This window comes from Aplidium turbinatum, chromosome 1 (assembly GCF_918807975.1).
Source record: "Aplidium turbinatum chromosome 1, kaAplTurb1.1, whole genome shotgun sequence".
Lineage (NCBI taxonomy): Eukaryota > Metazoa > Chordata > Ascidiacea > Aplousobranchia > Polyclinidae > Aplidium > Aplidium turbinatum.
The window spans coordinates 39812517-39927600 of NC_137472.1; the positions used below are offsets into that span (position 1 = coordinate 39812517).

Consider the following 115084-nt stretch of genomic DNA (forward strand, 5'->3'; position numbering starts at 1 on the left):
AGTCCTGGGTAGAGAACAAAATCCCAACCCTAGCATTATCTATCAATAAATGTATGAAGGGATGGTTAAAACAGTTGAAAGATACTTTTTGTGTTTTATATATTCAATCGCGAGTAGTTAGTGCTAAAGTATTTTTAAAGGGTACCGTATGCCACACATATGGGTTCATTGCAAGAGGCACGTAGCTAAGTCAAGTTTGAAAACTCCTGATCTAAATGAATTTCTTCGTGCAATTTGAGTCAGCCTTCTGAAATGATTTTAAGTTATTCTAATTGTGAGTAGATGCTATCCTGTGAACACTTTGCTAAATCCCCTCTCTAAGAATCGGTATATTAATATTGATGTTTTAAGCCCACTCAATAATTTAAAACTGAAAACAGGTCTCAGATAAACGCTCCATAAGAAAAGTGCTTGCAGTGAATTTTGGTTTAACGTTAAGTGGCAAGTGAGATGCTGCAAGACAAGCAAAAATGAAACAGTTGCTCTTTGAAAGCTTGTTGCATTCTGGTACCACTGCTGTTGGTGGCTAAGCTGTGGTATTGATGAGTTTTAGAGGTTCAAAGAAATTGGATTTAGACCGGAGATCTGCAACCTTTGACACAAAAAGCCATTTCTCAACGCTTTTACGATATTTGAAATCTACGCAGAGCCACAATGTCTATTCGACATTAATAATGAAGATAACGTTACCATGTGATAATTGTAAGTGTGTTCCTTTCATTGCAGGATGATTCATAGCTTCCGGGAATCTTGATTTAGACAAAATAAAATCACATAAAAATATTTGGATTAGATTTCTTTTTAATTTGGGTACGTCTGCAGATGTGTTATGAAAGCTAGGCTATCTGGCTATGTAGTTTAAGCTTACGTTGAATTTTTTTTGATTAAATTCATAAAAATTTGGCGCACGTTTTAAATCAAGTTAAAAATAATGTGAAAAGTTGTGAATTCACAGAGCAGAGATCGCTTTATTTTACCCATATTTGCCCATAAACTAACAAGGAAATACAACTGAGTAAGTAGCCTACTTGGTCCCAGAATTGTTGAAAAGATAATCTAGGCCAGGTAGCCTACCAATACAAATTCTTGAACTCCCAAAACAAGACACATATTAAAAAGCAGACAAACTCTAAAGAAAACGAGATGAAAAATCAGGGTTTTCTGTCGGAAGTGTTCCGGGCCCCTAAAATCCAAAGATCGACATGACTCGAAATGCGTATTCTTTCATGTCATATATGTTCATATTCTTTCATGTAATTCTGTTCATAGAAACGTCAAGAATGATATTTCAAGAATCGAACACAGGTTTTATGAAGCTTTGCAATATCACGCGATTTGTTGTTTTGAGAAATAATAATTTTCTGAAGAACAAAAGTTACAAGATCCATTGCCGGGTTGTGTACATATGTAGGCCTACAACGTACAAGGCGCTTGCTTTCAAATCTTGCAATCTTAGTTCGACTCCGACTTAAGCTAGTTGTTGAAAACAAACTGCTCATTCTGTACCCAACGTGTAATAAGTTGAATGAACTTAGCCTACTTGCTGAAGGAAAGGCGGCCGAGTGATAGGAACTGGCCACCCAACTCTCGCTAGTCCCGAAGGTGTAGAACAAAGGGAACCTTACCTCCTCATTTCCCGAAGCTTGGTTCAAGTAGGCCTATAGTAGGTTACTCACCTTCTTCAAGATCAATTGGAGTAATTTTTATGCAACAATCAATTCTTTTCAAAATATAATATTGTTGAATTAAATGCCTGATGAACAGTCTCATCCCAATTTTAAACATAGCCTATCCTAAAGGCTAATTATTGCAACGTGGCTGTTTGATCATTGTTATTTCGATTATTAATTATTATCGATTTGTTGGAATGAATTCTCATCTGGATTTTTAGCAATGACAAGAAGTTTTCTTAACTAATAAAAGCGCCATTTTTTATACCGCTTGACAAAAAATATTGTGCTACTGTGTATGTAACATAAGAAACTTTTGCAGTTTGAATTTGAAGAGGAATTGTATTTATCTACTAACATAGAACAGAGGCAATACAACGTCTTGCAATGCTGAGTTCTTCGATCGTTTGGAAAGCGAGAATAGTAAAAAAAAAGAGCTGTGTGAAATGTCGATGCGATGCTTATCAAATTCAAAAGAGGCACATCAGAAAAGAGTAGAGACTGGTCAATGATATGGCAGGCTGGATGCAATAAAATGTGCTGTTTTGTTTGATGACACTCAGTGCAAAAGCTAATGCAACTTACCAGAACGCCGACACTTTAGTCATGTTTTCACTTTGCGCAGATTTTTATTTGTTTCATTGCAAACAGATGAAGCAAATTTTCAAAATGTCATAAAGATTAAAAAACAGTAGGCTACATATAGAGGCAGCAGTAGGCTAATCAAGCTCTTTGAGGCAGACTGGCCAGAGTTCAAAGTTAGCTTCCAGGAAGGGTTAATAACTACACTTTACTTTCTTGTCTTGTAATGTAGTGGATATATCCAACCTTCTGTCCAGCTGATATATTTGTGCGCATCTGTTTACAGTGATGTAGAGTAAGCTTATTAGGTTTTCATGCTAAAATTGAAAGGAATTATTTTTTTGTGCCATCTTAAATTGTTTCCAAAACAAATTCAGCATGTGTTTTAATTTAGTTTTGTTGAGACTAGGATCGAATGCAGTGCAACAAAAACAATTTTGGAGATGTTTTACATGCGTGTGGGCAGTTTTTGGACATTGAACGCCAATACATGACCTTTCTTTTACGAGGTTAACTTTGTTTTGAACTGCTCATGTTTTAGCATTTTTATGATGAGCGCATACACAAGCGTTTTAACGAGTAAAGTAAATTGGTAACATTGTGATAATGTGATATAAAACTATTCCATAGTGAAATGGTTTAGCTATTGTTCCAGACAATGGTTCACCTATTCAAACGTCATATAAAAACCGTTCAAGTCTACTGAATATTACGTCATGGAAGTTGCTAGAAAATGTGCCAAAATTGCACCATCGTTCATAGACTTGTGTCAAACCTGTTTGGACTTGTTTGGGCCTGTTTCAGTTTGAAACCTGTTTAAACAGGAAATATTACATCAGCTTTAAACACCTGTTTGAATGACTTCATAATTGTCTTTCATTATTGCGTCACAGTACTGCATATGTGAGTTTTAGATATTGCTATCTATTCTGGTCATTCGTGAAATGGTTGCTTGAGAGTTAGTCGCACATTTAACTGTTGGCTTAGTGCTTGCTAGCTGGACAAAAGTTCCGTCTTTTAACCAAGTAATCTGTATTGTAGTGACAGTTTTAGCGGTGTACGGCGTTGCACCCCATTTCGATAGCCGCGGGCTAATTTTACTGGAATACACTTTTGAATAGACGTTTCGAAAGAGTGTTCATTTTTCGGTCATTATATACAGACGAACGGATTTGGGAATCTTATGTTACAATTTTCCCACGAAGAGATTATGGTTTACCGCTGTGACCAGCTATATACATTACAGTACGATAGCAGAGTTGCCAGTGGCATACGCAAGGGAGGGGGTTGGTGTTACCCCCCATTGAGCTTGATATTTGAAATTTTTGTATTGTTTTATGCCTTATGAATGGCTTTCTTTAAATGGGTCATCCTCTATTTTTCTTAGTTTTATGTAAATCAATTTTTGTAAACACGTATTTATGATGTTATAGACTTATAGCAATTATAGCCAAGAAACTGTCTGCAACAAAACAAAAAAGTGGAAAATTGAGTAGCTGGCAACAAAATTTCTAAATTTTTCTCTGGCTTTTGTTGTTTATAAGTTTAGTACAGCTGCTTGAAGGTAAACTGTAGGCAATTGTGAACCCAAGCTCACCACCAGCTTAAATAACCGGTCGGTCTGTTTTTTACTGATGACTATTTTTTAGCAGGCAACAGTTTCCACCGTTTGATTGGACATCTGCTAGGTCCTAGCATGAGCAACTTTTCTTGTTACGTAAAAACGCTTTTAAAACAATGTTTTGTTTCATTTCGACCGAAAATTCTTTCTTCTTCTTTGATTTCGAGATCTCAGTGATTTGGCTTCGTTACGCGCTGGAAGGAAATATGAAATGCCAATCCAGGAGAATCGTAGGCTGCAAGGTAGAAAACGTCAAGACAAAAATGCGTGGGATTGCGTAAAAAGTGCTTATTTTAAGATAAACTGACTTCTTTCACTCAGGGGTGTTTCAAACAAGACACAACCTATTTCAAAATTTTGTTTTATAATTAATCGCAGGGTTTGTAGAGACTTTTATCATCTTCAACCCACTCTTTTCTGTCCCAAACTAAAAGCAAAGCACTGCAATGAGTATTTTTTGAATGTGTCTTATTTAGGAGGAGTGGATGTCTCATGGTTAACCGAATTTAAGTTATCCGCTCAAAGGCAGACCCGGATTTAGGAGGGGCAGAAGGTGCATGTGCCCCGGGCCTTCCTTTTGAAGGGCCCCCGACGTAGAAAAAATGTGATTTTGTGTTATTATTTTTTTTTCTTTCAGCCTTTGAAGTTTCTGCAAAATGCTGTGCAGTGCTGGATTAATGCTACTGTAGACGTAGAGGTGTTTTTTACACGGAGGCCCCCCGATCTAAAAGTGCCTTGGGCCCCCCATCAGCTAAATCCGGCCATGCTCAAAGGTCCTGCTTCTTAGCAAGCCAGCCTAAGAATCTTAACCTTGGCGCATCTTGCAATAAAACTGACACAAAGTTAAACCAAAGTAGTTTTCATGTTTGCAACATATGATCAAACACGTCCGGAGCAAACGTTTTCTATTGACATTGGATAACAACTTGATATGAGGCAAATATTTGTTCAACAGTCTGAAGGAAATTCAAAATAGATTAAAGACTGATAGATAGAAAGGATGTGCATTTTTGGATTAAGAAAGATTTTTTAAGAGCATGGTGGTTTTGAATACCACTTGACCTGTGTGGTTTTGGCTGCAGTAACTTCAACAGGTTAAGTTTACAAAGGTTGCGAGAAGACCCATAGCATTAACGTAGGTATCTGATTATATTTATCTCTGGGTTGTCACAGACGAAGCACCAATTTCAACTGGTCAAAGTAGGACATTTTGTTTTAACCTAATTTGATTAAAAATTTGTGAATCTTGACTAGAAGAGAATTAAAGCAATAAAGTTTAGAAAGCCTATACTAATACAAGTGAAGTGATTTAGTCCAAGCATGTTAACTAAAACATGTAACAATATCTTTCAAAACTTATGTCTTTTGCATAACATCGTTGTGCTCCATACAGCGGCAGTCAAAAGCATAGGCTACAGTGTAATAAATGCTGAGATTGTAGCCTACAGCCTACACATTACACACGTAGCCTTAGGGAGTGGGTGATATCAACTAGGGCTGTTTGAAACGAAATCTTTCAGAATTTTTCTCTGAAACGAAATCAAGACAAATAATTTAGGTCGAAAGGAAACGAAATATTTTACAGCTAGCTGGCCATTACTTTAGAAGACCACAAGAAATTTTAAACATCCTTTTCATGCAAACAAAAGTGAAGCATTGGGACAAGAGGTCGACAGCCAACGTCCTATCTCCGCCAAGAAAAACAAAACACTGGATCAGGGGCGTTTAGCTGATGAAGTGCCCGGGGCACTTTTAAATCGGGGGGACCCGTGCAAAAAGTTTTTCGCGCCTAGGGCGCGAAAAGCTTTGCAAGGTAGCCTAACTTGGAAGTCACCCACAATGTTGCTAATGCCTTTACGCTAAGCTCAGTCGCCACTTTGTGACTAAAAATTAATCTTAAAAGAAAAAGGAGGCAATTTGCAGAAACTTCAAAGGCTTAAAGGAAATAATAATAACACAAAATCACATGTCGGGGGCCCTTCAAAAGGGAGGCTCGGGGCAACTGCACCCTCTGCCCCCTAAATCCGGGTCTGCACTGGATTGCAGAAACGTAAACGACCAAATTTGGTGAAAGACCGTGTTGTTTGAAACATATCTGTTAATGATGTCCGAGTAAGCCGTTGTCAGGTTTTGAGAAGTTTTTTTTTTTAATTAGACCAGCGTTTCTCAAAGTGGGCGAAATCGCCCCCTGGGGGCGATTTTGAGCGCCATGGGGGCGAAAAAATCAAAGGGGGCGATCGGGGGGCGAAAACACTCGAAGGGAGCGAATTTATCAAACCACCAATAACAGTCCAACGCGATAACAAATGTCCAATGCGCAAACCATTTACTGCAAATAAATGATTCCACCTTGACCGACAATGTATCGCTGCTGCTTGGATATGTGCGTTTTGTTCATAATATGAGAACAAGAAGAAATGATTTTTGCGCTCAGTCTTCTTACAGATATTCGGGCATCAAGCATCTTTAATGCAGTGAAAAACTTCTACGAAGAGAAGGGGATTCCACTGGAGAATATTCTACAATGCGCAACTGATGGTGCTCCGGCAATGGTTGGAAACAAGACGGACTATATAGAGGCCATGACAACGTACAATGGGATTGTTAAAACTGGGGGCAGATAGTGACGTCATAGTGCCATTGTCTTCAATTGAACCGACATTGAACCGTACGTTAGGCTAATATTTATAACACTGAAACGAAAGCTGTGGCACTGTCTGGCAGCTTTAAAAAACTAATTATGTTGTTACAGAACGGTAGCCTACTGAAAATTGAAATAAATCACCAAGTACGCTGTTCGCCTTGTAAACAATTTATATATTTTTTAATCTCGTATCAAACGGGCCCACCACAAACTTGTAAAAGGAAAAATACAATTAAATCGTTCATTTGATATTGTACCACACCAACCTTGAAAATTGCGATGGATCAGCCATGATAACACTGAGATATTTAAAAAAGTGGTAACTTCACTAGCAAAAAGTATCTAAAAAAAACAATGCACCAGCTACTCGTAGCCAAGACTCGCTTAGTTAAAAGATTAATACTTTGTTGATGAGATAATTCCATATAATGCAAGAATCTCACAGCTTCTTGAATTTGTGACCATCTGGAACATTTACTTGCTGATAGAGACGTTATAGAGCATTTTACTCCAGAATGAAATGCTTCAAAGCTCAGATTGTCATCAATTCTTAACACAAACTTGGGTATGTCGGAATCTTGCATAAATTCCTTGCATTGAAAAACAAGCGTCTGATGAGCCCGAAATACAACATCATCACCTGCTAAAAAAGGAAATTGGACACTAAAAGCATTAGCCAGGACATTTTCAAAGCTCACAATAATGTCACTTTTGTGGTAGGATAGTTTTCTGGCCAATGGCGTTCACAAACGAAGTTGTCCTTTGAATCGGGAATATTATCCCTTGGGATAGTGGTAAGCCATCTATCACGTTCCGGTTCGCATTTAGGCAGTTTAAACACTGCAACTTTATTTTCTTCACTATAGTTTCCATTGCAATTAAAGACACAGCACTTCTTAACCACATTTACAAGAGTACTAATATATCACAAACAATGCTTCACAACGTAAAACAAATCAAATATAAGATTGAATCAAATATAGACGTATTAGGACGTTAAATAGCCTATCCATCAAGGCTGTTCAAAACAAACATATTTCGAAATATGGGTACTTACGGTGCATCCTGACTCATTACTAGTAAGGTAACCGGGTTGCTCAAGGGTAGACCCTCCAGGGGCGCCGGAACGGTTTTTGACTGGGGGGGGGGGGGGGCAGGATTATGAAAAAAGGGCACTTTTGTTGCTGAAAGGCCAATTTTTTTAAAGTTTTAATATATAGCAATAATGCTCATCCATTAGCTCATCATCGAGTAATGATACAAGTGTTCTGTATAAAAAGAACAATGGCACGGAAGGGCATCATGCTATGTTATAATGACGTAGGCTAACCTACCTGTGATACAGAATTTTGTGTCCTGAATATTATTTTGACGCAGAAATGAAAGATTATAATTAGGCTGAAAGCGAATAGCTGAAATTGTTATATCGTATTGCAAAGTGTGCAGTAGCTTACATGACTTTAAAAGGGCACCATTGCTCCCCCATCCACAGAAAAATTGAGGGCAGGGGGCATCCGCCCCCTCGCTTCCGGCGCTCCTGAGACCCTCCGCCCTAATAGCTCAAATGACGACCAGCAATTCAATTAGGCTATGCTGTTTCGAATCAAATCATCCATGAACGTAAAAACAATCATTGTATTAACAACCGGATAAGCAGCTTACCACGCAATAGCACTGGGGGTTGGAAAACTTCTTGACTGATGATTTCAATCTGTTTATTGCAAAAAGCTCCGAAATATGGATTCAGGGGAAGCCAAGAAAATATAATTTGCTTCAAATCAAAATAAAATGATAAAAAAAAACACTCCGGAAAAGGCAAAAGTAAATTATTCGTTTTCTACCTCACAGAAACTGACAGGCCTATTTGAGATTCTCAAACTAGTAGCCTAGTCTAGTAGTTTTGTATGGCAGTTTCATACACTCAGCTGGTGATCTCAAGAACTGCTGACTTGTAGCCTAGGAGACTCTCTCATTCATATAGACGTCAGACGTGTTGGGTCAAATTTAGTCTGGCAGCTTATTAGGCCTACGTTCTGAGATTCTCCAGTCTTTCACAATCGTTTCAAACGCATAACCAAATGAAATTGCTTGGATTTTGAAACGATTAAAAAAACATATTTTGAAATACCAAAACAAATCAAAGTAGGCTATTTCTATTTCAAATATCGATCTATCTCATCCTTATGCTGATGTAGGACACCGATAAATCACATTCCTACCAAGTTTTGAGTTGTAACTTAAGTAGGCTACTGTACCGGTACTCATTAAAGTAAAATAATTCCTGACTACCCTGAACTAAACGCACTGCAAAATGGAAGCATCTTTAGAGAAATTCAATTGAAGACAATGGCACTATGACGTCACTATCTGCCCCCAGTTTTAACAATCCCATTGTACGTTGTCATGGCCTCTATATAGTCCGTCTTGGTTGGAAAGCATCGAGGGTTCATTGCACTGATGAAAAGAGCAATTCCTGGACTTATTGTAATGCATAGTGTAATTCACCGTGAGCATTTGGTTGCCCGTAATCTCAGTCCTGAACTGCATGAATCACTGAATATTGGGATAAAATGCGTCAACAAGATAAAAGCGCAGGTCAATGTCTCAGTTTCCCAATTTGAGGGAGAATGTTACTCAGTTTCACAATTTGAGCGAGAATGTTATTACAGAAGAACAACGGCAAAAATACTGCTCACATTTAGACATGCTTCATAAAGACATGAAACTTCGCTTTCCAGATGTCGTGGACCTCCATGTTCCAAACTGGGTGGTACAACCATTTTCTACCGAACCTACAGACATACTGTAAAAGTGGAACTTCAAGAGCAGTTCATTGATATGCAAACAGCTGATGAGTCAAGAGTGAAATTCAGAAATGATTGATAGGTAGGCTACGATTTGTTTTGTGCCAGGTTGCTGGCAAATATGAGCTTCTCTGGAAAGAAGCTAGAAGAACGTGGATTTTGTCGTTTCCTACTTCATATATGGTTGAAAAGGGGTTTTCGGCTGTGGCATTGATGTTTTCAAAGCAAAGACATGCTTGCTAGTTCATAAACGGAATGATCTTCGACTCTATCTTACGAAGATGTCGCCAAACATTTCAAAACTTTGTAAAAGTCGCCAAGCTCATCCATCCCATTGAACATTATCATGTATTCATGTTACTGTCAATTTTGTTGATTAAATTCCTAAAACTAAATTTGTCTATCACTCTATTATCAATGTTTATTTTACTGTACAGAATTAGGGGGGCGAAATTTTATTTTAATAACGAAAGGGGGGCGATGGACTAAAAAAGTTTGAGAAACACTGAATTAGACAAAACTAAAACGATGCAGTAGCCTACAAATAAGAAATAAAAAAAACGGAGGTTATAAAATCGTACAAAGAAGGCACGTGTCCAATGGAGTTCCTGATTGTCACTCTGAGAAAGAGCATGTCACAAACCTTTGATGTGTTCAAGGGTGCTGGATTTGGTGCCACACAATGTTACCGGTACAAGACCACAAACGCTCTCTTGTGGTGGAAGTGGCTGATACAGTATGAGTATAGGCTACAAAATCTGTGCTAATTAAGCCACCATTAAAAAGTTAGTTTCATACACTTTCCACCAGTGTAATGGACACTCGTTTGTTAGTATCCATTCGCGCTTCCAGAGCCGTTGCAATTCGCTATCCAAGTAGCTGTGGGCCAGCCATAGTGGCACACGCACACCAACAACGCGTAGATGACTGCACAGTTTTTTTTACTGGTCGCTTTTGTGAAATTTTGATCTTTTAATTGATTTATTTAAATATTTATGGAATAAAGCTTTCCATATTTGAAAATTTCTTTAAGTCAGAACTTTTCTTCTTAATGACCTCAAAGTTTTTCCAAATTTTACTAAATTGAGGATACATTTAATCGCACTGCTTGTACAACCGCTGTGGGAAACAACGGTGGCATAGCCAGTTTTTTTTTTAAGATTTGGTTTGGGTGACCGCTAAGTAGTTTTAAGAGACCGCAAGTGTTTCATTTAAATACCAAAAAATAGGCATAACCAGTAGCGTAGCCAGGAATTTTAAAAGGGGGGGTTTTGACCACCCAGCGGGGGGTCTGGGGGGCCTCCCCCAGAAAAATTTGAAAAATTACTTTGAATTTGGTGCATTCTGAGAGCATTTTCGACAAAAATGTGGGTACGAATATTTCTGTAAAATGGTGCTGTCCGGTAGCATAACAAAAGGATAAGATCATGTTTTCTTCGGCATTGTTCGGAAATAAAGCAAAGTCTCTGTGTTTTCTTGTTGCTAATTCCTGGCTGAGATGTTTGAATGTTTGGTATTGGCATAACTCGCTTTTTTAATGCAATTTTGTTTAAAATTAGGCAATTTTTTTTAGACTGGAAGCATCATTCTCAATATCGTGACGTCACACGCGTGCCAAGGGGGGGGGTTGTAACCCCCAAAACCCCCCCCTTGGCTACGCCACTGGCCATAACTACATACAATCAACGCAACATAAAATGAATTATTCGACAAGGCACAGCTTAAATGATTGTGACAGCGACCAAACAGCCTGCCCAACACGGCCGCCAAACAAGTCTGCTGCACAACCAAAGTGTGCTTGTTGGCTTCTGCTTGTTATGTTTCCACACGTAAAAACTGATCATTATGCGCCATAAATCAGAAATAAACATTGACGAGTATCGAAGGTGCACTTCTTTTGTGAATAACTCTTTGATTCAGCTGTTAGCTGTACCTCTACTTATTCTTTTTTCCGGACGTGAACTATTGATCGTAGGCTATATTCGTATTATCGACAAGACATAGCGAGAAACAACCATTACTTTTCTACTGTAGTTGCAAGTCCAAATTTTGGGAAACCGCTGGAGAAATTTGGGGGACCGTTTCGGTCCCCCAAAACACCTTAAAAAAACACTGTGCATAGCTAATTGGTCGGAATCCTGTCACGGCGTTCGAAAGGGCACCTGTTCGATGCCACTCAAAAGCAATGTGGCTATGTCTTTGACAGATAAACTTTTGGCTTCTTTGCCTGCTCGTCCGCTTTATCTACAGTAAATCTTTAACCGCCTGGTGTAAGTGTAGCCTGGATACGACAAACAATGCTCGAAGGAATGACAACTAAACAGAGATGTATACGTATACGCCGCAAACTTGCGGCGTAGAATTTTTGTTTACGCTAACGCTTACGGCTACATTTTTTTGGATAGTTTTCGCTTGAGGCTACGCCGTAAAGTTTTCGCGGTTTTTTAGCGTATAGCGTCAACGTATACTTTTTAATGTATTTTTTTCGCTACAACACGCCAATACCTTCCAGCGCTGCAGTTGAAAGAATGTTTTCAATGGGCAAAGAGAAGACATATTGAAACCAAAACGCAGCAACATGTCAGATGAACACTTTCAGATGCTTGTGTTTCTTCGTGGAAATTCAAAATAAAACTTGTTTGTTTCGAGTGGTTTATACCGTGTGAATGTTTGGCACCTAGCAAACAAAATGAGTTTACGCTAGTGTATGCGCTGACGCTGACGCCGCCAACTTTTTTACAAGTTACGTTGACGCATACGGCGTATGGTTTTTCGAACGTTTATGTTTACGCTGACGGCGTCAATATTTTTTGTGCGTACATCACTGCAAATAAAGTTGCAAAATCTTTTCCCAATTGTGTGTAAAGCAACCACTGCTTTGTTGACTATGCGCAGTAAAACAACATTGCTTTAGCAACAGCGTTTTAAAATGAAAAAAAAATTATAATTATAATTTTTTGTAAAGAACCAACTGTTCTATTTCTAAATGTAGCCTACAGTACTGCGAATAATATTCTTTTCGGAAGACCATCTAAAGGGTGAGTAAATAGGCCTTCTCCCACCCCATCAGGTGACAGCGTAATATTTACATGAAACGAGACTGCCTTAAAAATGAGAACGATTTTGCTAATTCTGCTCTATCATAGAAATAATTTGGTGAGGCTCATAGCATCAGACCATTGATATATCCTCAAGAAGTAAAACTCGAAAACAAGCACTTGCAGTAGTGGAACGTTCAAATATTACGTAACGCCTTCGAGGGGGAGGGGGGGGGGTTTATGCAAAGCGTTACGTTAGCGTCACATCGGGGGGAGGGGGTTCAAGCAAAACGTTACGTAATGCTTTCGAGTACGAAATGATAGTTTTTGTGCTGAATTCGTAGTGAAAAAGCGTTACATGGGGGAGGGGGGGATTGAAAAAAGCGTTACGTAATATTTGAACGTTCCCTAGGGTGTTTTTAGCGTAATACGCAAAATTCTAACCATTGTTAATATTAATGTACAGGGTGGTGTTCATTTCCTTTCAGTAAAAAAATCCTTTTGGCAAATTTTTGTTGAAATCCGTCGACATTTACTACTTGCGCAAGGAAGCTAAAGTTTAGGTTGTTTAGCCTATGTAATCTAGCAGCAGAATATAAGCAATTACCGGTAGTTGTAGGCTACGTCACTTCACAGAACAAATAAAGCATTGTTACGTCACAATTGCAACACTTTGCAAAACTACAAAATTACACTGTCAACAGTGTCAAGTCTGTTGTGCTGTTGCATTTATTTCAGGTTACTAACAGTTTGCGGTTGTACAATGGCTGTGACAAGGTCTAAAGATAAAATTTGGTTGGTAGGTAGCAGTTCAGGTCATTTCAGCGCTGTAAAATTACCATCGAGGGGAGAAGTGCTTCAAGTTTTGTTTGATTTTCATTGTAAAAAAGGTTTTGATTTGAAAAGTAGTGTCAAGAACACAGTATCTTTGCTTTTGCCTTTTTGGAGTCGAGCACGAATTCCAACACGCCATCAAAACCATGTGATTAATCAGGTGAAAAAATTACACCAGGAATGGCAAAACTTGAAAAAATCTATCAATCGTAAGAGTGCGCTTGAGTTAGTCAAACGGACAGACTTTAAGAAATCATTGGATCACCTATTCGATATAGCACACAGTAATGCTTTGGAAATGATCAACATAGAAGATCGCCAGTTCCTTCTTGCCCAGAGAGAAGAGGGGCGCCTAGGTTCCATGGTTGGCGCATTGGTCTGTGGGTTGGCGTTGATATGGTTCTATGCAGGAGAGACGAGCGAGTGAGGAAGAGAGCATTAAAGGAGAGAAAGCGAGTTGAGGCGGAAGCAGTTCGTGTTGCCGAATCTACTAATTTAACCATACTGGAATCCAGTGATTCAGAAATGGATACTCAGCAAGAAGATAATCTCGACAAGTCTGGAGATGGGCGTCATCCATCAGCTGGTGGATCGACGTGCTCCGAACAGCCTGGGTCCAGTGCTGCAAGCTGTCTGCCGAAATTCCGACGAGGTAAAATTGCTGTAGTAACCCCCGAGATAGCAGCAGCATTGGACAAGACCAATACTACCTCGAGGAAGGCCGTTCATATTTTAAATGCACTGGCAGTGTCCAAGCAATTGCTCCATCCAACCGGTGATCTGATGATTAGCCCAAGTTCAATTCACAAAGCTCGCCAGATCTATCGCCAAAGGCTGTCGGACGAAATTAGGGAGGCTTTTGACCCTTGCACCCCACTGATCATACATTGGGATGGGAAGATCATGGGTGATTATGAGCAATACAATCACATCAAAGTGGACCGTTTGCCAATTTTAGTGTCTGGCAAAGACGTTACCAAACTTCTGACTGTACCAAAACTAGAATCGGGAAAATCAATCGTCGAATATTCAAAAGTATTCGAGGTCGGAAGGACTAACTTATTGTTTATGTTCCATTATTGTTTATGTTCTGAAGTGTTTGATATCTTTTGTTGGTTCATTGATTGGAACAGTAACTTACTTCTGCGGAATCGCTCTTGATTTAAAGTATGGGGCCGTTCAAATATCATATGACGGTATTTTTGGCGATTCTGGACCGCTACACGGCTGACTGACACAATGTATTGCCCCCCCCCCCCCCTAATAAGCTTTCTAAATACGCCACTGCTTCTGATCATCTCGGGTATGGGTGAAACACGGTGTAAAGGTTGTTAGAGGAATAGTTGCTTTGTTGCTATACTTGCTTTGATATCCTATAAACGTGCCTGAAATGCGTGCATATTAAAAGTACTGAATAAAGCTGGTTATTTGGTTGCGTGTTGTAAAGTTGCTTGTTTTATTGATTTTGCGAATTTTTCAACCTCCTTGCGCAAGTTGTAATTGTTGAAATAATTTCTTGAAATTTGAACGACATTGTTTTCTTACCAATTGTAACAACCTGGTGCCCTGGCCCCTGTACAAATCAAATTTACGATATGAGAAAATTAAAAACACCCTAACTTGCAGCCTAATTACTTTTCGTGTACGTGCTTGCAGATTAATTCCTCGTTTTACTCAAATGACTGTTAATGCACATTTAAACCCTCTAGTCTGTTTTTGACATGGTGACGAAACAAACTGAGAGAAAAGGTTTTTCAAGAAATGAAATATTGACGAAAATCATTAAATAGGAAAAGTCTTTGTGGTGTGTTGAAAGAATCGATGTGTTTTGCGAAGGATAATCTCATAAATTTGCTACGCCCAGTAACCATTTGGAATAAAGCGGATTATGAACAAATCGCGATGAGCTCTGCAGATGAAAGTAAACTTAAAAACTGCTTTGTTTGTGTAGTAGGCTAAGGGCTAGGGCTACACAGAACTATGCCATGCGTCAGATGTTAGAACTTTGTACTTCAAATGCATTAGCTTTTTAATCATTTCTTATTTTCACTACTGGTGAAATAATAACCTATGTTGCTGTAATTAACCGCCATGCATAATGCATAACATAATACGGCCACGGTTTTTTTCACTTCAGTGTTGAAAGTACAGTAGAGCAATATAGGCCTATACTCTTATTCATTGGTTGCTATCGCGCTGTTGCAGGTGTATCGATTTTTGTATTGATTAATTTTCGTCATTGAGTGAAGATTTGTACTGCGGAAAAAGTAGTACAAATTTGGCAAGTAGTTTTCAGCAAAATAAAAAAGAAACGCTTACACAATGTAGTATATTTCTTTCTCGCAGCCAAATTCTGCAGCAGACTAAAAAGAATGTCATCACTAAAGATTCCTGTGGTATTGTTTTTTGTCAAATATATTTTCTGCATCAGTTTTCGGTCGATCTACAATCACTGCTATACTTCGTGTTGCGGTTGCATTTGCGTAATAGTAGTTCAGAAGTGAAGGCAACATCATTTACATCACAGTCATTCCAAGATAAGCGAATGACGTTTGAAGCTCAGAAGACCCATAACAGTAGGCTACCAGTTGGTAGACTATATTCGTTTAATCTAGTTACTAGTAGGCTAACTACTTAAAATTAGTCATGCGCATGTGTAGGCCTATACAAGAAAAGTATAGCCGCTGTAGCACGGCAACCGGATCATTGTTTGTACACTTCATTGTTAATCGTACAAGAGGAAGACAAGCCGTTTTGTACAAGAAATTGAGATTTGACCGGTGCATGTTGTTTAATTATTTATGCCAGTCAGGAGTTAGTCATCGGACACACCTGCGCTGTTTTGAACATGGAAAGAGGCGGTATGCAAATTTAAGACAAAAAAAGCAACTTCACCTGGCTTTTTATTCGAGGAATGCTCAGGCATCAACATCAAGAAACCTAACCACAGCTTTCGTAGCTCATGTAATATGCATGAATGCCGTTTTAAGCTTCAGTTTAATTTACAAAAAATTCTCTTCTGGTAACTTTTCATGACTTTTATAATTTTGCTTTTTGATGAACCACTTTTGACACCAACAACTTGATCGATGCTTTGTCATATTTTGGTATACTGCATAGTTTATTAATGTTGTTTTTATGTTCTCATAGCCTCTGTATCAAGGTGAAGAAGTGCAGTAGGCCTACTAATTGTTCAGCTTCTTCAAATGACATATAGAATGATATTAACCGTATTGAGAATGATGATCTATTGGCATTGAAATTAATACCAATAAGAAGGTGAGGACATTGTTGTAACTATATGTTTTAAATTAGGTAGAATTCTTACAGTGAGAAAAATTGTTGCATTTACGAAAGGATGCAACGGCAAGGTGTCTGCTAGCATTTGTACTCAATTGGAAAACCATTAATTAAAGCCCATGCAAAATGCTAAAACTAGTTCAGCAAGATTCTTCAATTAAGCCGAGGATTTTCGGATTAGTTTCGAAATTTAGCTTTAAACGATCAGGCATGCTTTGTCTGAATTATGTGGCCTATATATCGTAAATAAATCGTATAGAGTAGACTAATTACTGTACTGTCAATACCACAAAAAGAGCAGAGTTTGGCAGCAAAAACAATGCTAAGCATAGCAGTTAAGTAAATGAAATCTTTATCAGCATAGTGTCCTCATCAATTCTGCTTGATAAGTGTGCACTGTAGCTTACCTTTACCAGTTTCATTCATTCAGAAAAAAAAACAATATTGGTTCTGTTTTCGGCTTGAAATAAATGGTCGAACCTATTGCTTCGAACGTATTGATGTTAGCTTTCTTTAATAAAACATTGACCTATGCTTAGAGCAGCAGTTGTCATTCACTAACATTAGTTTTGACGAAACTAAAATTCATGTAACTATTTTACTCTTCAAAGTTTTAACTTTTTGTAAAATTTATTGTTATATCTTCAACAATGATCAACAGTCGGTTAATGGTAACTTTTTGTTTCTTTTTTTTTAGAAAATAAGATAACTCGTAGGTAAAACGTTGTGGCTGAATCTAAGAGAACAAATCTTCACTGAAAATCAAGATCTCAACGTAGTATTTTATTCTCACGGCATTCCTTTTTAGTCCATTTCCGGAAGCGTTTTCAAGATGTTCTATATAAAAGTTTTGATGAAGATTATTGCAGCACTTATTACATCCGCTCTAGCACAGTCACCATTTTCGACAAGATCACGGCTCCGTGAGTCTTCCTCGGTATCAGGATCAATGATGTTTGCGACTCAATACGAATTTCGAGGAATATCAGGACAGTTTGCTGAATTTCCATCATGGTTCTCACCACCAGACAATATTCCAATACGATCAAGCGCAGCTACAACATTGTCTTTCAAGTTCCAAACGGTCAACTCGCGATCTTTCTTGGTATATTTGGACGATGGCGGAGACACTAGTTACATTTCTCTCACTCTGTTGCATGGAGAAGTGAACCTCCGGTTTAAGTTTGGAAGACCAAAGACAGTAATTTTGCGTGCCGGTTCCAATTTGAACAACAATGAATGGCACACTGTCACAATAAAGCGCAACTTTCCATCGATGACTTTAACAGTTGACGGAAACAGCACAACTGGCTCGGTGGTAGGCGTTGGTGCGTCCAAATTTGTGCCAAGGACAAAGACTTACTTTGGCGGCTTGCCTAGCACGTATCGAGTCCAAATGCTATCCTTACCTGGAGTATATTCTCGAAGCAAGTTTGTAGGCAGAATGGGTAGTATCACAATGAATGGAAACTTTGTGACGCACATGAAAAAGTCTGGAGTATGGGAAATAAATGCAGATGTCCTTTGCTCGAAGTACCGGTAATGATTGTGGTTTAATTATGTGTTCATGTTAACATTTTTGTTAAGGTTCCATGAAATAATTTTTGTTATTTCATTTTCACACTTTTTAAACATCATATTGTAAACAACCGACGCTGAATTTAATAGAAATCTATGGAAGACAAATTGACAAATAGTTGAAAATTAAGATTACAACTTCGACTTGCAAATGTTCAGTGAACTTGAATAAAAATCAATCTTGTTGGCAGCCCTGGCGGACCTCTCAACTTTTTATATGACAAAAGATTTTAAATGTCACTTCACTGCCGTTCAGATGACTTATTTGACATTCACAGTTATTTTGTTATTACGTCAGAAATTTATAAGAATTAAGGACCTTTTGATGATACCCCTTTTAGGGTGAAACAGGCTGTAGAGGTTTTAGAAAGTAATAACCATATTTGATGTAATTTGCTTTGTTTGGCTTTTTTGCTTGGCATTAAGCACTTTTGCAATAACAACAGTATTTACTGTATAAGAATATTTAAATTTATACCAGTTTACATAAGAATATAAGAAAGCAAAAACATTGCCAGTATTAGGCCTACCATATTTTCATCGCATAAAAAGCGGACACGTTTCGCCAGCAAGTAGAACTTTACGCTTGAAGAATCGTTTACAATTACATCATTTTAGATCAGGGGTCACCAAACTTTTTTCTCTGAGGGCCGGATTGCTGCGAGATTAACAGCTGCGGGCCGGATGCTAATTGCGAAAAGATATAGAACTATTTAGAATCTCCGTTGACTTGAATTGAGTACAATAAATAACAAAGTTAGCGGTGGAATAGCAAAGATGTGATGAAAATCGAAAGGTCGCTGGAAAAGTAATCCCCTGCTGTGATACACTACAGGGCATCGTGCTCTTGAAAAAACATTACACCTTTCCAAATTTGGCCTAGGCTGTCCCTACTTGTGGTGGCTTAATGATAAAAACAGAACACCAACGTGTAGGCTGCCTGGTGGAAAAATATAGCCTACAAATTCAACATACAACAACGAACTATAAGAACGAACAATTTTACCAAAGAAGTCTCTATTACACAAAAAGGCAAAGCCAAAGACGGTTGCTAGTACCAAGGGAAGCACATGTACAGAATTGTAGTGCAGCTGTAATTTCCGCAGCACGTAGCGGGCCGGATGAAATCAGTTCGCCGGCCGGTACTGGCCCGCGGGCGTAGTTTGGTGACACCTGTTTTACATCATTACAGTATAGGCCTACGCAGCAAAAGTTCCCAAAAAAACAAAAAACAAGGAAACATATTGACTGAACGTTTAACTTATTTTTTCTCATTTTTAGTGCTTCCTTAAGACAACAAATGAAAAATACCTAAATTTTAGATAGTTTCAGTCAGACAGCCATGATCGCAAACATCTGCAACATGTGACAAATCAGGCACGATCTCCAGGTAGCCAAGCCTTAACTTTTTTCAACAAGGAATGGCCAGCCTTAACGAAATCGTTAAATTACTTGCAAGAAATATGATTAAAACAGTAGGCTGCACATAACCGTTAAGATGCTAAAAACGAAATGTACTAAAAAGCTGTTCCTTTCCTTGCAAAGCTGTAGGCCTATCCATACCACGATTTCTTTTGCTGGAGGTTAGGTGTTATACACATTGCACTTATAGACATTCGTTTCAATTTGTTTCAAGTTACAAACGAACCAAACTGAGTTGGTAATCAACAATGTCTACAAGCGTTGTATCAACTTAAAACGTATGTAGGTAAAAGAATATTTTTTTGTAAAAGTGTGAGCATGGCCTTTAAAATGTTGTTTAATATCTTACAGTGAACCAGGCAATGAACATTCAACAACAGTTCCATAAAATGCGCCAATTTCTTCTAGAATTTATAAATCAGCATGTTACATTGGTAGCCTATACAAAATGTTTAGAAAACAAATAGCCTACAAGCTGTCGCTGAAACGTCATCAAGCAATATAATCCCGTTGAAAATATAAGCAAGAAAACCCAAACTGTCAAAAACGAGGACATTTGAGCATTTTTTAGTGTCCTCGGAGGACAGTTCATTTTTCTTGAAAAAAAAGGACAAATCCTCTTAAAAGAGGACGTATTGTAGCCCTAGCCAGTATGGGCCTGGACGAGTTAAAGCGTAATGCAGTGTTAGGCTATGGTAAAAAAGTTTTTTTTATGAATTCATTCTCACATTTTTTAGACGTCATAATGTGCTCAACCGACGTTGAGTTTGATCAAAATCTACGAACTCAAATTAGAAAATAATTAAAAATTAAGATTGCAACTCCGACTTGCAAATTATTCAGTGAACTTGAGTAAAAATCAATCTTGTTGGCAGCCCTGGCGGACCCTTCAAACTTTTCATATGAAAAAGAGATCAAATGTCACTTCACAGCCGTTCAGATGACTTTTATTTGACATTCACAGTTACTTTTTTATTACTTCAGAAATCCTTGCCGAAACAACGGCATATGCTTTGTCAATTCGAAAAAGCAAGCTGAATGTGATTGCTTTCAAACCAATTTTACCGGACACTACTGCGAAACACGTAAGCAATGTTTTCTGGTCTTTGTCTAAAAAAATTACTTTCTTTTTTGATGCAACTTAACAATTAGCTACAATATAAAGACTGTAACAAGCTTTTTAAAATACTTTGTTCATTTCTTTTTTAATTTGTTGAGGCAAACAAATCTCTAACTGGAACAAGAGAAACGCAGAAGTCTCATTACTTCATATTTGTTCAATTTACGTGCAAGCATACAGTTGAGTCCAAATCGGGTTTCGAAAATTAAGAGTATCATGGTCAAGTATATGGGCATTTCTTGAGACCAACGAAACGGCTTCATTAATTTCTAAATTCAAATTTATCGTATGTCCAAGCAGGGGCGCCGGAACGATTTTTGACTGGGGGGGCAAGTTCTCGAAAAAAGGGCACTTTTGTTTACTAAAAGGCCAATTTTTTTTTTGAAGTTTTAAGATAAAGTATAGCAATAATGATAATCCGGTATACAAAGCAGGGCACCATGCTATGTTATAATGATGTAACCTACTGTCAAGCCTTAAAGCAACCTGCGGCCATGGCCGCTAAGCAGTGCTTGAATGAACCGCCGGTGCTACCTCTTCAATCGGCCAAGTTTGGCCGCCGGTCTCTTCTAGCCAATTATTTAATTTCGCAATAGAATGATCGTGGATTAACTGTCGAAAATACGTAGTATCAAAGAGTGATGCAATATTAGGTCAGCGAGTCATAATCGCCACTGTTGCATTGTGCGGGGAATATTTGTTATTGATGGAATATAACCATCTGCGATCGCCAGCGCTGTAAGTCTTGTTTGTAATTCCCGACGTTTATTTTAACAAAGTCTTAATCCGAAGTGCTAATTTACATCGGCTGGCAATTTTGTCGTTTTTATGTCGATTCGATGTTGTCGGACATTGAACCGTTGTTAAAAAGAAGAACTAAGTTAGTTGACATCAATGGGAAAAACATTTTTTGATCATATTTTGCAAAAATTATGCTTCTTTTAGTAATTAATGTACATCATTGAAATAGCTAAAACCTTAATTGCTAAGGCAACAGGGATCAGATGTCAGTAGATGTAATAGAAAACATATTTCGCACTTGCTAGTGCACAGGGCCTACGAGAGGGGGGTACGGAGGGTACGGCGTACCCTTGAGGGTCCAGGCCTGTCATTGTTGGGGGCCCGAAATTGTGATTTTATAGTTTACGTGCAAAAATGTTAGTTTAAAATCATCCTAAACGAGTAAATTCAAGCATAAAAGTTGTTGTTCTTTAGTTCTGGGGGGGCCCGTAATGTAGCAAAAAGGCCCGGAAAAATAAGCTTAATTGAGTGCATTGCGCGCAAATTAGGAGCCCAAAGTGGTTATCTAATGCTTTACGTGCAAAAATGTTCTGTTAAAAGCACCCTAAAGTAACTGATAGCCTAAAAGTTGATTATTCTCCTGTTCAGATGGGGGGCATAGGGTAGTAAAAGCAGGGTTCAGAAAAACCTAGGCTTTTTTAAAAAAACCAAAGAGAATGAAGGGGTGTACCAGCAAACATCTATTTGATTGGCCCATGATACTAGAAAAGGATCCACAGAGGATACAAACTGATATGAATGAATCAACGAGTGAATAAAGAAATAACAGTTAACCTCTCAAGTACATGTAGCTCCACACAGAGTGAAATTTCCATGCCTTTTGACTCTTTTTTTTTTTTTAAAAGGAATGTCTAAAAAGACATTATTGACCCAAAAAGAATGACATCTAAAAAGACATTATGAAAAGTAACTACGGACAAAGGCCAGTGTTTCGATCTTCCGATCTCTTCAGCGTAGTAAAGTGAAAGTGGAAAGTTGTCTTGAAGCGTTGGTTGAGATGATGATTTGAAACTTGAGTGATTGTTGTGAGACAATGAGACTGGATTTAAGTTTTAACTTCAGACTTCAGCGAAACGTAATTTTACAACCTATTAGAAGGTGTGATTTTTTTGAGAGAATTTGTGCTAAGAAATTTGTGCTAACATGTCCGTAGTTACTTTTCATAATGTCTTTTTAGCCATTACTTTTAAAGAAATAAAAAAGAGTCAAAAGGCATGTAAATTTCACTCTGTGTGGAGTTACATGTACTTGAGAGGTTAACTGTTATTTTTTATTCACTCATTTTTTAAAAAAGCCCGGGTGTTTTTGGGCTTTTTTGTGTTTTTTAAAAATTACTTGAAAAAAGTAGTTTCACGCTTATTTCACTTTAAAAGGAATTTCGGAGTTGGAGCCGGAGTAAAAAAAAGTGACTTCGTTCACCTCTGCTGGGCATGTGGTGAATGCAAAAGTTAATGAAGAAAGGTTATTGGTCAGATGATTAATTTGATTATGTTTTAACAAGATCTTATGTTTGAGCCTTGGTATAGAGAGCTTGACTTGTTGTAGCCTACTAGATACATAGGCTATATCACTCAGTAACATTAGCGGATTTAATATTTTTTATTAAACACACACAAAAAAAACAAGAAAAAACTACTAAATCCAACGTTTTCGACACAACATAGTGTCCTCATTAGGAATAATTATAGGCTACATCTAAGAGAAATAAATAAATGAATTTGAAAATTTTACATTAAAGTTGTACAAGCGACACCTCTTAACAGCACCATCAACAACCGACACACAAATTCAATGCAGGATAGCCTACACAAATTGGCGAGGGACAGATCACATGATATGCACAACACTAAATAATAGTTTTATTGCAGCCTGATGCTATTATTGCGCACAGATGTCCAATTCTGCATTAAAATGTTGTGCAATACGCCTAAGCAAACATCACGCGTTTTGCCAAAGACAAAAGGGGCTCGGCGTGAGAGGGGGCCCGGAATGACTCTTCGTACCCTTGGTGAAAAATTCTCTCAGAGGCCCTGCTAGTGCATCGTCAGCTCTGATAAAGGGCAGTTAAAGCCTACAAGTAGGCTAATGTTTTAATCATTGAAATACTTATTTTATTACCTTGCCATCATCGTCAACACAATCATGTCGAACGTTGTTTTTCGTTGCTAAAAAGAATTCTAGGGGAGTGGCGAACTTCTATTAAATCAGCCACATTGGAGACACTCGTGCGAGTGTCGTTTGAATAGTACTGGATTACAATCCCGATAAAGCAGTTATTGCGTGGTGCAACGATTCTATTGTAGGACGTCGCCCGGGCTCCAGACTTCAACAACGCTAAGTGATTATTTTAGCATTGTTGCAAGTTTAATTCTATTTCCTTGTGCTATCGTTATTTTTATTTTGTATTTTGGCCTCCAAGCAAACAGATTTGGCCGCCGAGCAGGAGCTCCCGGTAGGCCACGATGGCTGCCGAAAAAAAAAACGAGTTTTAAGGCCTGTACTGTGTTGCAAACTTTTGTGCCTTAAATATTATTTTGAGGCAAAAATGAAAGATTATAATTAGGCTAAAAGCGAATAACAGAAATTGTTATATTGCAAAATGTGCAGTAGCTTACATGACTTTAAAAGGGCACCATTGCCCCCCCTGCCCCTCCATCTGCAGAAATTTTGAGGGCAGGGGGGGCATTCGCCCCCCCCCCCCCCCCTGCCCCCCCGCTTCCGGCGCCTCTGTGTCCAAGGAAGAAATATTCGATTTACGCACAAAATCCTATTCTCTTCTCCAAGTAATTTCGAAAACCATGCACAATGTGGTGCAATAAACCAAAGTATAGAGAACATAATCATTTAATTGCTAATATCTTTTTGTCAACTTTAATTGGATCTTTGTCGTGTTCTCTTATCACAGCTGCTTGTGTGCAGTTTTAAACAAACAGCTTAAATGTATAACAAGCTATATTAATTTGATCCATTTTTTTAAATTTTTGCAAATAATCTAAACTTGGAATTTCATTTTTGAGCGCGAGAAACAATGCCGGATCTAGCAGGTATGTAGACCGTAGATATGTCGCATGTATTTGCTGCTTAGCAGTTTATGTTTTTATTTTTAACTAAGATTTGATTTGTGCTTGAATGTGTAAACTATGCTTACAGTATTCATAGGCCTAACGCATATCATTGATTACTTGTGAGACTGCAAGTTGAGGTATTGGATTAAAGCATTAAACCAAGAATGGGCTAACTACGAGCTTCTGGCCAATCTGAGCAATTTTTTAATTAATTAGGCTTTATCAGACAATTTCACAAATTGCGCTAGTAACTAACTATCAGAAGCATGGACATCTATTACTGTACAACTCAAAGATGAGTTAAATGTAGTTTTTGTACAAGTTGGGCCCACGTGTAAAATGTCACATCTAAATTTAGGCCAATAGTTTATTGTCATCAACAATGAAAAGTTCTAACAAAAGGTTACGATAAAATTAAAAGGTTGACACCTGTCTATGAAAAATCATAACTACATCAAACCAGGCATAACAACTAAAACGCACTTTATAAAATTACCACTATAATAATATAAGTTGTTACAAAAAAAGTTGTTAACGGTACAAAAAAAGGGTCGGTTGTTTTTTTGCTGAAAAAAAAACTTAAACAAAAACGCAAATGTTGAAACTGCTCTGTAGCTGTAAAACCTTTGGTCTCATATGTTTCATACTATGCCAAATGTGGCATAGTATGCGAGCTTTCACTTTTTACAATATCTTAAAAGGTTGTTGAAAAACTTAACAATAATATATTTAGTAGTTTGCCATTAATACGTAAAACTCTTCTTGTGCCCCTGATGTTTGTCTGCAGTAGTTTATAATAGACCTATCTACAAAACTAGAACCACATAGTAGCTTACTACCTTGAAACTTTTAGACTTGGAGGATTTTTTTAAATTTTCAATTCTGCCAATATTTAGAAATTGCCCTATTTCCAGCTTGGCAAAAGATAATCTTTTTGATGTGCTTTTTTAAAGAACTTGGCATTGTTTTTGTGGAAAAGTAAAACTTTTATTTGAATGAAAGCTCTTGAAAAGCATGTTTATTTGTTGAGGCATGCGTTTCCAATTTGTTTTCTTTTATTTAAAATTTCCTGCACTAAAAGTCAATTATTTGATAGTTTCTGCATTTGCAATGTGTGTATAAAAGTAGTCCTATGGTATTTAAAACATCCTCCTTAAATCAAAACATGTGATACATATTTATTTGCACCGTTTCTGTTTGTTAGCAGCACAATGGTTGCTTGATATAATGCTTAGCGACCAAGGTAAGTTATCATGACTGCCAAGATGTTTCATCATAATTCATCTTACATTAACTTCCGTCGTCATTAGTATTGGCTTCCCATGTCTTTCGTTATTATCGATTGCATTTTTGTAAAAATTAGTCGTTTAAAATTTGACAACCGTTGCATGTCTTTAGTGTGCAAAGCAGAGTTTACGAAGGTAACACAACACTGGTGATTACGGCTATCTGCACAGTTTTAGTTGTTCGAAAAATATTTATTTGATCGAAATAAAAACGTCATATTTAGAAAATTATTTCCAACCGCAAACACGAAGGAATTTTGAGTCGTGAAAAACAAAATTTTATTTGATACATTTTTGTTTTGAAGGATTTGTGAAGAAAAAAATCTTAAACGTTTCCTGCATAAAAAAGCGTGACAGTTAAACCAGAACTTTAAGCCAAGCAAAACTTAAAGTTCTTTCCGTGGAGAAGCATGATTGAGTTGCTTTGAGTTAATTGGATTAGGTTTTGTTCTTTGTGTCAGATGAGGTCGGAATATTTTCATTCAAACTTCGGTTACTAAATACAGTATAACTTATTTTGTATCTTCATCCTTTTCGTTGTACTGTTCACATTAGAGTAATATCGCAACCATAAAGTGGTTCTTTCACTTTCAAACGGTTACATCTCATTTATTGTTGTACTTGTGTTGCATTGCATGGAATAGTGAGCACAGACTTTTTCTGGTTTTATCATTCACAGCATTCGTAACTTTTCTTCTGCATATTTTTAATTCATAATTCCTGCTGATAAACTTTTAAGTTTCATCAATTCACTTTTCGTTTGTGTGGGTTATTTTTTTTAATATGACGTTTGGTTGGCTTGCTCCAACATCAAATTCAGCACATAACCGTAAAGAACATACTGCATCTTCTTCATTTAAATAACCTTGCCCAGAAAAAAAATAGGAGACAATGTTAAACTCAAAAATTCTCAATATATTTTTTTATTTATCTCTGTTGAGCTTGTTAGCCTTGTGTTAAGTAAAACCAATGAATAAGTTAGAATGTAGCCGATTTTTCGTGTCGTAACATTTTTATGAAGTTTTCCATCGACTTATTATTGCAATGGAACGACTATGGCAATTTATCGAAGATAAAAGTGTGATGCTATATCGTTCTGGGAAGCTAAAAATTGTAAAAATTCCAACTTGTTTTTGGCTTTGCGAGGTATTCACACAATTTTAGATAAGTTATCGATCGTATGTTCAACAGTATTAGTCGAGTTTTCCTCTTGTCTATAGTCTTTTCTGTGCTTTTTCCACAGCAGGAAAATAGCTGCTCAAAGTAGGCCTATGTTAAATCCTTTTCTGAAGTGTTGCACAAGCGGCAAGAATAGCCTATATTTGTACAAAATAAAATATTTTCTAAATGTCAAGATTGTTTCGTGCAATATAAGATGTGTGTACTACAGCATAAGGAAGCATACCTTTATGTTGTAACATCATTTTTGTTCTTGAAGTCTTATTTTATCCATTGCTGACGATTGAAGTAATAACTTCTTGGTTTTTATGCTCTTTTTTATTTACAGTAGTATAGCCTACCCTACATCATTTCTTGTTTATACTTTCAAGGGCAGTAATTTTGGTGATACTACTTGTAAGAATATAAATATAAAATCATCTGACTGATTGATGTTGTCATTAAGACCCGAACGAACGAAAATGAAAAATGCCATATTCGAGTTTCACCCTTGTTTGGGATCATCAGTGGTGCATATCCAATCCATGTGTTTTGAGCAGGAATCAAACTTCCAATAGTGGACGTTTCCGACTTGACTCGACGGAGTCAAGATTGTGCTACGGTGCCCAGCATACCATTCTTAACCACTCGGCCACGTCGCAAGATAATGAAGCTGTTGTTAACTGCACTCTTATTTCGTTGAATACGAGGGAGAGGATACCTGGTTTTTTCGAGTATGTAGAGACGCACGAATCCACCATGCCAATAACTTCCTCGCGCGCGAGAAACTTCACTTACCAGGATTTTACCTTGCAAGTCATAACCATCGCACTTACTAACATTCCTTGCAGGTGGTACTGGTATTAATACACTTACTAATATTCCACGATCGGAAGTTCGATTTCCGCTAAAGACACATGAATATGAACCACTGATAATCCCAAATTTGATAAATCAAACACTGATAAACCAAAACTCGTAACACAAAAACGAACGTCAGCGTACAGCTATTTATTTGATGAAGATCTCTGCGGTTGATTTATATAATTTCAAGGGATTTTTGTTTGAAACTTAGATCTCAGTCCGATGTGATTTTGTATTGAAACATTGAAACCTTGTTTTGATATCCTACACATGAAGCAATGTAGTCTGATTGCGCTGTTGCTTGTAAGCGTCCAGTGTTCATGCTCCCCAATTCTTGTCATCAAACGGTTTGGTTTGCATCACGGGATAACTGGACTCATAGATTTCACATGCGTAGTTCACCAACCTACTTTGTGTTGCAGCTCCCTCTAATGATGTGGCCAGTTTTCGAGGTTTTCAATGGCTCAGCTTCGACGTTTCAAGGAACCCAATATCCAGCACGGCAGATGAAATCAGACTTTCTTTTCGCACTCGATACCCTGACGGCTTACTCTTACACACAGGTAGCCTAAAGAGATATAAAAAAATCGAATTTGCATTATCTGACTCTTTTTTATTTCAGTTGTAAGGAGAAACTAGACCATAATAAAATATGTCTATGTCATATGTAAACAAAAAATATTTCATAAATTTGCTGAATAATTTCGAAAAGTGACGATTGTTGTTCTGTTGACGTCATAAAAAGTATTGACGAGAAAATTTTTTTTTACTTTTACGGAAAGTAACTTCACAAAGTAAACTATTTGCATATAAATAAAAAATATCCAAAATCTATTTCTTGTTCAGTTCTTTATTTATCAAGTTTTTAAATCTTTGGCTGCATCTTGGTCCACACCTTCTCTTGAGTTGAATCGAAGTGGTTGTTATTGCTCAGGATTGCTCATCAAGAAGTAAACTTGGCATACTTAGTGGCACTGAATACGTCTAAATATATTACTATGTAGGAGACGTTGTCATTGTAATGTAAAAAGTTGACAGCAAACACCTTTGCATAATTTATGTCCCACTTGATGATCTAGAACTGTGTCTGTCTCTCTACGCAAAATAATGTCAAGAAATACTTTCTTTTTTCACGACAATTCAGCTCAGCTCTATTGCATCAGTTATTTTGCTTGAACTTTATACAAAATGATTGATTGTAATTTGATATTTAAATATTATTTTATACAAACTTTGGTTGGCTCTGAAGCATTAACTTTGGAAGTAATATTGAAATAATAACGTATTTTAAAATTTCAACCTTAAGATTTTCTATTGTACGAATTCTTAAATAATCTTTTATCAATCTTTGGTGCAAAGAGACGTAGGTAAATGACGTAATTCAATGACGTAATGACGTGAATGACGTAAATGCTTGCAGTGCTGGATGAAAGATGTTCTTTGGGAGATATATTCCTCGTATGTTTCAAATCGTAATCGATACGATCGATCGTGGTTTTTCGTTTCATTTTTGTATCATCGCAATAGCAATAGATTACATGCACAAAATGCACATGCAATATGTATACCTGTCGTCGAAATCCAATTCATTGTCGACACAATCAAAATCAATTGCCTTAATAAAAACATACTCGTTATCAGGATTGAATTAATTGCCATTAATTTGCTTCATTATCTTCTCATGGGTAGTACTTGTACGCAGTCAAGAGTTGTGTCATTGAAACTTCTTAATGATTTGCATAAGTCATCATTAGTCTTGTTACCTCAATATGGTGTCTGCTCTATTCGCGTCTTTGTGATGGTTGACTGCGTTTTCGTATTACTTTGTCACGGAACATTTGGTGGATTTAATTGTTTTCTGCTACATTTTTCTTTTTTAATCCTGAGCTTTGATGAATAATTGATAGATACTATGATACAGGAAAATATCGTTTTGTTGCTTTGTTGAACCTATTCATTTTTACTTAAACTTTCTGTGTATAGTCAATTGCTTTTCGTTACGCATTCTTTCATGTAATGCGCACGGGACATTTGCGCTTGTCCTTGTCAAATCTTGGAACTTTTAGATACAAAATTAACTTTTGAAACAAATTAGCTTTTTACGCACCAAACATGACAGATATTGCATTTATGCAATACGCATATAACGTGAAATATAATACTTACCATATGGTCGATATACATATGACGTAGGCTACTGTTCGTACTGTCCAAGCTATAGTCAGAAGAGTCAGCTATAGTCACTTATATTACTTTTTTTTATTTAACATCTGCAGACGTCCAATCAATGCAAAAAGAGTAATCTTTTGGCTGGGAAATCAATACTTTAAATGTTATCTTCATTTAGTTGAGGGAAACTTTCTACTTCCAGGTGTATTGAGTCCTCATTAATATATTTTTATTTTAAACATCCTATTGGTACACCTGGACCTACACTGACATGTTTGGTATTCATTAATTTCATTCTTTTAATGTAATTCAGTGGCTGGAACATTGTATATAGGTAAACTGAAGACTTCTATTTTAAGTTTACAATTGCAAGGTTTCTTTTTTGTGATATTTTGATGGAACATAACTGTAATTTTGCAAGCTACACATCAGTTTTGATCAGACGAACTATATCATTTACGCCAAACATTTAAAGTTACAAATTTTTAAGCCTGTTTTTATCAATAATGGCGACAGAAGGTTTACAGAATCCAGCTGAAACTACAAAACGCCGCTGAAAATTTTAATGAATTTAATTTGTAAGAATGTTATCAAAGTATGAAATAGGGCTTTGCCAATTAATAACTTGACTTTGACTTGATCTTTGCCTTAAACTTGAACAAACAGAGCAGCGTAAAGTTAAGGTCTGCTTTAGCAAAGCATATTTGCACAACATAAATTAACATAAGTAAGCTGTCTTTGTTTTTTTCGGCGACCAAGAGCATTTTTGCTGCACAAACCAGTTTACCACACCCTAGCCTGTATGAAATCAGGCAGTCTGAGAGCATCATTACTAGCTAAGATTGTCTCGATTTGCTTTAAATTCAACAGCAAACGTCGGAGGTGAAGATAAACATCATGTCAGACTAAAATGTTTTCATCGCATATAGTCATAAAACTGTTTATCCACGCATCTGATGAAGTTATGGACAGCTTGTCTCTTTTTCAGCCCAATTACCATTAATATTTGATGGAAACAATTGCCTTAAGCAACAGTTTTTTTTTGTTTTTTTTAATTTTGCCAGAATAAAGTGCAGGCAGTTTTGCTTTAACTGTACTTGGTCAATATTGCAAGTTTCTATCTAGCAAATATCAAAGATTTAAAACTGTCGCCAACAAAAGCTATGACATTGCTGGGTTGTTGTTTTCCGACATTAATATTTCTGTTTGAATAAGATACCGCAGAAGTCGCCTCGTCGCTGTGTGAGCTTTATCAAAATGTTGTGCAAGTTTCCGAACCTGGCTGATTTTATTTACTTGTTATATTTAATAGTTCGGTTCCATTCCAAATGAAGAATTTTCGTATAACGTTTCATTCTCAATAACACCGAGAAACCAAAACAGAGGATAAAAGATCCAAGCGTCTACTTTATTTCTTATATTAATGAAAGCCTTTAAAAAACTATGATGGTTTTTCTGAATAAATCATGTAATTTAAATCACTAAGTCTTTGCTAAACAATTGATAAAACACAGTTGTATAACAACTTACAAAAACTACCGTACTTTTAATTTAACCCATGTAATAGTGACATGATGTTTATTATGGCAAATACAGCATAGAAAAAATGAGCTCAAACTGTCCGCGCTTAAAGCCAAAAGCATTTTTGTGCAATTAATTTAATTTCCAAGAACCGCATCAGACCCGGGGACCGAACCCTGCCAGAAGTAAAGTAGGCCTACTCATTGTTGCAAAACACATTTCTTGCCAGCCACTACAGGGTATTACGGTTAGTTAGTGTGGTGTGTTCAATGAAGTTGTCTTCTCTCTGTTGATTATATTACAACCCAAAGCATATTGGACGTATAGACCATACGCTGCACGATAAGTTTCGACATGTGATTGTTTAATTTGTAAAATTTTACGAAAAGAAACTGAGAAGTATAGGTTCAATAGTAGCCTACAGGGCGAAGGTGGTTCAAAACGACTTTTTGTAGAAGCAAAATAAAGCAAATTTTCCATTTATTCTAAACTTAAAGGGGTAAGGGTTGTACGATTAACATGACCCGATTGATTTCTATCTGGATGTTGAACACAGTTAGGCATAGTTGCGGCGACGTAGATAAGAACCTAACCGCTTTACTCTTCCTAAAGCCATAAGGTGAATGCTAACATTGGCAATCATGTGGTAAGCATAACACAGTAGGCTACACTGCACTAATCAAAGAATCCTGTTGTGCAAGGTCCAAGTGGTAAGGCGGAGATTATTGGCAGAAAATCAAAAACAATCTTCTAACGCCACCTTTCTTTCACGTATCAACGTTTGAACTGTACATTTATTTTTATTTTTAGCATATGGAATGAATTAAAAATCAGGTAAATTGCGCATGCCTTTCGAAGCCAAGAGGTAGTTGATATAAGAACATCGTAACAAAAGGGTCTTGAATTTTCTATACACTTAGCAGATGTGGTTGAGCCAACTCGCATTTCTCCGAGTCTAGACAACGCAGTTCACTCAGCCAATACTTTACGGCCACTTCATTCGATTTAGCCTATTGAATTACGGACAAGACATTTCTTTATAAAACCCAAAATACGACAATATAAAATGAAAAGTATTTAACTTACTTCGTTTGATAACAATGTTTACGATCTTGTATAGCCTGCTATACCCTTAGCAAATTTACAAATTGTGTAAAACTAGGCTAGCTTGACTGTTTGTTTCAATTATGCTAATTGTTTGCTCTTAACAATTGCAGGAAAATCAGCTGATTATATAGCTCTTTCTTTGGAAAAGGGTAAAATTGTTCTGGTGGTCAACTTGGGTTCTGGAGCGTATGAGGTAGTAGTGGAACCTGAAGAAGGGGGTTTCAATGACGGAAAGTGGCATTATGTTCGTGTGAATAGGACGTTGAAGCAGGTAGGTTGATGAAAGTGTTTTTATCACACACTATAAATATTGGTATTGATTACGACGCTTTTTCCTCAAGCTTATGAGGGAATATAAGATTGTAAAAAATGCAAAGTATAGGGCTGTAGGCTGTCACATAAGATAAACGAGAATTTGTTCGATCACTGCACAGTCTACCATAAGAAATGTTTTCTCATCCATGTAGAGTAGGCTGTGTTTTGCAATGTGTCAAGAATTGCAGAAGACTGTACGCAAGTGCAATTGGGTAGTGGGAATTTTTTTTTGAATATTACATAATTTGCTTTCCGAAGTTTTATCGACACAAGCTCAACAGTCATATGTTGATGCAATGTGCAGCGGTGCAAATAGATCAATTTTATAGGGGAGAGGAGGGAAACAAAAGGGCCAGACTTTTTCGAGGTGAGACAACATTTTGAGTGACGTCGTAAACGAAGGCGATGTAAATTGTTTTAAATTGAGATTAATGTAAGGCTAAATTTTAATTGGCGATAAAAGATTAACTTTTTTAGCTTGAAAAGGTCTTTTTGGACTGATCGTGCGCTGGGTAGCCATCAGAAAATTTGGGAAAGAGCAAACAGATAGCTGTGAAAGGGTCTGGGGGGCCTTACCCAAAATTTTTTGAAAAACGCCCTAAAATTTCGCATTCTAAGAGTAATTTTAACCTAAATCAATACTAATACTTGGTCAAGTAATGTTGTAATAGAGGGTGAAAAGTAAGTTAAACAACAATTTTGCACATCATTGCCTCTGACTACTGTTGACAGCGAAAGTATAACATGACTAAATGCCACATAAATTTGATCAATGATACATCTTTTTTAACAAGGCTTTCTACAGCTTACACTGGTCTACACGATTTTTGCGCCATGAACTTTGAAAACTGATTTAGAGTAATTTTGGGGTGCTGAATCCGAATCTGACCTCAGATTTATCCGAGCACGTCAGGTTTGTGATATATGATAACAGCAAATTGTTGCTTTTGTCAAAAGTGGAAGATTTGACGTTGCGTTTATTGCACTTACACATTTTGCTATATCCAGAAATGCAGGCCATGTGGTGCATAAATAGCTGAAATACACCCACGAACTATAATTTTGATACCAATTTGTTTTCTAAGCAACATTATTAACAAGGCAGTAATAACAAGCTAAAAGGGAGGCTAAAAGTATAACTGACCCCCTCCCCGTCAATGTTTTGCATGAAACCACAAAGATTTAAGCGGGTCTATGGCAATGCTTGTCCAGTAACCTTATTTAGGCTGTTTTGGCCTGTCTAACACTAACCTTTCGTTATAGCACCGCATATGTTGGTGGTACACGCAACGCCAAATCTTCCACTTTTGACAAAAGTAATAATTTGTTGTTATCATATCTCACAAACCTGACGTGATAGGATAAATCTGAGGTCAAATTTGGATTCAGTACTCCAAAATTACTCTAAATCAGTCTTCAAAGTTCATGGCGCAAAAAAATCATTACTTGTAGACCAGTGTTTTCAATGTTTTACAAGTTTGTTAGTCGGTTGCACATACAAAAATATTTCGGTGATGGTGAAATTCAAAGACGAGCTACTGTAGGCCTACTGTAGCCTACTATAAAATATGGAATTCTAATTGAAAACTGTTTTCCCTGGTTAATGTTTTATTACCTGCATTTAGAGGGGGAGGAACGAAATTTTACAGGGAAGGTAATCGCCCCCCTCCCCCCTTTTAGTTATGCTACTAGCAGTGTGAAATTATGGATAACAAGGAGAAAATGAGATAGCAAGTGACTAATAGTCATTTTTGGTCGTCTTGTGTTTGCTGTTGAATCGTGTATGAACCGTTGCCTTGGTTGATCTTCACGTCGACTTTACTGAATAATTCATTGCGATTATTTATTCAAAAGTCTTTGCCTCCCTTTTTCTTATCCATGGATTTTTAAGACAGAGTCAAAACCATCTTGCTTAATGAGTCTAATTTCCTTCATTGGTTTATTACTCTTATATAACATATAAGCACTGAGCGTGTTTATAAGAGCATTTTCATCTATTTTTTTTTTATTCATTTGCAATTTCCGTAACATTATCTGGCAGGAGAAGAATTCTCTGAAATTGACTACAAACCTTAAACGTAATGACTCATATTAGACTTCATTTTTTTTATCTTACCAATTTTACTTACCAATTTAAAAACTATTCACAGATCAACCACGGCTTCTTGGCAGACACATCCTGGATCCAGACCTTTTCTTACATGCCCACAAATGTAGTATTTGCATTGTCAGAGGCAGACTTTATAGTTGTGTTGCTTATATGTCAGTCTGCCTGGTTGGTGGCGAAAAATCAATAGAGTGAAAAAAAAATCGAAAACTTGTTTTGTAATGCTACCATGGAATTGTAATTTAGCTAATGTTTTCAAAGCACTGTTTCTTTATTGCTTGCTTTACAAAAATAATGTGTTCGATTTTTTGTCACGTTATTTCAAAGATATTTAAAAAAATTAATTTTGCTTTATGGCCTGTTTTAAATACAGAGGCGCGGTGTTTATTAACACTAACTATAAAACTAAACAGATAATTTCCATGTAATCTATCATGTTGTTTACCCATGAGAGAAAAACATTTTCAGAAAATTTACCTGAGCTGCAGAATTTGCATCTGCTACCCAAGGAATATCGCAATCATGCTTCATTCATATTGCACTCATGCCACCGACTTGTACTGTAAAATTACAACTCTCGTTGTACTGTACTTGCAAAGCCTACGACTGTGATTTGCTACATAGTTTCATTCAAGGACCCTCTTGTCAGAACAGTCATAATGGGCTTTTCTTAACGATTTCTTACTCCTTGTAGATAACGAACGCCATCGGCGCAGCCACGGTAACGAATCTAAATTCCATTGTTCATCATCTTAAAGTCGTGTTATCGGTATTCATTTCATCATTCACTTGCATTTGTTTGTTGATTGCTTGAAGACATGTGTCATGCATGGGCAAACCATCGTCTGCTGCATCAGCCTTTATTTGCTCTTGATTCATGTCAGACTTTTGTCTTTGAACGTTTAGTAAATGTAAGGGTGATAAAGTTGTTGACGGGCTCTTGTTTAAAAATTCCGAATGGCCGATAACTACATCTATATTATGTGAGATACTGACGCTGAGAAACGTGTTCAGTTTATTGATGTCGATTTTTTTATGAATGGTTTTTCTGGAGTATGGTGATAAAGCTTTATGGTATGAAAATTTTGCTGGTGCGGTTCACTTGGTGATATTGTAAAAAATCAGCATAGGTTTGTTTTACTCTAAACTTCATGTTTTGTTGTGGGGGTGGCGCTGTGTAAGTTTTGGCAATATGAAAGTACAACCACTTTTTACAAAAAAAGTTTCAATGTCACGTTCTTTCTTGGACTTTAGTCTGAAAAAATATTTTATTGCTGGCAGTCAATATTTTGTACCGGAACAACCTTGCCAGCAAAACAGTCCTTTGTTTACATTGATTCAACGTCTGAAGACAGTGAATCAAGATAAAAAGGACTAATTTTCTTGCTGGAAACACGATTAAATTTACTCAGACTGTTGGGCCTTATCGTCATTTGTGGTCATTCAATTTGTGTAGCACAGAATTGCCGATGTTACAATCAAGGTGCCTTATCTTGGCAAAACCATTCATTGGGAGTTGCTAAAAAAACGAGTACAATAGGCAAAGGTTGTTTTTGATAGGTTGCTATTTTACATTAATTGATTTGCAACTGAAAGTCTGTGAAACACGGCAAGAATTATAAATATTTGATGCAATGATGATTTAAGTTTTGGTAAACATGTCTACTTGTCCAGATATTTTTTGTTTTTTAGCGGTTGTTGCATATTTGCTTGAATGAGTGTAATGAATGTATGTGAGTCCGTATGAATAAGGCGCTGCAAAATGCGTTCTTCAGCTTGTATGTAGCTTCAGCTTTCCAAGAAGCTGGCTGGGTTTTACTATTTATTTGAATCTTAAGTTTTATGACTTATTCATTGTTTTTGGTTTACTTTTCGTAAGGTATTATTTTTGAAATATAATAATTATTCGATATGTTTTTAGTAAGCAGTTTGTAATTAACACAAATGCATAACGCTTATCAACCGTTTTTTTGCGTTGATTTAACGTCTGCATTCACTATTTACTGATAGTCGAATCACACAGTATGATACACACAAAGCGTAGTCACCCAAGGCCATAGGTCAACAAGAGATAACAAAATTTAAGAATTTTTCTATCAAAAATGAGCCAGCTCATCAGGCATATAAACTTCAAATCTTAAAGAACAGGAAAAAGTACAAAATGTTTTTTTGTGATAGCATTTTCAATGTGGCTTGGTTGGATCAATTTTCAAAACATTTTATGTTTCCATTACCTTTTTCATACTCGGAATTCTCGTTTCTTACTTACCGTAAGCGAAATCGAAGCTTCTTTCTTGCACCCAGCTGCAATGATTTTATGTGAATCTAGCAATTACACGGACTATGCAAACGGTGTTAATTGTAATTACCTAAAACCTCTGGAGAACTGGAAAAGCGACTGTATAGTTTGTTAGTCAATATATTTCTATCGAATGTAGCGATACGCTGAATAATAGCCGTCTGTTTATGGTAAGATTTCGTTACTTTTATTCGAAATTAAACTAAAATTAATGGATTCAACTCCTCACAATGCAATCAGTTGTAGAAAGAAATGAAAACCACAAGAGGCTTATCGACTACTTCCAGAGCGGAATGATAAGAATAACAATTTAAAAAATCGACAAAATGTTGCAAACCGCAGATAACAAGTAATCTAGGTCTGACGTCTCACTAACCTTTTTTCTAAATCTTCAAATCGCCTTCGCTGTTCAAAGCATTATTTTGTATTATCCCAACATTTTAGTATCTGCTTTGAATTTTGCTTCTGAATTATAATTAGGTAGGCTACTTAAATAATGCGTCGTTGGCGTAAAGCACAAAAATGAACATTTAGTTTTCACAATTTTGTGCGAAGTAATGTGAGAAAAAAAGTTCTAGGGTTACACGTTTTAAAGTCATCAAAATTGAAAAATCCATGCTCAAATACAGCTATATTACTGCATCGTGAAAACGTTGAAATATATTTCGTCATTGGTATAAGTACCAACATAATAGAAAAATAAGTTGGCTGTCGATTTTTTGTTTAAATCTACTAACTTCCTTATGTGTTGATATGCGCCGCAGGTTGACATTGTCGTAGATCAGGCAAACATCTACAACCGCTACATGCAAAATGACTTCACTCAACTTACTCTTGATGACAGCATTTATGTTGGTGGAAGTCCAAGCAACTTAAATCTTCCTGGACTGAAGACGAAAAGCAATTTCATTGGATGCATTCGAGAGGTAGCATGAATCTAAGTCTTGATAAATTTTATTAGGACAGTACGTATTCTTTTAGTTGAACTTTTGTGGAAATAGTGACTGACTGATTGGAGGAATCTTTATTCTTGGATTGAGAAGCCTTTTGGAAACCAAACTTTGAACCACTGACGTATACTCGATCACCGAGCTGACCAACGTGTTGTCTAATGGTGTGTAGCCTAGTGGTGAATAAGATTCGTTTACTGAACTCTTGCTGTAAAAATTAAATCTGCACCAAGTTCATATTGCAAAAAGACTCCCGAGCTCCAGGTGATAAAACTGCAGCACAATTTTTTATCAAAATACTGCTAACACAAAGTCGTTTCCAGTTTCAAGTCTGCGATTGTGTCACGACGTCAGAAAACGCTTAATAAAACCACCTTTCACTTTTGTAGTTTCCACAAAATAATAAATCATTTGAATCGATTATTATGCATATCCTGCACTCAAATCCTGACTTGCAACGTCTGTTGAAATTCGTCATTTGCACAGTCAATATGTACAAATATTTTAAAGCAGACTAAACGGAGAATATAAATTTAACTTTTAAAACAGTCCTTTTTATTTTTATTAAATTTTTATGAGCTCACATCAATAGTTTTACGAAAATAACATGCAAGGCTTTTTGCAACTTATTTTTTGTTAACTCTTTAGCGATATCCACCGACTAAATTACTCACTAATCTGAAAACAAGCAATCATTTGGCACAAAATAAAGTCCCTTTTTCTCATGACTTCTGCAACAAGCATATGATATTTCTGGTAATGCTTATTCAATAATTAATGTGAAAGCAATTACAATCTTTTCACAATCTTAAACTAGAACCAACCGTGCTTCTAAGAAACGACTGACTTAATTTGGTTCTGACCACGTCACATTTTTTGACGTGTTGTTGTAATGCGTCTGTACTTGAATCTCTCTGCTGCTTTCATATTCAAACTTTCACAGGTCGTATACAACAACACCAAATTTCGCCGACTACTAATATCTCGTTGGGCGCGGGACGGAGATGCTAAAATTACCGTGCATGGTGACGTTGAATTTCAATGCATGGATCCGGACACTTTCGGACCTGTTCATTTTGCAACATCAGCTTCTTGGTTGCTGATCTCAACAGCCAATGACGTACTCAAAACTTCAATTGAATTTAACTTCCGGACTTCGGAACCAGTAAGGAATTTATATCATTTGGTGTATTCTTTTTTTCTTTTTTTTTTCTTTTTACTGTCGTAATTTCGCCTTCAAGGTAGTCTATAGAAAGTTATTAGTTTTTATTGTAGGCTATCTTTAGCTTTTGTTTCATTTTTGCCACAATTGAAAATTTAGCTTTGCATCGAATATAATTTTCTAAAACTTTTATTTAGAATGGCTTGGTTCTTTATTCAAACTCCACGGCAAGCGATCTCCTCGCCATTGAAATTTATAAAGGTGACATCTACGTTATCATCAACTTGGGATCGGGCACATCTCGGGTATGTAAACAAACCAGTATTTTGTGAAGACTTTCAGTTTGAGGCTTGATGACGCAGTAAATATTTCTTTTAGTTTCGCATCACAACGTCACAAAAGTTGGGAAATGGAAAATGGCACGGAATGAGTCTCGAACGTTACAGTAAAAATCTTACCACTGTTGTGGATGGATCCGAACAGACATGGGAAATATCAGTAAGCACATTTTTAGCCAAGAAATCAGTTCATTTTTACAATGATTCAACGTTTGCGGACGTTTATTCAGTGCAAAATAGACTGGTTTGCTAGCTGGGTTAGCCAAGTTGAAAAATGTGTTTTTGAACAAAAATTGAAAGTTAAACGAAGAATGGAAAGAAATGTATTCACATATTCAGTGGAGAGAAATGGCTTTATCACGTAGGCTACTGCGCGTTCAATCGAACAACTCATCAATTCAAACATAAAAAGCTTTAATTTTATGGCTTTGCACACATTGTGACAATTTCATCACTTTGTAACTGATGACTTGACCTCAAAGTTAATGATGACCTTCAAGGACCTAAAAAAGAAATGGTTTTTAATTATCTTTGGGCATTCTTCATCATATCTATGCTTGTACATAGGTCTCGCCTACATCATTCTAGTTGTTTGCAGCCTGACTAAAAATATTATAGTGAATCAAAATTAATCCTAGAGCTCAACAGGCTAAAATTTGTCGGACAAAAATGACAAAAATACCTCATTTTGTTACAGGGACCGAACAGCAATTTAGATCTTTCGAAAAATTTGTTTCTCGGAGGTACAGACTTTGGTGACAGGTTTCGTCCGTCAGCAGGTCTCTGGACTGCTCCCTTGCGACAAGGTTTTGTGGGCTGCATTAGAGATTTTAGAAAAGACGGAAACAACATTGACATTCAAGTAAGAAAAAGAGTACCCTACCCAGTTTTACATTCATTAAAAATTACACAACAACTTCAACTTACACAACACTGTCGGTTGTCAATAATAACAAGTCTCATTGTTATTTTTCACAATTTATTGGTTTGACGATGACCAGAGCTCCCTCTAAGAAGTTTTTACACTTAACAAAAGATTTTTTCGTGCGTATAAGTATTTTAAGGCTGCTTATGTGGAGTTTAAAATAAAAAAAATTGTAAATTATAACAAATAATTTTAATAAATATGGAATGCTCAATATGTATCTATTTAAAATAAAAAGTCCAGAAAAATAATAAATTGTCTACATTGCTATACTTTTGTCTTGCTGGTCTTGGTAATTTTAGAATAATAACCGCAAGAGAGCGCTATTGTTGTTCATTGCGTCGTGATCTGTTAATGTTTTCACGCGTTCGGAATTGCAGCTAGGTGAAACAGAACAGGGTATTAGGCTTACATTGAGCCTTGAGGTACGTCTAACCGGAGTGTTTCAGAAGTTCTTAAAATTACAATGTTATTGCATTTTGTGCTTAGTTTAAAAAATAGTTTCAAACATACAAATTTTATATCATATTAACTCAAACATAAAAATTTTCGGTTTGAGTTGTAATTTTTTTATGAGATGAAGAACTTCATCTAAAGAAAATGAAGGGGCGTACCAGCAAACATCCTATTCTATAGGATTAGTCCATGATACAAGAAAAGGATCCACAGAGGGTACAAACTGATATGGATAAATCAACAAGTGAATAAAAAAATAACAGTAACCTCTCAAGCACATGTAGTTTTACACAAAGTGAAATCTACATGATTTTTCACTCTTTTAATATTTCTTTAAAAATAATGTCTAAAAAAACAATATTCAAAGTAACTACGGACAGTGGCCAGTGTCTCAATCATCCAATCTCTTCAGCGTAGTAAAATGAAAATTGAAAGTTGTCTTAAAGTTTTGAGATGATGGTTTCTAAGAGTGAATTTAATAAGCCAATGAGAATTGATTTAATTTTTAATTTCGGACTCCAGCAAAACGTAATTTTACCGCCAATTAGAAAGTGTGATTTTTTTGAGAAAAGTTGTGCTAAGCAATAAATGGAATTTGTTAAAAATAAAACCTTGAGAAAAAGACAGGAATTTGTCACTAAGCTAGGACATAACAATCATCTGCGATCGATCCAAAATACTAGAAATTGGATACTAGCGGCACATATAAGTATTAAGATTAAAAGAAAATGAAGGGGTGTACCAGAAAACATCTATAGAATTGGCCCATGATACAAGAGAAGGATCCACAGAGGGTACAAACAGATATGGATAAATCAACAAGTGAATAAAACATAGTATCCAATTTAGTTAATTTTATACATAATATCTTCAATTGAAATTATACATGAAACTTTGTGTGGCAATTCAACTGTTGTTTTAGTAATTTTGATTCAGAAAGTGATTTCTGTTGCTGGTCACAGCGGTAAACCATAATCTCTTTGTGGGAAAATTGTAACGTAAGATTCCCAAATCCGTTCGTCTGCATGTAATGACCGAAAAAGAAACACTCCTTCGAAACGTCTATTCAAATTTGTATTTCTGTAAAATTAGCCACCTGGCTGTCGAAATTGGATGTAACGCCGTACACCACTAAAACTTGTCACTACAGAACAGATTACTTAGATAAAAGACGGAAAATTTGTCCAGCTAGTAAGCACCAAGCAAACAGTTAAATATGCGACTGACTTCCAACAAACAATTTTAAGAATAACCAGAATGATTTGCAATATCTCAAACTCACGTACGCAGTACTGTGACGCAATAATGAAAGACAATTATGAAGTCATTCAAACAAGTGTTCAAAGCGGATGATGCAATATTTCATAAGGTCTTACGAACGATGGTGCAATATTTGGACATTTTCTAGCAATTTCCATGACGTAAGATGCCAGCTAGGTTAAGTAGACCATAACGGTTTTTATATGACGTTTGATTTGGTGAAAATTGTCGGGAACAGTTGCATCTGTTCCTTCACCGAAGAATTTAACATGAGTTCAAGTCATTTTCTTATGAAGAAAGCATCTAATTGGTACTTTGAACACAGCAATGCTCACAACTACAGGTAATATGTATCAATTTTAAAGTCAGGTTTATCAAACTTTGGGAAACGTGTCAAGATAACTTTTCTAAGGCCTGCAATTTGCTGACTTTGTGATTCATTCGGACACAACAAAGAGTATCATTTATAATTAATGCTTTGAAAGTGTCATCTGATGCTTGGCTTGCGCTAGCTCTAAAAGCGAGCATGCCGCCTGGCGAGCGAAGGATTTGTTGCAATTAGAGAAGCTTAAGAGTTTGAAGTCTGGTCTTTCTTTTCCAACGTTTTTCCATTTGATATGCATCTGTAGTTGTAGTTTTTCAATCATAAATTATTAGTTTAGTGATATGCTTGAGAAATTTGAAAGGTAGCTGCCACAATACAGTATATATGACTGTGGGACACAAAAACATAAAAAACATCAATGCTTCGGTCAGAGTCGGCTTACAGCGTAATATATTACGGTACAATGAGTTATAAGTGAAAAATTTGTAACACCACATTGACAACTTGACGAACCACTGACCAGAATGTCGTAGAAAGCTTGGCACCTAGCTTATTTCTAAATTTATACCAGTCATAATTCCATTAAATCTTGCTAAAAAAGATTGATTAACTTTGAGATTGCAACTGAACCCGGTTTACCGGTAACAGAATAAGAGGAACACAGAAAGATAAGGCAAAGTTTAGAAATGAAGATAATATTATTGCCTAGGTTGTAAACTGTAGATGTAGATGAAAATCTATTTTACACCTCGAGAAATAAAAAGTGAAGATAGTTGTGTTTGCTCTGGTGTTTTATGATACTGAGAATGTAGAACATCTTGCACATAAATCGACTTCAAGCAGATGCTTACTGAAGAAACTTCTTGGTTTACTGTGTCCCGTTGTACTGTTACTGCTGTTGATTTTCTTGTCATGACCCAGGCAACAAGCCAATTTTTTTTACATTGATTGAGCCTTTGCATACGTCAAATCAATGGAAATGATAAAGAATTTACTGGCTGGGGATAGCTGTACAAACAAAAAATTCTCTTCAAAGCGTTACTTTTTAAGATTTTGTTCTATAGTTTACAATGTTCAACCAATTCTCTCAGTTTATATCCATTCCGCTCTCCGCAACTGATCTCATCAGAAAGTCTTTGCCCATTGTTTTATGACGTCTTTGCACGAATGACGTAAAAGAAGTGTAACCTGTGGAGTGCGGAGTGAATTTAAGTGAAATAAACAAATGCATACTTTCACCTAATCAACGTCAACAAAATCCTAGAAGACGCCTTGAGCTGGGATATAAAAACCTTCCCCAGCATATCTCCAGAAATGGCGACTGAAACTCAGGGAAACCAAAACTCTGGGGCAGCTTTCCACCTATACAATCGGGCACTCGGGGAGCTAATCGTGAACTTAATCTTTAAAACAATGGAAAATCTTTTGTCGTTCTGCCCCGAACTACAATACCTCGGGATGGCATTACAAAGATTACTCACATACCACCACCATTTGGTGTCACAGCGCAAGAAACTGACCTCGCGTGCTGAGCTATTCAAGCGCCTCGCAGGCTCCAGCTGGGAGCGAGAGCTGACACTTTTCGTATAGCAGTCTTAGCCCTTGTCTACCCTTCAGCAGAGTACTGTGCACCTGTTTGGTGCCTTACTGCTCACTGCCACAACATCGACACTGCCATAAACAGTGCACTGTGACCGGATGCCTGCGTCCCACACCATTAGGCAATCTCCCCTTTCTTACTGGCATCCAACCTGCTGAACCACTCTGTCTCGCGGTCGACGGTCGTTGGATCCCAACTATCTTCTTCACTCCAAGGTCTCTGCTCATTCAAACGAGCACCAGTCTCAACTGAACACCAGTCTCAAATCAAAACACCCATTTGCGCCAGACGCTCAACTTCTGATTTACAACGCTGATGGACAACACATCTCTGCGACTAATTGGACAGGTCATAAATGGAATTGTGAATCACCAGACACCAAGTTCATCCCCAATGCCGACACACGCCCCATCGGCCTGACACTGCAAAGACAGGCGTAGGTGCGCCTCAACTGTCTTCGTACGGGCGTCGGGCTTTTCCGCTCAACCATGCACCAATGGAGAATATCCTCTTCCTCCTCCTGCTGTGAATTGGGTGTCGAGTAACAGACCGCAGACCACATCACCAACGACTGTACCATCTTCAAGCCAGAATTCAACCACTGTACCAAAAGAGTGGAAGGTATGTGTGTCTTAGATGATGAAACCAAAGGCTGGTTGCTCTCTCATAGCCTTCCAGTGTAGTTTGGAAACATTGTGAATCTGGGGTGGTAAAACGGTGGACTCTCGGCTCCAGAGGCTCACCCAACGAAGAAGAACATACAAGATAACATACAAACATATAACGCCTTTTGTGTGTTTGAAATTAAAGTAATATCCGATAAGATTCTTTTTCATTCTAAAGATTCAAAACAGGTCATACGTAATCTTTTGCAATTTTGCAAGAACTTGGATGATGCATGCAATTACTCATTTTTGAAAACATTTTTGGTTCGGGGTAAACAATTTTTTGTCTATTGCCAGGCTTACTCATAAAAGGTTTACAAAAACGGTGTTCAAAAATATAAAGTGTTTGCGATAGGGAGCAAAAAAATGTAAAAAAACGAATGTATCGTATAAACTCTATTTTACGAACTGCGTCATGCCGTTATTGCTGATAGATAGTTAAAACTGTAATTAACATTGCAATGGTGATGTCACTAGACGGACTTATCAATACCAACAAAACACTACCAAAGATCTTTTGGCCTACATTAATTCTCCAATGGTATACCAAAGACATCGTTTTGTGTAAGCTTTAAAAGCAGAAAAATTTACTTTTTTACCACCCTATGCCTTTTACGGCACAGTAAAAATTTATGCTTGTAAACTATCATTAGACATATCGTGTTCGTTCACATTTCAAACTGACAAAATCGAATTATCATTATTCATCCACACTTTTGCTTTCAATAAGTCTTTCCTTAATTAGTTAATTACTTTTTTTTGCAATTATTATTTAAATTGTTTTTAACCAAAGGAAGGTCAGTAGCTCATGTAGCTTGCGATAAATTCAAATTGTTTAAGACCAGTACCTTTCTGTAACTTCATTCGCTAATGGAGCATAATTGCTCAAACGTGTTATAATTTTCCATTGAACAATTCCCCATACGCTCTCATGTCAATACTATCGCATTATATATCGCCATAAAATTCATGTCGCTGTGTCTGTTGAGTCCAGTTTGTCTCATTAAATCTCTCGAAACTTCCGAAGAATCTGTGAGAAAAAATGATTTTTCATCCCTTCAAACTGTAAAACTTTGTCTCCGCAGTTGCCAGTTGTCTTGAGTTGATGTGGGTAGTTTTTCTTTTTTTCAACAGAATCTCTTTTAGGTTTGCGGTTTGTTTTCTGTTTCTTTTTTTTCTTTCTGTTTCTTTGTTTTCTGTTGGCTAACCAATCTTTCAATTTATGGAAATATACAAAAACTTCTGTTGTTAGTTACTCTTAATTTCAGAAACCTTATTTCTTAACCTTGTAAAAATGTTTTGTATCATTTTGAACTATTTATGCAGAATTATAACCTTTGTATTTTCAAAAGCCTTCAAACCCTATACAGCGAAAAAATAGAGTTTTTGAAAGTTTATGTGAAAAATCAAACTAAGAGTAACTAAGCTTCTACAGGTTATTTAAACACTCAAAAGCAGTCCAGGGTTAAAGTACAGTAGAGAGACAGGATATACAGCAAAAAGTACGAATCATAACTTTAGACTCGATTATCATACGAATTTTCATAACAACAAACAAATGTGCCAAAGTTTTTTTTTTTTTTTTTTAACAAAAAAATTAATATTTTTGCATGAGCGATAGTTTTTATCTTGGTTTTAAATCGTTTGGATAACATTAATTGTTTACAATGCTGAAAAGCAGCAAGGAGCTTCAGAAACGGTTCAGAACCTTAAGTTTACGTGTAAAAAAATAAGTTAACTAAGAAAATTGTTTAATCCGTTTGGGAGTTAAGCTCATTTGACTTTTAAATTGCAGCATCTGTTAACTAAATGGTGCTTTTTTAAAACTGCATATTAGGCTACTAACTTATGCAAAACGAAAATGTTGTACCAGAGCAGTAAAACTAATCAATGTATTTTACCTATATGCATGTGTGAACTTTTCAGTTTAAGATCTTTCTTGGACCGAAATCTTTGAACTTTTATGTTGTAGCCTATAATTTGACAAATACGACTTCCAAGTCAAATGATTTGCTTGATATTTAATGTACTTTAAACGCAGCAAGACTTTCTTACACTGTTGCTTCACTTTTACTCATCTAATTTTATAAGCATCTCTAAAACCTCTTAGTGCTGTTTATATCGTTACAACTCCATCACCCACGAGAAACAAGATGGGCTCATGCGTATGCACCTTCCTGTAGAAAACAATCTTACATCTCATTAAAAAGTAGAAAAAAACACCACGTTTCTCTATGGCAGCTGTGCTTGGTCATCTGACTTTTAGCCTCTGGGTTTAAGTAAAACGAATGAAACAAACTTACAGTATTTACTTGAAGAAATTTCAGGAATTTATGTGGAATCGTTCTATAAAAAACAAACAAGCAAAACCGAACAATATTACAGTAGAGTTGCTACTCGAATAATCCTAGAAGATATCTGCTTCATTGAATTGACTACTGGCTATACCTTGCCCCTTGTATGTTTTAGTGAAGCGAAGAATTCCGATGATACAAACTTGATGTTTGCCAAGCTTGTGTAATGAGGATTTATCGATTATGTGTAGAGTCTCATTTCTTTTGTTGTAAACAAAAATTATGTTGATATATAGCATTAACAAAGGTCTAGTCTGGCGTAGATCAAAAGCAGTTTATTTTCTGCAAAACAAGAAGATTCTTTTTCGTAAAGGTTTATTAACAGCTTAATTTTAATATTAATCAATTCTTGACAAAACTCACATTAAGCTTTAATACTGATTGTTAAAAATTCCCTTTTTGAGTCCAGTTGATCATAAAAAGATTGTGCAGTTTTCTATTGAAGAGGTAGCGCAGGGTTACTCAACTAATTTTAACAAAGGTCCAGTTTGACAAGTTGAATATTTTTAGCGGTCCGGTGATTAAGTTATTTCACACGCAACCACGAAAGTTAAACTATCTGGGAGTGACTATTGGGGAGTCTGGGAGTCGAAGCCCCCCAGCAACTAGGATAATCAAAGTAAAAATTGCTTCCTTCCGTGTAGAAATCTGTTTAAAGAAGCCCTGAAAAGTGGCAATGAGGTTATTCTTCCAAACGCTCAAGGTCCACCATCAACACCCAGAAGGTCCGGATTCGGACCGCGGTCCGCCAGTTGAGTAGCCCTGAGGTAGCTTGTCAGTTGGTTGTTTTGTAAGTAGTTTCAATAAGCAGTGCCTTTATAAGAACTAGAGTGTTTAATGTTTTGTTTCTGAGCAGTTATAACATGAGCAGTCAAACGTTGTAAAAATCATATATTTCTCTTACTGCAGTTTTTAGAGTAAGTTTTTAGAATCAGGTTTTAGTATTTTGATTTCTCTCTTAATTTTGCTGTGCAAGGAACAAATGGTCACTTCAAATGCAGCTGCATTAAATTTTAATGCTCAGTTTTACCAAACTAAGCTTCTTTTTTTAATTAGCTGATATTGATTCGTTTTTGTTGCTATTTGTTTCATAAAGTTTTGTGATTTTTAAACTTACAAATTTGTCACAACTTTGGCAAATAAAGATATAATTTGTCGAATTTTGTTGTCGCTACTAGGCTATTTGTGGTAGCATAGGTTCAAACTTGTAAGAGTTTAAGTTATTGAATACAACCTAACAAAAAGATTTGACACTTTTGGCACATTCCTAAACTGCTAATCCAAAGGGTCTGCGCTTGATGTGCTTACTACGTGGAATTATCACTTGTGGATTATTATCATTTCAATAATGGATGTTGCAGCTACGATGTCAACTATAGCTCCCACTTCTGCTACAAACGTGAACATGGCCATGCTACTGTGTCTTCAGTGCATGCATCTTCATGGACCACCTCTCAATCTATGCACACCTTATTTCAAGGTTTATGAGGCTGAACCATCTAGAATTAATTGCTTTGTCTAATTTTTTGTCGAAAGCAGTTTTTGCTTTCATATATTTAACGAAATAATTCTGTTCGAGGTTTTGAGTCAATTTTTGCAAAGAAATATAAGGTTTGTTAAAAGGTTAACTTTTTTATGATATCAACAAACCATACAGTCAGCACTTTTTTAAACCTTACTATGCAAGTCAAAACTGATCCAACAGTTTGAGTATAAACAAATTTTAATCTTCTTGTGACTTTGGTATTCTGCATTGTATAAGGTTGCACTGTTGGGCTGTACCGTGGTATCACTGCAAGAATTATGGTACGACCTGTTAACAAGATCACTTCAACTTATTCATACTTTATATTTAGTACAATAATCTTGGAAAATGTGACAAAAAGGTCGGCATTGCAACTAATTGGAGTTTTTGATTGGTATTATTTTAAAAGAAACCTTAAATGAAAAATATGTATTCCAACTTTCCTAGAATTGATCCATGTCGCAGGAAAGATTCAAAATGAATGCTATTGCTGACATGCACAAATCCAAAAGTCAATAAGTTTTGAAAATTTTCCGATGATTTTATTTCTTGAAAGGTAAAATGTGCCTCGTATGCTGGAGGTAAAGGTGAGATCATCTCGGACGAGCTATCAAAATTTCACTAAAAAGCATTCAGTACTGTTCAACATATAAAGCTTTACAAAAAAAAGTTATTGAAATTCTTCTGTAGTTGCAAAGTGGTCTAACCTTTTTAGACCACTTTTTTTAGGAGTCACCCCCTGACAGTATGTAATGTAATCAATTCCAAAACATTTTTAATTTTTTTTCGCTTTCATTTCATCTTCTTTATCCGATCGGAGTGTTTTTTGGGTTATACATTCAAACTTTTTATCAACAAACCATTTCTTTGTAAAGTTTCTTACCAACAAAAGATTATCGCTATCTAGCCTATAAATTTAATTATATTCTACTAATAACTTTTCCTGTGAAGTTAGCTTTCGTCATGTCTAATGACTTGCTGGATTGATAGTAAGTTTATGCTTAGAACTTGATGTGTGAGTTGGACATATTTTATGTTGGAAACAATGAACAAAATGTTAATTTAGTTATAAAAAAAACAATTAAATTGCCATTCAACTTGATAAATTTTCTTTCGAGTAGCCTACGATTAATAACAACTCAATTGCATTAATAAATAACTTCATTTATTTTAAACTTGCATATGGTAGCCTATGTGTTTAGGATATTTCAATATTTAATGTTGAGCCCATCATAATAATCATGTCTTCCTGCAATTTTGTTTTCTCATCTAAAATCAAATCTGTTGCAGTCGCTTGCCAAGTCACGCTCAGCCGCTTCCAAATCTCTTCCAAATGACGTCACTCCATTTTGCAACGGCCTTGGCAAGCTTCATTGTGCATCACATCCTTGTAAAAATAATGGAGTGTGCACAGAAGGAATGGACAGGTTCATTTGCGATTGCTCCAACACGTCATATATGGGAGTGACATGCGAAGATGGTAAGTCTGCTAACACGTGTTCTTTTTTCATGCGGTTTGTCTCACTGTTCGTAGATTTATAAATAAGCTCCAATAAAAGCTTATTTTTTGCAAGTTTAACCCTGTCAAGTACCGCCTTTTTTCTCTTCATTTTAATTTCTGCATGATGTTAACGTAATGAAGTGCATAGAACAAAACTAATCACTTTTAGCACTCAGCAGAGTTTGCCTGAGATAGAAATTGTTTGCATCATATGTGACATACCATGAGTGCGTAGTTGTGAATTAGCAAAATTAGGCCATGAAAATAAGACTTTAAAAAACGCGTCTCGTATGACACGCAGCGAATGAAAGAGCCAGACTAATTATATAAATGACCTTAAACAATTAAATAAAATGTAGAGTGTGGTCAAAACGATAACTTCTACTTCGAAGGTATTTTAATTTATAAAACTTAAGTTAAAAATGACAACTTAGCTAATACTAAACCTGCAATGGTAAAGTGGAGCTACAACACGAGCCCAGCAGTTACATGTATCTGTGGCACTAAGCCCCAAATATCGGACCATCTTCTTGTGTGCCCTCATCTTACCATTCAGTGCAGCAAGTGGGGTCTTTCAATATACCACTCCGTCGCAAAAAATTGTGTCAATCTGTGGTGTATCAACCAAATTTAGAAGACTCGATAGAAGAAGAAGCTGATTGTAGACTTGTTTGTAAACTTGGAATTTGTAACATCTTACCTAAAACAATTAGAAATCAACTTTTTACAAGCTGACATCCAACAACAGACCACTTCATTGTTGACATAAATTTCTTTAACCCAGAACAACATAGGATATTTTTTTACCAAATGTTATCAAACTACTGAAACAGCTAAGGCTCACCATCAGCACATCCGGTTATTATTTATGCATGGCAAGGTCAGCTTTTGGAGTTTCTTTGATATGATCGTCATCTATCACGAACCTTAATCCAGTTTTAGTTTGCGATTGTCTTCATTCGCAAAAAGTGCAACTTAATAGCCAATTGAGGTAAATTTGACAGGAGGACGTTGAAAAAGCACATTTTAAAATAGCGCTCGATTTAATCTTCATCATCTAATTATGTACTTTAATTTGATGTCGCCCAGGGGTTGGCAGCCTTTTGATAACTGTGTGCCAGCTTTAGGTCTTTCAACCATTCGTCGCAAAAGAACGTGCTGGTGGTGCCTAAATAATCAATAAAACTGCTGGAAATTAGACGTTAATTTAAAAAATATTTTTTAGCACTATTGTTCTTTTTGAACGATTACTATCTATAAATGTCTTTTTAAGCAAAAGAAACATTGACATGCAGAAGAAAGCAATTGAGTAATTTGAAGGACGAAACTAGGGATATCCCTGGACGAAACAAACACTGGTTTTACTTTTTCAGTTGTAATGATGTCACGGTTCAACGGGAGCCAGGTGATGACTTTTCCTATGGAGAGAACAAGGCAGACGGATGGAGAAGAAATTTCCCTACGTTTCAAGACACCGGTTAGCACAGGTAGAAATCAATTGAGCACAAGTTTTATTACGTAAATTAGGTTTATGGTATCGGACGCCATGAGTAGTTTGTGGGGTTTCATTGCTTTGATTTGTTTAGGAATACTTTTTGCAACAACGTCAAACAGCAGTAAAGACAGCCTGACAATCGAACTCGTCAAAGGTGGAAAAATACAACTCCTAGTCAACATTGGTATGTGATTGATCAACATTCAAATATTACGTTCTAATACGTAGTCAAATTCCATTAAATATTTCCTAAGAGCTCTAAAGAACATGATCAAATCAAAAGACTTCAAAATCCATTCAGATACAAGCCTAATGTATTGCGTTTATGTAAGGTCAACTCTTCTGTTGTAGCAAGTTGAATGGCACGTAGCCTATTAATAAAAAAGATACTCATGTTGCTTTATTTTAAAAGAGAATCCAACAAGTAAGTGAGAATAACAACGTTTACATCTGCTCCTTTATTTCTACGTATATTGTTTGCAAACTTTTGACCTCAAAACAATTGCAATTTGTGTTCGCTATCGACTATTGCGTTCATTTTTTCCCGAAGGTGCAACCAAAAATTGTGAACAGGTCTCTACTAAAAGATAGGGGCCAGAAGAAATGTGCTTTTAGATTTGGATGTTTGTGTTGGTCTTGCTAATATTTACACACTTGGGAGGCTGCTCTTCACAATTCTTCCATCTTTTGGCATCCAGATTATAGATTTACACATTCTTGTTTACATTTGATAATTTGTTTTTCTTTTAACTTATTTTTATTTTCATGTTTATGTTGGGCAGACTGTTCTTCAAAAACCTGCACCGCACCTCGTAAGTGTTACTGCACTTCATTGAGCACTTAAATTTTTCGTATGTTTTGTTGTATTTACGTTGCTTTGAAGAATAAAACGCAACAATAACAAAACTGACGAATTGACATTTGCATGGTTATTGCATGTTGTTACTTAAAGTCGGCTAATGTTTCAAATCTCTTTGTCGTTTGTTAGGAATGTAGTTGTAAACATCTATGGTTGTATGTGACCATTATAGTGAAAACCATCGTTCTGAAGATGTTGTAACAAAACTTTATATTCTGCCACCCATAATGCTTTATACTTTAATGACTTTATACTTAACTTCATATATCATTTCATATGAAGATTGATCAGCTATGAAAAGCGCATAGACGCGATGTTTCAATATGAGCACATTATTTGGTGATGCAGTGCAGTGATAAACTGTAACCCTGTGCAATAGATCACTACGCTCTCGCTTTTCAAATCCAATTATGCAAATATGGTTTCTGCGATAGGTTACTTCAAACATACTAATTCATTGGTATGCACGGAGTTGACAAAAGATACTGTAGACTTGACAAATAAATGCGCTGTTCATTTTAGATGAAATGTAATTTACAATCAAGCATTTCTCTTGTCTCAAACTATTCTATCAAAGTGAAAAAACAAGGGCATTTCATATTTTTATGTGTTCACTGTTCATTTTTCAAGTTCATTATTGCTCCCACTTAATGCGAATCACAGTATAAGCCTTTAGTACGATCGAAAATTGTCGAGCTATCCTCGCACAAACAACTTTTTTTCCATGTTGCATACCTTATTGCGAAGAAGACACGGAATGTCTTCGATTTTTTTGTTGATTTTTCTTTTTATCAGACGACAAATGTACCGTTGTTGGTCTTGAATAATTAATGGGTTTTTGTATATCTATACTCTGGCTTGCATGCTAAATTTACTTATTTATATTGATATTAGGCTACATTCGATAACGTTGCAAAGTTGCAATGTACTTCTCGTACAAACTCGGTGGCCATGCTCTGACAAAATTACTTCCTTGAAGCTTGTTTTTTAGTTGAAGGCTGATAAAGTAATTCGCACAACATTTTCTAAGCTTTACTTTAAGCTTAAAATAGAACAAAACTCGCTCAATTCATTAACAACAACAAGAAGATATAAAATTAATTAGACCTACAATTTAGTTACGCAATTAATGCAAAAAAGTTTTGTTCAATTGTATAATTTTTATCATCTTTCATAAATAGCTTTTATTTGTCCTTCTTCACAAATAATCCCGTTTGGAACAGGATTTTGGAAATAAATCTGGAAAATTAGAGAACGCTTTCTTAAAATCTGTCTTGGATTGTCAGAACAATTATTCTAACCCTTAACACCTGAACGTAAAAAGGCGAGGTTTAATCTTTGCATTTGTATATCAACACGGAATTCTCGAAGGCAATTCTTAGATTGGTGTTAATTTAATCCATTATAAAACCCTGTGTTTCGATAGATCAAAAGTGGTTCAGTAGATTTAGATTATTAATAGCCCACTGTTGTCTGAACGGTTTACATGAGTGTTATTCACTACATTGTGACACAAAACGCTGTCCAGATCACTTGCAGTGTGAACATCGAGCCAAAGATGCACAAAATGTCGCGATAATTTGTAAAAATTTGACCAGTAACTATATCTTTTTATGCTTATATTTTACCTGTGTTGATGTGTGGTACAGGCCAAGGACCTGATGTGCTGTTGGAAGGAAGCGGTCTAAGCGATCGCCGATGGCACAGAGTGAAGGTTTCCAGAAGAGGCCTCAGAGTTTCCTTGGATGTTGATGGCAGAAGAAAAGGAAGTTAGTTAACTTTGTGTGCTTTAAAGTTTCACAAAACTAATTGCAACTATTACCGATATGTTCCTACTGTATATAAAAAAGTTTAAATTTTACTTTTGCATGACAAGTAACTGTAGTAGGCTAAATGCAAAGAATACCGAGAAATACCATGAGAGATTCTGATGATTTATCCATAAATTCATGGATCCATTAAGCTTGTAATGTCTTCAAAAAACAAAATTTTATTGACGTCATCGACTGTCGAAAGATTTTTTGGACAGCCTACGCTTTTGAATGTTTATTCTATTACATATCAAGGTGGAAACGACACCACAAAATGGCACATTATCGCATCATTGGAATTTATTATCATGTTCAAGGAACACGGAAATTTACTTTTCTTTCTGATTTGAATTACAAAATCAATAACTTTAATTAAACTTGGCAGCCTTGATTTTTAACCTCAGGGCTTGCGTTTTGTTGGCATGCTTGAACTTTATTGAGCAGGTTAAGATATGTAAATTGAACAATGCTGTAACAATAGGTGATTGTTCTGATGTTTAATCTATTGAAGTTATTTATTTCAAAACAATATGTTCATGTATTAATTACAACCTAGAAAAATATCTGAGAAAATGTAAGTTTAAATAAACAGCATAATGTAAAATTAAGCATTTAAAATTTTTGTTAATCTTGTAATTTCGTAAAGTTCAAGATATCTTACAAAATTTTGAATGTAAAAATATAAGATTTTTTTTTCATAACACATTTGCGGTTACAAAAATAAACTTCCTTGATTTTCTTCAAAAACCTACTTTCGAGGGACACTATTAAAGAGGGTTAAACAGATAAGCTGCACATCAGTATTCTGAATGCATAAATTTAACTTAATAGATTTGGCAAATATGTTTGAGAAGTAAGCGGCATAAGTCCTGGCAACTGTAACTTACCTGCAAGGTCAAGATTGCGTAGGAACATCAAAGCATTATAAACAGCACGTATTTATTCAAATGATAGTTCTGCGTCCTATTGACGGGTTCATAAGCCCTCAAAAGTTTCGTTGTTCTGATTGCACAATTGTTTGTGTAAGCGCATGTATTCCAGGTATGAGCTTTGTTTATCTTACTAATACCATAATGACAGTCTTTAAGGACAGGATATGCCAGCTGAAAATATTTTCAGGCACTAAATGCTGCCGATGAACTATTCAGTGGCTTGTATAGACTGGGGTGTTTTTAAGATGCATTGAAGCCTTGGTAAACGTCCCGATGGTTGGTTGATAAACTTGATAAACCCGATAGTTGATAAACGCTGTTGGTTAGCGCATGACTTCTGGAATGAAGAAGCTTCAAGATTAAACGGCGCTGGTTCGGCTCTCCGAGTGTGCGTTTGAGCAACGCACGTGAAAGACTGCTCTCCATTCAACGGCATCTAATGGATGGAATAATTCCTCCGCAACAACACTTCAACAATCGGAAACTTCACTCTGTCAATCTCGGTGACCTGGTCTGCGTCAGTGATTGAAAGCCTCTAGAGTCTACAAGTATGCGAAACTGCCAGGATTAAGCTCTACAAGAAGCTTTCCCAGTCCGAGAATAAAGATTCAATCAATTAATTAAACAAGCTGAAATTTTATGATGTCTGCCAAAGAGTTTCGTCAACTTTATTTATCATGTATTTTTTCAAATGAAACATAGCAAAAGGTTGATTTGTTGCCTTGTCATTGTAATTGCTCCGTTCTTACTACTAGAGCCCTTCATTGGCCCAATTACTGGCTAGCGCCCGCATCATATTTATAAACGCATCCACTCTGGTTTGAAACACTGCTCTAAATTGAAAAAGCAACAGCAGTTGTAGCTTACTCCCTTTTGCAGCTGCTCGTAATTACCCAGCTTGCAAACTGCAAAAGGTGCGGCACGTCACTTTGCTTGCTTATTCGTTTAGCTGTCTATAGCTTTCATGCATTATAAATGGTCTGACCACCAAAAAGAATTATCAATTTTTTCCTCTTTTTGAAGAAAAGGAAAAATACTTTTTATGCCCAATCAACGTCAACAGTTTAATGTAGATTTTCTCGTGTTGTCAAGCCAAAGGTCTTTCCGGTATCCACTCGTTCAATAAAGTCTTAGAAGGACTTGGGGTTTTGTAATACCTGTGTCTATGTGCAGAATAAAAGAGCATAATTTTGAAATACTCTTGTTTTTGCATCTAATTATGGCTGCTAGCAAGCCCATTAGTGTTCTCTCCAGGGAATTTTAATAAAGTTTTGTAATAAAGTAGGAACGCTTTCGCTAAACTGCTCGAAGTTAGTTTTACTTACAAGTCAGGTGATTGTGTTTGCACGCACAAGCTTATGGATCTGGCCACTGCAACGTTATGTCTTAAAGGCATACTAAATAAAATTTTCAAACGGGAATTAAGCATTAAAATGCGTAAACTGAACATTCAAGAATACATTTCAAAAAAAATTACCGAAAAAAATTTTTTTTTAATGGCGCTGGCAAGGTAGCCACTTTAACAAGTCGAAATTCTGCCACTGAAATTGATTAGAATGAAACCGCCAACCAATCAGAAGCTACGGTTTTAGTGACGTAAAAAATGGCGAAAAGAAGATGATAGAAAGCAAATTAAGTGATGGATTTTTTGTCAGCTGGTTGGCTTGAGAGTTAGGGTTAAGGCTAGAAAGTAGTCATTTCATTGACGCGGGTTCGATTCCAACTACTGCTATTGCTCTTTTTCTTCTTTAATTACCAAATAAAGTTCAAAACAAGCATTAACTCTCTGGATGAGTGCTAGAAGGATCACAATTGGACGGCAGCCTCTTATAACATGTTCTGATTGGTTGGCGGTTGCATTCTAGTCAATTTCAGTGGCAGAATTTCGACTTGTTAAAGTGGCTACCCGCTGGCAAGGCCCAAAGTCCAATGTTTCATTTATTTTCATTTTTTTTCAAAATGACCAAAAAGTGCAAACACAGCTCGAGAATACGTCACAAAAGACAGCAATAACAAAAGCCACGTTACAACATCTGATGTTTTAACATCAGATCTGAGGTTTTGAGCAAACTGTCTGATGTTTTGACGTTGAAGTCTGATGTTTTGATGTGCATACATACATAGCCTACAGTTAAAGCGCTGGCAGTAACATCTGTTGCGTGATCAGCTGATTGCTCGTCTTTTGTTACGTAGACTGTACAGTCGCACGCTTCGCTGCTGAGGCCCATTCTGGTTTTGAAAGCTTTGACAAAAGCACGCGCGCAATGATGGTCAGACCGTAATGGGGCAAAATTTTTCTGAAAATCGTTTTATGGTAGCAAGTTAAACACACAGAACGTGGAAAATCGCCAAGCCAGGTTTTTCCTTTAGTATCCCTTTAAATGTTCCAGACCGTGTTCCAGACCAGTAAAGTAGAAAAAGCACATAAATTTCGGTTGCTAAAAAAATGTCATATTATACAGTAATGATTATTTGAAATAAAACTACGTCTCACAATTCACCTGACAGAATACACTTTTTTCGCCACAACCAGTTTACATCAGTCAGTACCTTTAAACATATTACATGTTTCATTTGATGATTCCATCTACCAACTTTGAAATTTTGATGAATTCGTTTGTTATTGTGACTTATCTTTTATGTGTAATTCCAGTGTTTCTTGAGAAATTTTGAAAGGTTTTTTTTTAATTGGTTTGAAAAGAAAACTTACATGTTATATTCTTTGTTATAAAAAATTTGTCAATAACTTATACAATTGAATTACGAAAGAATTTGAAATCAGTTTTGATTAGGCATGATTTTTAATGGGATGATCTTTAACTGGCTTATTGTGTCCAGCTTACAGATCATGCATAAGGAAAGATCGGCGTAGAGGTCCATCTGCGACCTGTGGTAAGACTATGGTGGCATGCGGTGTGCAGCACTCTTGTAGGGTGATAAGTTCAAGCCACAAGGTCATGCCTTGAAGAGCTGAATAATAGATTACAGGTTTCTTTCACTCACAGTAGAAAACTTTGTAGTTTTTTTTTCACCTTTCTGTAGTTTACTCCTTTCAGAGCATGCATATTGTATAGTACAATGTTACACAATACAGAGCATAGTATTTTGTTGATCTAAGTCAATTTTTGGTTGCTTTTTTTTCTAAGAATTTTCTTACACTGCTTATACATAGGGCAAAGTAAAGTCGTGTAGATCTATTGGGGGTAAAAAAACTTTTCTCAAAAATACGTTGTGGTAAGTTTAACAACTTATCAAACTAAAAGCAGTAATTCAACTTGACAAAATCCACGTTGAACGTTCAATTTTTTTATTCTTGTGCTTGCATTCGTCATTGTATCTGGTGTGTTAAAACTCAAACCCTCATCATTATGAAACAACGTTTGGAAAGCTACTCAAAATAAAAGGTTTTCTAGAGTTAATGGTCAAGTAGGCTATACTGTACATGTAGGCTACAGTAATTCAGTTATGCATTTTGAAACACATTCTACTTACATTTATTATGTAACATACTTTGAAAAATTTCATGTACACAATAGAACATTTTTTAGGGTTGATGGCGAACCTGGATTCAATTGTGTAAATATAAAGAAATAGAATCACGCAAGTCAGTGTAAGAAATATTTTTGTTGCCATCCTAGTTTTCGCTAATTTTAATTGATCGATCGATTGGTCGATTAGTTTATTTGTTGCGAGTGTATAATATATAACACACATTCACAAAGCAATATGTCATATAAAACAAACTGTCGCGTAGAATGTGTGGATAGTGCAACGGGGGGCTGCGAAGTGACCTGGAAGGTCTTCGAGTAAAGCAGTCACCCTCAACAATAATGATACACGTTTATTTCTGCTGGGACTTTGAAACAGTTATTTTCATTTCACTTTGTATTTCAAAAACCTCAATACTTTTCAGCTTTAGAAATCGATTGCTTGCTTTCCACTAACTTGATGCTACTGAATATGTGAGCTCATAATACTTAGGTTAATAAAAGTTGAGTTTTGGAGTTTGGACGTCACACTCAGTTAAATATTGAAATAATCAAATTTTGCGTTGGATATTGCATGTTGATATGATGTGGTAAAGCTTAGAAACAATTGCTCGACTGTTGGTGGGTTGATACTTGTTCGAACAAGGCAATGCTTTATTACCTTTTAGGGTCTGGGCTATACTTTGAATACTTGCCTGAACCAGAGGCAAGCTACAGTATAGGCCTATGCATTTTACACGCTGTTTAGGAAGCAACTCTTGCTTAGATACCAGGTTGTAGTTTGAAGGGATCGCATAAACTAACGGAGCAAAAATGATTCAAGAATAATATGTAAAGTTATTTAAAAATTTGGGGATTATTCGTTGTTATTTCAAAAGGACATATGTACTGTAGGCTACTGTATAATATATGCAGTCTTGCTTTGGCGGTTTACCAATTAGGCTTACTTATTTTTGCCTACATATCTTGTCGCATAAATGCAATAAAACCTATTATTGCGGCAAAATTCTTCTCGGCTATTACATAGAATCGTAAATGCAATCTGATCTTTTTGTCTTGAAATGTTTTTGCCGCTACATTCCATCATTCATGAAAGACTGCTTTCACATTCGCGAGTCCTTGGTTTTTGTGTAAATTTTGTTTTCCTTCTGCTGTGAAAGTCTTGATACTCCGATAATCCAGTTTTGTATTGCTTCAATCGCGTTCTCGTTTCCTATGCATTATTTAGTAGGAAACTTTGTCAGAAAGAAGTGAAATGCATTTTGTTTGCAAGCTGCTAAGACACTGATGTGCACTGCTGCTGCTAAAACAACTATGTCTGCGAGATTGCAACGGCAATGTAAAGTATATTGCTCTACAGCAGTAATTCGTTGCTGCACATGCAGGGATGCAACTGAGAAGAGAAAGAAAGAAAGATCCACCTCCCTGACACGCTATATGTAAAACTTGTTGCTCTTCTTGCTCACATCGTACTTTTCGTTAAAACATTACGTTTCTATTAAAACTTTGGCCACTGTTTCAATGTCAGAGTTAGTTTTAAACGTTTAGTAACGCTACTGCACGTAATTAAAAACAAAGATCCTATAATAATTTTTTTTAGATTTCACAAAGCATGTGGATGTGGGTGCATGAGAATTTCGCACTGGTGCTGAAACGCACAGTCGCCTTTCAACTTTTTTCCTGAATCATTTATCACCGACTACGTTTTAGATTGTCACAGCTTGGACGCAGTTTGCTATAAATATTTAAAAGTGTTATCTTTGACGGGCTTCTACAAATCTTTCATTTCTCTTCTCTATTCACCTTTTTTTTTACAAAAGTGGTCGTAAAATTTCCTGAAGTGATTACAATTTAGATGCTAGCAGACTCTATATTTAATTGTTTACTGGTATCCGTTTTGTTTTTCCATCACACAAAGATACAGTACAATGTCTGTTTTCTCATAGAAGGCGTGACTAAATTATTAAACTCTCATTGCGTAAATGGTAGGATGATGGATGACATTGTCCATTATTCCTTTTATGTAAAAAGAAAGAAAACTTAAATTTCCTGAAAGATAATCACAAAAGTGGAGCGTAGGGTCAATTTAAATAAAGAGTACAGGACCCAAAGTGCAGAAACGATACTCATTGTAAATTCTCTGCAAAGGCTTCAAAAACTGTTTTTCCAGATGTTTTATATTTCTTTTTGTAAAATTTAAATGTTTAATTTAGTACGTTTCGACATTTTCTGTTTTGACTGGCAGATATTTTTCATTACAGGAAGTTGATAAATTTGGTCAAAATTTCCGGAAAACTTTTTCAAATCTTTCTGTTTAAATTAACCGGTCCAAACTAAAATTAATTGAATTTAACTTTAATACGACAGACCAACCATGTGTGGTACCTAAAGATATTACTTCAACTTGAATACTTCTTTAACAAATCGAAGTTGCATCCTCTACTTTACGGCTAAATTTTTATTCCGCAGCTGTCTTTTGATTTCATGAGTTAATATTCAACGGTTGCAGCTCAAACACCCATTCTTACTTGCTTGTTCTGCTAGCCGATCAATACTCATTTTCGTCGTTATTTTCTGTTTGACATCTTGCACGTAAAAGAACACTAGCAGTTGAAACAACGTTATTTGTGATATATGGTAATACCAGATAACCAGAACCCCTACTCAACAATCGATTCGAATTTTTTCAACGTAAAATAAGTTTACGCTTCAAGCGTCTTTAAAAGTTAATGCTTGGCTCAACAGGTGCAGTGAAAATGTCATTTTTCACGACTGCTGATATGAGCTATATCTTTTACAATGTAAAGGTTTTGGAAACAAATTACTGTAAAATTTCATACGCGACTTTTTGTTGCTTTCTCAGAAACGCTTTCGGGAACCCACAACAAGCTTGAATTTGACATCATTCATCTTGGGGAAATCGTGACCTCATCACAGAATACAATCAACAGCTCTTCCAGCAGAAAGCTTGCGTTGCTGCGAAATCCTTTTATTGGTCATCTTGAAAACGTTGTCTTCAATACTGTTCCTCTGATTGACAGGCAAGACGACATTTAAAAACACGAGCTTGTAGTTTAGATTGTATTTGTGAGAATCGTTATTTTCGGACTGAGGTAATACTTAAGTTACAGTAAAGCTAACTTCAATAAACCTTTGGAAATTGGTTTGATTTTATAACCTTTCTATTGCATCATCCGATGTCTATAACCTACTCAGGGAGTGATAAAAATTTAAGAAATTTTTACTACCGTTAAAAAGTTTGAGATGCCTGTTCAGTTTAGCTGCCTATAGTTGTTGAATAATAATATTAAAAAAGTTTTGATTACAGTTGTGCTGATGGGAGCTTGTTCTGCAACAACAACAGCACCTTTGGCGACGCAGATGACGTTGTATCATTTCCCGTTTCTTTCCAAGATGACGGCAGCTACGTTGTTCTTCCGACTCTACAAGCTTACAAGTAGGTTTCACTTTTGTTTTGTTGGTGTTGCCTGAAAACTATGGTAGGCCCTAACAGATTTTTGACTTTTTAATAGAACAAGGAAAATAATCATCTCAACTATAATGACTTGCAGTGTAGCTTATCACCAATTTCTACCTTAATTATGATACAATTATTGTCATTTCGCAGAATAACAATAGTTTGAGTAGGTAATGAAAATGTATATTGTATGCGACATGTCTAATAATTCGTAAACAAAACGTCGTGAGAGCAAAACATTGGGCTTGGAGTGATTGGTAACTGGTTGGAGTCAAGGGCGCAGTGACAAAGTAACTAAAACCAACTTAAGCAGCTGAATAAATCGGAAGTGTAAACTTTGACGTTTTCATTGCATCAACGGTTTACTGTAAACGTTTTCAGTTCAATGGAGTTGTTTCTAAGTTTGAAAACAACTGTCAAAGATGGTTTGATTCTTTTCAATTCTGGACGAAACGGGGACTTCATTGCTATCGAAATGGTTGAAGGAAAAGTCTTTTATTTATACAACATAGGGAATGGTGACCAGGTACTAGTGCATTTTACCTCTTTAAAAAGTTGTAAAACGTCAACAGTTTCCAACGATGGGATTACAATTAATTACATTGGTCAACAGCAAAATTTAATCAGAGATGGTTTCACGTGTCCTTAAACGTTTTATTTTTATCTTTTACGCTGATTTTGAATATATTTTTTCTTGTTTTAACACATCAGATTTTTGAATATTCACACTTTTTCTTTTAGTTAGTGTTTGGACTGTAAAGGTTTACGCGCTTATTTAGCATTTATGATTTCACTATTAGTTTTTGTCTCAAACGTGGCTACAGCAGGTAGGTTAATTGCATGACAAGTAATACGAAGCTTTAAAATTAAATGTTTAGGGTGTTTTTTGAAAAAAGAAAAAAGGTATGAAGCAAGCACATATATACCTACCATAAAAATTTAACAACAACTGAAAATTTTAAGGTGTGTATATTTTTAAAACATGATGTGTTAGAGAAAAGCGAGCGCAGAATCAAAATCCCAGCAAAAAAATCATCCAGAAAAATTTACTTGTACTTTCATTTAAAAAAATGGTAGAAATCTGTGTACTGCAATTAACTATGCAAAGTAGTAAATTATGCAGTATTTTTATGTTTTAATTTGTAATTTTCTTAGCAATATTTTTTTCTCTGTAAACAATACTTTGGCTTCGAGTAGTTTGTCTTTAGTTCTTTCTAAAAGCGCCCTGAGTGGTTCAATTATTACTAAAATATTACGATACTTTCGATCTGAGCCAGACTGTACAATATTTGCAAGTGAAAGCATAGAAAACAAAAGCAATGTTGTTGACTGCGCTTTTCTTGTTTAAATTCAGATTCTATCTGTGCCTGGTGCCACAACTGTCAATGACAACACTTGGCACGATGTCAGAATCATGCGAAATAAGGAAAACGTTCATACGATGACAGTAGATGGCGTACCTGCGATCAACAAGGGATCACGCGAACGAGTAAATCTTGATTTGGACGGTAAGTTATTTTATCGTGGTCTTCTTTGTGATTTTGCATACCCAGACAACAAATCAATCGTTTTTGCCGTCTGTTGTCATAAAAACGGTTGACTAGCTGTCTAGGTACAGGCTGACTCACAAAGTAAGGTCATGAAAATTGTTTAGCTTGTAGAGTTCATATGGAGCATCATCATATGTATTGCCAACCGCTGCATGGGGGTGGACTTGTGAGTAAGCTGCATTGTTTTATCTCATGTAGGAAACCTTTACATTGGCGGAGTGCGACAAGATATGTTTCGCAACGACGTTCTTCCCAATGACATAGCTTCTCGTGTCGGGTTTCAAGGTTGCCTTGGAAATATTGACCTGAATGGAAAAGTTGTTGACATCAGCGGCCGCGACAAGATAGTCTCCGTCGGATCGGTCCTCGGTGGCTGCAGAGGTGGCTTAAAAAGCAAATGATTTTTTTCTAGTTTCTATCGGTCTGTAAATCAATAAAATTATTTATATTGCAAGTTCCCATTTTAGTTGGATTACCGGTACTGCAAATAATATTTCATATTACGGCCATACTGACATACCTTTTTTCCAAACCACCCCAAAGGGTTTTGCTTTATTTAAGTATGTTTTAGAAAAATGCATAGAGCTGTGCAGTCGAAACCTGAAAGATTTTAACGTGACCATGAACCGGATCGATCTTCCTTTCGACATTGCTGAGTCAGAGCAGGAGTCGCATGATTTGTTTGTTCAACTGTATTGTCTTGTAGAGAGATGTGGCACCGGGTAAGTGGTGCAGTATCAGGAAGGATTTCGGGGTTGTAAGAATTGGTTATGAAATTTCGGAGTTTAATACTTTTTGATCGGATCCAGATCTTCACAACATGGCCTACTCCTATTTACGTTTACAACATGATCTTTGAAAGATGTGCGACTGCACTTTCATCGGCTTAAGATTCATCATGCTGAAATTGCAACCAGTCTAAGGCTATTCTCTTTTAATCTACAGCTTTACAGTTGTAATTATTTATTGTTAAAAATATGGGCCTATGAGAATGAACCATAGACTCCTTAAGTAAGTAAGTTACTTAAGGAGTCTATGGAATGAACATACCCTGATCCCTGATGATAGGCTGATGTCATACATCATACATGCAACAAGATACCTGATTGACTGTCACAGTTCTTTCTATCTCTTACACGTGAAGAGACTTTGGCAAGATTGATGACGTAGTTTATTGGGATATCAAATGTTAAACAGTCAATTAAATGTCGAATAGTTCTACTTTTGAGATTGTAGATTGCTTCCAGAAATCGTTGAAGGACTAAACAAACGGTTTAGCACTTTCAGCACGAAAAGAAATCAAATTCTGAACAGCAAACTTCTTCGTCGATTTCAAAACAGATATACGCTACTAGTTGTCACAGTAATTTTACAATAGGCAATAACTCAACTTTTACAAACTATTCAATATCAACTGGTCTACAATCGTCTTCAACATACTTTTTATCACGACTTCTCAACTTCTAATCCCCATAATACACAACTCTCAAAATCATACTCAAATCACGCGGCTATTTTTAACAGGTTTGCTTTAACCAGAAGCTTCCAGAAACTATGGTATTATTATATCACAAGAACTCATTCTTCTGGTCATCAAGTCAAAGATGTTTTCAGAATCGCACGAACGCAAAATCTTCTATAGAAGCAAGTTTCGCAATAAAAGGTTGCGCAATTAAAGGTTACTTTAGGACAATAACACCTCGCAAGAATTGCACAATTAAAATAGCACACTTATTCAAGAACATATACTGTAACCTGCTGTGGGACTACGCATTTTGATTGCGACAATAACAAACGGTGTGAGTGGCCATAAAGTGCATTTGCGGTTACACAGCCTTAATCAAAATCGATTTCGTATCAAAATAGCTCAAAAATTGTAACAAGGCATGAGGTTTGGCTACTTTTTCGACCTGACGTAGCCTACTGTCAGCTATATACTTTTTCTCATCTATCTTCATTGCGCAATTTGGTCTGCACATTTTCTGATGAAATAAATGCAGTAGCATACTGTACATCCATTTAACTCAGCTTCATGCAACTAAAAAATAAACAGAGAATTTTAGTTTGCGCGAGAATGCAAATGAACCTTAAATTGCTTTTACTTGTTTGCTGTGAAGAAAAGTAACATTTTTGTCTAATCACATCCCACCAGGTACGCAGCTTTAAATCATTTATGATCTGTGACGTGTTAAACACATAAACGTTTATTTTCGAAAAAATACGCAAAAATGAGTCTGGGATGATTTTCATGCAGCGGAAAAGCTAGAAGAAGATTGTAAGCCTGGATGCGGCAGATTTGTTTCTTTTGATTTTAATTTCTTAATTTTTTTCTAGGTCCAACTCAATCATGTACTAGCACGTCTTGCGATAATGGAGGCATCTGTCTCCAACAGTGGAATGACTTCATTTGCGATTGCAGTATGACCACCTACGTTGGAAGAACGTGCCAAACACGTAAGTGACCCTGAAGTTAGTCCGGATAAATCATTGGCATCAAATTTTCAATTGTCGCTGCCGCATTAATATGATGCAGACATGAGATGAAAGAGGAACATGACTTTACGAAAAAACACAAAACATCTGTAAGGTTTTTTCAAAGCACTGTAGTCTTGTCCTGTGCAAAATGACAAAAAAATAAAACTAACACTGTCGAAATCATTGTTACTTGTTATTAACAATTGCTACCTCAAAAAATCCTACCCAGTACCTGCAACAAGAAATAGGCTACAACTTTTCATTCTATACTTCCTTCACCAATCACCATCTTGCAATGCTTATTTTCTCCCGATCTGGTTTGGAACAAATCCAATCAATATAAGCCATAATTCTTTTCTGAAATAAGCTGGTTTTACTGCGCAGCAGAGGGTAGAGATGGTGACGATAACGAAGCTCATGGTAGTTTCAAATCCAAAGTGAATCATGATTTTGGATCGGATGCAAATCTGCGTATCGATCATTTCCTTAAAAATATTTTTTTCTTGTTTAAAGAAAAGACACAAAAGATATGGGAGAGAATTAAGATTTTTTGTGCAATTACTGCTTTGTAAGGGTTCCATGGACGGTTTTTCATTTTGGCAATCTGTACTACTTTAGCGGAAGCGTCTTGACCATAACTCCGCGATTATAAATGATAGCCATCAATAATATCGTTTAGATACTGGCCATAATTACTGTATTTTTTAAATGCTTTGTTTGCAAGAAAAAAAATGTTTTTTGCATGAATACGAGCAAAGATTTGTGGTGTCTTTTATGTTAGGGAGAATTTGAGAGAAATTTATTATCGATGCTTTTGCATTTTTTCCCTTAGTTTATGGCTGGAATCTATTTATTACTTACCTTCCAGACAGGCCTGCATGCTTCCAATTATTTCAAAGAGGGAAATCTTAAGAACATTGAGAAGAGGGCCATTTCACAATCACTAATGTGACGCTCTAACCACTATTCTATGGAAAAAACATTGCACTGTGAAATATAGCGCATACACGCGGACCTGGCGGCAACATGTTTTATTTTTCAAATTTATAGTCGGGAAAGTTTGGATATCTGAGAATAGTTCTTTTAAAAACAGGCCGCCAGTGCCACTATCGATCCTAGTTTTTCCAAGTCATAATCTCTTGAGAAAACATAAGCGACTACAGTGCTTTGAGATGTTGTAGTTGTATTGTTCAATGGCTAACGTTATATTTTATTTAATCAGACGTCAGTACGTTGATTCCTGGTAAGAATCCCGTTTATTCACAGTTTGGTTTGCAGTGCAATTTGACAGCATGCCTGTTCTCTCTATTGCTTATGTCACTAATAGAGCAACTTGTTTTCGGTTGTTATTATTTTTGAACTGCGTATTGTTTACGTGGGTTGCTTGCTAACTTTCTACAATGCAATTTCTGTATAAACGTTGCTGTATCTCACTTGTTACATTGAACTTGAAGAATGCAAGTAGGCTTGATATAGTAACGATTGTGCCTTGCCAAAAATTAATTCAAACCTTTTATTATCATCTGATTACAATGAAAACAGTAGGGAGTAGCAATTCTAAAACTAGGTACACTTGGTCACTTGCCGGCTCTAAAAAAATACTAAAAAATGCAAATTGTTTGTTTGAAAATTTTGGTTGACTTATCAGCCCATCTCGGAGGTGTAGAAAGGCAAAAAGGATAGAGTGCCTTAGGCCAGAAGTGGATTAAGGTTAATCACACTAGTCAACAAGTTCTTACTAAATTTTTTAATCAGAGATACAAGTAAATTTTTCTAGATGAATTTTTTGTGCTGATTCCGAATCTTCTCTCGTTTTTCTTTACTACATCAGGTTTTCAAAATATTTGCATTGTAATATTTTGCGTATTTGGTAATATTAATGAATTAAGCCAAACTTTGTTTCATATTAATTTTTTTCAAAATATTTTATAATTTATTTACAGTATAGCATTTTATAGCTTCACCACTTATACTTGTAGTGTACTGTAGCAATGTTTTGAAACAAAAACTGCAGTTCTAATCAAAAAGGGTGAAAAAATATAAACAGAATCCAATTGCATGCAATTCGTTTATCTTAAAGGTGGAATTTACATATACTTTATTGAATACGCGTACGCAACTAGTTGTTCTAAACAAACCTGGGAAACTTGTTGCAGAGAAATGCAAATCCATTGGAACAGGTCTTTCCCAGCTGTTTAACAAAATTCTTCATTAAGCCCAATTTTATATGAAGTGGTGGCAATAATACATCGTTGGGCTCAACTTAAAGAACACTTATGATATTTGCGTTTCCTTTAATGCAGAGGTGACGAACCTGCGGCCCGTCAAAGAATTTTGTGCGGCCCGCAAAGCAATTTGACAATCGCTCATGCATTAAAGACAAAAGATATCTCAAAGCTGCTTTATACTTTCACTGGTAGGCTACACCTTTCCTTTGCTATTTTCTTGCCATAAATACTAACTTTCAGGGTGTAAAGTTAGAAAATAGGAAAGCTATAAGGTAAAGTTGTGATACTACTCACCAACTTCACCTTGTATTTTTGGTCGATTCTAATCTATGACGTCACGATTAAAAAGTTGTGTGGCCCGATAACTCATGTGTAATTGACAAAGTGGCCCGCGACCGCAAAAAGGTTTGTCACCCCTGCTTTAATGTATGAGTCTCTTGCTGGCCAGTCTCTTCTGACAGTGTTCTGCAGTAGCACGACGATCAGTATTTGGTAAACCCTCCTTGCAATCCCATTAAAATGCCGATGACCTTAAAATCTCCACAAATGTTCCATTTGTATTCACTGGACTGAATCGCACTGAGGAGGATTTCAATATTTTTGTAAGATTTCTTAAATGCACAGAGTGTGCCACAGGAGCAGATGGTTTTATATTAAACTTATCATTGTCATGGTAAAATAAAACCATACATTAGGCTACTATACAGTAAATCAAGCTTTACAAACAAGAGATATAAATATCTCAAAAACATGATTTTCTAGAAAAAAGAGTAAAGACATTATTGAAATCAGCGTCATAAATACGTTTAAGGACACATAAAGCTCTGATGAAAATTTGCTGTTGATTAGTGTAATGAGAGCGCTATAGCCTATCACTTGCCCTCCAAAAATCATAAAAAGATAACTTTTTACTTAAAAATGTTGTTCACTCATCTACGTTAAAACGTTAAATGAAATCACTCATAAAGAAATATCCCAGTGGAAGAGAATTAAATTGCAAAATAAGATCTAGAAAATACAGCTTCAGTTTCAGACCTAACTTCACTGATTGACCAAAACTCGGTTTCAAATCTAAGCGCTTCTTTGTTATATTGATCATATTTGAATAAAAAATGTGTAGTTTTAATAAGTACCATGAGTAAGAAACCAAAACTGCACAAAAAAGGTAAAACGAAGTGCGCTCAAACAATTTATTTCCATTCGCTACCAGTACAAATTTCAAACCGAAGTTGTAAGTTGGCCCGACATTTTGCTTCAGGTTCATGCATAATTTAATCACGACAACATCAGCAAAATCAATCGAAGATGAAAACTGATCTTAAAAATATCCGCACATGAATTGCCTTGTCCAGTTTTGTATTAATAAAAATGTAAATTGATTGACGCATGTGTGAAATAATCTAAAGATTTATGTATTTTGATCAGGTCGATTAATGGCCTATATGATTTTACCGATTTACGATTGAACAAGTCGACAAGAAATTTCGTAACGTCCGCAATTGGGAGCTTGTGGAACAGCAGCTAGGTTACTTCATTGTTTTACAAAAGACGTCATATTTAAAATATTTTGATCATGGCAAAATCGGTGACATCTTTTGAGAGATCGTGTAAAGATTTACTTTGCCCTCTTTGCTCTGAATCGTTGGATATAATTATAAAACAAAAAGTTTAAACTCTTGCTGTTGGGTTTACTGGAATAATTTTGACGCTGACAGCAAGTCAAACTGTCCAAATATAACAAATAGAGCCTTGAAAATGCATCGCTTAGAACGGGTAAAATATTTAGCTGTGTATTATCTTTTAAGGTTATCAAGATGTTTTATCCCATTACGTTCGCTGAAACAAAAGATAAAAATGACGTCCTGGACATTGGACAACCAGTTTTAAACAGTTACAGAATCAAATACATACATGATGTTAACTGCACTAAGAAAACAGTGACGTCCTGCCTGCAGTTATACAAGATGTTTATATGCATAAAGTTCATACAACATACCTATTTATAAACAAGTTCTTAAAACTATTATGCCTTTATGCACATGCTTGCACACTTATGCTTTCAGTCAAATAGGCTACTTTACCGAATATCTTATTTATTGAACTGATTAAATTTTCATCCCCAAGATTAAATAACAATTGAAGTTGAATTGACATGATTTCAATCACTCTCTTGTGCGGTTGACGTATGCTCAGTAGTTTAAATTGCATGTTATTGATTTTGCACGTTTTCTAAAACTTAATTGTGTGAAATTTTGCACCTTGGAGTGTCGTGTTTGTCCCTTTCAGCGTATTAAAAAACGCTTGACGTATTGCTGCCACCAAGTGGCATTACGAAGCTGCATTATTTACCGTGCCGATCAATGCAAAACAAAATGATTTAGCGGAAAACTAGTATTTTTCCAGATGAGTCCGATTTTAGTGTTTACGCTAAAAAAATAACAAAGGTTGCCAGATGTATTTATTAGTATTTATATTATTAACTGCTTACATTGTGAATTAGCCTAAATGACTCGTTGATGATAAAATTGAATATAGAAAATATTTGTGCAGTTGCAAATAAAGCTACAAATCTTTTCTTACTTTTACAACTTTTTAATGAAAACCGAAGGCCAATGAAAGCACTAAACTCCAAGTCATTTTCGTTGATTTCAAAATATGAAACTGATTTTGTTAAATCTAACTACTGTACGATGTAAACATAAATTTATGATACATGCCAAAATATTGAGCCCAACAAAAATATTGTAATTTCAACTTTTTTTTATTATTATTGAATTATTATTTATATAGGTTTGGCAGTGGATTTATTTTGTTCTACTAGGCTACGTCATTTTAATTCGTACACAAAAAATTTAAAACATTTTCGGATTTTCTATGGTATATTTATGAAGCATATTATATTATCTATAGTTCTGTTTAAATTTTTAATATTGATATGGCATAACCTACAATATGGATACGAAAGTTTAGGTGTTTGTGTTTTTGTCGTACGTTTATGTTTCTATTGAATTAACACCAAACATATAATTAACTTGAAAAGATTCTTGAGGATTTTATATGCTTTACACCAGTTTTACATCTTTACAGGAGCAGTGACGTATAGGTTTGGCAATAATGCTGGGCTTATGGTATATCGTTGGGTGGATAATTTTCCGAGCTCTCGAGACGATTTCTTGTCTCTGGGTTTCAGCACCACTCAGAGAAACGCACTTCTAATGAGAGTGACCGGACGAACTAGCACTGACATTCAAGACTATCTAGAATTAAAAATAGTGAGTTTGAATAATCGCACTGCTCCCAACTTTGAAGTACGCGTTTCAACTTAAGCTATATGCACTAACTCGTTCTGAAATTAGCCCCTCTATCTATTCGATATTATGCAAACTTTTTTTAAATTCACATTAATGGTTGCAAAGCGAAGTTCATGATCTAAGTTAAAACGTAACACTTTAAGGTTGGGAGACATCGATGTGTGGTACTTAAAATGTTTTTATTGTGTGTTTTTTTATGCTTACTACAGCACGAGCGCTCTTCCATAGAAGTGGAGTGATGCGATACACTTTCCCTAAGCTATTGACCACCAGAGAAGATAACTTGCAAATAATATTTGCGACAGCGCAGCTGAACGCCGTTCTGGTATACGTTTCGCCTCCGATGGAATTGCCTCGTAAAGAGTTTCTCATGCTTTCTATAGTGAGATGAATTGAAGTTGATTTTCCGTTGTGGTTTCGGTGACATTTTTTATGTCACTAAAGTGTGTGGTTTTTAGCATGTTGCATATTTTAGTTTTCAGGTTTGATGCAAGGTCGCTTGCTTGTGAAAATATCAGCTCAGTTTTTATGGAATTCAAAACGTTAATAATAACATATCAACTAGCTGACAGTCGCGTTTGGTTTGAAGGTTTTTCAAGAACTTTTTGATTGCCTGGTCGTGTGTGGGTTTGTTCATGTTTTGCAACTGGTCTAAAGAGTTGTTTGCTTCATTCTTTGCTTGTGCTTTTGGAATATGTGTTAGCCTATGTCGTGAGCTTGCAAGGCTTCTATAAAATTTACCTTATCTCGCGTGGAACACTAACTGTGTTGCCAGAAGCATGTTTGATGATGTGTTTGAACTTGGAGTGACATTTGTTTAGCGATTTTTTAACAGTACGAAATACGAAATTGCCTGCTGAGAGGAGTGTGGATTAAATAGAAGTGTGGTCAGGTAGCTTACTCTAGTCAGAATGTTACTTTTTGTTTAACTTAAAAGGAGACCAATATTTTCCCATTAAAACTAGATTAAAATTTGCAAAATAGCATTAAGTTAATCCAAGTCGATCTTACCAACCTAAAACCTGGATACAATTGATTCTTCTTCTTCTTCATCGTGTGTCACACGGCCGTAGCCCAGAGCATCACGCAGGCTCTTGCTCTATCGTTGAACTCGGCCAAATCCTGTGCAGAGCACCTTGCTTTTAGGTCAGGGCATTCGAGTAGATGTTGCATCGTTTGCTCCTGTCCGCATTTGCAACTTGTGCTCCCCATGGAATACCCCCAGTGTCTCATCAAGGTTTTACACCTGCCAATACCAGTTCTTAAGCGGTTGAGGCATCGCCAATACTTCCACGGTTCACGTTTTCCGGGAGGAAGGCTCTCCATGGGTGTGAGCTCCATATTGGCCAATGTCAGTCCGGCTGCCAGTCTCTCCTGCCATAGTTGAACCCGCACATTGGCGGCGACGTTTAACTTATCAATGTGGGTCTATGTTGTTGAGAAGGAGCGATCTTCTTGTCGTCAGCACTACCTGGCTACTCACTATAGAACAGTGAGCATTGTGTTTCGCTAATGATAGCCTACAGGTGTAGCCTATACCATACCAGTGCAGCGGTGTCTAATTACGTTTGTTAATTAAGTGTGCTTACCTATTAGCAATTAGTACTTGCTGCCCGAAAAGAAATGACAAGGCTATCAAATACTTGGCTAAAAAGCTTACTTGAAATAAACGGTAGCTGTTTTTCTTAAGTAGATATACCGGTTTATAAAAATATCTTGGGAAAAGCGATGAAATGGCTTCTACGTATAATATTTGATGAACTTTTACTTTTTTTTAGATTATACTACAATTCCTGTGAGTAATCCAAATTTGCAAACATATTGATGAATTAACAAAAAGTCACTTTGAAGCAATTGGTGCTATTTTAAACTTTGGTTTAGAATTACTGTATAACAGGCAATTGTTGATCTAATATTAAAAGAGTTAAAAAATTCTCGTACCAAGACTGCCAGGTTTGCTGTGTTGTTGTGTATTTTGTCAGTTGACCATATAAAGTTGGATTTTTAAAACTTGGCCCAGTGTGAGCACCTTTCAAAGAGTTTGGCCTTTTTTTCAAATCGGGCGATATAATTTCAAGGGCCAAGCCATTCCGATAATGCTGTAATTTTCGACATTTTTATTTGCAAATAGTTTTTATTGAGGTATTTTACTATTGGCACATTTATTCATATCTCAATTGTCTCTTTCCTTAAAACAGGTTTCAGTTGATCTTCTTCATAAAGATTAATCACGTCCAACTCAGCCGTAGCCTCGTCTGAGACCAGCAGGGTTTTCAAATAATCAGTCACAGAATCAAATGGGTCGATGAGAAACAAAATTTGTGGCCTTTTCTGTTGTAGATCACGCAACAGGAGCACAAACGTTCTTGAGGGGTTTTAAGCAGTTTTGCATATACAACATTTTGTTTATTTAGTGCGATGATGGGGACTTTCACGCTGGCTTTTAGCAAAGGGATAAAATGTGATGGTCTAAATCTCCATTTTGTATATGCGCCTTGAACAGCTTCAGTTTATTGACAAGCGTAAACATGCTTTGCACTAGGCCAAGCAGCATTTAGCTTACCTGAGAATTCAAGTCGACCTAGTCTTAGTTCGACCAAAAAGGCCAGATCCACAATCTGTTGAGGATCCCGAGTTATTTATTTTGTTAATGCAAATGGAGAACACTTCATTGCTTGTTAGATTTTCAAAGAAACAGATTAGGATTAATTTAAATAAATGATATAGACAACATGCGCTGAGAAGGAGCTAATAAGATTTTTGAACTAATTAAAATGGTCATTGGTCATGCCACATACAGAAACTATCAATTTTATGCTTCTTCTTCTTGCTTATGAGGCAGCAATTCAGGTAACATCTCCCAATTGTTGCAACCAGAGCAGTGTCTTCATATCAGGGTCTATGAGATTCACATGTTCTTCAGGTCGAAACACTGGACAGTGATTTATGATGTGCTGTGCTGTTTAACAGTCACCACAAATACAGGCTGGTGAGTCACACAATCCCCAGTTAAAACATATTGTGCTTGAAGCGACCAACACCAGTACGGAGGCGATTCAGAGTTACCCATTCTTTTCTTGGCAAGTCTGAGCCAGGTGGTACCGTAGTGTATGGTGTACTTTACTGTACTGTACCGTACTGTATGGTGTGACTTGGAACTGGTTGGGCCGTGAGATGGTTTCCCAGCGGTTTCTCCATGACTTCATCAGGTCGAAGTGACCTTCATGAAGCGCCACAATGTGTCGAGAAAAAAGGCGCCTGGAAGGCAGGCGTTGACGTGTAAGCTGTTGTGCGTCAAGGACTACATTGTGGAGGAGATGGCGATCATTGACCTCTGCCTTTAATGCGAGCCGTATGGTAGAATTCTCTCTGCGTAGTTTTGGTGGGGCGATGCCTGAAAGCACTGGTAGTAAGTCTGTAGGAGTTGGACGCAGGCATCCAGTGATTATGCGCATGGTGTCGTTAAGGGCGATATCTACTTTTCCTGCGTGTGTGCTGCGGCACCAGACTGGAGAAGCATATTCGGCAGCACTGTACACAAGCGCTAGGGCACTAGTGCGCAGTGTTGGGGTTTTGGATCCCCAAGTCGACCCAACTAGACATCTGAGAAGGTTGTTTCTTGCTGATGCTTTGGCACGAACTGAGTCACAGTGTTTTTTATACGCGAGTTGTCGAATGCCGATCCAAGGTCACTCCCAGATATGTAGGGCAGGGGTCATGTCGGATAAGGGTTCCATCTAGGGGGACTCGTAACTGGCGGCCAGTTTCCTTGTTGTTGAGGTGGAAAGGTGTGATGGTGGTTTTAGCTGTGCTGAGTTTTAGTCTCCAGTCCTTTAGGTATTGTGAGATCAGCTTCATATCCTCGGTGAGGACATCCTCTACCTTAGTCCAATTTTTGTTTGTATATAGTAGGGCCAAATCATCTGCATAGCTGTACTGTGTGGACTTTGTCTGGGGAATGTCGCTAATATAAATATTGAATAACATGGGTGCTAAGCAAGATCCTTGAGGAACTCCATTCCTTAGACGACGGGGGCGGCTAGATTGTCCGTCGCTAGTTTTCAACACAAATGAGCGGTTTGCTATAATGTTAGCGAGAAAGCGAACAAGGTGTTTGTCAGGAATTTTTTGTAGGAGTTTAAGCACTAGGCCTTGGTGCCACACTGTGTCATAAGCAGCCGTTAAGTCTACTAATATGACACCGGCTTTATTTCCTCTCTCGAAACTATCCTCTATGTCATTGGTCAATTTAGTTGTTTGATCGGTTGTACAACGCCCATGGTGGAAGCTAGCTTGTTCTGCGGAAGTTGCGGATCAATGACTGGTTCAAGGCGTGTCATAATGAGCCGTTCAAGAATCTTGTAGGGGACACAGAGGAGAGAAATAGGACGATAGCTCTTAGGGTCCTCCAACGTTTTTTTCGATTTGGGTAGGGCAATCACGCTGGCCTTCCGCCATATCTTAGGAATTATGTTGCGGTTGAGACAGATTGAATAAAAGTCTTTAAGCCAGGAAAGACATGTTTTATGCTCACTCATGGTAAAATATTTTGCAACGTAAGTTACGATATTGATGACAACATCAGTCAACATTATTTTCAGAAATTTGCAATAAACTAGACAAAATACTGTAACTACGGATAAGCAAAAAAGCGCAAACGTTTTATTTGTTGCATTGTCAAGGCACGACATTAACCTATCACTTTGTATCTTCGCAAACTATTATTCTGTAAACGATCTGCAATTCTTTCAGTTTATTGGTTTGAAAGTAGCCTACGTTGTAGCTTAATTGCAAATGACATCATTTTTATTTCAAAAGTTAAATGCTTTTGATTCTGCCAAGTAATAAATTTAATGAAGTTTGAATATTAATCGATTTAATTTTTGAAAGAAGAGAGCAGTTGAAAGGCGTGATGTGTAATATCGAAATGTCCCTCCCGTGACCTTTTGAGAAATTGCGCAATGACGAAGAATATGATCGCTTGATTTTTTTTTTCTTGACCTAAAAGGCTTCTTTCAAAATGAAAGTTCACTTCCGAAACCTGTGGGAAGGGACCGGAGCGCAACAAATTGTTAGATATTTTGTAGCCTACAGCATCATTGGTATTAAGTGTGACGTTTCGTCAATTAGGCTACACATGACAGACTTACTTATGAACTCCAACAAAGGTAGGCCTACTGCACAATACACTTCCATTTTGCTAAAAGCAACTAAGCACGTAAAATCATAGTTACGAAATTCGAAGCAGAAAGAGAAAAATATAAATTTGAATGCAAGCGATCGATAAGCAAAATTCGGGGCAGTATCAAGCAAGTTATCAAATGGAAAAAAGTAATTCATGACTCATGACAAGATATGATTTTCACGCTACATCAACTCGCGATGACGTGAAAACACCAATACACAGACTTGGTTTAAAGAGCGCATCCAGGATATTAATATCTTTCATGCGTAGCCATAAACTGCACCTCTAACAAAAACCTTGACATTATTAGGTAAACGGAAGAGTGACCTTAAGATTCAACATTGGAAGCGATAATGACGTTGTCTTGGACGAACCATCAAGCGTATCTGATGGCCAGTATCACAAGTGCATCGTCAGTCGGAAATGGATGAACGCAACGATCTCAGTCGATGACAAGCCAGACAGGACGTACTTTCAAAGCGGTAACAAATATCCGAAACTATCGTGTCTACTCTGTTTGACAGAAGTGTGCTTTTCGATTTGCTTGTTTTGGTCCAGCTTTTGAACCTTTTTGAATGGTTTTTGTGGGTTTTAACAGCACACACAATGTAGGTTTGTAAAGCGTCTTTTGCATGCACTAAGCTACAAACATTGCAAAATAACCCTGAAATAAATTAATTAAACAAGTTTGCAAAAATAATAAGAAATTCATCATTTGGACTTGTGACTCTTGGCCTTATCAACTTGTTATAGTGCGGAAGGGCAAATTTTTCAATTTAAGCTAACATAAAAAGTTAAAGATAACTGGAATCGAGAATCTCATTCTGCTTGTTATACTGGTCGCATTGCTACAATGGGGAAGTGCGCTGACCAAGTCAGCTTGTAAGCATAGCGGAGATTTCAACTGATGATTAATTTACCTTTAATTTATTTTTAAAGTAATTTCTTGCACTGCTGCACATCAAATTTGCAATAATGTAATTTCATAAGGCGATCAATCCCCTCTTTATTTTTTCAATTGCCTTATACAGTACGATGACCCATTCAGCAGCAAAAGTTGCCAATTGTACACTGTTGTAACAATTTCAAACAAATAATTTTTGCTGACCTGGATGATGCTTGTTCTAATAACTTTCATTACTCAACAAACAATATTGTGCATGTTACGTTATAACTCTTAACTGGATTTGTAGCGACGACGTCAGCCATGACGTCCTCGATTGGTGATGGAAAAAACTTGCTCTCATTCAAACACACAGCTTCTGCAACTTAGATCATTTTTCAAACAACAGATATCTTTGTAGTAACATTACTATGCAATGCACTAATACAATTTATCAAAATCAATACTTGCAGAGAAAAGCAGAAACTCTATTACAACGTGCTTGTCGTTTTGTCCCTTTGAGTTTGTCTGTCGAATTTTCATAAAGCTCCGTTTGTGTGTAGGGGCTGCACGTGATAAATTTGAACTAGTGCCAGGTTCCATTCCTGCGTCTGCACGGCCCACAGTTTGGCGCTTGCTGAGAACCAGAGGTACTAACAATAATCAAGCACTAACTTAGACTCGATAGAAGAATTATACTTTTTAAGCTGGATTGAAAATCTTGATTAAAACTTTAAATTCTGACATCGAGTTTTTGCATGCATGTTGGTAAGAGTGGTCCTTATTCAAGGATAATTTCGCATTGTTCAAGTCTCTCTCCAAAGATTTTTTTTTGCAAGAAAAAGGCCGTCAAAATGTTAAGTTGAACATTGACTGACCAATTTATTTCTGATGTTTCCTCAGTAGGAAATTCTATAAAGGAAAGCTCAAAAAAGTCTAATTATTATATAAGCTTTAAACGTAACTTTAAATAATATTAAAAGCAAATTAAAAGGAAAGTCGTGTATGCTCATTCAAAATTTTTAAATTTCCACTGACGAATATAGTTGTACGATCAGAAATATTAAAAAGAATCGGGGGATGGTAAAACAGAAGCTGCTAACTTTTGGAGCAGTGGTAATCAACCAGTCGCTCCGGAGTATCTGTTTTTTTTTTAACAAGTGACAAGTGACCGTACAAGAGTAATACTTCTCATACCAATTTCGTTGTTCTACAATTATGTTGGTAAATGGTCTTTATAGCCACAACTATTTTGTCCCGTTTTATAACTAGTAAGTAATAAAATTGTTGATTATCGTTAAAAAAGCCTAGTTTATTCCCAAAGGGTTAGTTTGATCATTTGTTCTTTGCAGATACGTGAAAGAACAGAGTTTGTCAGGTTGTTGACAGTTTGGTTTATAGTTCTTTAATTTTTGTTGTACATCATATATAAACTACAGAAATTAGAAGAATGTGTGGTGCATATTGCATGAATAGAGTTAATGCAGTGGACCACATGGGCATTAAGTAATTAATACAACGGAGGACTGAAGAACATTTATACATGTTCGCCTTACAAAATTAATCCAGTACAAGTCGAAATACAGTAGCCTACATGCAAAGAATCAAAACACAACACTACAAATAAAAACCAGTAAATATTTATTGAAAATTAATATCTTAAGTCCTTTCTTGCTATAAGCTACTGTTTTCACATTCAATCCGCTGCATTAAGGATTTTTATGCACGAAACATTTTTTCTCATTCCTGTAGTTGGCGTGTGATGTAGGCTAAAAATAGATAATTAAAAGTCCTTTGGAGATCAAGTTTTAAATGTGACAAATTAAGCTACAACTAGGCCACGTTCTTTGTTTCTCTATAGTCGTCTGCTTTCCGCCTTTTGGTTTATTTTTTTAATTAAACTGATGGGAGAACCGCAATATGATTGTATGTTTTGATGCAAGGAGACTATAATAATATTTTGGTTTTCATATGCTTTCATAACTGCAAAAAATATCCCGTTAGGAACATAGTATAAAAGTACAGTAAGATCTGTAGTAAAAATTAAAAACCTTCACAAAGCCTTTACCGTTTATTTTAGTTTAGGCTATCTCTAAACCCTTAAGTTCAAACAATGGGTTCTTGTACCGGAGAAAGGTTTTTGGAGAGAGACAATAAAATTTCAAAAGTCAAAAATAAGGACTGTCGTAACGTTGTCATTTCATCACTTGTGATTGTTATTTGAACTAATCCATTTCACCATACGTTAACATAACACTTGTAAACATTTAAAATGTGTCATTAACCATTGCGATATTATTGTAATTTAAAAACGCCATCATAAATTATGCGCATGTAATTGAATTTGAAGTCTTTCCGATTTCCTTGGCATTTCATTTCGATTTGTCAATTTTAAAAGAAGGTCAATTTTAGGAAAGGTCGTTTACCATAAACAAACAGCTTTTGTGTTGGTCGCTGACAACTTTTTATAGCCTCGTGAAAAGGTGCTTCCTTCTGCGTTTTCGGTTTTCAATCAAATCCTCGCTAACACCTGCTGTAATGGCAATTGGTATTTATGCCGATTGTTTTTGCCATAAGATAAAAACATGGTTGATCATCAGACTGCATCCTTTGTTCTTAATTACCTATAGGCCTACTGTAGTTTTATCTTTTATGATAAAAAACATCTTCATAAACTACAGCACAAAGAACAATAAATAGAAGATGTGCTGTTGTTCTTCATATGCAGCTTAGGTTATAGCACAGTTTAGAATTAAATTTAGACATGATTTTACCACACCTGATTTACAAACTTAGATTCCGATGCTATGCGTTCAAGTGTGATCAATTTAGCCACACATCAATACGCCTGTTGGTATCGTTGTTTTTAAATGCCATTTTTTTTATGCCGAAACCCATGCATGTCGCATAAAGATACGATTTTCTAAATAAAGACGTGTCTGATGTGCTTGTATACTGCGCATTCTTTTAACCTTTCGAAGTAGAGCATGGTAAAGCTCGTCGACTGCCAAACAATGCAATTCTTGTCAAAAGTAAGATTTGATACTCACCCAGGGTCTTGATTTTCATCAGGCCATCTTCACCTTGATGTCATTCTTGCAAACACATGTCGTCCTTTTCACATCGATTTCATCAACGCGAATTTCTTTTTTTGTTTCTCAACGTCTGTCGACGTTGAAGCGATATCAAAAAGTAATTTATGTTTGCTGCGATATCATTCCATTTCTAATGTAATGGAATTATAGCGTGTCAAAACAATTGTCAGCAGGTTTGTACGAAGACTTTTGAACCAAAATTACATTAAAAAAAATCTCATTAGTAATCCGGTACGTTCATAACTTATTTTTTGTTCTACTGTACTTTAATCAGTGATGATAATCAAAGCTCATAAAGCGTAAATTTCATGACCTTGTGAAGATAGGCTGCACGTGATGAGAAATCTCGTAACCACATATATTCTTCTCAAGGTGACTCCAATGCCGCAAATGTCTTCAATTTTCGATATCGACTTCGCGATAAGAAATAGTGATTATGTTTTTGTAGTTTGTTTTTTGATGTTTTGTTTGTTGTTTTTTTGTTTGAGAAGAGAATGTTTTTGTAGGACAAACCCGTTCTGTCTTCAACTCCCAATCCACGATCTTGATAGGAGGAATGGTTGACCTTAATACTCTAGATGAAAACAGCAACTCTCAACTTGAGAGAAGCCCCGCCATCACACAAGCATTCCGCGGTCAAATGGTTGGATTTTTTTATAATGACGTCAGAGTGTTTGATCTGGCCACTAAGAGTAAGTTTACAATAGATTAGCAAACAACTCTTTATTTCATCGTAAAATCAAAAACACAGTTTTAATCTCAGCGTGGTATACGAAAGCATTACATCTACATGTCATCCGGCTACAACCGATCTCTTAGCTGCGTGGTGATGTGATGGAACGAAGGGCCAGAATTTTTATGAGTGAAGCATTTTGAAAATGTTGATTGTCAGATCTTGTATTCTCGTAGTTCTTAGAGTAGGTTACCTTGTAGGGAGAACGACATGTAGGTGAGCTCAGACCTAATACCGAGAAATTTTAAATAATTTTTATGTGAAGAAACAGGACGAAGGCCTTCAACATTTACTGCAAAACTTTAAAAGAAAAATTGGTGCACTAGCTGCACATATTTTAAGCTATAGTTTTATTTGTAATTTTATGGTAACTTATAAATTACGGCTTTGCGTGATTTGCAGATGATCCTCAGGTTCAAATAATTGGAGATGTTAGTTTGATCGGACGACCTTCTTCACTCCCTCCAACATTTCCCACCATCTCACGTCCAATAACCACTATAGCCACTCTATCGACCACCACTAAATCCACCAATGCTGTTAGTAGGCCTACTGACATAAACTGCAGGCTAATTTTTGTTTTAAAATTGTTGTGCTGTGAATATATATCATGTTCTATAAAAGTGAACTAACTCTAGGCGCAATACAACCTGAAATAAACATAACTTGAATGTTGTGTAGGTTTATACCACTGCAATAAGTAACTTGAGAATGAACAAACGAAACAACGTTTTAAAGCTTTGTTCTATTTTATTAAAATGGGATTACACACCACGGAGTACCTACGCCTGTGCTTTAATAGGTTACAACTGCATTACTTACTGCATATCTAAAGTGATCTTTCTAAAAGTTAATTAAGAGCAAATTTATTTATAAGTTATAAATCGATAACTGCTACCCTGACTGCTACCAACGGGCATCAAGTTACAATTTTATCCACTTTTTAAAGCATCTTTCCGCTTTTCGACAAGTTCAATCTTTTGTCGGTTTGCAAGAGTAATTAAATATAAAATTAGTAATCTATTATGAAAAAAACATGGTAAATTAGATGAAATTTTTGTCGAGTTTGTATTTCTAAAGTTAAGACTTTACCCATAGGTTAACGATAACAATACGAATGGTTGTGATGACGAAGATCTTGAGCCTTGTCCAAACTCGTCAGGTAACATTCATTGACTTTGGTTGCCTTATAAATTATTGTAAGTTTGTAGATTACGGTACTTTAACTTGTGTTTGGTAGTGATTGTGAAGAGAAGTAATGAAAACGGACGAATAATTAAGTAGAAATATGCATCAAGCACATAACATTGAATGTTTGTCCTGGATCTGGTGTTTGGGTATAGCCTAAAACTTAAGGCTTTCCAAACTTTTTTTCTTTGGGACCCGCTTTATTCTCCACATATTCATCTCGTATGTCCGAATCATTTTCAACACAACTTTCCAGAATATTCTCAGAAAATGGCATGAGCTTTTAGTCTTTAAAAGAGATTTTTCTAATAATTTAGCTATGTTCTTGTTTTCTTCTCACCTCAAGGCGTATCTCGTACAAATACATCGCACAAACAAGGCTTTGTACACCTTTTCTCTCTTTCCAGTTACATGTTTTGAGCAGTGGCTTTGGGTCTGGTGCAACAGCAAGCTACCAAATAATTTGTATTAATGAATTTTAGTAACAAACATCTAATAACACACTTACTGCTTCATAAGAACCAGGGTATCGATACATGAGTCAACATACTTTCACACGCCATTATCGTCCTCATAAATCATCAGACATATAATACTGTAAAAAATTCAATCAAACAACAACAGTAAAAAACATATTATATTTCTGCCGACTAATCGAAGTTGTAACAAACACAGCAGTGATACACAGTATAGTTTTATTTTCATTGTTGTGCGTTGAGATAAGTGAACAAAGACGGTTATTTTTCTTAAATGTATTAACAAAAGAAAAATGATCGAATCGCAATTTCTGCAACAAAATACACAACGTAAGATTGTTAAACTCAACACTAGAACTAGAACAAAAGAAGCTGTTGTTCGCTAGCCTGCCAGAATGAAATGATACGAATAAAACAGAGTACTGCCTCGCGGAGTACACGTGACAAAAGGAGTGCAGAAGTAATCAAGGAAGCATGCTAACTGCAGGCATTTGTGCATCCCCCCCAGCTCGTAAGGCGAAACTGTAGACTTACGAGCTCGACCCCTTGATTACCCATTGACCAGAGGATGCGTCTAAATCCAATGCCGGCCGTCGGGACCGCGTGGAACGGCGCAAAACAGGCGATTTTTCAATGTGAGGGACTCCACTTGTAGGTTCGGTTGGTTCCACTGAATCGAAAGGTAGCGGCTGCTTTGGAGGTTCAGGTGAGTGCTGTGGCTCACAAAGCTTCGGGCTTGAGGCTGGTGTCGGGCAGGTGAGTGCGGGCGGACTGTGATCTGCATCGAGAAGCAACATCGGAGATTCTCCAATTTCTGGGCTAGGGCCTATTTCGTGATGCGGAGGGTGGGGAGGGCAGTAGTCCGTTTCAGGAGGCTGGGCAAAAGAAGATGATGGGAGGCTCTGTGGGTGAGCAATGATGTTTGGTTGAGGAGGGATGGGATCGGCACATGCTTTAGTATGTGGAATTACTCGCAAGAAACGTCGATTCCGTTTTGTGATTCTGCCCGACCCGTCAACTTTCACTACATATTTGTCATGCGGCAACGTTTCGACAACCATTCCCACTTTGTCCCATTTTCGAGGATAGTTGCCGTTTTGGTTTTGGATAAATACGCGTTTTCCACATTGTAAGGTACGTAAAGGACGAGTATGCTGAGACAGCGCCTTATCGGTTCGACCAGCTCGCAGGCGAAGGGCGTCTTCCTTTGCCTTCCATGTATCCCGCCATGTACGACGAATGTGACGATTGGAGAACTTGACTAGGCGGTTTACAAAACCGAATGCGTCGCGCAGAGGGTGACCGAACACGATCTCTGCTGGAGAGATGTCACAGTCAGGATCAGGTGTGTTTCGCAACTGTAACAATGCACGTAAGAAGGAATCGTTGTTCAGGTCTCCGTTTGGGCTCACATTAGTCATGAGCAAGCGTTTTACAGTTTTGACAGCCACCTCAGCTCGACCATTAGATTGAGGGAAGTAAGATGACGATATGCGGTGCTGCACACCCCAATTTTTAAGAAAGAGTTCAGTGACGGCAGCCGTAAATTCGGGACCCCCATCTGTAGATATTTCCTCAGGAACACCAAACGTGGCAAAGTACGAGCGCAAGAGTTGAGTCAAAGCAGCTGCTCCTGCGGCACTCGATCCTGATGGCGTGGCAAATACATCCGACCACCCAGAGAATCTGTCCCCAATGACCAAAAAGTGACGGCCCCCATAGTCAAAATAATCTGCAAAAATTTTCTCAAATGGTGTAGCTGGGGGATCACATGGCGTCGGGGGAGGAGCTGCTTGAGATGGAGCATTACGATTACATGAAGTACACGAGTCACGAATAGCATGGATATCATTAGTCATACCGGGCCAAAATACTATAGCACGTGCCCGGCGTTCCATGGCAGACACACCTTGATGACCAGCATGCAACGTTGAGAGTACTCTAGGCCTAAGCGATGGTGGTACAACGATACGATCATGATATAGAATAACGTCGTCTTCAACAAAGAACCCGTCACGATAGGGGAGATATGGGCGAATGTCGCCGGTGTTGGGAAAGGTGAATCCCGTTTCAATAGCTACCATTAACTTGCTAAGGTTTGGATCGGCGGCTGTTTCCCGAACGATTTCAGGCCATTGCAAGCAAAAGGCATGGGCGGCATCTGCCTGTATGGCAGTAACCAGCGCCATTTCTGCTACATTATTTTCTGCACACGACGCTACAGCAATGAGATCGCATGATACTGGGTGACGTGAGGCAGCATCGGCTGCGCAGTTGGTTGTGCCAGGTAAGTGTGCGATATCAAAGCGCCACATTAGTGTACGCTGTTTTAAACGAAACAGGCGAGTGTTAGTGATTTCGTCCAACGTACGGTCACCGAATATTTTTACCAATGGCTTATGATCCGTTACAATAACCAAATTATCACAGCCTTGCGTAAAATACTTTGTCTGTTCTAGGCCCCACGCAACTGCTAGGGCTTCGCCTTCTATGGGAGCATAACGTCGTTCGGCCGATGAGAGGAATCGGGATCCTGCAAGAGTCACTTTCCAACCTGATGAGCAGCAGTCCGGTATAGTGGAAGCACATACGCAATGTTTTTGGAGAAGGAAATATCCGATGCCTTTGTTGGACCAGTCAGGGCGCAAACATGTTCGACGGCAGGGGTCAAAGATTTCTACCCCATGGCGAATAGCATCAACGATTGCCGATTTGGAGGCGGCAAATGCGGAATCCAGCTCCTGAGACCATTCGAACTTATGCTTTGGGCTAAGGAACGGCTTGAACGGTGCCATTAGGTCACGCAGTTGAGCATAGTTTCCTACTTGGTTGATTAATCCGAACCAGCTGCGTATGTCTGTGATATTATTCGGGACTGGAAATTCTTGGATGGCGAGCAAGTATTTAGGGAGGGGCTCGACCATTGCTTCTGAGATACGGAATCCAGCGAAATCTACGGTGCGTTGGGCAAATTGAAACTTGTCCGGGTTAAGGACAATGCCCGCCCGTCCCACTAAAGTGAGGAATTTTATGGTTCGCCACCAATGTTCCTCCAGTTGGCTATCATAGAACACTGTGTCGTCGACACAGCGTTCTTTGCGCACAAAATCGGTTAATATGGTATTGAAACGGCGATTGTAGCCATCCCCAGAGGATAGGAATCCTTGCGGTGCCCTAGTGTAGCGCCATCTTCCAAAGGGAGTGATGAAAGTTGTGAGATGCCGATCAGAAGGACGCAGTGGAACACTGTGATAGCCGTTCCATGCGTCAGTCACCGATTTCCAAGTGTTTCCGGGGACACGACGGGACAGCTGGAATGGAGCTTCGGAGGCGAAGGTTTCTCTCTGGCAGAATTTGTTTAAGGGGGACAGGTCGACAGTACGGCGTGGTGAGCCATCATTTTTGCGTGTGATAACCATGCGATGACACCATGTGGTGGGTTCGCCGTGGGGGACTTTTTCAAGGATTCCCAGAGCCTCGTCGCGGAGGAGATCAGCGTGTACTTTTTCTTGCCAATGCAAGGGGATAGACGCTGGTGTATGAACGGCCACTGGTTTCGCGTTGGGGTCAACATGTATTTCTATGGGAGGACCAGCCATACAATGTAGCGCGCGGTGCGGGCAAGTGTTGAAAGTGGATGCGGCGTACCTCTGGAGTAGCCAGTTTGCCATCTTGTCATTGTTTTCAGGTGTGCATGGGAACGGAAGCTTGGTTGGGGGAGCTGGAACTGCACCACGTTGAGGGCAAGTGCACGACTCCAGTTGCTTGCTGGGTACTGTGCATCCACCGTTGACAAGTCTGACGACGTTGATTTCTGGTTCGATAAGATTGTGCGCCATTTCTTGCTTGATCTGATGTTCCCCTAGAGTTGGGAACTTCGGGGATAGGGCACCTAAATGCAATAGTGTGTCATGAGATAAGTATAACTTGTCAACGTCTGGACTGATGTAAATCATGCACCGACGTTCAACATTGCAGCCGTGCGCTGTACCCCGAATGATGGCACGAAATGCTCCTGTAATGGAAATAGTAGAGCGATTTGCAGCTATTAGGTTTGGTGCGGGTACAAGGGTCTCTTGTCCAAAGCCGGATTGCACAAAGTTCTTCAGTGACCATACATTTATTTGGGCACCAGTATCTGCGATTGCTGTTACTTGTGCTATCACGCTAGTGTACCTGCCTTGATGACATGAGTCATCCATAGATATGTCTACCCGAACTGTGGGATGTTCTCGCATGCGGGATGGTGTCCAATGCCCTTTTTGGAATGTGTGGTGAGGACCACGAATTGTTGAGAACATTGGGTCTCGGGCTGCGATGTCAGTTTGTGTTGAGGCAAATGTGCCTATTTGAGGTACAGTAGGTGCTACACAGAGTGCTCCGACTGATGCATCTTTAGGAGGAGCGCCCCATTTGTTTTTATGACGAGATGACCGAAAGCATTCGAGACAAAGGGAATAAGGCGTAGTGTTCCAACCTCTGGGGCCTTCTCTGTAACGATTGAATAATCTATTGCATTTAGGGCAGTGAGTTTTTTGTGACCAATTGGGAGAGGAAGGTGCTGCCTGGATGTGTCCACGGTCTCTTGGAATAGGGCTTTGGCTTTTCTTGCGCTTGAACGTCGACACTGCCGAAACGTCATGAGATGGTACCGCATTGCGAGCCATTTCTTTAATCTCGACAAGGGCGATGATATCGTTGATGGGAATCGACAATACTTTGTCCATTCCCATCATTTCGCGACGAATCTCACTGTCCGAAATTCCACTGAGTAGTGTGTCGCGGATCATGTGATCTGTATAACTAACTTTCAGCCCGCAGGAACATTTCGTAGTGAACGCACATATATCCGCTTTTCCTCGAGCACGAGCTGCAAAAGCGCGAAATTTTTCGTCGCGCATTTGGTGCATCGCCATAAACTCTGACCGTAACACCCCTGTGGCGACAGGTATAACGGCCAGTTGTCGCATTGCAAGCAAAAGTTCATCTACAGGTTTGCTCACTGTCTCAGCGTCAGCTTGGAGAAGGCTGTCCCCTAGGGCTTGGCCGGTACATTGAAATAACTGGACTGAAGCTGCTTCATCAGGAATGCTGCAACCTTCTTTAAAAGCCTTCCATCTTCTGGTGAACACGCTCCATTCTTCTGGAGAAACTCCAATATCTACAGTAGGTCGATTTAGCTTCGGGCCAAGGTTTACGGGCGCTGGAGCGTTGCGCGTCGTAGCAGCATGACTGTACGTGTGACTTTGCAGCACCACACAAGCAACCGCTTCGGGCACGTCGGCTGTTTCAAAATTACAGTTGGGAAAGGCGCATGTTATCACCACCATTCCACAAATTTCTTTAAATTAACCTTATCCTATTGCGATTCGATCATGAACAAAGACGGTTATTTTTCTTAAATGTATTAACAAAAGAAAAATGATCGAATCGCAATTTCTGCAACAAAATACACAACGTAAGATTGTTAAACTCAACACTAGAACTAGAACAAAAGAAGCTGTTGTTCGCTAGCCTGCCAGAATGAAATGATACGAATAAAACAGAGTACTGCCTCGCGGAGTACACGTGACAAAAGGAGTGCAGAAGTAATCAAGAAAGCATGCTAACTGCAGGCATTTGTGCAATAAGCACAACATTTGCGTCATGTGTGCATACGCATGAATTTGTGTTCTGTCAAAGAGATTTTGTTTTAAAAAAAAAAACATAGAAACATTGACATTTTTTTCTTGCACGCACTTTCACGCACGGAGAGAATACAATTAAAGTAAGTGCATTATTTAATTACCTGTAATAGGCTATAGTTTTAATACTTACTTACTTAGACTTTTTTGATCTTTTATTTTAGTGAAGGAAAGTTGGTTTTACAAGATCAAATAAATCAGCTAATTTTTTTCCTGATTGTATTATTCCTCTGGTGTGATTAACATGAGCTGACATAACTGTTTAAGCAACAAGTAGCAAAGCTACTGTTCTGTCTACTGTTCCCAAACACTGCGGCTTCCGACCAGTAGCCCACATCGTGTGGTACAATACACGGAAAGACCCGGCAAGCGCAAAATCAAAAGGATTGTTTTAATGCCAATCGTATCTCACTCTATCAAGGTGCTTGCACAATTGTCTGTACGTTAGCTACTGATTCGAAAGCTCTTTGAGTGCTTTGCTAAACCACAAGCACCTAGTCTTTAGTTTTAACTACATTCGTTACGTCACGTTTATTATTATTTCTTTCATTAATCGTGATTTGGTTCAAGGTCATCAGATTGAAGGTTTAGACGACCTATAAGCTAGCGTATTTTGCTTGATGAAATAATTTAGTTTTACACGATTGTAGACTGTAGTAAGAACTTTCATGTGGTCATCATATGATGAGATACAAACAAGTGGCATGATAGAACTTTTACGATTAACCGGCACTAGCCAGGGCATGCTATGGAATAGATCGAAATTTTTGTATGTTTCCTACAGTCTGAATTCTTGCGTTTCATTCTATTTTGAAACCTATTACTTCATACTCATAATTGTGTTTGATTTTTTAATCCACTTTTCATAAATCTTTCAGTTTTAGCCTTAAACCTTCATACTAGCAGCATAACAAGTTGCGAATTGTTTGAGTTCCAGTATTGAAACGTTGCTATGTTAATGTAACCCTGCTAATTAAATGAGATGACAAAAAGATTTACAAATAATCCTAAATTTTAAATATCAAAAGTGTACTCTAACTTCAGAGCAACCCTGTAATACGAATCTCTTCCACTCCATTCTCAGAAATCTGCACAGTCATTCCATAAAAAATGATTCCATAGGAAATAATATTCCATTGCATTCCCTGTATTAGCATGTTTGATTTATCATGTCACACAACTAATCATATCATGTTGTTTTTTATTTCCCCTTTACCCTTACTAACCTCGACCAATTGCTCACCCTTAGGTTCTGGAGAGGGTTCTGCTGAAGCACTGATAGATGATGAGTCCACTTTCGCATTGAAAAGACAGAGAGCGTCTCCCATCGACAATGTCCTCAAAGGAACTCAAGTTGGTAACACAGACGAGCTTTCCACTGAAAAATCGCTTCTTGAATTTCTCGTTGACATTGGCTTTGTTGCACAATCTCCTGAAACCACAACCGAAATTCAAGATAACTCTGAGTGGACCAAATTTGTCGATGAACCTGCAGAATCCGCTGTTTTTAAAGCCTTAGTGACCCCAGCAGTTCGTCCACATAGTAACGACATGACAGCTGCGAGCATAGACAACACAACAAGCGAAGAATCAGATTGGCAAAAAGTCGTTTCCTTGTTTGAACATGACTACATCTACACTGAAGACGATGATGTCATGGTAAAAAATGCGTTGCAAACCCCGAGTGATCTGGATAACGATTCCAGCAAAACAACGACCTTTCGAATGAAGACGATAACGGAAGCTGCAGTGACATCACTCCAAAATAGCGTCAGAGGAATAGGTAGAACTGCTTCTGTGCATGATGCAATTATTAGGGTAGAATCTAACAGCAACAAGGTAGATTTCAACTCTACTTCATTTTCACCACACCACATCACTTCAACTCATGTTTCCAAAACAGGGGAAGTAGTTGATTCTTGGGATAAAGTTTATGATAAAGAGTCAGCTACAAGTGGGGCAGTTTCTGAAAGTGTGAGTATGGATGTTTTCAAAAGTGATTCCGATCGAAAACCGTCTTTGCACACAAGTTCAGAGGCTGCTTCTTTTGGAGTGACAACCACACACTTGAGATCAAACTCACTTATCACACCTAGACCCACGTACACGTTTTCACCACCTTCCACACCAGACCTTGACCCTTCTCATGCATTTGGCTCGATTGAACCGAGACTCAACGTCACCGTTGCAGGGAGTAACATCGTCAAAGAGCGAGGTGTTTCGATCCAAGCTAATGAGACTCCGGAGCAACCTGAAATAAAATCGGACCAAGACGTGAAAAGTTCAAATGTAAGCTTCAACCCTGCTTCCACTAATTTGCCTGACGCCCCGTCTGTCTTTGCAGAAACCAACATCAGTTCTGTACCGATCATGATTGGAGAAGCAAGTTCGCTTTCAATGTCGATGATCATTGGCATTGCAGTGGCAGCTTTCGTCTGCGCAATTGTATTAATGTTTATTGTGCATCGTTGTCGAACCAGAGACGCGGTCTACAATGTGACCAAACAAGAACGTTCCAACGCAATGACTCAAAACAATGGAAAACACATTACCATAACCACGAATGGTAAAGTAATAGAAAACAAGAAAATTTCTAATCACGTTCCTGACAAAGAAGTTTTTGTATGATAGTTTTTGCGTATATGGCCCTGAAATCGTTCTACCTGAAAAATGGTTAGAAATCCGCAGCTTTGGCAACGCCGTTTGCATTGTTAGATGCAAACGGATAAATAGTTATATTGACTATGCTCAAAAATGCCTTTTACGCAACACGTTGTATTTTGGTTGATAAAAGTAAGCCAAAAAAGGTCCAAAGACGAAAAATCAACTTCTTTAATTGTGCAACACTGACCACGTGTACTTCACTAGTTCAGGAGCCATTTAATGAAAATCGTTTTGCAAAATTGCTTCTTGCAATTAGATCATGCATTTTGTTCAAACTTTTTTACTTGCTACTGGAGCACATTATCCACATTCCACAACAGTATCGTATAAATGCAAACGTGTGTAAAACAGCAGTAGGCCCCCGCCCGCTTCAAATTTTCTGCTTTGCTATAATTTTGTATTTGCGTACTTATGCGATTTTCTGATTTTGATGAAAATATTCTTTTCGCCGCCCAGCCACCATTTGTTGCAAAACGTCCTCAGACATTGAAGGGCTAAATGTTGAGGAGCTTGTTGTGGGCAAGCTTGGAATGCAGTCAGGCTTACTTGTGCATTTTGTTTGCACGCTGAGCTTATTCAGTCGTCCACTGCAACACAGCTGCGATATATTCCGTGCTCTCTTATATTTTTTTCTGCTTTTATTTCCTTATTTAGACAAAACTTCTTTATAATTAATAGCCTAACTTGCATTTTTTAATGCAGCAACTTATTTAATGCAAATGAACGATGTTTGACCCTTCTCTCAAAGCTGTGGATGATAGTTAATGGCGCTAATGGTTGACTATTATGTCAAATTTTAGTTTTGAATGTTCTATCTGTCGTATTATAAACATTTGAGAGCTGAAAGATTATAAAGCACTATTTTTTGTTTGTTATAGTTTTCTGAACGCTGAAACATTGTTCCAAACTTTACAAAATTGATTTAGGCCAACAGCGTAGCTGCGTAGCATATCATCAAAAACCAAATTAATTTTCTAGCCTACTCCATTTTCAAGCTTGTGAGTTTAACAGTTTACACTGTGTGATAACTTATTGTTAGTGTCAGTTGATTTCTTTTCTTCAACTCCGGTCATATTTGTAGCTTACACAACTTGTAATTGCATGTTTGAGTTAAACAACTACTCAACTAATGAAGAGATTGTCTGAAAAAGGGAAAGTTAAAGTTTCATATAGCAACCGTAAAGTAGTACTTATTGATTAATATGCTACTCGTTGAGGTAAAAAGAATTTCTTTTTTGGATAGGTCACTTAATAATTTTTTACACGGGGAAAATTCTTTGACCACTAAAGTAGAGAAAAGTAGCATTATGGGTATTAAAACTGATGGTTGAGTAGTTTTTATACTCAGGCCTTCGATTGAGATACGCCAAGTGAAAATCGTTTCCGCGAATTGATGTTCGAAAGTCAAAATTATGGTCAAATGCTTACTAGGGACATCTACCGAGCATTAACATTGAAAATTTTCGTGTTGAATTTGCTTCCTCTGCATAATTTTATACACTGCTTTATTTTTGTGATTTTGTTGAACATGTTATTTCTTTATAAAGTCTAATATAGGATTCAAACAATCATTTCAAGAGTCTTGCTTTTCGATAAGTTGTGGTTAGCATAATAGCACTTGAAGAAATGATCGGTAAAAATATCTTATACAGTATAGTAGCCTAAATATCTTTCAGAAAAAAATTTCCCTATGAAAAATCATGATTATGCAGTTTATATTTATTTAAGAGCCTTTTCACTCGCTAAATATTATGGCAGCCATCGGTTAGCCACTGTTTGTTGTCGTAGTCAATAGATATTAGGCTTTCTACACCATGTGGTGGTCTTTGCGTCGTGCAGTCCTTGATAACATGGCCCTCACCCAGTCTTCTGCACCTCGCCCCGTTCACAGATAGCATTCTCTGTCAAACCCAAAACATATCTACACCAAAGCGCCCATCACTATAGTGCATAGGCGTAGCAACCGCCCTCCGATCGGAGGGGGCCCCGCAAGGAATGAGGGCCCCTCCGCCGAAGTTTTTGGAAGACTATCATAATACAGAATATAGGCTAACCACGTGGTCACAAACGCATGCGAAATAGCAGAGCTTATTGGTATTGAGCAGATGTTTTCAAAAAACACTGTACGACGTAGGAAGAGAATGTTTGGTTACGAATGTTCTGATGATTCGAGTCGTCTTTCTGCTGAAAAAAAATTCAAATCGCAATTTTTTTCTTATTCTCACTGATAAGGCCATGTCTTCTGTTTCTTTGCGCTTTGACCAGCTTTGAGTGGTACAAGTTGTTTGAATTTCTGTACAACGCTAGCAGCCTGAAGAAGTGTCTTAGAGAAAATGGTTGGGTTGGTTAGTTTTGAATCTTTATCGTCGGACTGACAAAGCCTTGATTGGTTACTCCTGGTAGTTTCACATACTTGTAGAGGCTTTTGACGCAGGGCCGGTTACCAAGATTGGCAGAGTGAAGTTTTCCGATTATTGAAGTGTTGTTGCCAGGAAATTATTCCATTCACTAGGTGCCGCTGAATGGAGAGCAGTCCTGAAATGCGTTGCTCAAGCTCACACCCCGAGAGTCGAACTTGCGCCGCGTGGTCTTGAGCGGGCGCGCAACCACTGAGCAAATGGGGCGGACAATGGAACTGGAAAATCACTGCAAAAAAATTAAAAGAAAAATGGGAGACATTGATGCCAACGAACTAATAATGGAATTGAATCGTTTTATTTATGTCATTGAAAAAGAGAGAGGACTTGTCACGGCAAGGATTTTTTTAACGTACAAGAACAGCCTTCAAGAGATGATATACCCGAATCTTTGCATTTGCACCAGAATTCTTCTGATCGACCAGGGACCTCAGAATACTTCAGAGATCCCTGTGATCGACCACACCAGTTACTGTAGCCAGTGCTGAAAGGACCATCAGCAGAATGAAACCGATCAAAAATACCCTACGCTTAACCGTGGCAGATGACAGGCTTTCTGCTCTTGCAATTACCATCGAAAACAAGATTGCCAAATCCTTGGACTATGACCCATTACAATTTGCGCAGAACAAGGCTCGAAAGAAGCGCTTTGCGTAATTATGGAATAGATGTCCAGTGTCCACACTGTCACTGTAGACCTATGCATACACACTACTACACAGTGGTAGGCGCAGCTAATGTAAAAGTTAGCTTTCAACAAAGAAATCAGCGGATTTCCAATAAATTTACTTTCGCTATCGAGTCCACTAAAATTTCTAAATATTAGCGAAAATGCTAATCCGCTAACCAAAGCGTTGGCTTCGCTAATTAGCGGAACTGTGCCCTCTTCTGTGTAGGCTATACATAATATGAACCCTGCATGTTGTGTAAAATGAATACCACAGTCCAGTTTCTGCATTGGAAGGGGCCCCGGACTTATGATCGGAGGGGGCCACGTTCTTTGTTGCTACGGCCCTGCTATAGTAAGTAGATGGTTGCGCCTTTATAGGGCAAGTCTGGAAAGGTTATGTCACAGCTCTCAGATGGAAATCTGATCATTTGAGACATACAAGCTGTGCTACCCAGTACCTAACCAAAACCATGCTTCCCAGAATGTGGTGTGCAGCGCATACAAACGTTTTTTTATCGTTGCTGTGGTGGTTTTCTCGATTACGAGAGAAATGCATGCTGGCTCATTGCCTGCAAGGACGGACAAACAGTTGGTCGAAAGCAGTTGTTGATTGGTGCATCGACAAAGCTAGCATTCGCACATCTGTACTAAGTTGCAGTCCTCAACAAAATCGTAAACTAAAGCACTTCGAGGGGCTACAGTAGGCTACTCCACTTTGTACCAGCAAAACGCTCTAAGAGTGCTGTGCAAACAGATAGTTTCTCGCGTAACCGTTCTGGGTATTTGCGGTATGTCTGAGATCGAGCAAGTCGAACACCTCCGTATGTGGGTGTTGGTTCAAAAGAAACTATTAACATCGTGTCTTAAGTTAAAAATTCGTGGAAAAGTGAGTACGCTGCATGACGGTAGACAATATAGTAATCAAGTAATACTAAAAATTTAAGTATAGGCTAAATCTCATTTGCTAGTACTTTCAATAACCCTGAATTTAAACAGTAAAGTCAAAGGGATCGTGTCAACCTTTTTCCACTCAACAATGGAAACGCTCAAGAATATTTATATCTTATCTACACTTAGACTTACCATAATTTCTTGGGCATAATCCGGGACAAACTCCATACTATGAATGAAATAACTGGACGAAAGGCCGAAGGCCTGAGCTTGGCAAGTTTTTATTCCATGTTTATATTTATAAGCTTTAATATTGCATAATAAAATATTCTACTTAGATTGAATAAAAAATTTTATTACTTTATTTAAAGGAAAATACAGGTTAATTTAAGCAACACTAAGTCACAAATCAGACATTTATAAGAAAAAAAAAAGAACAAACACTGAGAACAAAGAAATAACACTAGACTAACTCACAAATCAAACAATTATAAGGGGATGCATTCAGAAACCATTGGCTTCATCGTTTCATTGAAGTCAATAGAATAATGACGCAATAAACGTCACTCATTATTCCCTAACTAAAGGATTTCTCAAGCTATGCGCGATATTTTACTCAACCTAATAAGCTAAAAAAATTAAGATATTAAAATAAGCCTCGAGTTAAAGCAAAGTTAAGCCTTTTGGGACGGAATTATTTCATAATTTTGCATCAGGTTGGAGTTAATTTTGAAAATTTCACTAAAAGTAAAATTCCGGGATATTTTTCTAACCGGGACGGGACAGACGTTTCAACCGGGACTGTCTAGGCCGCGAAATTTTTTTCCCACGAGTTGTCTGTCTCATTGATTCTAGTCAGTAGTCACTCTAAAAGTAAGATTTTCCGAAAGTGTTTTGAGAGATTGGTTGATTCAGATTGCGAAATAACTATTTGCCAATGAAATTCTGCAATGATAATAAAATATAAGCTTTCCCTAACCCTACTTTTTTTGAAAAGCTCTTGTGCAGCGCAAAATTTAATTTAAAGGAAAAAAAAATTGACTTTGACGGGCGTCGAACCCTCGTTCTCACGAACACTAGGCAGAGGATGAAACCACTGAACCAACCGTGCCAACGAGAAAATGTTGCATTCATACGGTTTTAATACAAACTTTTACCAAAATATGCAAATGAGACAGAAATCTCGTGCGAAAAAAAATTTTGCGTCCCGGCCAAACCGGGACGTATGGTAAGTCTATCTATACTGATTGTTAAGTTTGTTTTATGAAGCTGAAGAAATGAAAGCTTAACTATGTTCCTTTAGCTTTTTGTATCAGCATTGACTGCATGACAACGTTAGCCCATGTCACTTTTGATTTCATCGCTTCTGTCGAAAACGTTAATGAAGTATCGAATAGCCTGCACGATTGGAGGTAGGGTTGAGCTTGCTTGGCTAATGTGTGCAATATGTTTGCGATCTTTAGGCCGGGTAGGGGAAGGGAAGGTAATTTGATACACTTTTAACATTTTTGCCTGTTAACTGAAAATTACGTGACACAAAGTATTGGTTTTAAGCTGAAATGAAAGTCTGATCCCTTATACGCTTCTTAAAAACATTTTCACTTTTTTATTTTTGTTACTTTTTTTTTAATTGAAATTTTAAAAACGTCACTCAAATGTATCAAATTACCTTCCACGGAAGGTAAATTGATACACCCGGAAGGTAATTTGATACAGTAAAACTAATACAGAAATCCCCTTTGACAGCAAAGCAATAAATGAAAATTTAATATGTGGTTGGCGTGCTTGGGTGCAAAGATGACTGTTGAGGCCCATGTGTGCGGCGAAGCTTCTGCAGCGGGATGGTCATGGGAAGGATCATTGGCTGGAGTTCTTATTCAAGGGGGGTGCTTTGCACTTTTCTCATTTTTTGACAGCAGATAGCGTGTAGGCCTACGAAAGCCTATATAATAGTTGTTTCCCAAAGTAGCAGGTCGTGTTAATAAAGAATAACTTATTTAAATCAAGTAGATCAATGTCAACATTTATTCCAGTCACAAAAAAGAATTTAATATACTGTATCAATTTACCTTCTCCACATGTATCAATTTACCTTTTTCAAAAAAAGTTATAAAATATTGATTTTTGTATGGTTGGATGCACATTGCAGAAAAAACGTGACATGCCCTTGAAGCCTTATCAATGAACTGTCAAATGAGTTTGGTTTCATCTTTCAGGAACTTTTCTTTAATTTTCCAGACGAAAATAATCATGAGTTAAAAATTTTACGAAAATACTCAAAAAACACACTTTCACAATTTTATGCCAAAAAAGCACGAGTTAGCTGCATGGTGCAATTTTTGTAGGCATTATTTTCACAGATCTTCCACCTAATGACAATATTTTTGACTAATATTTTTTGTACATTTCTGTAGGGGGGGTGTATCAAATTACCTTCCGTATCAAATTACCTTCCCTTCCCCTAATTGAAAAATCAACACAGCATTAAAAAGGTTGGTTATATGTATGAGCCGAATCGTCAAGCACAAGAATATCACGATCGCAATAGAAAGGCGACATGACGGTAGACAGTTTTCTCACGGCACAAACTCCACAACCAGAGCGCAAGTTCATTTGGGTTATTTCATATATTGAAACATGGTTGGGATTCACAGCAAAAATAAATAAAAACTCGAAACTTTTTACAGACATAAAAATAATAACACGAACAGCACAAGACTTTCAACGTGAGCTTTATGTAGCCAATTACTACAACATAGGAAAACATGTTTGCATAAGAAAATGGATTGTGATTTAATGCAGTAACGTTGACAAAAGATCATTTTATCCCCCACTTTGAGGCGTTTGCAACATTACGATAATAATGCATATTATTACTGTATTATTGTTTATCATTGATCCAATTATCGTGACGTCACAACGCTCTTCTGGTTATGCAACCTGCTTAATGTTTGAAAAATAAAGAAACACACAACCTACTGTGCCAGGAAACAAAACTAGTACAGTATTATTTTTAATTCTCCTTTGCTTAGACGTTCTCTAAATTCATTGTCAGGAGTTGACTTATAAAAAAACGTGGGTACAAAGTTGGGTTGTAATAATAAGAAGTTTCGAACAATATTATCTGCACTACAGTAACTTCAGTCGGCTCTGACTACGTCTGATTGGCCTACGCTGGATCGTCGGTTGTTTAACATGAAAATTCAAATGATTCACAGAAATTCAGTTGACGTAAAAATAATAAAATGAGTGTTGCACTGTAAAAAGTTGTGTTTTGAAGAGTGTGATTCAACAATAAGTCAGCATTAAAATGGTGAGAGTCAGTAATCATATCAACATGACATTACGTAGTAGGCTTTAGGTAAAATAACAACAAAAAGCAAAGATCAAGTCATTTCATTGGAAGCATGCATCATGATTGGAAATGTAACAGGAAAAAAACATTTAAGACCAGTCGCATATGCAAACCAATAGTGTTATGGGGCAAAATTTTTTTTGCGACTGACTATTACTAATGATTGCAAAAAGAAAAAATACCACCAAAACGTGTAATTGCGCTTAAAAATATTTTGTTGAGGCCAAGGTCAAATTAGGGGGCAACTTTTTCTATAGCTATCTCTCTGATCAACAACAAGAAAACATTAATTAATTTTCAAAAGTATCATTCGGGCAGCCAGATTCAACCATGTGCATTGTGCAAGTAGGCTACAGTTGATATTGTATGCTGATGAAGAATAGCACGCAAAAACAAACGTGCACCACAACGATGAGACAATTTATCATTTTCACAAATGTTTTAAGTCGCTGGAAGTAGAGGTATGATCAACTAAATTTTCTTTGTCTCGGCAAAACTTCTCACTCTCCACAGCCGCAATGTTATTCTGGCTTCCTGTGCTTGGAGACATGAGCGGACAGTTCGGAAACGCCTCTTTCATTTGGTTGTTCTGTAAAGCAAATCGCCGTGAAAATGTTTCCACAAATATTTTAAATTTAATTTTGTCCAGCTGTCAGTAGCATTTTTGAAGTTCTTTTAAGGTTAATAAAAATTTTGAAGCTTACATATCGTTTTGGATACTAGATTTGATATGCAGTGAGACCATATACTCAATTGCAGTTTAAAAATTAAAACCATAATCACATATAAGAACTAAAGCTGTTGAGCAATTTAGAAAGACATCTTTGGTTTGAAGGTATTTTATAAAAGCCTAAATAACTAATTAATGTTAGAATCCTTAAATTTTTTGAGAACACATTTCGAAGTAGAGACAGAAATGAAACAACTAAGCCGCATATAGATGATCGTTATTGCGCAATGCGCATTCGTTCGCAAAAAAAATAAAATAAATGATTAGTAATAGTATCCATTCCAATCATAACTTAGTCTTACAAAGTATTCTTTTTCCGCGGCTTGTCTCTTTAAGTTCTCTTTGATCAAAACTGAAAACAATGAGTTGTTTTAAACTAAAATACATCTATTAATATTGTGGTAATATTTATCCTCGGACTGGAAAAGCTTCTTTGAGTTTAATCCTGGCAGTTTAGCATAGGCCTACTTTTAAAGGCAAAAGTTTGTATTTCTTCTGAATTAAACTGGATTAACATTTGAAATGTTTAGCCGTCTTCGCTTGAACAAACTTGAGCCTTTGGCACCAAGGGACGGGTCCATCCTCTTACGACTCCACAAATGGCAATGTCTGCCGGGAGTACAGGGAAAATTTACTGGAGAGCAGCCAGTATTAGGTTCCATCGTCCAAGAGACAAAGACCTTCTGCTCCGTTTACTGGTCGATACTACTGTTGCTGAGATACTCACTATAAGCAGCGTATTGCATAAGTACATACCAAAGGAATGAGATAATATGACATGTGCTGGGAAGGTAGGAAGAACACTTTTTAAAAAGGTATTGCATTTTAAAGTGCATGAAAAGAGGAAACGGGGACGTCTAAAAGGAACACAAAAGGATTAAACAGACAAGGTTGGTTTAAAAAGGAAGATGCGATGGAGAAAATGAGATAGAGAAAAGGAGTGAAAACAATCGCTACACTGATAGAATCGGACACCTTCACTAGTGGGGACAAAACCAAGATTGGATGATGATGTCACGTGTATGAACATCACTAAAAGTTTAACTAAACAAACTAGACGTGGCATAAAGTGACTACAGTATCTATTGAGGCAGCCGTCAGGAGGGCTGCACATATTATTTATTTAAACTGAATGTGCATGTTATGTCTATCCGACACATGACATACCTGTCCCAATGGCGCCACATAGCAGAGCTGCAGACATGAAAAGATTAGCAGGCAAGCATCCATGAGCGGCCAGTATCTCTTGCGCAGATAATGTGAACAGAATGCCAAAGAACTGAAATAAGCCCGAAGTAGTTGCTACGACTTGTAGAAAGTTAAATGTACTGCGGAAAGAATTTTCACGCCATTTACGCACACACTTCATATACTCATTCACCATTGCTGTTTTCTTCCTAAATTTTGTGTGTAACAAACTCTAGAGTTGGAAAAATGAAAAATAGACTACGATAAATTTGATAATTGAACGCGTACATGTAATTTCTGTTTTTTGTGCTGTGAGAAGAAATAAAAGTTCTAAAGCTAAAAAAAGAACTAAGCAAAATAGAGCTCTGAGACTGAATTGCACGGAACAGGATTAAATAACAGCTTTTGCTCCTGCAAGCTAAGACATGTAAAGAACGAAATGTTTTTAACAATTGAGTCGCAAACATAAAGCAATTCATTTAATGAAATCGACCGATGATTACAAAACTCAACACAGATACAAATAGCTGCTGTTCAACTCGAAACTTTCCAGTCAGCAAATCAGTTCTTTTTTGCATTGAATAACGTCAGTAGACGTTGAATAAATGTTAAACTGGACTGGTCTGCTGGCTGGGTCATGAATCCATCAAAGTAGTACCTGGGCAGATACGTTTAGAAACCCAGCAGAAGTGGCTTCTGATTCGGGAAAAGTTATTTCGGCTGCAAACTCAAATCCAATAGGAAGATAACCAGTCATAAAAAAGCTGTAAAAAGAAGAGGTTTTGACGTTAGCTTGAATAGTATATGGCGGCTTTAGTTCAAATCTTTACCTCCACAATTTCTTCGGAAAAGAAATTGGCTTTTTTATAAGCAAAAGCTTTACTACCAAGCGTCGCTTCTTATGTAGTATTGTAGTAGTCTAAATAAATCACCCGTTTACGACACGTCCAATCAAAACTTTCCTGCACTAAAAATGACATTATGTCACTTGAACTATGCTTCACTTACCCTAGCACACCGATAGAGATGTAATCAACCCACAAGTAAGGAAGTTGTAATGTAAATGTGAAAACAATCATAAACACCAGAGACAGAATGTATATTCCGACTGTAGTCATTCTGCAATGAAACAGAACTTCATTGATACAAGCGACAAACAACTGCGCCTTGAGAAGCTGCAAAATAGTTGATTAGGTGAGAATTCTTTTCAACTAAGGTCAACGTTTGGCTTAGCTATATCTTTCATTTCCGCGCCTTTGTGTTAACAAGCACCCACTTGCATTATAAGCACAAGCATTAGACGGAATCATAGCTAACAAGGTGGTGGGATGGCGCAGCAGATAAGGCGTTGGCTTTCCAATAATGCAAACCTTGTTCGACACCGGGTTTAAACCTGGTTGTCAAACACCGCTCAACTCTACCAAGAGTGTAAAAAAATTGGGAGGACGTAGTTGCTGAAGGAAAGGCGGCTGAGAGAAAGGAACTGGCCGCCCCACTCTCCTTAGTGCCGAAGGCTTAGTGTAATGACAACCTAATCTTCTCATTCCCCGAAGCTCAGTAACTGAATATGAGACTACTTTTGCCAACTTTATAGCTAATATAAAAGTATGGTTTGATGCATTGAAAATCGCACTTAGCGTGACTGACATCATAGGTTACATATCCCCATTCCATCCTTGATATGACTTTACACTTACAGAATTACATTTTGGACTCAATGTTTCTTTGACCAATGAAGGTGAACTATGGACTGCAGATAGGAAACGGGAAGCAATTACGTGTTTAATTCAGGATCTTTACATTGATAAAACGTTTTGAGACATTGGAAAACTCTCAAAATTTGAAAGAAGGATAAAAAGTAATACCGCAACAATACAATCAATTGTTCGGTGAAATGCGATAACCCAGATGACGCTTTTCCAGCATCCGCTCATTTTCCAACCACAATTCCGACCTGACGTTTGCAATTTCTCTGTTAAAGCAATGACTGCAGATGCAATGTAAATCATCCCGGCCAGCAAATTAGTCATTTTTACATTGATTCAACGTCTGCGGATGTTGTACAATCAATGTAAAAAAAGGATTTACAGTCTGCGGTATAGCTAGCAGAGAATTAAAAAAAATTAAACGTTTCTGCGCAAACAAATTCATCTTTTAATATACGGGACCAAGCGTGGATAGAGAGTTCAATTGCCTCCTACTCAATCATCGAGAAAACACTGCTAGATCAATCACGAATTGGACATTTGATCTACTTAATCATAAAGAAGAGCAATCCACATTTTTGTCAATGAATTGAGACCAAAGCATGATAAAGTATACTAAGCACACTCACTTGTACAAACGCGTTCTGTCCAAAAAGAAACCACATGCCACCGAACCAGCCAGGCCAGCAACAACCATTGCCAGCCCGATCTCGCCGATCTGCTTCTCGGCATCCTAAAAACAAGATTGCAAAGTTTCATCCAGGATCGTAATGATTGTTCAACATCTCATTTCAATAGATTATTGTACAAAAATGAACTGTTACAGTTTAATTTCACAACAGAAGAACGCATCGTGCTTTTTAAACAATGAAAGTGTCATATAAAGTGTCATTAGCGGCAGTCAAGTGCAGCAAGAATTGATAGCGATAGACGCGTGTTTCGCCCATGAAGTTGGGCTCATCGGTATCACACCACAAATTCACGCCACAAAGCTCTCAATCGCTGCTATTTGCCAGGCAAAAGCCTCAACACGCCAATCTAAGCGATTTATGCTGTAATTATAAAAATATAAAAAGTTCTTGTCAACCTTGACCTTAATTGCACTCACTTGGTGATACGATAAAAGAATAGGATTCAGTAAAGTACCAATGGCGTAGTAAGTGCCGGTGTTGATACCTGCGCAATAGAAACATGTTAATCACTTTCAAACCATTTCGACAATGAATCAATGTAAAAAAGATCAATTTTAGTAGATGAACTCGAATGTACATCAGATCCCAGTATCATCTTTGTGTGAAATTAAACATACAACATGCGTAATATAAAATAATGACATTGATATGAGGCACGTCTATAAAACAAATTATGCTTCTGGGCGCTGTACGTGATGACGGTGACAAGATAATTGATAAAATAAAAGATGCAACAAACTTAAAACGCATAAACCTTGTATGAAACATCTCACCATAAGTAACGAGTAGCAGTAAAAATGGAACGTTTTTCATCAAAACCCGGATTGAACGTTTGTAGTTGCTAATGGATGAATGTTTTTCTTGATTTTTCAATTCTGCATCGGCTGACAACAATCTGGCTCTGCTGGGAGGCAAGGGAGGTGCATCTCGAATAACTAAATTTGTGAAAAGTGTTCAAAGGTTGTCATTTTTATATTACTTTTATTGTTTTATTCTAAGTTTTTATTTTATTTTCAACTACAAACTAGAAAACGACATGTAAGATGCAGAGACGCCTTAAATACCGATCACTCTCTTAACAAAGTGCACTTCCAAAAGTCCAGAGTGACAAACAATTTTCAACCATAAACGCGTAAAAGTATGACATATTATATACGGTAATAGTATTAGTAGCATGTGACAAGTATGGCAGCAATAGAAAATCCTTTAAAAGATGTGAGAACAATTTAGTTCACACTGTGTGAGTTATGAAATATATACTCGGCTTAATGGTACATTGACGATATTTTTACATCATTCCGAAAGTCCCGAAAAGATAAATAGTTCCCGAAATTGTCGCCAACATGTCTCCCTGCGTTGTATCTTAATTTTAGATGTATATTTTTAAATTATATTGGTACTTTATTTGCTCTGAAACCGTGTAGTGAAATACTACAAAAACGTTGTAAGTGATTAAACGATAGTCTACGTAAAACCGTTATTACTAAAGGGTATATTTTCTATAGCCTATCAACCGATTGGTCGGACGACAAAATGGTCCAGAAATACAAATACTGTACCTACGTTGTTGCACAACTACCTTAATGAAGAAATTATATAACCTACCTACCTAGAAATATCAGTACAAGTGCAAGGACACAAACAATGGCAGAACCGATAAACAAAATGCGCAATCCGTGGGCAATTTCTTCTTTGTTGTCAGAGTTGGGTACAATGATAGGAGGAATCAAAAACCCGAGAGCCACGCCAAGCTAAAATGTAAACGCAAGCTTACAAAGCACTAAACTACATGCTTTGTTTACTTTCTGTGATGCAGTAGTACGCAGTATTCCAACCGCCTGATGTAAATATATCAACTGTTGCAACAACAACAATGGTTAGGGCTGTTTACCACCACATGTGCTAAGTCATACATGCTGAGTGATTCAGTTCTCTGATAAATCGAGAATTTAGTATATAATTCAACAGATGCGCTAGATCATAATAAACGTTCTGTCCAAACAATCTTAGAACTTTTAATTAATTTCAGAATCTTTTGCTTCAAGTTTATCTTTGTAACTGCATCGTCTTTATACTGGATAGATCAATTACAGTATTTATCATTTATAAACACCACTATCCAAAATTGTTCAACTAAGTGGCTGTAAAGGAAGATGGCGAAAAGGATTGGGAAATATCTGCGGCGTGTCAGGTAATTTTTAGGAAGATTGTAATATAGGCTAACTGTAACTAGTAACTACTCATATTAGTTTGCAAATGTGTTAGTTAGCTGAACTACTGTTTATGGGGACACAGATAATAAAAACAAACTGCTGAGCTTGAGGTATCTATAAAAAAACTTAAAAAATGAAGAAACACTATCACTACCATATTACCTAATCATATCAATAGATAATAAATATCAAGTTCAAAAGAAAACAAATAAGTTTATTTGCCTGATTTCCAAATACTCCTACTGATGTAGCAGTTGAAAGTTCGGATGGACCAAACCACAAAGATGCAATCTTTGGAGGGATTTCCAAAATGAAAGCCTGGGCACATGCAGCAATTGTCTGGCCTGAAAGATGCAGCATGTTTTTTCAGTGTGTCTGTTTTTCATAAAATATTGTTTATGCCAGCTAGTAAACAACAACCTATCAAGATATTCTGAAGAGTTAGGAAAACACATTTTATATTGTAAGCACAGTAGCAAGAGCAAGATACTGATTGTGATGGAACAAACTCCAGGCCGGAAGTGAAAATAGCTCCAACCTTGGAGCTGTTGTGTGTGCAAGTTTATTCTAATCTTCTCCTAAAACTTGTATATACAATACATCTTAATGTTCTTAAATCACCTATATATATATCAATATCCTGCGGAAGAACAAATTTTACCAAGGTGTTGTAAAACATAGTCCTGATTCTGAGATAAAGTGGTTTTAAAAAGCACAAACTATCGATAACATTGATTTTTCTGTTGCAACGACATTTCTGTTTTATTGAATAAAATTAAGAAAGAAATGTAGTCAAGTTTAATGCAGCACTTATTCATTGCATGAGCCTCAGGGGCCGAATGTCTATCCTTTTACCATCCCAGAATGCAGCACAGAGAAAGTAAAATTTAAGCTTTTTTTTATCTTTAAACATTATCAAAATAATTACAAAAGTTTTAATTTATTTTTGACACAGAGTGTAATTGCAACTTGAAATGTAAACTTACCTAAGAAAGAAACAGCAAAAAGATTAGGTGAGACACTTCCAATCTTTATGAGAGCACCCACTGCATTTAATGTCCCACCAAATAGCAAAATACGCCTTAGACCCCAGTTGTCAAGCATCCAGGTGGCCACAAACATCAATGGTATGTAGGAAAGCATGTAAATCATTGATGTCCATGTGATTCCCAACATTGTGGCACCTTTGTAATAATTCATCACAATATTCGTGATAATAGCATACTCGATCCATTGAAAGGCACTGGACATAGAGTACAGACAAAATATACCCATGATCACGAAGCGACGTTTGTACAAACGTACTTGAGAGGCATCGCTTTCATTTTTGCCTTTAATTGATTTTGCCACAACTATAACATCTGTATCTTTATCACCTTCAAAATTTCGACAGTTGACAAAAGCACAATCTCCTGCTGCTGAAGCACTGTTTTCCATGGCAGAAAAAAATTTAAAATATGGTTTAGATACGTTTTAAAAGATCTCAAGTACACCAAAACACATTGACACTACCATGTCTGTAATAGTTCATAACAAACATCACATTAGTAGAAACACTTAAATATGTTACACTTTTACAATTTTGCCAACTCATGTATGGTACAAATGAACACATTTCTACAGGATTCCAATCGGCAGAAAGATTGAAACAAATAACATATCATGCATGTTTTCTGATCTATAATGGGTCAGACAAATCCATGATTTTAATGATATCACATATATTACATATAAAAATTATATTATAACCACGCTTTCAGAAATTATATTGATTTCAACATATGCGGTAACTTTCTGAAAGATTTCGTCAAAATCTCAAATGGTTTTGTTTGTAGCGGACAACGGGTAACTTAACTTATCCGCCCATACCTAGCTCTAGCTGTAATACTAGTCTACACTCTACAGCGACATTTCGGGCACAACAATGTGGCAGAAATGATCCGAGAACGAGGTCTGTACTTCTTTATTATACAAGTATGATTTTATTGTCACCACATAACTTAAAAAATTGCAATCGTCTTTCCACAACAGAACGTAATCCAAATCATAAGTCCAACCTAGGAAACTGCACACTGAACGTTGACTGACGGAGCCAGAATTAATATCACTACTGTACCAAAATCATATTATAGTGAACTGCACCAAAGATTATACAGTACTCTGACATACTCCTTACACCAAAAGTAAAATTTTCTGTCTGTCGAATGGTCGGCCAAAACGCGATATACATAGTCGCTGAGGAATGAAGCATCTGTAAGCCAGAACGTTGAAGAGACGAAAAATTAAGCATATGTGATTGAAAGGTGCCGGTTGCAAGAATGCGTTTAGCTGATTGGCATACGATTTCTTAACAGTTCTGCTGCTGGAAACAAGTTAGCTCGTGCAATCGTGATGTAATTTAACGTCACATGACGTCACAATGCCCCAAAAATCCTAATGTGTTGCTGGTCTTGGGGCCTGACAGGTTGCTTCAATTTTAAACCAAAAAAAAACGATTTTTAACCCATTTCCCCACCGAATTCTTAAAATTAAATAAAAGTCAAGACACCAATCAGTGTGAACAAAGCTTGAAATTCAGCAATGACTTTGAGGTCTAGAGATTCTTAGACTGGGATCATGATGCCAGGCTACTAGTATATTGATCAATGCACATAGGTCATGTAAAAGAGCTTACTTTTTATGCAGCAAGGTAATTGAAATATTCTATTATTTTTTAAGGTTTAGACTAATTTACCTATTCATTTAGAGTCACTAGACTAGACTGCTTACTGGTACTAGCTAGAAGTCCTGTAGGCTATCTAACCCTAGTCGCTAAAAAAATCCAAGCAAGCATTTTCTTATGAATATAGGCCATGACTATGCTATGATGTCAACAAACCTTTTGAATGTAATGTAAAGGCAAACCAAACGTGGTAGCCTATAGGTTTCATCGAAAGGAAATATGTTTGCAATCGCCTAGTTGGTTAAGTTAAACTTCGGTACCGTACAGTAGCCTAGCTACCGGCCAGCAAAAATTGTTATTTTTACATCGCTTTAACGTCGCCAGACGTTGAAATCGTGTAAAAAAGGAACTTTTGCTGACCAGGTATAAGTTGCAAAGCTGAGAAATATTTACAAAAGCCATTCGATTTGTTTAAAGAACGAACTAGCCTAACAGTTCGTATAATACATTGATTCTATGATTGAATACGTTGAATCACTCGGCCTATCATTTTTCTTTACATTGATTTCACGTCTGAACAGGTTGATTCAATGCAAAAAAAAACTGTTTTGCTGACTGGCGCGCTTGTAAATGCAATGGTCATTTCGACGATCAATTGCAACACCGATTTGCTCCAAAATTTTAAAGCGTGTTTCAATAGTTTGGCAACCTATTTTTTCATTACCATGGCAACAAGAGAAAGAGGAGAACTCCTCTCACTGTTTCAAAACGCTGGCAGCTAAAGTGTTAAGAGGCAAGCAAATTCCTAATCATACTTCAGGAAGCCCAAAGCACACTTGCCAAACTACATGAATTGCTTGACTTACTGGGTAACATCACATATATGCAACAGAACGATAATTTCAAAGCGGTAACAGGTGTTTAAGAAAAGTTGAAAAGACCTAAGGTGAAACGCAGGGCGCTACATGTTCACTAGTGATTGGACATTTTTATCAAGTGGAAAAAAAAAGAGATGTTTTTTGTTTCAAAAACAAACAGATTTTAAAAATTTCAACTGTCAATTTGATAAGTCAATAAAAAGTTCATTTGTTTATTGTTAGGTTAATAAAGTCAATTTTATGTAATTGACACATTCAGTTCAAATGTTTTCTTTTAAATGCTGAAAAAAACTGATACTTCAACAGCTTCTTGTTCATCAATTTCAATTGGTGCTGACTCTTTAAGTAGGCCTACAGATGGCTACCTCACATGGGTGCAACATATTTCGTACCCTGAACACTTCGTACCCTTTCTTTTCTTTTCAGGGTACGAAGTGTTCAAGGTAAGAAATAGGTTGAATCCACCTCACATCAACCGGTTGCGCAACAACATATGCCTTTCGTTATAATCAAACAAAATTGTTAGAAATTAAAATTGATATTTCCAGAATTTAAATGAACATGGAAAAACCAGACAGTTCACCAGCTGTGTACAGTTTACTTCAACATTGTCAGCCCACGGCTGCTTTTGTAGAAAAAAGTTTTTTTAATACTTCTAGCCAAACACAGAAACTTTATTGCCAAAAGTGTGAAACACTGCATTAATTTTATTATGTTACATTTCAACTCTTTTTCTTGGTGAATGCAATGTTCATTGTGGGGTTAGTTGCCTGCTTATATATCCTTCACATGAGCCTAAAAGCCTACGTTATGTTCAGGGATATCTAAAGAAGGAGATACCAAGGCTTTTATTACGTCTGACAATAGATCGGCTTTTGTTTATCGTAAATAATCTGTGTTTATCGTAAAATGACAATTGGCACCAATAATAGTTTAATAAATCTTGTTATGATAACTTGCATTGCGCTATTAACATCAGGCTTGGATATTCACAGCATGCTCGTGGTTGCTTGTTAATTCAACTACCCATATACTTGCTTTACACCTAGCCTCCTGCAAAGGCTTTGTTATAAAAAACAGTTTACTGCTAACTTTTCAACTGTCTTTGTAAACAAGTATTATATTCTTTACATATACTCTACGACTACGTCTACGTAACATTTGCTAACTGTCTTTTGTAGCTCATTGTACCAGCTGCACTACAAAACTTTCTACAATTTTAAAAACAACCACATGTTTAAAGCATTACAAACTACCGCCCTGGTAGTGTCATGAGAATAAGGCAATCGCTGCGAGCCTTCATATCCCCTTCTCTAGATATCTCTGTTTATGTTGAGGATGTTTGGTTGATTTAAATTTCTTTTTTTTGTTCTTGCAACCTTCTTGTAAATATATAACACAAGAAACAGTGGTTTTCTCAGCCAAACTTTCGTTAGGTGAATTACCGTAACTAATTTTTAGGTAAATCAAAACTTGCCTTAATGATCACTTTTGGTCTTAAGATGCCATCCTGATCGTCTCATAATTTAAACTGCCGGTACTATTACACCACATATTGCTATACAAGTGTCGTTCACTGATACATCATACATGAAGCTATTGAAATAAATTAGCTATCTGGACTTACTACTGCAAGGCATTGCCTAGACTTGACCAAACGGTTACTGCAATTTAACCATTGTTATTGTCAGTTTCTAGCAGTGTCTCCCATTTAAAAGTGATACTGGGGAAAAACAAAAGTCATTGATTACAATCAAAAACATCCAGCATATGTTACATTTATAGGCTACCACTTGTCCTGAGTGCACTGCGCCACGTTCCAACATCTCTAGTTGCAGGCGTTCACTCACAGTCTCACTCTCAAAGTACGCAGAATCGCAGATGCGTACAAGTAGACAGTGTGTCACAGTAGAGGTAGAACACTCCTCACTCAACACTGAGCAGAGGCAGAGCTAGTGCAATAGTAATGCTAAGGGGAAATACCCAAGAGACGTTTTTAAACTTGCTGAAGGGCGTAGGCTAATCTTCTTTTGTAGCCTGCAACTGGTGAAAAAGATTTTGACCGAAACTTAGTTTCTTATCGATAGCCCACTAATAAAATGCCTAATGCTTAGACACAACAGGATGAGTCATCGATGTCCTTTGGTAGATACCAGGATTGCATACGTGAGCAAAATGTAGGCTACGGTACCGTATGCTATAGGCTACGTCAAACCGTTTCTAGCAGTAGTTGCAACGTTCACCTGATGAAAGTAAAAGCAACAATAAATTTCTTTATAAACCAATAAATTGCATTATTGTTGCTTTTACTTTCATCAGATGAACGTTGCAAGCAGTAGCGTATTTAGGGGGAAGATAAAGGGCGATGGCTCCCCCTTAATGATCAGGTAAAAAGTCTAATTTTAACCCAAATGGAAAAAATTGAGCCAATTAACAGCCATTTTCACCAAATTTGAGCTTTCTGTGTAGGCTACTACCGTTGGGAATACCCCGTGTGTAGGCCTAATACCCCCATTGGCCTCCAGCCGTCAAGTTAGCCGCTACGTGGCTGACTGACACAATGTCTTGGGCCCCCCCTAACAAACTTTCTGAATACGCCACTGGTTGTAACTTTGCAACTAGTCCTAGAAATGATAATTGTCCTGATGAACACTCAAGCTTTTCGGGAGAAGATCGCTATAGTCTTCACACCCTTTGGTCGACGTTGCCTGACATGTGAGCTCCCGATGTTGGGTTGCTCAGCGAAAGCAAGTTGACTCTTGTGTTTTACCAAAGACAAAATAGGTTTGTGGTAAGGAAATAGAGCAAAATCCCGAAAGCGGATTATGCTGTCTCGTGCCACATAACACTCCATCGGCCCACCAGCGTCTGAGGGCTGGGTTTGCCGGAGACACGCAAAGGTAAAGTGCCATGCGTTGTTCTGAAAGTCAGGTCACCAGTGTATGTACTGTCCCTAGGGTCACCAGTGCGGGAGAGGGTCGCTAGTCCTCACACCCTTTGGTCGACGTTGCCTTACATGCGAGCTCCCGATGTTGGGTCCCTCAGCGAAGGCAAGTCGACCCTTGTGTTCTACCAGAAACAACTTAGGCTTGTGGTACCGAAATAGAGCAAAATCCCGAAAACGGATTATGCTGTCTCGTGCCCAGGGGCGCCGGAAGCGGGGGGCAGGGGGGCGGATGCCCCCTTCCCTCAATTTTTCTACAGATGGAGGGGCGGGGGGGGGGCAATGGTGCCCTTTTAAAGTCATGTAAGCTACTGCACATTTTGCAATATAACAATTTCTACTATTCGCTTTTAGCCTAATTATAATCTTTCATTTTTGCCTCAAAATAATATTAGCCTACGGCTTAGGGGAGAGTGGGGTTAGTTGGAAGGCGGGGTTAGTTGAAAAATGGTCATTTTTTTAACTCTTGATAACTTTTTTAAATATTTGTTGCCAACATGTGAAGTAGTTTATAAAAACACATAATCCATGTTAGTTTCGATTTGTTGAGTCAAGGTATACCTGTTTGGCTGACAATTTTGTATTTTCTTACTTTCGAAGTAAAATTTTTGGCGTATTGGCGATGATTAGGTGTAGAAGCAAGGTAGAAGTCATTGCATTTTGATTTTAAAGCAGGTAAACATATTTGCTTACAACCCCATGTAAATGTTTGTTGGTTGAAAAAAGAGTATCCATTCATTAGTAGGCCGATGGAGTGTTATGTGGCACGAGACAGCATAATCCGCCCCGATAGCTCAATTGGTTAGCGCGTCACTTCTGGAACGAAGAAGCTTCAAGCGGCGCTGGTTCGACTCTCGGGGTGTGCGCTTGAGCAACGCACGTTAAGGACTGCTCTCCATTCAGCGGCATCTAATGGATGGAATAGTTCCCCGGCAACAAGACTTCAACAATCGGAAACTTCACTCTGTCAATCTCGGTGACCGGGCCTGCGTCAGTGATTCAAAGCCTCTACAAGTATGCGAAACTGCCAGGATTAAGCTCTTCAAGAAGCTTTCCCAGTCCGAGGATAAAGATTCAATCAATCAATCAATCAATCAATCTTATGCGTCGATATCGTTAAAGATAGGCAGAAGTTTTTTAGTGTGTGTCAGCTGTAGGTGTTCTACAACACTAAGAAATAAACAAATTTTAGTCCAACGCACCATGCTTCAATATTTTAAGAAAATAGTTTGTCATATGTTAATGGGGCTAGTTGGAAAATAGTGGGTGGGGTTAGTTGGAAAACGTTTTGATAACGGTATGACTATGTAGTATGATACGAGTATATCGTCGTGGTATGATAATAAGTAGTATAAGCTCCAATGTACTTGTTTTAAGCAGATATACATTGTAAAATTTTAATTTGAATAACTTGGAAAGTGCTAGGGGAGAGTGGGGCTAGTCGGAAAGATTTTTTTTTAAATTGAAATTTAAAACAATTGGTGCATAACCTGACAACGTGAAGTGGCTTAAATTATCATCTATGGTGTCCTCTATCATACAACCAAAAATAAGTATTGAGTCAATTCAGCTTTTAATGAAAATTTAAAATAAACAAACATACAATTGATTTTTCAACTAACCCCATGCCTGGGGTTAGTTGAAAAACGTCAGTTTAATGCCTACTAATGAATGGATACTCTTTTTTCAACCAACAAACATTTACATGGGGTTGTAAGCAAATATGTTTACCTGCTTTAAAATCAAAATGCAATGACTTCTACCTTGCTTCTACACCTAATCATCGTAAAACCATTTTTTAATAAACGCATTGTTAAAACTTGTGATGCCGTATATATAACACTTTCCAAGTTATTCAAATTAAAATTTTACAATGTATGTCTGCTTAAAACAAATACATTGGAGCTTATACTACTTATTATCATACCACGACGATATACTCGTATCGTACAACATAGTCATACCGTTATCAAACCACTTTCCAACTAACCCCAACCAATATTTTCCAACTAGCCCCATTAGCATATGACATACTATTTTCCTAAAATATTCAAGCATGGCGCATTGGACTAAAATTTGCTTATGTCTTAGTGTTGCTGAACACCTACAGATGACACACATCAAAAAACTTCTTCCTATCTTTAACGATATCGACGCATAAGATGTTTTTTAATACGCCAAAAATTTTACTTCGAAAGTAAGAAAATAGAAAATTGTCAGCCAAACAAACATACCTTGACTCAACAAATCGAAACTAACATGGATTATGTGTTTTTATAAACTACTTCACATGTTGGCAGTAAATATTAAAAAAAGTTATCGAGAGTTAAAAAAATGATCATTTTTCAACTAACCCCGCCTTCCAACTAACCCCACTCTCCCCTATATATGCGGCATCACAAGTTTTAACAATGCGTTTATTAAAAAATGTTTTTACGATGATTTGATGTAGAATTCATTGCATTTTGATTTTAAAGCAAGTTAACATATTTGCTTACAACCCCATGTTAATGTTTGTTGGTTGAAAAAATAGTATCCAGTTCATTGGTGGGCATCAAACTGACGTTTTTCAACTAACCCCAGGCATGGGGTTAGTTGAAAAATCCATTGTATGTTTGTTTATTTTAAATTTTTATTAAAAGCTTAATTGACTCAATACTTATTTTTGGTTGTATGATAGAGGACACCATAGGTGATAATTTAAGCCGCTTCAAGTTGTCAGGTTATGCACGAATTGTTTTGAATTTCACTTTAAAAAAAAATCTTTCCGACTAGCCCCACTCTCCCCTACGGCACAAAATTTTGCAACACAGTAGCCTACAGGCCTTAAAACTCGT

At 37.1% G+C, this 115084-nt stretch overlaps 2 protein-coding genes across 2 annotated transcripts; one reads left to right on the forward strand and one right to left on the reverse strand.

Moving 5' to 3' along the window:
* The first annotated feature begins 13589 nt into the window (after positions 1–13589).
* Positions 13590–93467, forward strand: LOC145765607 (neurexin-1-like). The gene is made up of 29 exons (XM_082577444.1): positions 13590–14237; positions 17302–18032; positions 20478–20578; positions 28210–28350; positions 32695–32855; positions 38070–38231; positions 39199–39420; positions 39615–39722; positions 39796–39915; positions 40453–40617; positions 50156–50345; positions 51740–51853; positions 51953–52045; positions 52644–52673; positions 54370–54489; positions 61815–61992; positions 62280–62408; positions 62811–62955; positions 63784–63937; positions 64178–64360; positions 66314–66433; positions 67677–67697; positions 71770–71954; positions 77489–77660; positions 78625–78711; positions 81663–81848; positions 82292–82428; positions 82988–83051; positions 90487–93467. Exons 1-29 carry the CDS (start codon positions 13590–13592, stop codon positions 91863–91865), a joined length of 6246 nt encoding a protein of 2081 aa, XP_082433570.1. The 3' UTR covers positions 91866–93467.
* Positions 93468–98374: 4907 nt separating this feature from the next.
* LOC145771876 (choline/ethanolamine transporter flvcr2a-like) lies at positions 98375–107242 on the reverse strand. The gene is made up of 11 exons (XM_082583628.1): positions 106750–107242; positions 105986–106107; positions 105160–105301; positions 104324–104485; positions 103967–104034; positions 103488–103591; positions 102161–102271; positions 101811–101916; positions 101132–101243; positions 100267–100316; positions 98375–99823 (listed from the first exon to the last, which is right to left on the reverse strand). Exons 1-11 carry the CDS (start codon positions 107198–107200, stop codon positions 99665–99667), a joined length of 1587 nt encoding a protein of 528 aa, XP_082439754.1. The 5' UTR covers positions 107201–107242; the 3' UTR covers positions 98375–99664.
* Between the last annotated feature and the right edge of the window lie 7842 nt (positions 107243–115084).

Excerpts from the sequence above, each read along its gene's own strand:
- LOC145765607 (XM_082577444.1), top strand. The coding sequence starts at position 13,590 with ATGGTTCTATGCAGGAGAGACGAGCGAGTGAGGAAGAGAGCATTAAAG. Across the intron at positions 71,955-77,488 it reads ACTATCTAGAATTAAAAATA|GTAAACGGAAGAGTGACCTT; the intron begins GTGAGTTTGAAT and ends TGACATTATTAG. Across the intron at positions 81,849-82,291 it reads GTTTGATCTGGCCACTAAGA|ATGATCCTCAGGTTCAAATA; the intron begins GTAAGTTTACAA and ends CGTGATTTGCAG.
- LOC145771876 (XM_082583628.1), bottom strand. The coding sequence starts at position 107,200 with ATGGAAAACAGTGCTTCAGCAGCAGGAGATTGTGCTTTTGTCAACTGT. Across the intron at positions 106,108-106,749 it reads TTTTGCTGTTTCTTTCTTAG|GCCAGACAATTGCTGCATGT; the intron begins GTAAGTTTACAT and ends TGCATCTTTCAG. Across the intron at positions 101,244-101,810 it reads TTCTAAACGTATCTGCCCAG|TTCTTTGGCATTCTGTTCAC; the intron begins GTACTACTTTGA and ends GGCTTATTTCAG.